This window comes from Triturus cristatus, chromosome 3_2 (genome assembly GCF_964204655.1).
Source record: "Triturus cristatus chromosome 3_2, aTriCri1.1, whole genome shotgun sequence".
Classification (NCBI taxonomy): Eukaryota; Metazoa; Chordata; class Amphibia; order Caudata; family Salamandridae; genus Triturus; species Triturus cristatus.
The window spans coordinates 418,475,653-418,619,831 of NC_140584.1; the positions used below are offsets into that span (position 1 = coordinate 418,475,653).

General features: G+C 46.1%; 1 protein-coding gene across 3 annotated transcripts; it reads left to right on the forward strand.

The window, feature by feature from the left end:
* The first annotated feature begins 47,788 nt into the window (after nt 1-47,788).
* Nucleotides 47,789-114,386, forward strand: LOC146857474 (platelet-activating factor receptor-like). Of its 3 annotated transcripts, none has more exons than XM_085648007.1 (3): nt 47,823-48,005; nt 85,510-85,574; nt 110,255-114,386. In XM_085648007.1, exons 2-3 carry the CDS (start codon nt 85,525-85,527, stop codon nt 111,279-111,281), a joined length of 1,077 nt encoding a protein of 358 aa, XP_085504133.1. In that variant the 5' UTR covers nt 47,823-48,005; nt 85,510-85,524; the 3' UTR covers nt 111,282-114,386. The 3 variants fall into 3 exon arrangements, with proteins under 3 accessions (XP_085504134.1, XP_085504133.1, XP_085504132.1); XM_085648006.1 differs by lacking the exon at nt 47,823-48,005 and adding an exon at nt 84,596-84,808; XM_085648008.1 differs by lacking the exon at nt 85,510-85,574 and having other exon boundaries at nt 47,789-48,005.
* The last annotated feature ends 29,793 nt before the right edge of the window (nt 114,387-144,179 follow it).

Below are 144,179 nucleotides of genomic sequence, written 5' to 3' on the forward strand. Positions count from 1 at the left end.
ATCCCCTTCTTCGATAGCGGTGTGTGTCAGAAATGGGACCGGGTGATACCAGTAATGCGCATATTGTGCTTGCGCGCAAAGATAGTAGAGCAGAAAATCCGGGACCCTAAATCCCCCCTGGGCGTATGGTAGTGTGAGGGAACGCAGTTCTATCCTAGCTTGCTTACCCCCCCATATAAGGCGGAGGACCATGGCTGAGATTCTACGGAACAACTCCACCGGTGGCTTAATCGGAATGTTATTAAAAAGGTACAATAGCTTGGGGAGAACGACCATTTTGACAATGGCTATACGATCTGCCAATGACAATGGCAGCTGGATCCAGCGCCCTATTTTACCTTCTAAGGTCTCAATCGCCCGCCCATAGTTTGTGCGTATCACCACCTCTGGGTCTCGGTGATACCAGACCCCCAAATATCTCACCGGGTCCGACTGCCATTCCAGCGGAAAATCCACTGGACAGGGATCCGTGGTGTCTGTCAACGGTATGATCGTCGACTTTGACCAGTTGATAGTGAGACCAGAGTGCTGGCCGAACTTTATATATTATCGCAGTAGGGGGCTTAGGTTCACCTCCGGATCTCTCACATACAACGTCATATCGTCGGCATACAGCGAGATATGAAGCGGCCTCTGTGGGAACTGGAGCGCCGAGTAATGGTGTTTTTGTCTGATTTTGCACGCCAGCGGTTCCAGCGCTAACGCAAATAGTAGCGGAGACAGCGGGCAACCTTGCCGCGTGCCTCTCGCAATCTTGATCGGGTCGGAAACGTATCTATTAACCTTTATCCGCGCCGTCGGTTCTGTATACAGAAGCGCCACCTCCTGCAGGAAGAGCGGGGGAAAGCCCATACGTTGCAGTATGGTATATAGATAGGGCCATTCAATGGAATCAAAAGCTTTGGCAGCATCTAGTAATATCGCCGCCGCCTTCGTGGTAGGAAGCAGATAGTGTGATAGGGCGAAGAGTGTCCGGGTGTTATGCGTGGTAGATCTGGACGGAATAAACCCAGATTGATCTGGTAAAATCAATTTAGACATCAGCGGTTTTAATCGGTTGGCAAGAAGCTTCGCCAGGATCTTAGTATCCACATTAATAAGGGACAACGGTCGATACGACTCGCATTGCTCCGGGTCTTTGTTCGGTTTCAATAATGCAATCAACATTGCCTCGCGCAACGTAGGTGGCAGCCTCTGTTTTTCGTGGGCGTCTCCATACATGTCAACAAGATGTGGCGCCAGTTGGTCCACAAACGCCTTATAGAATTCACACGTGAATCCATCTGGGCCCGGGGCCTTCCCATTTGGCAGGGATTTGATCACCTCCGTCACCTCCTCCTCCATGATCGGGAGCGATAAATATTCCCGCTGTCTGTCCGACCACCATGCAATTGCGATGTCTTCTAGGTACTCCTCAATCACCTCTGGAGGCTCTGTAGGGCGTGAGGAGTATAATGCCGCATAGGTAGCCATAAACTCCCCTAATATGCCCTGCATATCGCGTTTGAGCGACCCTGTGGGGTCCCTCACCTCCTGCACAGTGTGGGGGCGGAATCCCGAGCAGATCCTAACGGCCAAACACCCGCCAGGTCTACCGCCCTCACCATACTGCCTTGCAGTCACGCATTTGGTGATATATTTAAGCTCATCCTCAGCGTAGGATTGATATGCCGATAGTACTACCCTGATGTCTCCCAGTATCCCCGTGTTGTGTGTCCGCTCATATTCCGACTCCAGTTCGCGCAATTTAACCTCACGTCGATTCAGTTGGTGTCTAATGTCTTTGAGGATACCCTCAGTGGTACTCAGGCACACCCCTCGGATAGTAGCCTTGAATGCCTCCCACAGGAGCCCCGGGTCATCCACCGCAGGAGTGTTGATGTCGAAATATTCCTTGATGGCCCTATGTATGGTGTCTGTATAAACTGAATCTAGCAGGGCCCGTGCATTAAACCTCCAGCTATAAGGCGGCGGCGTGTAATGTGGGATTTGTAAGGACAACAGTACCGGGTTATGGTCCGAGAGCGTTCGTGGTAGGTGCGTAATGGAACTCGTCCACAACAATGCCTCGGCCGAACCCACCCAGTAGTCTAGCCTAGACCAACTACCATGCGCTGCTGAAACGTGTGTGGCTTCCCGGATCCCCGCGTGTCTGTCCCTCCAAATGTATGTTAAGTGTCTGTCTGCCAACACTTCCCTTAGCTTACTCAGCGCCTTCTTGTGTGGTTCCGTTGAGCCCTCTGACCTATCAAGCTGATCATTGAGTGCAAGATTGAAATCGCCCCCCATATCACAGGAATGTCAGGGAGTTTACCCAATGTGCGCCATATCGTGTGGTAAAATTCCGGGTCGTCCACATTCGGGGCATATGTGTTCAGTAACGCTATTTGTTGCCCTCGTAGTACCCCTGTTATGAGGACAAACCTCCCTGCATCGTCCGTAGTAGTGTCTATCACTTCGAACTGTATCCCTTTTTTAATCAGTATCAGGACTCCCCTGGAATAAGATGAGTAGGAGGAGCTTTTTATGACCTCTGCCCATCTTGTACCCACTTGACTTGGGGGGGCCGGTGCAAGGTGCGTTTCCTGTAAAAGAGCAATGTCGATGTGGTGCCTATCTAGATATGCAAATAGCTGCCTAATCTTTCTAGGGTTGTTTAGCCCTCTCACATTCCAGGTCAGCAAATTTAAAGGCGTATCATGTTCTTTCCTCCTAGCCATCGGACACATTACAGAGTTCAAACAACACCCCGATATTACCGCACACCATAGTAATCAGTAGTAACTCGATCCGAGATATCATACCACCTTATGCAATACCGGAGTACAGCCATGCTTCTCATGCACCATAACCTGCAATATACACCCCAACATTTAAACACCCACCCCCCTCCCACTTCAGCAACCCAACCATGCCAAAGCCATACCCTACCCGTAGAGAACAACATCTTTTAACTTAGAGTGGGGAGCACCCGCTGCGGGGAATCCACCGAGAGTCCAACACTACATCCATTGATATGGATGTGACCAGGCACTTGATTACACATGCTAGGCATCACATACAGCACTTCACCCGCCCGTTGAATAGGTCGTGGACTTTGGTAATCTCAACAAGCACATGTCACGAGTTAGCCGCCATGTCGTACACCCCCAAGGCCAGCCAGTGCACCTCTCCAATACAATGGGGTGATAGGACAGCAGCGCCCCCAGGGGCCATCCCCGCAGCCCATCCCGCATGGTAAGACAATCCCGCAGTGCAGACAGCCAGGCAGCCGGGCAACATGTGTGAACCCATCGTTCGCCCTCGGTACCCGTGTTGCTCGTGTAAAGGTAGTCAGTTCTAGTTTAATTGGCACAGTACAGGGGGTCCAAATCCGGATGGCCCATCGCATCCCGCATCTCCGCCGCCAGATGCCTCAGCCACAGCGTGCCCCGACCCAGTCCGGCTGCCGTCGAGTCCCAGCAGGAGTTAGTGGAGCAGACCCCCATAATAAGATATGCATAGTTCTTACCAGTTCTGAACCAACATGACACCCCAGGCATCTCAACCCAGGTTCGCATCCATGTCAGCTTCCTGTCTCTGCTCTACCTGTCGTCGGTCTCTCCTCTTTCCCCCAAGCTTCTTGAGGTACTCCTGGGCCGCCCTCGGCGTCTGCAGGATCGTCTGACGGCCATCTTGTGTCACGCGAAGTCTTGCCGGATAGAGCATGGCATAATCAATATTCAACTCCCGAAACCTCTTCTTTGCTGGGTTGAATTCTTTGCACGCCAATTGAACTGCCAACGTAAAGTCCGGGAAGAACTCCAAATTGTTGCCCTGGTACGTGATGTTCCGTTTCTCTCGAGCCAGCCTCAGGATTGTATCACGATCGCGGTAGTTCAGGATGCGGGCGACGACCACCCGGTGGGTCGCCCCCGGCTTCGGGCGTGGGTCCTGTGTGCACGTTCCACAACAAATATAGCTGATAGATGCTCCGTGCCGAACACGCCGCGTATCAGCTCTTCGATATAGGTCTCCATTTTCCCTGTGTTGGTGGATTCTGGAATGCCCGCGACGCGGATGTTGTTGCGCCATGAACGCGCCTCCAAATCCTCTGCCTTGTTGCAGATGACCTCCAACAGCTTCTCCATCTCGGTGCACTGCTGCTGCGTGCCATGTGCTTCGTCCTCCACCGCCGATATGCGTGACTCTGCTTCCTCCAGGCGCAATCCGTGGCCATCTAGCTTGGCCGACATGTTGTCCACTCGCAGTGTGATATTGTCGAGCTTGCCGTTAATGTCCTGCAAGCTACGCTGTATGGCCTGCAGCACTCCCTCCATACCCGCAGGCGCGTCCACGGGCATCCCCTGCACCGGCGCCACCGCCGTCGACTGCTCCTTCGTGGGCTTTTTTCCCTTCAAATGGCAGCTTTGACTGTGTTTTATCCGGTTTCCCCATCGTGATATCGCACGGGGGGTCTCCCTTGCCGCAGCCGCCAGTCCGAGGAGCCCACACCAGTCGTCAGTGGCCAGGAGCCCCACAGGCCTGGAGAAGATCCCCTGGAGGCGGGGTCGCCCCCAGCAACAGCAGCGATGGCAGCGACCAACCCCGGGCTCAGTGATCCTCAGGGGCCACGATGACACCAGCCCAGCCGTGATTTGGCCCAGCAGAGGAGCTCCGGCGGCGCGCACCCTACGTGGTCAGAGGTGTACCGCAGCCACCACAGCTTGCCTGTTTCCACATACCTCTCGGGCGCCGTATGCTATATATGGAGGACCGGGTGCAGTGAGCACACGCAGGACAGCCTCCACAGGGGTGAGCCACACGACCTCCCAGCTCCTCATGTCCACGTTGCCTCCCCCGCAGTCGACCATGCGTGGATCGCGGGACGTGTGCTGCTTGCTTAGCGTGATCCCCGGCCTCCGGCGTCCAAACACCCACGATGGTCTCACGCGATCGATGTGTCCGCCGGCAATCCAGCCCCCGGGTCCTCGTCTGGGGTAGGCCGTCCACCTCACAGTGCCTCCCGACCCGTCCGGGTGATCGTCGCAGTCCCCCACCTCGCCCGCATATCACAGAGTGGGTTAGGCAGCGGCGTCAGGGTCCGTTGTGTGTCATTGTGCCACTGCCACAGGCATTTGACTCGCCAGTGAGCTTCACGCTGGTCATCTGTGCTCGCCGGGCTTGTGCCTCGTGGGAGCCGCCGTTCACCGCTACTCGTCCGTGCTCCAACCGCCGCAGGGCGCCGCCATCTTGGATTCACCGGACATCGCGTCCGCGACTCGGGGAAGTATGCCGTTTCTTCAGCAATCGTTCGTCGGCGGCCCTCCTCCGGTCCACGCATTCCGAGCCCTGGTCCTCCGACGTCAGTAGTTGGCGGCAGAAGGCAGATGCGAGCCCGCCGTCGCTCCTTTTCAGCCGTTATTCGAGCCTGGTCGGCGGAGCTGTCTCACGAGGCAGCCATTCCGCTGTGGACTCTCTAGCGCCCCCCCCCCGCAGTTCGACTACTTAAGTTACTATTTATCAACAGTACTCCAGTCTTCCATTCTGATTCCAGAAAACTAAGTTACAACTAAGCCTAAGTAAAACGTACCACCCAACCTATTCCAGGCATGCCAATTGTACATTAAGTGCCAATTGTACATTAAGTATGCATTTCCACTGTATTCCTCAACAATGCGTATGGTCAAATCATGGAGGACACATGAACATGACTACATTTTTTGTATACACCAAATTTTGGTTTGATTGATGCTGATCTGCTACTGCGAAGTAACTGCTAAGCCTACCACCACTCATTGAACAAACTAGAAAAGGTTCTAAAGACTGCCGTACTAGCAGCACGTCACGTAACTGAGTGAGGGGGCATCACGCATACCACTAACAAATTAGAAGCTCATACTAAGTAGTGTACCTAAACATCAATCCGCCCCTATCTATTAGTGACAGGACAAAGTAAGGAGTGGACTAGAGTCACTGTAGCATTACGTAACTTAATTTCTCTAAAATAAACTCGTAAAGAATCACGCTAAGCAAGCGCAAACGCAAAGCTGCAAACAAGTAAGATTAGTAGTAGCGCAGAAGAGCACCATAATCACAAAAGACTTTTAAAAGTTATTAACCTGGAATTTATTGTAAGCAGCAACATTCTAGCTGGTTGGAAGGAAAACAAATATTTGCAATATATAACACAGAGCAGAAGAACAGACACAAAGTTGTAGTAACTAAATATGTACTCACCAAGCCCCGGGACCTCCACTCCTAGCAGGTCCAGCAGGTCCTGCTCACGGTCCAGGATGTCGGACCACCGGTGCGTCAGCTGTGCCTGGGTGCGCCGGACCCCAGAGATGCGCGACACTGCCCGGCGCACCTTCCCCCACCGCTGCCGACGCTCCCCGAGGCCGTACCCGGACCCAGGCCTGCCACCTGCTGCCAGGGTTGAGGGGAGGTGGCGCTGCACAAAGAAAATTAGTGCAGCCAACTCCACCTCCCCAAATAAGGCCCGTGCCTGCACCCCTTGTGGGCGCCGCCTTCCGCAAGGAAGGCGGTCGCGGCTCTGGCTGTGCCGGCGAACAGCCCTACCCTTGGACATGGTTCTGGGGACGGGGCGGGAAAGAAAAGGTAAAATAAATAAAGGAGTAAAGGAAATAAATAGCAGGCAATAGAAAGAGATAAAGTAGCTAAAAAACAAAAAAAAAGTAGACAAAAACCAAAAATATAGAAGCAGGAAAATAGTTAGAGAAATAATAAGTAATAAAGATCCAAAAAAAGTGGCTATAAACAAAGGATTGAAAAGATTTTGAGAGGATTGAAAATCAGGCCCCAGAACCATGCAATAGAGTGAAAAACAAGATGGCCGCGCCCATTGAGACCGCGTGCGCAAGTTCGCGCGATATTTTCTCCCCGAGCAAGCAAAAAGCAACGCGATCAAGTAAAAGCGGTCGCGAACAAGAAATATCGACCGCGAACGGGCGCGAACATGCATTGCGCGACCCGGAACAGGAAGTAAGGATCGCGAGAGGGCGGGACAAGTGAAAACAAGATGGCCGCGCCCGTGAGCAACCGCATGGGTAAGTTGGCGACCCGCGATCACGCAAAAAATACCGTGAACATGGGGAAAAAAACTTCCGCGTCTTCGCGATATTTCCGGCGTGTTTGCGGAGATTTTCAGCATTTTTGCGATAATTTGCAAAAGTTAATTTCGCAAATTCCGCCTACCCCTAGTCAGTACCTCAATGGAGGATTGGCGGTGTGTGTGTCTATATAGGTGTATAAATGCATATGATAGTCTTGTACGGAGTGACTGTAAGTATGAGTGACTGTACAGGTGAGTGAGTGGAGGTGTATGTAGACCTAAGAGTTAATGAGTGGGTATGTAGTTATTGGTATTGGAGTATCTATGGTTTTCAAAATGGCCGTCTGAAATTTTGAGTCGGTGTATCAAAGGTTATATTAGGGTATGAGAAGATGCACTAATTTATCACATGGATGATGTCATCAGTGATGTCATGAGTGATGTCATTTGAGATGTCATCAGTGATGTCATCAGTGATGTCACTGAACATGTCATGAGTGATGTAATATGTGACGTCATCAGCAGTGCATTGCGGGGGCGCGAGTTATAGTTAGCTGAACTAACTATAACAGGGGAATTTCTAGGGTTTTGTACGAGGGAAATGTCCAGCTAACTATAACGCCCCTGAAACCTATGGTTTTTTCAGTGAATATATATATATATACATATGAGTGGGGGCTGCCCACCATGGGCATGGCTATACCCCTACCCCAACTAAATGGGGTAACAGTCTTACTGCTCTCCTCCTGTGATGCAGGTGGGGGTAATTACCCCCGATCTGCCCCCTGGGGAGTGGCATAAAGCCCACTAGACACCAGGGATTATTTTTAATGCAAATATAGGGGTGGGAGCTGCCCACCATGGCCATTGCTATGCCCCTACTTCAACTAAATGGGGCAACAGTGTTTTGCTTCTCCTGGGGGCAGATAGGGGTCATTACCCCCAATGCTCCCTCCCCTGTGAAGGCAGAAAGCCCACTATGCTAGGGAATGCTTTTTAAAAAAAAATATACTGGCGGGGGTTGCCCAGCATGACCATGATCCTAACCCAAGTAATTAACCCGGATCTGCCCCATGACGGGTGGGGGGGGCAAAAAGCCCACTCGATGCCAGAGAATGTTTTATTTTGAAATATAGGGGCGATGGCTACCAAGCATGGGCATGGGCATGGCTTTACCTCTGCCTCAGCTAAATCGGGCAACAGTCTTTCTACCCGCCTTGGGAGGTAGATGGGTATACCTACCCTCATCAGCCCCCCCCCCCGGAGGGCAGAAATCCCACTGGACACTAAAAACTGAATTCAAACAATATTTTTTTTGGGGGGGCGCGGCCCTTCCTGGGCATGGGCCTGTGCTACCCCCCACCCTGGGGCCAAATAGACTTTCTGCTCCTCTGGGGACTAGCAAGGGTATTCACCCCCAATCTGTCCCCCACTCTCATGGGTCAGAAACACCTCAGGACACCAGAAATTTCAAAATGGTGCCAAAACATACAAAAGGATGAGGCGGCTTACCCTGGCATCAAGCAGTACCTCTGCCCCAGCCGGATCAATAGTGTCTTTCTGCCCCCCTGGGGATAGATAGGAGGCTTGTTCCAATCGGAGAGGTTGCACTAAACCTGCCCCCCGGAGGGAGAGGTGGTAGAAAATACACCTGACACCAGGGATTTTGCCTTTGGGGCAAAAGAAGGTGGTGCTGGTGTTGCACTCTGGCATTAGCCACACCCCACCCCGCACTAAAAGGGACATACTGGTCTCCCCCCAGGAAGTCGGCCCACAATTTCCCCCTGGGGAGCAGAAAGCCTACTGATTGGCAGGAATATATATTTTTTTAATAAAATATATGTGGTGGGTCTTGCTCATCCAAACAGCAGGTCCTACCCTCACCCCTATAACCTCAACAGTCTTTCTGCTCCATTGCGGATCAAAGACCCTTATCCCAACAGCAAGCAAGAGGACATTTGATTCTTTTGGGCCTTTTTTTTACATATGGGCCAGGAGAGTCTAGATAACTCTCAATATCGTCCCACTTGCAATGGTGGTCGGCTACACTTTCTGGGCTTAGGTAAACTGCCACCTGGAAAAACCTAACAGACACAGACTTTTCTGAAAACTAGAAAACGGGAGGAGTCCACGGTGGTGTGCTTCACATGCATCCCACATGATTTTCTTACCCACAATCCTCTGCAAACTGCAAACTTTGACTAAAACACATATTTTCCTCACATTTCTGTGAGGAAAACGTCTGTCCCCCTCTCTCAGGGGTGAGAAACCCCTCTAGACACCAGGGATTTCAAAATGGTGCCAAAACATACAAAAGGATGAGGCGGTTTACCCTGGCATCAAGCGGTACCTCTGCCCCAGCCGGGTCAATAGTGTCTTTCTGTCCCCCTGGGGATAGATAGGAGGCTTGTTCCAATAGGAGAGGTTGCCCCAAACCTGCCTCCTGGGGGGAGGGGTGGTAGAAAATACACCTGACACCAGGGATTTTGCCTTTGGGGCAAAAGAAAGTGGTGCTGGTGTTGCACTCTGGCATTAGCCACACCCCACCCCGCACTAAAAGGGACAAACTGGTCTCCCCCCCAACACAGGGGCAGACAGGAAGTCTTCCCACAATTTGCCCCTGGGGAGCAGAAAGCCCACTGTTTGGCAGGAATATATATTTTTTAATAAAATATATGTGGTGGGTCTTGCTCATCCCAACAGCAGGTCCTACCCTCACCCCTAAAACCTCAACAGTCTTTCTGCTCCATTGCGGACTAAATAACCTCATCCCAACAGCAAGCAAGAGGACATTTGATTCTTTTTAGTCTTTTTTTTACATATGGGCCAGGAGAGTGTGGTTAACTCTCAATATCGTCCCACTTGCAATGGTAGACGGCTGCACTTTTTGGGCTTAGGTAAGCTGCCACCTGGAAAAACCTAACAGACACAGACTGTTCTGAAAACTAGACATCCGGAGGAGTCCAAGGTGGTGGGCTTCACATGCATTCCACACGATTTCCTTACCCACAATGCTGTGCAAACTGCAAACTTTGACTAAAACACATATTTTCCTCACATTTCTGTTAGGAAAACTTCTGAAGTCTGTGGGGAGCCACATATTTCCTGTGACACAGCATTCCGTCCAAGTCTCCAGATCAAAAAGTACCTCACTTGTGTGGGTGAGACAAGAGACCTTGATACAAAAGACCCTAAAGTGCCACGTGGAGAGATCAGCAATTAGGGTAGCTGCAGGATTTGAGGCTGTGCTTGGCTGCCACCCATGGAAACCTACCAACCACAACCATTTTTGGACACCAGGAGATTCCAGGGTAATGTGCCTTGCATGAATCCAACAAGGTTTACTTACCTAAAATGCCATGCAAACCTAAAAACTTTGCCTGAAATCATGTATTTTCCTTACATTTATGCGATAGAAACTTCTAGGAATCCATAGTATTCCACAAAATTCCTACCAATTAGGATCAGGGCCGGACTGGTAAGTCTGGGCACTGGGCAATCCCCCAGTAGGCTGGATGGGGTGGGGGCCGGTTTTGGGACAGGGGGCCGGTTCTGTGGTGTTGGGGCCGATTTGGCCATGTCGGACCGACCGTCAGAGGCAGTGACCTCACCCAACACACATTACTTGCACAACGATAAGATCTCAATCTCTCTGCATGCTGGTGCGGTGTCCGTGACGTGAGCAGTGCCAGGCAGTGACCCGCCGCCGATATCAATTTCATTTAGGCAGCAGGCAGGGCCTGAGTGACTCACTCATTATAATTTAAACCACCTGACCTGACCATGATGACCTAGAGTCGTAGACCCGTGCAGCACGCAGATATCTCCGCCTCCGCGTCATCGCACCGGGGTTTTACAGTTAGTTTTACCTTAGGGTGGGGTCTGCGTCTGCTGCCTGGTGATGCTAATGACATGCCCATTGGAGCTCGCGCATTAAAAAAAGTGCGCCTGACTCCGAGGCGAGGACGGTTGAGGAGCAGGCATCTCAGAAGCCAGAGACAGGACTGGGAAAGAGACACCCCATAATTTAATTCCTCTGTCTCTCTGCCGCCCGCAGGTGAGGTGAGTCTATTTATATTTACGACTGGACGCCAGTTGTTTAAATTGCATGCATGCAATCCGATCCTCCTGGCCTGCTCCGATTCATCATGGGTGGTGGCAGTGGCACTGTCTGGGGCTTTGCAACTGCCCGGGTAAGAATTAAAAGCGGCCTAAATTGCATTTCTCTTCCTCGAGTCGTCAAGTGCCTCGCTGGCAAAAAGCCCATAAGTTAGCAAATTGTGAGCCGTAGTCAACAGATGCTCACATTCGGATATGCAAGGCAAAGTGGAAATAGACATGTCTCTCTTTATTTGCCTCACCAGACAATTCGCAATACAATGCTTCCCGTCTTCGTTTTTAGGCCTCGCCTGAGCAATCGTGTAAGCGATGCTCTGCGAGACATTTAGTAGGTGGGTTTAGAAAGTGCTACCCACATTTTTGTGCTGGCGACAAGCTACAGTGCACGATGGCGTGCACGCGCACAGCTGCTCCCCGCATTCCCCCCTCCCTTCTCGCCCAGCCATCTGCCTTCAGCCCCATATCCGCCCCTCCCCCCGCTGCTGCGCGCATCACGATCGCAATCACTTTCGCTTTGAGAGTGATCGCGATGACTACCCGTACATACATTCTGAACTAACTGCACATCACCTACGCGCTCGCTGTATTTTAGCAGGGATCAGCAATCAGCACCAAGAGATTCCACTTTTTTTAAAGAAAGATTTGCCGATATTTTCTTTCTTTAATTTAAACATGAGCTATTGAGACTGAAAACCAGCAAATGAAAACAACACCCTATCCAAGAAAGTAAGAACAATGGGAGTCACTTGCGGGCAGATGTACAATAGGTCAGCTTACGTTCCCCTTTTGGTAACCCGCTCTGCGAACCCACCAGCGGATTACATTGAAAATGGTGTGTAACCTTGAAACTGGTTTCCTGCAATCAATTCTCTAGCATCTCGCCCAGTGCTGAATATTTGAGCCAAGACGCCAAGGACTTTTATATACCTCTGATCCCACTTAGGTAACAATTTCGGGGTTCATAAGTTCCATCATGAGTTTAGATTTCGATTTTGAAAAGGTTAGCATCAGCTAATAAGGCCCTCGACCTAACTTCTAGGCCCACCCCCCCAGGAGAGGCTTCCAGGTGAACAGCCTTGATCTCTGTCTCTGGTCCCAAATCGCCCGGAGCAATCAAACTTCATGAGGGCTACCTTCTGAAAGCAAACTTCTTCAAACCAAAGAGCAAAACAGGGGTCCCAATAACCCTACTCGAGTGGATACTAAAATCACGTAGCACGTACTATCTTGTCTTGGCACCAGTGTCGTAAATAAAATATTACGCGTTCGGAATTTCTATATATCAATATGATCATGCATGAAGCAAGAGGCTGAGTCCGTGGTGTCAGGTTCAAAAGGGCTTTATTCAAATAACTCGAGTTATAGGGAGAATAGTTCCATCACCACAAGGGATCAGGACCAGGATTCTCAAAAAGATATTCTCCATATTCTCTTCACAGAGTACAGTATATATATGTTTGTAATAATATACGTAAGCAGGAGTGCTTCAGGCGGAGCAAGAGAGAATGAGATAAGAGCATGTGGGTGTGTAAGTAGGCGTGAAGGTGGGCGTCCACTTGATGATAGTAGGTAAGTGTCATAGGTGGGTGGATGCCTAGAGGGGGTTGCGTGATCGGCTGGAACTTTACTGGAACTTTGCCTTACTTGTGCTCAACTCGAGCATGACGTGTAACTGACGTGTGAAAGGGTTGCTATGCAACCGGGGAGTCTGGAGTCTGAAAATGAGGCCTTCAGTGTCAGGGCGACCAGCACATCTTGTATTATCTGATATCTAAAGTCTGGAGCAGGGACTGATACGTGACATAGGTTGCCCATCACCAAGGGCCAATGTGGCATTTATTTCTTCGTTTACTGCTGAAGTCTTATATGGGGGCTATGGGCTTTCCACTGACGTGAGCTTTGTAATCGCACAAAAAGAGACAGAAAGGCTAGGCTTTCTCCTTTGCAGATGGGTCATGTTTATCCCTCCTTCTCCAGGCAGGAATGTGGTTTCGGTAGGAGTAAGCAGATAACCGTGCTCAATACTGTCTCGGACAGGGCCCCTTTGGCTGAGGCCCAAGTGTGCAAGGCCAAGGATACGCAGCTACAGCTTTCAGAGCGTTCTGAGGCCTGAAACCTCTTTTCGGCTCTGGCTGAGCCACAATAATAGAAATGCGGGAAAAACATGATGCAAAACGTGTAGGCCTCAGAGCAGATTTGTCGTTTCTCTCATGGGAGACTAGATTATGGCAGGCCACGTTATAACATAAGCATCATGATAGACAGGCCATGGAGGGGAAATACATAGGTTACATGGATGTGCACATGAGTGGTGGGGAACACACGGGGACACATAGGCCTTATGATATTTTATTTTCCTCATTCCCTCCTTGTCCCCTAGTGGACCCTCATGTCATATCTATTCTCATGAGACAGTCAATCTGTTCTTGCAGCATTATTTTTCCATTTTCAATGCTCTGTAAATGGGGATGTGGAACACATGTAGTAGCACACAGGCCGCAAATGGTCGGGCCACACTGCAGACATAGGCAACAACTGAATATCATCAGTAGTATTAGTCCACAGACTGTCAACACTTTCCATCCCCATGCTGATATTATTTCCCAGAGCCAACTGGACCAAGTCCACGTGCCTGGGTCTTGGTGTATGCTTTGGGCAATCTTGTGGAGTCTTGTTATTGCTTTGTATACAGACGGTGCGTTATTAGGTATGAAAACGCAACAGCTGGAACCGATGACCCTACAGGCCCCGCCCCTATCCGCTAGGATGATGTCAAGAACAAGACGATTCTGAAGAACGACCATTCTCATAGCAGACTGTTCCTGGGTCAAGTTCCCCAGGGCTGATGCAGTCTCATTAGCAACTGTTTCTAGAATCCTTGTTAGTCTGCGGATAAGTTTACTATTCTGGACGGGACCTATGAAGAAAAAGAATCCTTTGTTGAAATCCGTATATTGCTCCCAAGCTGTTTCAGTCTGGTCAATGCCAGAGGCATCGAGCCCTCGTCTGTGTCTGATAAGTGCTAGTTGGAGATTTTGATGATAGTTCGATGGGGCCAAGAAAACCGGTGGTAAAAGAAACGATATATAGCACGTCCCACCCCAGTCTAAGGGCAGTTGCACATAGGCTGTCTGGCCACAAATAAAGTAAGTGTGTCGTGATGCTCTGAAGTAAGACTTTCCTTTGTCTTTAAACACCATTATAGTGTTACACTCGCTGTGCCCCAAATGTACAGAGCCTTCTTTTCTGACACACAAGTTCCCTTTTACTGGCAGGACTGTGATTGAGGATGGGCTTAAATTGTGTATGGGCTTAACATTCAACACTATAAAGTCGAGGGTCGCATTTCCTTGCAGATACTCTACATTTTCTAGATCTGTACCTTTCCTTTGGGGAAGACCTTCTTCATCTGGGAAACATGCTTTATTCATGACTTTATTCAAGTTACCCCATACCCAGTCGCCCCTACACTCCTTGTCTTGACATTCTTTGGCATCACCGTTGATGGATGTCATTAAGGCAAACCATGCTCCGCAAGAACCATTATGGGAGAATGGAAATGGGAAAAGAGGCAACACTCCCTTCACCTTCTGATACGGGGGAAGTCGGCCACAGACCCAGCAGTCTGTAGCATTGCTAGTCTGATGTGAATGGTGCAGCATCTGAATAAAGGTATTGTTGCGTAAGGCAAGTCGATATGATAGCTCATGGGATGGCAGATCACTAAATGTGTGCTTTATGGTATCATTAGTAGAAGAGTGTAAGAGTGAGGCAATAGGAGGAAAAATAGCATGTAGTATTAAGCTGATACATATCATCGTGATGCACAGAAGAAATAGAAAAATCAAAGTCACTATACATCTACCACGTAATATTTTACAGTATTTGCTTTTCATCTTGCTCTTTTTCTCATCCGCAGTATCCAAGATCTTATGCAAGCCAGAATACATGTTCAACCGCTTCACCAACTAGTGGACTTAATTGATCAAACGGGTTCTGACTTTTTAGATCTAAGTTTAGCTTTGTACTCCTGCTGGGGAGTCTTCTCTAGTAAAGGGGGCTCAAAGTCTGAAGTCTTTATGTCCTTTTTAAACGAATCGTTATTTCCAAAGTAGCGTTTACAATGATGAAGGTGAACCCATCCTTTCCGTCCTTCGACTTTAACAGCGGTCCTCGTGGTCAATAATACCAACTTGGGCGTCTTCCACCTTGGCTCAAGAGGGCTCGTTCTATCAAAGTTCCGTATGACTACATAATCCCCAGGAACGAGGGAATGTTCCTGGACCTGGGTGTTGTCAGGGAAGGCGGCAGCAACCTGCGAACGACAAGAGAGTAGTGCAGACATCAAGGAAGCCAGGTAATCTGTCAGCATGTTACTATCAACATCAGTGATCTTTTTAGGCATTGGAGTGCCCCACATATTCGGTGGTCTACCAAAGACCACTTCATAGGGAGATAAGCCTGTTCTAGAATGGGCTACCATTCGCATGTAAAAGAGGGCAACCGGCAGGGCTACCATCCAATCTACACCTTTGTCTGCGCAAATCTTTGCTAGTTTTATCTTTAAGGTCTGATTATGTCTTTCTACAAGGCCTGCTGCCTCAGGATGTCGTACACAATGGAACTTCCAGGTATACCCTAACAGAAGGGACACCTGTTTCATGAGTTCAGAGGAGAAAGGCTGACCGTTGTCGGAATATACGACACGCGGTAATCCATAACGTGGGAAAACCTCTCGTACCAATTGTCTGGCGGTAGTTACAGCAGTATAATCAGGGACTGGATAGGCCTCTGTCCATCTTGATAGTGAACATACTACTACCAGGACATATTTGTAACCTCTGCATCTGTCCATTTGGATATAATCCATTTGGAGGACTTCAAAAGGATGGTCAGGTGGATGGAATCCACCTTGTTCCATTGGAATGCCTTTACCTGGATTGAATTGGCAACAGATCATACATGTTCTGACCTTTTGTTTCGCTGCTGCACGCAGGTGCTTGTTGAACCATATATTCTGTAAGCTGTCTAGCATTGCTTTCTCTCCTAAGTGTGCAGGACTATGTGCAGTATTTATGATCACTTGTACCATCGCATCAGGAAGAAACCATGTTTCTTTGCCCTTAGTCATCCAACCCTGATCAGTCAGTACCCCTCCTTGTTCCGACCATTTCTTTAATTCGTCTAGAGTAGCATGTGTCTGTATGTCTTGTACATCCTTGGAAGGATCCCTAACTGTCATGGCTTTGGACATTAATGGTACCTGTGATTTTGTCATGTCTAGTGGGGTCTGAGCTGTCTGTTTAGCTGTTCGGTCTGCCAGATCATTGCCTTGAGAAATGGTATCTGTGGCTTTAGTATGTGCTTTGCATTTCAGGATAGCTATGGCTGTTGGTAAATGTATAGCATCTAGAAGGGCTTGAATAAGGGGGTCATGCTGTATCTTGGCCCCGTGAGAGGTCAAGAAACCTCTTTCCCTCCATAGGACGCCTAAGTCATGAACTACCCCATATGCGTATTGTGAGTCAGTGTAAATGTTTACTCTCAGGTGCTTAGCTCTTATGCACGCTTGTGTCAGAGCGATGAGCTCTGCTGCTTGTGCTGACAGTATGTCTATTCTTTTTGTCTCTATGATTTCAGTAGCAGTGGTCACTGCATATGCTGCCACTAATTCTCCCGCCCCCGTCCTCATACATGAACCGTCAACATAGAGTGTTAGGTCAGGGTCTGGGAGTGCAACATCTGTCAAGTCTTGTCTTGGTTTAGTCACGGTATGTATTACTTCAACACAGTCATGTGGGGAAACGTTTTCTGTACTGGAGGGCAAAAGAGTAGCAGGATTCAGTATGTTGCATCGTCTGATCTCTATGTGTGGTTGAAATAACGTCAGCTCATAACCGCTACAGTCTCGCTACAGTCAGGTGTTGTGTTTGTGTTCGGTTCAAGAGAACTTCTACTGCGTGTGGTACTTGTACTGTCAGGGGGTGGCCCAGCACTATCGAGTCACTTTGTCTTATGGCTAAGGCTGTTGCTGCAACAGATTTTAGGCACGCAGGCAAAGCCTGTGCTACTGGGTCCAATGTACTAGAAAAATAAGCACAGGGCTTGTGTTTTCCTGCATGATCTTGTGTTAGGACAGATAGTGCTGTTCCATCTCGCTCTGTCACAAAAAGCATAAAAGATTTGTTGTAATCAGGGATCGCTAAAACTGGTGCTTGACATAAAGCTCTTTTTAATTCTTCAAATGCCACAGTGTGTTCTTGTGTCCAAGGGAGGACTTTAGTAGAAGCTACCTCCTGTGTCGTCAACTGTATTAGGGGCTTGGCTATGTGAGCATACTGGGGAATCCACTGCCTGCAATATGAAGTGAGGCCAATGAATGCACGTACCTCCTTTTGTGTCTTGGGCTGTGAAAGGCCAGAAATCAATTGAATACGTTCTGGTGTCAGTCGCCTACCCTCCTTGGATAGCAAGTGCCCAAGGTACGCCACTTGCTGTTCACAGAATTGTAACTTCGAAGGGGACACTTTGTGCCCCTTGTCAGCCAGGAAATGTAAAACAGTGAGTGATGCATTTTCACAGTCAGTTTCCGATCGTGCAGTAATGAGAATGTCATCTACATACTGTATCAGTGCTGTAGTGGTAGGCATATGAATACTGTCTAGTTGTCTTTTGAGTGCCTGACTATAGATGCTAGGACTTTCTGTGAAGCCCTGTGGTGCTCTTGTGAATCTGAAGCTGCAGCCTTTTAAACTGAAACCAAAAAGATATTGGCTGTCCGGATGTATTGGGATACTGAAAAGGGCGTTCTTCAGATCGATAACTGTAAAGAACGTAGCCTTCGCATCAATGGCAGTCAATAATGAAGAAATGTCCAGGACCACAGGGTACTGTGGCACCACACATTTGTTTAATTCTCGCAGGTCCACAACTAATCTATAGACAGGTAATGCATTGGGATCAGTTCTTTTAAGAATAGGAAGAACAGGTGAATTGCATATGTTTGACTCTGTCTCTATCACCACCCCTTGTGCGATGAGTTCATCGATAATTTTCAGCAACCCTACTTCAGCTTCAGGTGGAATTTTATATTGTCTAATCCGTGGCAGCACCACTCCTTCCTTGAGGGTGACCTGGTATGGTGTAATGTTCATGAAACCTACGTCAGTCGGGCCTTGTGCCCATAGGTGATGTGGTACATTTTGAAGCCTGATGTCAATATCTTTCATAACAAAATGTCCCTTGAAATCACGTAAATACAGTCGCACTCCTTCTGGCGAGCAACAGATAATTGCCCCCAGTTCCTGTAACGTTTTTATGCCTAGTAAGTTTTCTGGACATGATTTAGTAAGCAGTAAGTCTGTTGTATGTATTAGTGGGCCAACTCCTAAAGAGACTGGTTCTGAAACCTCATTGATAATAGGCTTCCCTGAAAAGCCCAGGGATATACTCTTTGAGCCCGAGAGAGGTGCCCCTGGAACCTCAGAATGACTGATGGTAGTTCTACTTGCCTCAGTGTCAATCAAAAACTTTTTATTCTTTCCTAGTAAACGTGCATGCACATAGGGACCCGCTTGGTCCACAGGAACTGGAATAAGGGGCAAGTCGAATTCCCTCTCTGGGCTTCTTCACGAATATGCTTGGTATTCTGGATAGTTAGTCTGAGCGTGCTCATACATTTGTGCTGTGGCGTGGGCTGGTGCAGGTGCATGGACAGGCGGCGGTGGAAATGTATCTGATGTCTGATGCGTGTTATTTTCTTTGGGAGGATAAGATCGTGGCTTTGTTTTACCTATCGCTATATTGTGTTTCAGGAACGCACATTCATTTACGAAGTGGCCTGGCTTCTTGCAATAATTACAAGTCCCATTATTTTGTTTCGTGCTATTCTTGTTCGTGTTTGTGTTTGCCGGGGTCGATTGGGCCACCAGCATCTTCATCTTTGTGTCTCTCATGCGTCTTTTGTCCTGTTCGTGTTCTTCTCTAATTCTGTTCTGGTGATATTGTAACATCTGTAACATTTGTGAAGGGATGTTTGCTTGCCAAGTACTCTCAACCTTCAGTACCCTATACTTTACTTCTGGTAGGGAATTCTCTACTAGTTTGCTCACGAAAAGATGGGGATATGAATCACTACCGGGCTTAAGACCACTATTGATAGTGAAACATTTCTCAAACCTAGAGTAAAAGTCGCTAGTGTCTTCGTCTGGTTTCTATTTACAGGCTGAAATAGCATCCCAGTCTTCTTTCTTGGTAATTAGTAATCTGGGCAAAACTTGTACAAGGAGTTCAGGTAGGTCTTTAGCTCGGGGACCCAGACCAACCCCCGGGCCTCTTCCCACTTCCTCTCTTTCCAACAGATCCCAGCTGAGCCTTTTCTCTCCCACCTCCCAGTCCTGTCCTTTCAGCTTCTCGTAAATACCAGCAGGCAATAGTACTTTTAATAACTTTAGAATGTCAGCATATGTATATTCTCCTAAGCGAAGAATGTCCTTTAGTTCTCGGTGAAAACCCCCCGGGTCTTTATCATGGGATGGTAACATTTTTTTCATTTCCAGTATCTCTAATTTCGACAAGGGGGTGTAGACATACACCCGTTGCAGGTCATTATTTGCATCCTTTACAGGATGAACCTCTTGTAGGGGGTTCAGCTTGTCGTATGACTGTCCCTTAACCTGGGGTGGAGCGGGAAGCAGGGATCTAGTCACGTATACTATATACTTGTGTCGCTGATCCAGAATGACATTAATCAGTTCAGTACCCATGTTCATCCACCTGTCTAGTATTATGTCGTCCAGCAACTTATACAATAGACCAGGACCAGAATATTGACTCTCATATAACGTGATCAAATGTTGGACCATGTAAACACCAGCTATGCGCTGTTCGTTTGGTGGAAGGCTCAAGAACGTTTGAGCTACGATATCATTATTATATATATCATATTGGGATAGCCACAGGGTGGCTGATCGTGCTTATTCATTTTCGGTCGGGGTGAGGGGCTGATCGTTACCTAGCCATTTATTCACCGCTTTTTCGGTAATCTGGAACAAACTTTCAAGGGAATATCTTTCTTTTATGGCAGTTCCCTGTTTACGGTGATTGAGGCCCTTGGGCCTTTCGAATCTCCGGGCACGGCCTACATAATGTATTCTGTCTTTGTCCCCTGCTTCGTCATCAGACGATAACTCAGCTGTTTCGTTCGGGCCTCCTTCGTGTGACGCTATTATTGCCTTTCGGATTTTGGTCAACATGTTGTCTGTCTGGCCTGATTTATCATGCTGACCGGCATCTATGTGATCACTCCAACCAATATAACAACGGTCTACGTCCCCGTCGCCTTCGTCTTTTTCCCTGATCAGACAATTAATTAGGAAGCGAAGGATATAGTTCTTCACAATTACCTTTCTATTCTGCACAGCTTCTGCTATACACTCAGGACCTTCCCCTGTTCTTATGAATGTGTACATTTTCTTCAGATGTTTATCCATATCTGGTAATTTTTCCAAATCTGCGACTGCTCGTCTAAGCCGTAGTGAAAACACGAGCATTCTGCCCTTTCCTGGATCTGGGTCATATATACATTCGGAGATGTCTACTTTTACTGTCGGCCCCCCTCCTGATGTTGCCCCGGATCCTCCCTCCCCGCCGTCCTCGAGCTCCTGGAGCTGTTCTTGCGTTGGGGGTGCAGGGAAAATTCCGTCCACGTATGATGGTGGGGGTTCTTCTAGGTAGGTGTTAATGAACCTTTCGGATGCTGTTTGTTTTATTTTTCGGGGTACTTGCGGTGGCACTCTAACTGATCTTTCTACTGGGGCCACTTTTGCTAGTTCCTCTGAAAGGACGGGATAAATACCAGCAACGGCAGTATTTCTTTCTCTTTCAGCCTGCTCTCTTTTTACCCGCTCCCCTTCTTCCTGTAATTTCTCTTCTTTGGCTTTTTCGGACTCCTGTCTACTTCTCTCTGCTTTGTGGAACTCTTTCTCTGTTCTTCTATGTGACTCCTTGCGCCATAACTCAATGGCATCCTTCTGAGCAGGTCTAGATTTTCTCTTCCATATCTCTTCCTCTACCTTCATAATGCATTCCGCATCCCACGTTCCCGTAATGGGCCATTTATATTTTGTCTCTAAATCCTTCGTGTAATCCACCCATAGTTCTAAAAACAACACGGCATCTAAACCATGCTTACAGTACATAAAATGTCCAGGTGTGTCTCTAGGCGGAATGTTAACTGGTTCCTCTAGTACACCTTTCCTGGTACATATCTTACGCAGTTTTGTAAATAACGGCATGTTGGAATGTAACCGAAAACAAAAATCACAATGAACAAAAAAAACCAAAAATCACAATGAAACAAACTTACAAAAAAACCTGACACATTCAAACCTAACTGAACCTTACTAAGACAATAACATTCATACAGTTATATCGGTGCACCTGAAAACTTGGACTTGAATTCTTGAATGCATGCTCTTGAACATACCGGTCTCACAAGTGAGACACGTCTTTACCGTGTTAATTAAATGAACCCGTCATTATTGCAACCCCCATGAGAAACTCACCGGGAAGCAGAACTTGAACTTGAACTTGAAGGCCTCGGACACTTGACGCTGCGCAGGGAATGGCGTATCTTAGGTGGATCTCTAGAAACCTCGGACACAGCTCTCTCGCAGGGTGGGCTCTGGGTCGGGAAGATCCGCAATCCTCACCGCCTCGTATGGATGCCTGGTCGCAGTCCGTCTCCTTCGTTGGCCTGAGGGAGTTGGCGGGAAAACCCGCGGCGTGTACACTCGAAGTCCGTCACGGCTGTGGAAAGGGGCAAAACTGGACCTTCATCTCCGGCGCATGGGGAAGGAGATTTGTCCCTGTTCGGGCGCCATTAATGTCGTAAATAAAATATTACGCGTTCGGAATTTCTATATATCAATATGATCATGCATGAAGCAAGAGGCTGAGTCCGTGGTGTCAGGTTCAAAAGGGCTTTATTCAAATAACTCGAGTTATAGGGAGAATAGTTCCATCACCACAAGGGATCAGGACCAGGATTCTCAAAAAGATATTCTCCATATTCTCTTCACAGAGTACAGTATATATATGTTTGTAATAATATACGTAAGCAGGAGTGCTTCAGGCGGAGCAAGAGAGAATGAGATAAGAGCATGTGGGTGTGTAAGTAGGCGTGAAGGTGGGCGTCCACTTGATGATAGTAGGTAAGTGTCATAGGTGGGTGGATGCCTAGAGGGGGTTGCGTGATCGGCTGGAACTTTACTGGAACTTTGCCTTACTTGTGCTCAACTCGAGCATGACGTGTAACTGACGTGTGAAAGGGTTGCTCTGCAACCGGGGAGTCTGGAGTCTGAAAATGAGGCCTTCAGTGTCAGGGCGACCAGCACATCTTGTATTATCTGATATCTAAAGTCTGGAGCAGGGACTGATACGTGACATAGGTTGCCCATCACCAAGGGCCAATGTGGCATTTATTTCTTCGTTTACTGCTGAAGTCTTATATGGGGGCTATGGGCTTTCCACTGACGTGAGCTTTGTAATCGCACAAAAAGAGACAGAAAGGCTAGGCTTTCTCCTTTGCAGATGGGTCATGTTTATCCCTCCTTCTCCAGGCAGGAATGTGGTTTCGGTAGGAGTAAGCAGATAACCGTGCTCAATACTGTCTCGGACAGGGCCCCTTTGGCTGAGGCCCAAGTGTGCAAGGCCAAGGATACGCAGCTACAGCTTTCAGAGCGTTCTGAGGCCTGAAACCTCTTTTCGGCTCTGGCTGAGCCACAATAATAGAAATGCGGGAAAAACATGATTCAAAACGTGTAGGCCTCAGAGCAGATTTGTCGTTTCTCTCATGGGAGACTAGATTATGGCAGGCCACGTTATAACATAAGCATCATGATAGACAGGCCATGGAGGGGAAATACATAGGTTACATGGATGTGCACATGAGTGGTGGGGAACACACGGGGACACATAGGCCTTATGATATTTTATTTTCCTCACCAGGGCACTCCTTGGAGTAACCAAGCGATTCTGTGCCTTTTTTCTCCTTCTGTCCCCCTCGCTGCCCCCGTGATTCTGTGCCTTTTGTCTCCTTCTGTCCCCTTCGCTGCCCCCGTGATTCTGTGCCTTTTTTTCTCCTGTCTCCTTCGCTGCCCCCGTGATTCTGTTCCTTTTTCTCCTTCTGTCCCCTTCGCTGCCCCGTGACACAATCACACACACAACCACAACTACACACAACCACACACACACAACCACACACACACAACCACACACAACCACACAAAAACAACCACAAGCACACACACAAGCACACACACAACCACAACACACACAACAACCACACACACACACACACACACCACAACCACACACACAACCACACAACCACAACCACAGATACAACCACACACACAACCACAACCACACATACAAAACCACACACACAATCACACCCACACCCACACGTCAGTGCACACTTTCACCAGGCACAGACACCACCAGCCATCAGTGCACGCTTCCACCAGGCACACACCACCAGACGTCAGTGCACGCTTTCACCAGGCACACACACACCACCAGCCGTCAGTGCACGCTTTCACCAGGCACACACCACCAGCCTTCAGTGCATGCTTTCACAAGGCACACACACCACCAGCCAGCAGTGCACACTTCCACCAGGCACACACACCACCAGCCATCAGTGCACAATTTCTACCGGCACACACACCACCAGCCATCAGTGCACACATCAATTGTTAACGCATCCACAATTAACTATTGTAGCAATCGCAGTATGGCGCACTTTACTTTTAAACATATTCATCTAAAGCGCAGCATGTCACCATTGCTATAAAAATAAATACACATTTTTTGGAACTACAATTTATAGACTTTGTTTGCAATTGGTGTTGCAATATTTAGCAATGCCAATAGCTCAAACTTAATTAATGCGAGACCTATTGGCTATGCCAATGCTTGTCATTTATGTGTCTACAGAAGCATTTGTTTGTTTGAGATACACTATTTGTAATGCATTTATGATTCCGGAGGTATGTGTTCTGCTGTGTGTGTGAGGGCTTCTCTCCAGAAAGTCCAGCTGACCAGGGGCAAAGGGCAGCAGGGCTAGGCCACGGCCCAGTTCCGCAGCGCAGTGGCTTTTGTTTGTTGTGAGCAGGGAGGGAGCGAGCGAGGTGGTGGCTGGCAGGCGCGCAACACCCATTGGACTCAAAGGGCTTCAGCCCCCCTCACCGTCATGTGTGGCAGCCCGGGATGAGACAGCTTCCCGGGCACCCACTCAGCTGCACCCGAGCACTTCACAGGTCTTTAAAAGACCATTTGCATGTTAATGAGGCCTTCGCTGTTTCACACCTTCCAAGAGCCCCTGCAGCTCCACTCTGCCTATTGCTTAAAGATTCAGCCCCCCCCCACCGAAATCAGCTCCACTCTGCCTATTGCTTAAAGATTCAGCCCCCCCCCCGAAATTTTTTCTTAGCCCCCCCCCCCCCGAAATTTGGCTCTAGTTGCGCCTCTGGTGGCTGGCCTCAGGCTCAGCCTGGCTGATAAAAAATGCCTCAGCCCACACACAGCATTGCTTCAAACGGGTTAGCACAAATGTTTAAAATAAATAAAGTGGGTGCTCTGCTCACTGTCCCTTATTTGCTGCGTTCTCCTCAGAAGTGCAGTCACTGACCTATCACAGTTATTACACCCTGACAGTGACGCACCAAGAAAGGAAATCAGTCCTCTTTAGAAGTGTTACTTCCGGTCGCACTAAAGAGTAGCAACTCTTTGCAAAAGTGTTGGTACCACAAGGGTTGAAGCGTGAAAATCAAGAATAAATGAAAGAAATGATAATATGAATAAATACTTTAGTAACTGTAGTTGAGAAGTACTAGAACTGCCCGAAGGACAGGAGTCCTTTTTCAGAACTACATCAGTCGGAAAGAAATTCTCGATTGAGATGTGTGCCAAGACATTTTAGATCACAGTGGACACAGGCCACAAATCCAGCTCCTCTGACCCGATCCATCAGGAACCCTTCAAAAGACAAGGATACAAATGCTGATCATTGGTGGTTCAGGGCTCCCTCATCCCTGGGCTCAACCAAACTATGTTTGTTTCAGGAGACTCGAAAATAGAGCAGTACAGATTGGCCTGCGACTGGGCACCTCACACAGCAAGGCGTGCAACAGTACTCTGTTGTGCCACCACACAAGGGTGTAGCACAGGCTAGCGCAGTTCATGGGGGGGCCCACCCATCACAGGGCTCCCGTTCAGCCCTCGGGTCTATAAATATCTGTGAAGTCTGGGAGAGTCAAAGACCCCTCACCACATCCTGCACGGGTTCCCCATCATCTTTTGCTACTGACACCAATCACTGCGCCGTGGCCATGCAAACACCTGGCCCGCTACAACACTTAGATTTAACAAAAGTAAATAAATTAACGAGTGTGTGCAAAACCTGGGGACTTTTTGTCTCATTATTTGAGAAACATCGACCTGGTTTTGTGAAAGAACCTCCAAAATAAAGCCCAATGCGCCTAGAAGGCGGAAGAGTTGGGCATTCTGAGCAAATAGGTGCAGTTATGGTGTATATTATGAAATTATTTGAAAGCCATGGAGTGTTCAATCAGAACAAGGAGCAGAGCCTGCAGAGGGCACTGTGGTCTTAGCTCTGGAATGTGCCCTCTGCTCCCTTGAATGGGTCTATGTCAGTACTGCACTGAGCTCAAAGTGCTTCGGCTAGTTTTGAACATACAAAGAGTTTTTGGCTTTGGACTGCAGAACTAAGGCAGAGTCTTTTGCCCAAGAGGACTTCCTCAAGATGCCACACTGTGCTGAAAGTAAGTCTACTTAAGTGCATTCTGTGAAACTGGGTTTGTTCCGACTCCCTGTATTCCCTAACAGTATTGATGCTGGATGTCAGTCAAGTCTGTGCATTCTTTTTTTGACTTTCTACAACCCACAGAAAGTCTCTGTGTCTCTAGGTTAACTATTATGACTTCCAATAATCTGTACATTCCATATTATTCACCTTTGTATATTCTACATTTTGTGTCATTCTCTATCCTATGATAATCCAGCCAGTCTGTCTATATACAGCCTATGTCACCCATATCTGTACATTCCAGATTATGTAAATATGTATATTCTAGATTCCACAATAGCCCCCACCCCCTCTGTGCCTTGTATACCTGCTGTCCCAGGTGGGGCGGGCTCTGGGCTCAGGGACCCGTTACATATGCAGAGTGATCGGAACAGACACGTCCTACACATACTTTACTCACCACTCTCACTCAGCTCAAGAATGGTCTTGATTCTATTGAGAAACAACTTTAGTAGACGGGCTGTCTTCTCTTCTCCGCACATTTCTCTGCTTGTCGGGATCCTTGTTCAAAGCCCGACAGTTTTTCATGTCTGTCTTCTTTCATTTCTACTGTAAATCATTTGTGACCTCCCATTTATCTGGGAGCCGAGCCTCTTTGGTGCATCGGTCGTGTGTATCCCTCCGAGCATGAAGTCTCCCTCCTTGTAGTAGCTCTGCTGAAAGCTTCTATTCAGGGGGGTGCAGCCAGATGTTTGCTTCACAGTCAGATTTCCACAGTGAACACTGAGGCACCTGCACCCTTGAGTGACAACAGCACTAAACTCCGCCACAAAACACTTGTAAAGCAGCGCACATTCGGGACTTTCATTGCTGCTAGTGATGGAGTGACGTGCATAGTGTGAATGACGTCCCAGCAGAAGCAGACTGATGTACATGCAGTATGACGTGTATCTGTGAACTCTGGTGTTGCCACTGGTGCCCCCTCCTGCTCCTTCTGTTTACACAGGTTATTAATATAAAACAATCAGTTGCATGGGTCCGGTGCAATTGTGTAGATCAGTTGTTTTGGTGAAGGGTCATCCAAGGAAGACAGGATTTTGCTAAATGCAGATAATATTTTAATATGCATGGAAGACCCTGAACGATCTTTGCCCAGATATGCATATATGGGATATATGTGGGGACATGTCTGAATTCTTAGTTAAATGGGAGAAAACAATGTATATGCTGATAGCAGGTGACCATATAGACGTAGAGGAAGTGTCTACCCTTCTAAGGGCAAATTATCATTTTAAATACCTTGGCAATGTGACAATCATCATAATTAAAAATGATTGCGTGCAGGCATTGTGTCCGCCCTAACAAGAAGTGGAGATGGCTACTACGCTTTATTTGGCTTTGTACGGGTGAGAGATGGAACAGATCTGCCGGATTGTAAACCCAGAGTTTTTAATTGAATGCATTAACACAATGTGTGCATAGGCCGTGCAATTATAATATATAATGGCGCACTGTTTGTATTTTGAACCTGCAAGGGCTTTAACTTAGATATACTGTGATAAAGCTGTTGGGCCAAACTCTTACAATATCCTTCGCATACATTTTTGTCTTCTCATCAAAGCTCATCTATCCATCCATCTATCCATTCATTCATCCAGCCATTCATCCTTTTAAATGGGATTACTCTCCGTAGTCCCCTACAGGTTCTTTTGAGATTGAAGAGGCTGCACACATGCGATGCACATGTAAAGCACCTGCCTGGCATAAAGAGTTCTACAAGTTGTCACAAAAGTGAATTGTCACATAAGTGCCCTTGAGGACAACCTATGCTTCATGTTCACGGTTGGGCTAAATGGTTGGTGGGGTCTGTAACTATTTGCTGCTGATACAATGGCAGTGGGATATGCCAATTATTAACTCCTCAAAGTAAATGGACATACGTATCTGCTAATCTGCTTCACATAACACTCAGAATACTTTAAAAGAGCTTGAAAGAATATGCATCCGTAAACTCTCTCCTGTGTTAAACATTCAAAATGATACTGGGACTTCATGGGGAGATGCTCTTCAAGGATGATGAGCTGTAGCACTAGTCTTCCACAGGCCTCCCTTGTGAAGTGTTTTTTAGATACATATTGTTCATACTGACTGCTGAGACATGGTTAGATAAGTCCTTGTATGGCTCAGATTCCTCCAAATTAAATTCAGGTTTGATCTGCCTTATTACATCAAAAGCCATTTTTGTTGGCTCTTAGGGCTCAGTGAACTTTACCACCGCTAACCAGTGCTAAAGTGCTTGCGCTCTTTCCTTTAAACAGGGTAACATTGGCTTACACTGTAAGTCCATAGATATGTGGTTCTACATGTACCCAGGGACTGTAAATTAAATGCTGCTAGTGGGCCTGCAACACTTACTGTGCCACCCACGTAAGTAGCCTATTTAAACATGTGTCAAGGCCAGGGCCTGTCATTGCTGTCTGCCTGTGCAGTTGCAAAACTGCCATTTTGACCTGGCAAAAGGAACCTTTTGCCAGGCTTAAAAGTATTCTCTTTTACTACATATCTTAGCAAGATGTCACCACCAACGCAAGTTTACAAAACCCAGGATATAAAAATCATTTAATGTTTGCACATTGTCTTGTACACTTTTTACTCTGAACCTTTGCACAATTGTTTGAAGTTAAGTGCGGTTTTAAATGTCTTTATGCTATTTTATATGAAGAATAAAATGGTTATATTTAAATTCATGTTTCGTGCTCGACATTTCATTTTTTAGTATTCTCCGGAGGAATGTCTGTGATTTATGACTGGGTATCCTGGTGCTCCATAAGGTGATCATTTACTATACTTTAAAAGTTAATACAATCTAATATGTAATGAAAAATGTGTTGAAAAATGCTTTGTTTTGGCCTTTCTGTCGCCAAACTTTTCTTGGTGTGGGACAACCACCCCCAAACTCCCCCTAGTAGTGGTTGCTCACTGCGCTTGCTAGCTACACACCATGTGGGGGCTGGTCTCACTTTTACTTTGTTCTCTCTGATTCACTACTTGTGTCTATTTTTGGGACTCTCTGAAAGAATGCCTATGGGTACATATGACTGGGTAGGTAACGTGGTGCTCTTTAAGGTCATCTACTATTTACTGTGCTTTGAAAGTTGATACAATTGAATATGTAATGAAAAATGTGCGGTAAAATTCACCATTTTGGTCTGTCTTTTTCCAAAATTTTCTTGGGCGGTCGGGCTCTCTCGCTGCGCTCGCTCGCTACGCGCCGGGCGGGGGCTGGTCTGGCAAAATTTGCCAGAGCTGCTTTCAGTTCCCAGTCCGACCCTGATCAGGATTACCCAACTTGTGCTGATAAACACTCTGCGCCACTTATGTGGTTGGTCCTAGTGCCTGTGACAGGAATGGATCAAACCAGGATGAAAGGGCTCCCACTGATTTTGGTTTGATCAGTTTCTGTTGGGGACATTAGGCCCAGCCACAAAAGTGGTGTACTGTTTTTGTTGACACAAGTGGGGTAACGCTGGGTGGTAGGAAATTTGTGGATTTCTGTGGATTTCAGAAGTTTCCATAACAGAAATGTAAGGAAAATGGGTGATCTGAAGCAACGTTTGAGGTTTGCTGGGTATTGTGTGTTAGAAAACCTCATGGGATCCTGCCAGGCACACCACCCTGGACTACCCCAGGTGTCTAGATTTAAAAAATTTGCAGATTTGCTAGATTTCTCTAGCTGCTGCCTGAGCTCCCCAAATTCTACAGCTACCTACATTGCAAAAAATGGGCCAGTTTTGAGCGGGAAAATCAGATGTATCCTTGGTATGTTTTGGGATGTTTACTGTCGTGGGCAATAGGCCTGCCCACACAACCACACAAGTTAGGAACCATTTTTATCAAGAGACTAAGGGGAATGCTGGGTGGAAGAAGGTTTGTGGGTCACTGCAGATTTCAGATCTTTCCATCACAGAAATGTGGGGAAAATGTGTTTTTTAAGTCAAAGTTTGACGTTTGTAAGGGATTTTTGGTTAAACAAAAACCCAAACCTGGTGAGAGCCACACAATTCACCCCACCCTGGATTCCTGCAGTGTCTAGTTTTAAAAAATTTGCATGTTTGCTAAGCTTCCCTAGGTGCCGGCTGAACTAAGGCCCAAAATCCACATTGGAAGAAAAGGGTCAGTTTTGAGTAGGAAAATGTGATGTATCCATGTTGTGTATTGGGCCATTTCCTGCTGCGGGCATTAGGCCTACCCACACAAGTGAGCTGCCATTTTTATCAGGAGATTTAGGGAAATGCAGGGTAGAAGGAAGTTTGTGGCTTCCCACAGATTCCAGCACTTTCCATCACCGAAATATGAGGAACTGTGTTTTTTTAGTCAAAGTTTGAGGTTTGCAAGGGATTCTGGGTAAAAACAAAACCTGGTGAGATCCATGCAAGTCACCCCATCCTGGATTCCCCTAGGTGCCTAGTTTTCAGAAATGTAAATGTTTGCTAGGCTTCCTCAGGTGCCGGCTGAGCTGGGGTCCAAACTCCACAGCTACCCACATTGGGAAAAAGGGGCAGTTTTGAGTGGAAAAATGTGGTGCATCCATGTTGTGTTTCGGCTGGTTTCCTGTCATGGGCACTAGGCCTACCCATACAAGTGAGGTACCATGTTTAATGAAAGACACGTGGGAGCATAGAATAGTAGAACATTTGTTATTATGTTATTACTAAGTGAATTTCACTGCATTTGTGCCTTCCAAATGTAAGCCAGTGTGTAAGAAAGAAGACATGTTGAAAAATATCCTCTAAATCACCTGCTAGTATGAGTACCTACAAATTCTAAATGCTTCTAGTCTCCATATCTTATGCCCATTTCAGAAATGCATAGGTTTCCTTGATACCTATTTTTTACTCTACGCATTTCACCATGTGTATTGGTCTATACTTGGTACACAATAAAAAACCAGTGTACAGTACAGCTCACTTTTTGGCTCTGAGGAACTTGGGTTCTTGGTGAATTTACAAACCATATATAATACCGCAACCAGAAGGGCCTTGCGGAGGTAATGGTATATTGTTTTTGTAAATCAGCCATTGTGACAAAAAGTTATAGATGAAAACGTTGTCACATGGCCGTTTTTTCCTACTTATTTTCAGTATTTATTTGTTACAACAGTTAATATCTTTGGAAAACCTTGCAGGATATACACATATGACCGCTTGCCGAATATGGAATGTGTCCTACTTTTCAGAAATCTATATATTTCCCTGATCACCCATGGGTTCTACACTGGATTCCACCACAAACTGGAAGTAGGTTAGGAGCACAAAAATAGGAATAAAGCCCTACCTCTTTGAAAAATGCCAAAACTGTGATAAAAAACAATTGTTTTTTGTACTGCTGCCAGGCTGGTGAATTTAGCACAGCAAACTGTTGGTTGATGCTATTTTTCGTGAAAAAAAACACACTTTTATGCAGAGCAGTTTTTTCTATGCTTTCCCCAAAAACTCAAAATTTAGCAATATTTTGCCTAATTTCTCGGTCCCCTCCATAGGAATTCACAAACCCTGGCTACCTTTAGAATCCACAGGATGTTGGAAAAATTGGACCCGAATTTGGCCTGAATATATTATGTGGAAAAAAGTTAAGGAGCCTTAAGCATAAACTTACCATCATGAAAAGATGCAGGAGCTGAATAGGTCACATCCTCCTCAAGCCCGCATAATACAACACCAGGCAAGCCCTCACCTGGAACACTCAGGGGAAAAGAAAAAAGGGAAGGCCAAGAAATATCTGGTGTCAAAGTCTCAAGGCTGACTGTAAGGAGATGGGTTACACCGGGAGTCAGATTAAAAGAAAAGCTCAGGACAGAGATGGCTGGAGAGTCCTGGTTGAAGGCCTATACCCCAGGAGGGGTAGTAGGCATAAGTAAGTCAGTAAGTGCAAACTACCCCAAATAGCCAAAAAAGGGCTCAGCACTGGCAGGGAAGAGGCCCAGTAGTTAAGTGATTAAGGAACAATCTGAAAACGTGTGTTGGTAGTTGTTAGTAAACCCTGCCATTTTACCTAGAGTACGTGATGCACATGTTTTAAAACCTGAAACCGTAACAACCAATGTGACACGCTAGCTGTTTACTTTCACCTCCAGCAGAGCTGCCAGATTGTTTGTTTACATTCCACCAACAGGAGCAGGGATGGCTTACGCATGGTATTAACAAGCGGCTCCGCTAGATATTCAGATTTATGCAGGCAAACTCTGCCACACTTTTTCCTGGATTTATGCTACATGTACCCTCACCCCAGAGGGGAATACAGACCTCTTTGCTAGTCATGGTAGATTTTGTACAGCAAAAATATATATTGCTCTGAGTTTTACAGCAGTGAGGTTTTCCAATGGCTTCTCAGTATGAAGGCCCTCCCCCATGGCATATGACTGCCTTGACTTGGGTAAAGGGGATCTCTTTGAAAAATATTGCTTTCAAGGGAACGCTGCTATTGAAAGGCTTACTCAAATGAAAGCTTCCAAGTAGGGGCTTAGTTTCCGTTGATGCAGAAGGTACAGTGGCACAGGGTTCCCTTAGGCCTGAGGGGCCCATAGTCTTTTCACAGTCAGGACAATCCGTCCAGCAGTGCAATGCAATGCACAAAATGTATAAAAGGGCACCATTTTGCTGCGCCTCTTGCTGGTGGAGAGCTTCTTTCTCCCACCTGTGATAGATTAGACACAGCAAATGAAGATGGCGTCAGTGAAAGAACAAATTGTCCCAGTGCACAAGTTGTGGTTTTAGATATAAAATCTCACGGTCACATTTGCAAACATAGTCAGATTTCAATTCAAAACAATACAATCATTTTTGAGACATAATGAGCCCTTAGATGAGTCATGTTTTGCAACCATCTGGACAGTCTGCTGACCACATACAATGCCACTTGTTGAGTAAGAAGTATCCAAACTTGATTTTGTCTGGTGCTACTGTGCAGCATGGCTACAAACACTGACAAACGCAGTAGCTCACATAGGTGAGACCTATTGGCTCTGCCAATGCTTGTTACACTTATTAACACAATCTGGGTATAGGTTGCACCTCATTAGTACCAGTTTAAATCCCAAATATAGCGCTATGCAATAGAAAAGTGACTATTCAACCTGTTCAAGGGGCCTTACACTGCACCGCAACATGTGTTGCGTTTTTAGTACCTTTTAAATCATTTGAGCTGTTAAATTCTGCAGATTATGCAGGAGATGATGTATTATGAGGCAAATGCAGCAAATCCATATCTATGCGAAAAACTCTGCGGCCACACGATTGCATAGTACCTGTGGCCCTGTCTATTACTGTTCTAAGTACATCTGCATGTAGGAAAACACCTGCTCTTTTCTCTCCCAATTAAATGTGAAGTATTTTTTTTGTTTGCAAATTTACATATTTATCAGGAGCATATGGCCACCATATTTCAGTGACAACATGTTTTCCTTTTTTCCTTTTACTTTTGTGGCATATGCTTGAAGTAACATTTAATGAAATATAGCCTTTGCACCAACTTGCCAAGGCTTGACTTACTGACTTTGCCAATGCTTGCTTCTTCAAATGTCAATAAAATACATACCACTGATGAAGATAATAAAGGTAGCTGATGTATTTCAACACTTGGATACTTCATAATATAAGTGCTTGAAATATACTTACATAACAGTATGATCACTATCTATTCTGCCACAAAGGTATACTCTCAGCTCATTGCCTGTTCTGCGAAGAAGTTCCTAGCTGTTTTGTGATCACCCCTCCCTCCAGCCTTCTCTAATCTGTATTCTAGGAGCCTGCTGAGCTGTCAGAGTGATCCACGCCATGAAGCTAACCTTCAAACAGTCCTTGGTTTTTAGGTCTCGCCTTGCTATCGCGTAAGCGATCGCTAAGCGAGACTATTGTAAGAGGGTTTGAAAAGTGCTCCCAAAAAGCAGATTGCATGGCTAGCATGCGCACAATCACACGCATCGTGCCGCCATGCAATCCGCTTTTTGGGAGCACTTCAAAGGGTCCGCTCCCCCGCCTGGAATGCGCTCCCCCGCCCCCAAGCGTGCGCGCGCCACGCTCCACCGGGCTTGTCTTTTTTTTTCTAAACTTTAAGCGCGAGGCGCGCGTGCGGCCAATGCTTGTTTTTATTTACGTCAATGAGGTGAACGCTTAAAGAAAAATACGATTTAGTAAAAGAATGCTATACATTTTATGCGTTATGTAAAGCAAGAGGGGGGAGGGGCACCCCCATTCCCCTCACTCGTGCAAGTGTACTTGTTTCCAGCACGCAATCAGCGAAGCTCGGGTCCGACCTCAACAAAGACAACGTTCTTCGCTGTTTGTTTACTAGTTGTGTGCGGGGCTAATGCATGTCGAAGAGCACGGCAATTGTAAGTCAGTTTTTCTCGGGCGCATGGCGTTCTGTTTCATTTCAGCGCGGGTTTTTATTGAAATGTTATGATTTGTCACTTGATCTCAGCCATAACATTTAGAGGGGGTGAAAGAGCAGAAACCAGGCCTCCTCCTGCGCCGTTTTAATCGGATTTTCCCACAGCGCAGCTTTCAAGAATAGGAGCAGGCTTGTCAGGCTGATGCCCGGACTCCCGGGGGGCTGAATGGCCTCTGGATTTAGTTTATTTTACCCAACGCTCGCCAAAGGCACTTCGTGCATAATGGCGAGGATGAAAGGAGGACTCCAGGGCCGTGGTCTTATTATCATCCACTAAATCTTCGTTGCCTGTCTCCTGTTTACAAACACTCTATGTTGCCTTGACACGAGTGTTCCCTTGACTTCCAAGACGTCTATTGTGCATGAAATGTTGCAGAAAAGCAGAAATTACCATTTAAAAAACCCTGATGTCACTGTGGGGGTAAAGCATTAAGGGGGGCACGTACTGGGTAAAACCGCCCCTCTTATACATTCACTGGCTCGAATTCAGCCTAATGTTCCGCAGCTTATTGCAGCCAAAAGGCCAACCCCACCTTTGGGCAGCTCTGGGAACGCACCATTGATGAGTCTGTGCGGTGGGGCGGCCCCACGGCACCTCAGCAGAATGCGGCTGTCTACATTGGAGCATCATTAGCACACCAGGCCTTACTCAGGCCGGCGTTGGTACATTTACTGTGCCATCCGGTAATCAGTTAATTTTGTGAGAATAGTCAAAGCTGTAGTTGAGTGTTTTGCTTTGCTATGATTGATGCTAATATTTATTATTCTGAAAGCACTGTACTGGTTTCCAGTCTTTTCAAATATCTTTTAAAAAGCACTGCATTGATAACAAGCATTTGCAATGCAATAGGTCTCGCATTTACGCGGGTTTAAGCTATTGGCATTGTATATGACAATGCCTTTTATTTATGTTTTGAAAACCAAAACATGAATAAAGGGCATTGTCATGTACAATGCCAATAGCTCAAACTGCATAAATGCGAGACCTATTGCATTGCAAATGCTTGTTATCCAACAGCAGCCAGCACGCTGGGACATGTGGTTTCATGTTTTCCATTTTATGGTTGAGTTGCATGTGACAACAAGCTTATCTCTCCTGGCTTTAAAACCAGAACTAGCCAAAGTCACCCTCATGATTCTGCTAGCACTTTTCTTTGTGCAAATGTGGGGATTATAAAGATCTATGGGGCATATCAGCAACAACCGGCGATAATTATCGCTAAGCACACTTAGCGCTAGGTTAATTATCGCCGGCTAGCGTGGATTTTTATCGCTGAGATAGCGTGCTATTAGCAACGCTTATCTCAAAAGCGATAAAAATCCTAGCGCTAACTGCCAAACGTGAGATTATATCTGGAAACCAAGCGATAATCACACGAAGTTTGGCGATAGCTTGCTGATAGGGCCTCACATACTTAGCCATGATATCCACCTTCCATAGGATATCATGGCTAAGTCAGTTTCAAAGCAGGCGTAAAGAAAGTAGCGATAACAGAGGTTATCGCTACTTTTCTTGTCGCTATGCTGCTTTGCTTGAGGCTTGATAATGGGAGAAATGTCGCTTAGCGACATTTCTCCCGTTATCCTGGGGAGGAACGCCTACTTTGCATGTCATTAGAGATGCAAAGATGGGCGTTCGGAATTCAGGCGCTAAGGCAAGGTTTCACGCTATAGCGTGACCTTGCTGATATAGCGATAAAATTATCGCTGCTTTTTGGTCGAAAACGGCCGCAAAAGCGGCAATAATTTTTTATCGCCGCCTTGTAGATATGCCCTCTATGTGATGAATCAAAGTCCACAACTGAGGCTATTCATCAAATCATTACATTTAATTAACCTCTCACACATTAGCTTCTCAAAGAAGACAGAGAGTGGGGATGTTTTCAAACCATAAAGGTTTATTATGAGGTTAAAAAGGTTTACAGATTCAAAATTATCAAATCAATATCAATCAATAATCCATACATCTACCAGATTGGTTAGAACTGGTTAGACAGCAGGCCATTCTTATGTTTTAAGAAACCTGGGCCACCCAAGAGATATATATATATATATATATATATATATATATATATATATATATATATATATATATATATATATATATATATATATATATATATTGCCGAAAATGAAGAGCCCACAGAAGCGACATCCTCTCAAGCTGACACTTTATTAGGTCTGAATGTGGCAGTGCAACTCTTGACCTTACGCGTTTCGGCGCGCATGCGCCTTGTTCACAGGTGAGTTAAATGAAGTCCCAGTGGTCAGTGGCCCATCGATAAGACCACATTACCCAGAATGCTCCAATATTCAAATTCAGGAAAATCCTCTGTGTTTCACGATGCACTTGGTTGAAAAAGTAAAAAGCACAGTGCTGTTTGCTGCCACACACAAAGATTGCTTGCTTGAGATTGAAAATCGCAATCTGTCAGAAAGAGGGAGCACCTCCTTCTTCTCCCTTTCTCTTCGCCAACACCAAATCATCACGGAAGTCCATTTTCGTAATGTGGTCTTATCGATGGGCCACTGACCACTGGGACTTCATTTAACTCACCTGTGAACAAGGCGCATGCGCGCCGAAACGCGTAAGGTCAAGAGTTGCACTGCCACATTCAGACCTAATAAAGTGTCAGCTTGAGAGGATGTCGCTTCTGTGGGCTCTTCATTTTCGGCATTGTTTCTAACAGGATTCTCCGTTCCTGCTTTCAGAGCCTGCCCTGCAGAGTTGGTGGCCCCGGTAAAATGGAGAAAGTTGGCGTTCGTTCATATATATATATATATATATATATATATATATATATATATATATATATATATATATATATATATATATATATATATATATATATATATATATATATATATTGAAGGGTTTGAATGTTTTAACATTGATGCCCCAATTTCTAAATTTGGTTGACCATCGGGTGGCTTATTGACCTGGGTAAACATCACTGCAGGAGGTAGTGTTAAGATCTTACGCACAAAAAGTGACACTTTTCAAGCCTTATTATTTAAAAGGGGTGCATCTATTTACCCACTTAACGTTTACAATAATGATTTTCAGTCTACACCAAACACAAATGTTATCAATCTGTTTGATTTCGTAACCACCCTACAGTATTATAAAGGATTTGACAAAATATCTGGCATCTGCCTAGGTGGTGATTTCAATGCTAAGTTACCCAACAGAAATACTGTAGTTATAAGGACTAGCAGGAGAGGGCAAGCTTGCCATAGGGGCAGGGAACTAACAGAACACTTGAGTAATCATAATCTAATTAACGTTATGGATATTACTGCCACAACTAATAATAACAACTCCATTGAGCCGACATTTAGAGGTAGGGGTAGCGCCACCATTGATTATGTTTTTAGTTCCCCTGCCCTTGAGGACTGTTTACTGAATGCCGAAGTTATCCTTACCATGGTGACCATTAATCCGGTTAAAAGAGTGCTGAGACTGTCCCTCAGGCCAACATAATATAATTGAATGTGGTGCCAGGAATCTAACACCCTCTACAGACAATCTAAGATTAGCTTGGCGCGGTGTCAATAATACCGACTTGTTCTATACGATGGCAAAGGACAACCCGAGCCTCATTGACTCCTGTTTGTCAGCACAGGACCCTAACCCCGAGGTAATCAGTGCCTTTATTCAACTTTGTGAGGCCATAAAATCTATTCTATTAAAGCTCACTACCATTGCACAACGCGGACCCAGATGGTTTAACAGCGAGTGTTCAGTGGCCAATAGACAGCTACACAAGGCTCTGTGAATTAATCCAAGGTGTCACCCACTTATTAAATCGTTTAGGCAGAAGTATAAGTTAGCCATTTTTAATAGGAAGGACGATTTACTAAAAGAACGCTGGGATACTCTCGCCAATGCCGCCAGTTTAAAGAATGGGACTACATTCTGGGCTGCTGTCAAGGATTTGAGATCAAACGGGTCAGTCACTGACCCCGATAAGTTGTAATATAACCAGTGAGGCACGGGAAGCTCATTTTTCCATGATTTATACAGCCCTGGTACAAGATGAAGATTTTTCTGAGCACAGGGCTGCCACTGGGATATTAATATCACTATCTGAAGTTGAGGAAGCCATCCAACAGAGCCAGGGAAACAAAGCCCCAGGTCCTAATGGGTTACCTATTGATCTTGTCAAGTATAAACCTGACTTTCGGGCGCCGCTTTTGCTAAACATTTTTAATAATTTAACTAATGCCCCGCTACCAAGTATGTGGTTAACAAGCATTATTGTCCCAATTTTTAAAAAGATTAAAAATAGATACTGTAAACAAAAAAGCCCTCAGGACAGCACTATACACACATTACAGTGAGGCAAGACTTGATAGAGAGTCTAGGAAACCTACAGTTGCAAACTTTATGACTATTGAGCACACCTCGTACTTGCCGCCTGGTTATCTTACAAAACCCATATGCCGTTGGGAGAGGCAATTCCTCTTCCATTTAAGGGCTGCACAGTAAAATTCTTGCTCTGTTTCCTTCTTGGGTACAATGCCAACCTAGACTCCTTGCCATGCCCGTGCGAGGGCCGGAGTGGACAAACGACACTACACTTTTTATTTTTCTGTAAGTTCTATATAAAATATGCAGAATGATCATGCCGACCAGCCGTAATGGCATTACTAAACAGCCAGTCGCTACAGATTTCATGTAGGGCAGCTAAATTCCTGCAACTAGTCAGCAAATTACTACAAATACCAAATAAATAGTATTTAATATTCAATTGAATAATTCATCATACTACTGCTACACTAAATCTGCTTATTTTGCACACAATCTTTAATTATGTGGCTGCTACAAAGGGCACAGTGTAGATGTACATCTGTCATCTGGCACCAAATCATATATGGTACATTTTTAGGTCTCGTCTGAGCCAGTGCATGCGCTGCCTGGCGAGACTTTTATGAAGAATGTTTTATTGCACTGGCTTTTTATGTCGTTATTATGGTTGTATGACATAATTTCGAAAGACAAAAATTCGACCTACAAAAATATCGCAACAAAAATATCGTGGTCAAGAATATCGACATCCTATCTACAACATGGTAAGTACAAAAATATCGATAATTTAATATCGATGTCAAAAATATCGTAATTCAAAAATATCGGTTTTTTTTTAGTTTAAAAATATATGTAAAATAAACCAAATAATACTTATAAATCAAAGAAACATAATTAAATATATTTTATAATATGTAAAATGTATAATAAATACATATAATTAAATGAAACTTTAATTAAATATATATATATAATATATAATATATACAATTACTTAATAATTACTTTTAATAATAATTTCTGTAACATATAAATTATTAAATATTTATTTAAATTACCAGTACATCTATACACATAAAACAATAACATTAATACATATTAAATAATTACATATAGCAAATAATAATCAATATTTTTAATTTGAATAATTTTTATTATTAATTATATATTACAATAGCTAAAATATTACAAAACATATTAAATATCAGACACAATAAAACTACTAGTCCAACTTCAACAAAAACAACAGTAAGGAAAATGTTGGATAGCGTAGGGGTAAAAATAACTATTCCAACTCCCGAGAGTGCAACAGTAGGGAAAACATTGGATAGCGTAGGGGGTAAAAATTACTATTCCAACTCCAAAGAGTGCAACAGTAGGGAAAGCGTTGGATAGCGTAGGGGTAAAAATTACTATTCCAACTCCAGAGAGTGCAACAGTAGGGAAAGTGTTGGTTAGCGTAATGGTAAAAATTACTATTCCCACTCCAGAGAGTGCAATAGTAGGGAAAGTGTTGGATAGCGTAAGGGTAAAAATTACTATTCCCACTCCAGACAGTGCAACAGTAGGGAAAACGTTGGATAGCGTAGGGGTACAAATAACTATTCCAACTCAAAAGAGTGCAACAGTAGGGAAAACGTTGGATAGCGTAGGGGTAAAAATTACTATTCCCACTCCAGAGAGTGCAATAGTAGGGAAAGTGTTGGATAGCGTAAGGGTAACATTTACTATTCCCACTCCAGAGAGTGCAATAGTAGGGAAAGTGTTGGATAGCGTAAGGGTAAAAATTACTATTCCCACTCCAGACAGTGCAACAGTAGAGAAAACGTTGGATAGCGTAGGGGTAAAAATAACTATTCCAACTCCAAAGAGTGCAACAGTAGGGAAAACGTTGTATAGCGTAGGGGTAAAAATTACTATTCCAACTCCAGAGAGTGCAATAGTAGGGAAAGTGTTGGATAACGTAAGGGTAAAATTTACTATTCCCACTCCAGAGAATGCAATAGTAGGGAAAGTGTTGGATAGCGTAAGGGTAAAAATTACTATTCCAACTCCAGAGAGTGCAATAGTAGGGAAAGTGTTGGATAGCGTAAGGGTAAAATTTACTATTCCCACTCCAGACAGTGCAACAGTAGAGAAAAGGTTGGATAGCGTAGGGGTAAAAATTACTATTCCAACTCCAAAGAGTGCAACAGTAGGGAAAGCGCTGGATAGCGTAGGGGTAAAAATTACTATTCCAACTCCAGAGAGTGCAACAGTAGGGAAAGCGCTGGATAGCGTAGGGGTAAAAATTACTATTCCCACTCCAGATAGTAAAACAGTTGGGAAAGCACTAGATAGCATAGTGATTCTATGAACATTATAACCAATTCAATAATTTCTTATAAAAAAATTGCATGTTAACAATGTTTTAAAAAAATAATTATTATTAAATACCAATTATGTAAAATAAATATTTAAATAAATAAATTTAAATTACATCCCACACTATTCCCCCTTTAACACACAACACACTACACATACAAAATACACAATAGATTTAAATATCAATTTATCTCTTATTTACAATTAATAATACATTCTTTATAATTAATATAGTTATTAATTGACTAATTAATACATATTAACTACGAAATTACAAATATTCACCTATTAATTATTAATTAACAATACATTAATTAGCAATAACAACAAATAAAATACAATAATCAATTATTTATATTTACTATATTTAACTAACTAATAACAATTAATTAATAATAATTACAAATAAATAAAATATATCATTATTTATTTTATTTTAATTACATCCCACCCTATTCCCCTATAAACCCACAACCCACTACACATAAAAATTCACATAATTAATTTAATTATGAATTAATCACTTAATAAAATTAAATCACCAATTAATTACTAATTAACAATTAATTAATTAACTATAACAATGAATAAATATTATTAATAAACTAATTATAATGTATATAATTAACCAAATAATAAAATAATTTTACAATTAATAACTAATTAAAATTTAATTAATCTATTAATCAAATTAATTACCAATTATTAATTAATTACCAATTAATTAATCATAAATACCAATTAAACAATACATATTAATTCATTAATTATAATTACATTACTTCCCACCCTATTCCCCTATAAACCCACAACCCACTACACATAAAAATTCACATAATTAATTTAATTAGGAATTAATCACTTAATAAAATTAAATCGCCAATTAATTACTAATTAACAATTAATTAATTAACAATAACAATAAATAAATATTAATAATGAACTAATTATAATGTATATAATTAACCAATTAATAAAATAATTTTACAATTAATAATTAATTAACAATTAATTAATCAATTAATTACCAATTAATAATTAATTACCAATTAATTAATCATAAATACCAATTAAACAATACATATTAATTCATTAATTATAATTAAATTACTTTCCACCCTATTCCCCTATAAACCCACAACCCGCTCTGATACTAAAACGCTAAATTAAATGTAAAATAATTATTAATCTCTAAACATTTATTTTTAAATGTATTAAAATACATTACAATAATCTTTAACATACAAATAAAATACATATTAAATGACATTACACTAAATAAATATCGATATTATTGACATCGAAATTTTTACTTACGATATTACTTACATCGATATTAATTACTTCGATATTATTAACTTCGATATTACTTACCTTGGGATCGATATTCTGTCCATCGATATTCTTGACTTCGATATTCTGTACCTACGATATTAAAAACACGATATTATTGTAGGTAGAAATTTAAAACTCGATATTTTGGCTAAACACCGTTATTATGACAACAACTAATTGAGCTGACTCCTTTTTTGAAAACTGCTGTATGTGTTTATAACATATTTTGCACTTGTGAATAAAGTTTTATTGAACTTTTTTTATATTATTATCATGTTCATTATGAACTTGTGTATTTTAATTTGATTTCCTATGATTTGCGCTTTTATGGATATGGTTTTATCCGAATAAAGAAATCAAATTGAAATAATCCATACATAAATAAATACATTAGCAAATATGAAGTTCAAATCAAACAATGTCATATAAGTAAGACGACACAGTTTCATAAAATTGGATCAAAGGAACAGTTAAGTAAATCAGTTCTCGCATAAAGAGAGTACCCTAAATCTCCTACTCTACTCTGCAAGTATAACTGTCGCCCACTCTGCACTGGCTTAAACCACACAATTCTAATATTGCTTCACCTACACATAGTTCCCACAAAACGCTCCTGTCAGCTAAAACCATAAAGATACAATCTAGAGCTCAGTAGTTTCTCAGGATCCTTCCAAATACGCCTTCTGTCCTTCAAATTTACAGTTATCAGCAACAAAACAAGATACATTGGACCAGCTGGTACTCTGCAGGTGTACTGTTGCAACTAATTAGAACATTCTACAGTTATCATGTAAAGGAAAATATTTCACATGTGAAAGAAAACAAAGACACCTAGCGTTTGTTAATTTGTATTCAGTGTCTCCTAGAAGTAAATTACTCACCTGATATGAAGCAAGATGGCTCCCAAACCTTGGCCATACTAAACACAGGCTTACATTAGCTACGATCCATCTATACATGAATAATACTCAGTTAATATCATGGTAATGTTGATAAAATGCAGAATATTTAATATAGAAGAAAAAAACGTTCAATCTGAGGGGACTTGAACGGTGCCGTTGTTGGGAAATTATGTCCATTAGGCAAACACAAACAAGACATATCCAGACCCGCCCCGATTGCTAATGTTTTGACCTGTGTTAAAAATTTTTACGTTACCAGTAATCTCCAAGGGGCATATCATCAAGTCGAGGCGATAGAATTATCGCTGCTTTAGCGTCCGTTTTCAGACGAAAAGAGGCGATAATTCTATCGCTTTATCAGCAAGGTCATGCTATTGCGTGAATCCTTGCCTTAGCGATATTTCCCGTAACGCCCACCTATGCATCTCTAATGAGATGCAAAGTGGGCATTCCTTACCAAAATAACTGGAGAAATGTCGCTAACTGACATTTCTCCAATTATCAATGGGCACGCTAACAAGCATAGCGATAAGAAAAGTAGCGCTAACCTTGGTTATCGCTACTTTCCTTACGCCTGCTTTTAGTTTGACTTAGCCATGATATCCAACGGAAGGTGGATATCATGGTTAAGTATGCCCTGCCCTATCAACAAGCTATCGCCAAACCTTGTGCGATTATTGCTGGATTTCCAGCGATAATCGCACATTTGGCAGCTTGCGCCTGGAATTTTATTGCTTTTGAGATAAGCGTTGCTGATAGCATGCTATCTCAGCGATAAAATTCAGCGATAGTTATCCTAGCGCTAAGTGCGCTTAGCGATAATTATCGCCGGTTGTTGCTGATATGCCCCCATATTTGTGACTGGGTGGCAACAGTGCCGGTAAAGCATTATCCCTATAAATTCTACCATAAACAGTACTGAAGAAAGGGTGGTTGCTGTCCGTTTCTTAAAGGGCGACAGAGTGACTGAGGCCACAATAGTTTCCAAAGCCTGACAGACATCAACACACGCAGCCGTTCTGCACCCTGACTGTTTGTGACGCAGGATTAGGCCTACAGATGCTTCTCGGATCCTCTGAATGCCTCATAAAAGCCGAAGTAATGAACGGACTGTTTTTATCTTCGCACATAACAAAGTCGAGACAGATGGTGCCCAAGACTTTTGTACTGCTTTCAATACAACTCTTTTTGGTATGTATGTGTAGAGGCCCCTTTCTGGTTCCACCCCCTTCCCAAGACACTCTGCCCCGCATGTGACCCCAAAGACTCTACTGTCTGTACAGGGCTGAACGGGAGGTGGGATGTTCCACCACTGATGCTCCTTCCAGTCAACTGGTCCTAGTGGCGCATTTCTTTTGGGGGGAGGCGCAGGGAAGTCTGGTTTGAAGAACCCCCGTCACACAAAAGAACGTTAGAACCCGGATGACGACGAATGAAAGGCCGTGCACGGAAGTGAGAGATAGAAGAAGGACGAAGACAGAAGCAGTGACAGAGAGTGGAGGACAACGGCAAGTGGCCTGCGCGATTATTATCCGTATAGATTTTAGAGTAACAAATATGTGCAAGAAACCGATTTTCGCTGTGTATCAAACTAGTGCTAATCAAATAATTCAGCTGATCTTAAAAATTGGAAATTCCTGCTGGATTACCGATAGAGTGGAGAGGCAAGGCAGTGGTTTGCCCACGAGTAAAGAGCTCTCTTGTTCTTAATGACTGTGTGTGATCCAGGAGAACTCACCCAGTAAATCTGTTCAATGTTATCAGTCATGCCATAGGAGCGGTGTAAACTGAGGGTAAGCTCTGCTGTCTAAGGCTGCCCACTGCTGTATAAGGCTTCAGAATTGTCTGTGTAATCAAAGAGTTACATTTCAGGCCTGAGCATGGGAGATGGTTCTCCTGGCTGTCTTGAGCTGTCTAAACAAAATGCCTATAAGATCTGTTTGACCTGACACATAGCTCCCCTGTAGCCAAAGCGTATACATTCTTGGGGGATAGCTCTGCTGTATAAGGCAGGGGTGTCTGAGGTTTGTGAAACCTGAGAACGAGCTCCACTGTCTATAATCTAACTCTCGTGAGATTTGCACAATCTGATGGATAGCTCTGCTGTTTAAAGCTCACAACGGTACAGCTTGAATCAACTGAGCTTTTTGTAGACTACGCCTGTGCATTCTGTGATTCCAGAGGACCAGCTCGACTGGTGCTCTGATGGTCAGTATGCTATCCTGTTGAATTTGTTGGATAGTTCTTCTCCATTGGGCATTAACTAGTTAATTCTATTACTTTATTGAAAAAACTGCTGGAAGTGTCCTGGGGTTACCTGGGTCACTGCTTAATGTTTGGTGCTAAATCATTTGCCATAAGATCCCTCACCTTTAAAAATTGGTGGTTTGCATCCGACTTCCATCCCTTTTACCTCCCACACCGCCTGCCTTTAGACAACACGTGTGATACCTAACGAATGGCCAACAATCTAAAATACTTTTAGAAATAGGACTATGGTATCAAACAAAGCACCTCTAAAAAACCCAATTTACTTAATCTGCCTGAAGTGGAAAGGGGTGTTTTCCCCGACCAGCCTGTGCATCTGAAACCGGTGTAGGGTTGGGGCAGAGTCCGACATACATTAGGATAGTTGATATTGTAGTGCAATCGTTTTGCCTTATGTGTTTCAGGTACACTGCAACTTTTGGACATTCCCAGGCACTGCCCCCACCTGTCTGTTTGGTGGCTAATAGAATTGCTCCTCCAAATTAAGATCCTGAAGGAATCCAATGAGGTTGACACACGTCGAGAGTCTTATCCTATATTTTAATTTCCGCTCATATTTTGTGCTGCGCTTGCTCTTAGGATAGAGACGGGGTTGCCTACTGGAAACTCTTTGGGTTGTCTCACAGGGCGATGCCGCTGAAAGACTGGAAGGGGTGTGCCTGGTCCATTGCCATACCAGCCTCTTGGAAGCCCCACTCTGTTGAGTAGTATCCAGGTTTTGCTGAATGCCCCTCCCCAGCTGCCAAGGTGACAGTGGCGTTTTGGCCTACTAGCCCTCTGGAAATGCTCTTTTTGAAGTACCCTCAGTCACCCGTGGAATCTTTGCCCACCTCTGCATGAGCCACCGTTGGACACTGACTTTCATACTACAAGCGGCGTCCATTTTCACGTAAGTACATGAACATGCACAGAACATTCTATGTCCACATTTATTACCACAGGGCCGTCTGACAATGCTTGCTGAAAGCTGACGGCTCTATGATCATCCATCCGAACACTGCCCACTTCTACTTCACGGTGCTTCAGCAGAGCATATGGCTGCCTCTCAAGCCCCCATATATGTTCTTACTAGTGATATAAAGCGCCAACGTGCCATCTTGGAGTAAATTATTTTCTCTGAAGATTTGACTTCAGCACTTCTTAGATTTACAGTAGGCCTTTGTTATTACAATTGCCAATGCAAGAAAGAGCCCAAATTGACTGAATTATGGGGAAGAATGTGTACCCCTTCACATTGTATAATGATGGTACTCCCATCAATACCATGGTTTGGAGCACTTTACAAATACGCCCAAATATTAATAATAGAAGCTGCCAGTGCACGGCTTTCGTGATGGGGCAATGTAAGCCTTGGCATCTTAGTGGTGCCTCTCACCGAATGGATATCTCGAGCGTCGCTGGCCCAAGCCTGTCTAAAAGATATATTACATCTTCCCTGGCACCAGGAGTACCAACCTGGCATCATCCGCTTCTGAGCTGACTCTGGTCTCAGTGAACACCACTGGCTTTGTTGCGCACCAGTATCACCCGTGAGTGCCTGGTGTGTTGATAATTACACCAGTATACTTTAACTGCCCCCTGGGCAGGATGCCATTCTTGGAGGGGCAACAGCACAGAAAGTTTAATGGACGTCTTGAGTGGGCTGGGAACAGTAGTGGGTAAGGTGATGCCTAGACTGGAATTGTATCTAACTGGGGCACTGGCAGAATCTCAAAGTCTTTATCATACCTCTGCGGCCCCACTCATGCTCCAAAGGTACCAGTAGCGTGTGACGTGTCCACAGAAAGCGCTTTGGTACCTCGTCAACGGCATGAAGAGCTATAGAAAAGCAAATACAGATAGTTGTAAATCAACGCAAAATGCACTGACACCCTTTAAAACAGGGACCTTCTCTTTGCATACGCATTTATTCTGAATGACAGAAACACTGCTCCAGAAATGCCGTCCTGTTTTAGGGACATGGTGCGCACTTGTGAGTTCGTTCACCCACAGTATGAACCCTTCGTGAGTCTCGTGGACGCTGGAGTCTGAGGGGAGGCAGAGCCGCGCGCAGCATCTGTCTCTTTCCTCTGTGGCCTTTTGTCAGTTGCATTGTCCCTGAGTCCTCGGCCGCCTACGCTCTTCCCGCCTCACACGCTCGCACGCACAGGAACTGCTCTTCTGCGGTACCGACAGCTCCGTCTCTGCAGAAGGAACAGAGCTGGTGAGAGCCACATGCAGCCGCTTCTCCCACGAGTCGAGGCGCTGAACGAAACTCACCCGAGCTGAGCCGCCGCGCTGCTGCAGGGGCCATGGGAAGCGCCTGTGCGAGGGACTGACACTTGGCGCTAAGGACTGCGAGTGTTCACGAGCCTGCGCAAGGAACCTCAGGTAGGTCCAAGCTGGGGCTCTGGTAAACACACGATGCACCGTTACTTCTGTGTCACAGTCAGTACAACTGTGATCACAAAACTGCATGCACACTGCACAGTATATATTAGAGCATAGATTAATGTTGCTAAAATGGTTAATTTGGGCAGAAATCAATTCTTATTATTAAAGAGAACCCCCAACTATTGTGTTCCGTTGTCAATTCCGAAATTGTGCTTCTCCAGACCAAGCACTCTTAAAATATACTTCCTACCAGTATGGATGACACGTCACTCCTACACCTCTGGCTTATGTAATATTTCCTATATGCTGATTTACATAAATATGAATGATTGTCTCTGTGTAACGTGTGTGTGATGGAAAGTACTCTGTCACCCTATACTGCTATGAATGACGCTATGTAACTAAATACATCTGGAAGTGAGTGGTTATGGAGCCTTAAGGGACACTGTTAAAAGGTGGTGATGAGGGAATCCGTGGTAGAGGTGGTGATTGGGGGGGTGCCACTGCCAACAAACATTGCTGCACTGGGCACCACCAGCGCTAAATCTGGCCCTGCTAAGAAGCGTCCTGAAGTGGTTCGTGGTGTACACCATAGCGACAAAAACCTTGATAATCTGTTAACATGGTTGTCTGCATCGGTATCTTCACCCATGTTAATAGGCCCAGTAATAGGTGGCGAACTCTGCGGCACACAAACACACAGTGATGTAATAACACTTAGCAAGTGTCAGCATTGATTTTTTTTTTTTTTTAATTTCAAAATATCTTTATTGAAAAGTTTTATGAAACAAAAACATAGAAACAGTACAGGAGTTGGACTCAGGTCGCGGGCCCCCAATATCCATGACTGTGTTTCACCGGATCAGCGGATATTTGTCCACATTAGACGATCAACATACCAAAGATGCTCTCCCGAAGCTCCAACTCCCGGAGAGGGGGAGGAAAGGAAAAGAAGGAGAGAGAAAGGAGAGAGGGTGAGTGAAGAGACAAAGAAGAGGGGAAGAGAAGAACAGGAGAGATGTCCGGCGCCTCTAGCTACACAATAAAATACCGTGAAGCAACAACAAGTAACCATCTTAACAGTAACCTTGGTGTGATGACAATTTGCGACTTTTCTTCTAGAAAATAAAGTCATGGCGGCTTATGGGAAGCAAAGTAGTTATCCAGGGTAGACCAAATGTTCCTCGTGGGTGATTTCCAGGGTGACTGTTGTAGGACAATATTATCTGCTCCCCTGAGATGAATGACCCAGTTCATCCAGCACTTATACGAGACCTTGCTAGTGTCCTTCCAGTTGGGGAGTATCATTTTAACTGCAGAAATCAACAGTAGATCAAGGAGTTCACGATCCCCCTCTGAATGCAAATCCTCCTGTAAAAAAGCAGTTACTACGGATGACAAGGACCTAGGAAGAAGACAGTTAAATAATGTATACAAAAACAGATAAACTTTATCCCAGAAGGGTTTCACAATAGGGCAGTGTAGAATAAGGTGAGCCAAATCCCCTTTGTCTTGCTTACAATTCCAGCACATATCGTCATCCCGGATCCCCACGGAAAATAGCCTGGCTGGTGTCCAAAAGGCCTTGTGTAATAGCCAAAATTTCGTTTGGGAGAGGACTGGGGAAATCTTATTACGTGTGACTGATCTCCATATCTGGGGCCAGGCAGCGTCAGATAACTGAGTATTGGACAGATCGTTCCAGTAGCTTACCACCTTAGAATTGATATTGGATGATTTGGGGCGCAGGAGTCGGTAGATTTGGGAGACATGGTCACCAAGCCTATTAATTTTTGCTACAAAGTTGGGAAGCGAAGGGGAGCTGGGAGACATTCTGGATTTCGCAATGGCAGCCCTTACTTTCAGGAAATTATAGAATTCGATATCAGCCAAGTGGAAGCGGGTTTGGAGCTCCCTGAACGTCAGAGGATATGTGCCCTCCATCAATTGGTGTGGAAAAAAGATACCTCCTCTGCACCAAGAATCAAGGAGTAAAGGTTCGCCATTATAAAGGAACTTGGAGTTAAGCCAGAGTGACTCCATATCGGATCCCCTCATACTAACCTCCAAGGACCTGTCCACTTTTAAGAGAGCCAGTTTAGTGTTCCTAAAGATGGATCTGGAGTGGGTGGCAGTAAGGCGGTTGGCCGTGAGAACCGACAGAGGACGTATGTTCTGTAAGAGAGCCCTTTCTACCTCTAGCCACACCGGCGTATAGTGAGCAGGAGGAGAGACCCAGAGCAAACCCTGTCTCGCCAGGAAAGCATATTGGTATAAACGAAAGTCTGCAAGGTTCACACCGCCCATAGACTTGTCAAGCCTCAGTTTACGGATGCCGATCCTGGCTTTTTTACCACGCCATAAAAAGGACGTTAGGAGAGTATCTAGTTTATGGTGAAAGGAGTCGGTAAGTAGCAGTGGCAACATACTGATGAGATAATTGACTAAAGGAGTAACCATCATCTTAATAGTCTCAATTCTTCCCCACCATGTGATAAATTTAGGGGACCAGGTTTCCAGGAGTGTTTTAATTTTCTGCAAGAGTACCTTCTCATTCTGATACAGGGTTTCCAAGACGTTATTACCAAATTCAATCCCCAGGTATTTGATGAAACTCTGTTGCCAAGCTAACCCAGAGTCCCCCAGTATGTTGCTAGTACAAAAAATGTTCAGTGGTTTAACCTCCGATTTATCTCTGTTAAGTTTGTAACCAGTGTGCAGAGAATACTCTGCAATCGTCTCCATTAGAGCAGTAATGGAGGAGTCTGGACGCTCTGTAACAATCAAGATGTCGTCCGCGTACGCAGCCAGTTTAACCCGGATGCCATTGATATCCACACCCGCAATATCCCTATTTAGTTTGATAGCCTGAAGAAGGGGTTCTAACGCTAGAAGGAAAAGTGATGGAGACAGAGGGCATCCCTGTCTGGTACCCTGATATAGGGGAAAGGGTTCCGAGAGAGCCCCATTGACAGCTATACGCCCAGTCGGTTTTAGGTAGAGTGACATAATCATTTTAATAAAGTCGTTACCCAGCTTAAAAGAGTGCAGACAGCGCTCCAAGAATGGCCAGGAGACTCTATCGAAGGCCTTCTCGGCATCTAATGTGATGGCAATCGAGGGCTCAGTTTTGGTTACAGCGTTTTCTAGTACGTGGCATAACAGTCGTGTGTTATCATTAGATAAACGGTTACGGAGGAACCCCACCTGGGAGTTACTTATCAATTTGTGGAGGACCGAATTGAGTCTGACTGCGAGAAGTTTGGCATAGATTTTGCAGTCAGCATTTATAAGCGATATTGGCCTATAGTTTTTTGGAAGAACCGGGTCCTTCCCCTCCTTGGGGATAACTACAATGTTTGCTTCAGTCATGGAGTCGGGTGTATGTCCAGAATCGGCCATATGATTAAAAACCTGCAACATCACAGGACCTAGCTGGGTTAAGAAAGACTTATAAAAGGATGCCGTGAAGCCATCCGGCCCTGGGGCTTTATTTTCCTTCAAAGACCTGACCGTCTTATCCAGTTCCGAACTACTGATTTTCATTGCTAGCATGGCAGAGTCATCGTCTGAAAGGCATGGGAGATTAAGGTCACGGAGAAAGGCAGAGCACTTCTCAATGTCGAAAATCTGGTTATTTGAGTATAGGTCCTGATAGAATTGTTTGAAAGTGTCAAGAATGGCCTTGTGAGATGTGTGGGTCCGGTTATTAGCGTCCTTGATGGAAGAGATTACGTGTTGATTTTGTCTATGCTTGAGGTATGAAGCCAAGAGTTTCCCCGCCCTGTTGGCCTCGCAGAGATTCAGTGCTTTAAATTTATTAATCCACACCCCGCCCGTTCACTCAGTATCTTATTGTACTCATACTTCTTCTGTGTCAAAGTCAAGAGTAGATTGGAGTCATTCAAGGAGGCAATATGTTCGGACTCCAAGTCTCTAATTTCCCGTTCCAATTGAAGGAGTCCCTGGTTCAATCGTTTATTTATTTTAGTTTTTATCGCTATGATTGTACCCCGTATAGTGGCCTTAAGAGCGTCCCAGTGTGTGTTTATATTAGTGTCAGATACCTTATTGTGTTCCAGATATTCTGAGATGGCCTCCGTAATCCTTTTTTTATCTTCAGGGTCCGATAGGACATCATTGTTAAACCGCCACCGTTTGGGAGTTTGTTCTCTGTGGCTACCTGTCAGGGTCAGAGAGATGCATGAGTGGTCGGAAATCAATCGTGGAGCAATATTAGAGGACTCAATAAGGCTGGTGTATGCACCGGAGATAAGGATATAGTCGATCCTGGAATAAGAGTTGTGGGGGGGCGAATAGAAAGTATAATCCCTTGAATCTGGGTGTTGGAGTCTCCAGGGATCTTTAAGGTTAAATTTTGAGCAAATAGAGGTGAGCTCAGCATGCGCGCTTGTGGGGTGATATTGGCAAGTGGACTGTCTGTCAATTATCGGGTCCAGGGGAAGATTGAAATCGCCTGCCATTATTATCAAATCTTCTCGAGGGAGACCATCTAGCTTGTCGGAGACGCCTGACCAAAAGGTGGGATCATCTGTGTTGGGCCCGTAAATATTGATCACGTGGAATACGTCTTCGCCCCTTCTCAAGTGAGTAAGCAAGAAACGGCCCTCATCATCGTGTTGGGAGGATTCTAGCGTGATGTTAGCAGATCTCGAGATTAAGGTTAAAACCCCTCGCTTCTTCTTAATTGCCGATGAGCATGCCAATTGCGAAATCCAGCTGCCCTTTACCAGATTATTGTCTACATCGGAGAGCTTAGTCTCCTGTAGGAGAACTATATCACTTTTGGTTTTGGCTAAGTACTCCAGAACCTTACGTCTCTTCACCGGGTGGTTAAGGCCCTTGACATTCAGGGAAGCTATCTTCAGATCATTCAGAAGGATCCCCTGCTTGTTATTGGTCATGAGTAATGTGTCTACATGGTGAATTCAACAAGTATGGATCGTAACATAAGAACAAATGTGAAGGTACTAATGACACCGGCGCAGGCCCAATGTAGACGCCAAAATAAACATACAACCATGACTGTATTCCACATCTGGAGAACGGACATCCCCAACCCGAGCAAAGCATACGGTACATAGGCCACTTGTCATAACTATAGAGTAGGAGGCACCAGGCAGAAAGAGGAGACAGGCGGAAGGAGAAAAGGGAAGAGAAAAGAAAACAACAGAAAAGTAGAAAGAGAGCAATTGAGGAAGCAACTGTGGAGACCAACAAAATGGTCGTATAAACATGGGCGCTCTCAACCCCATTTCCCCCCACACCCACCCACCCCAACCCACCCTCAAAACCTAGCATGTGAGAGGTGCGACGACAGAAGCGTCCACCCGCCCCCCAGGGGAAACAACATGTCGAAATATATACATAAACATAAACATACCTTCCCAGTATCCCACTTTCAATGAGTCGTTGGTAAGAATGCAGCTCAAGTACAAATAACTATTGACATATCAGCATGGCAAATCCCACAAAGAAAGATCCATACCACCCATAGGACACAAATACCAAAAGAGCCAATATATCCCTTCGGACCGTCTAGATCAGGCAAGAGGAGCAGAGGAGACAGTACATGCGTCACGCCGGGCCCGGTGAGGATTTTCTCTTGCTGGCCATAAGTTGCGACGAGTCCATGTCCTGAGTAGGAGGGCCTTCCAAGTAGGAGGCCAGAGCACCAGGGTCAGTGAAAAAGAGGTGTCTCCCCCCCTCGGTGTTCTTGAACCTAGCTGGGCCTACAAAGGAGAACAGAATGCCTCTGGATTTTAGTTTGTCTCTCAAGCTTAGGAACCCCCTACGAGTGTCTACAGTAGGTTTCGAAAAGTCTTGGGTGAAGATGATTTTGTTACCCTTCCAGCTGAGGTTGTGATTTTTCCTGGCATGGGCAAGTAATGCTTCTACGTGGCGAAAACAGAGAGGCTTACAAATGATTGGGCGAACACCCTGCCTAGAGGAAGATTTGAATGCAGGGATTCTGTGTGCTCTGTCCAATTCAAAGGGCTGGTCGAACGATATGCCAGTGAACTTAGGAATCCAGTCTTCCAGAAAGGCTAAACAGGAGCCCAGAGGATCCTCTGAACCCTCCGGAATCCCAAGAATTCGAATATTGCCCCTACGATTGCGATCCTCCAACTCGGCCGTCTGTCTCAGGAGCATGGAAGATGTGTTCGAGAAGGCTTTCATCTCCTTACTTGATTTGGAAACAATGTCCTCGACATCACTGATTCTCTGTTCAGCAGCGGAAAGTCTGTTATTTACTGCGTTCATGTCTGCTCTGATGGCTGTTATCTCCAGTTGTATAGTGTCAGTAGTTTGTTTGGTCGACTTGGCTAAGTCATGGACGTCGGCCAGCTTTTTCAGAATTAGTTCCAAGGTGCTATTAATATCTGGTTTCATTTTGACAGGAGAGTCTGACTGAGAAGGTTCACCTTTGTTTCTCTTATGCACCAGTTTAGATTCGCGGTCAGCCATTCTGGAGGCCGTGGCAATAAGTGGAGGAGAAACTGTGTAGCTGGCTTGTGAACCCGGTCTGCGATATAGCAATATTGACAGTGTTGGCTATTTTGACAAAGGTGACTGTCGACTTCCAACAGCGTCGAGCACTGGAGAATAGAAAGGCTGATTTTGAGGAAGACGCATGCTATCCGTGAAACCTGCAGACCAAATGACCACAACTCTGCAGACGGTCAACCAGAGACAGGAGTGTTGGAGGGTAAGCTACCAAAAGGCCGTATGACGAAGCCTCTGAGGCAGCAGGAGCCTTAATGAGGTGGCCAACTACCCTTAGCAACAGGGCCAAAGTCGCACCCAGTCCGGTGACCCAATCCTACCCTCCGATGTAGTGTGATTGAGTCTCCCCCAGCGCGCATTGGACACGGGACCCAGCGCTGCAAAGGCCGACTCACAGATCCTGCATTCCCCCAGTCTCCAGCCCAAGAGCGTTTCCCAGCTCATGAATCCAGGAGTGGGAGCAGATGGAGTCTACTTCCGTTGTTGTGCACTGCTGTCTGAAAGCAAAACTGGACAGACAGACATCGATCGTGGTCTGGGGTAGACTGGCACCGGGGTCACACTGGCAATTCTGTGAGCGACCCACTCTATGGCAGGTTTTGTCAGGATAACATTGGCTGAGGTGGTAAAATCCATGCTAGGACTGCTAGTGGTTATTGGGATCGCTCCGTCTCGTCGTCACATCCGCCGCCATTTTAAGGTCAGGCATGTCGACTAGAGACGATCCGCCGTAGAGACAAAGGTGCCTATAAAATCGTGCCAGCAAGGCACCAGCAGTGAGAGCACACAGCCATACAGTCAAAGAAACAAGCAGGGTACTTGCGGCAGACCACGAGACTATGATCGAGGAGATTTCACTCGGTTCAGCGGGGAGGCGCCATCTTGTCTGCTTCCCCTCGGATTTCACCGCGAGGCAGGATGATCCACAACTCGCCAATGCAGGGACCGCGGCTGGCGTCAAAGGGCTCCTCTTGTGCCCGGCATCATGCGCGGCGGGATAAGCTCAACCTGAGCCACAAACAATCCCCACAGGATACGGGAAGGGCAGCACCTTCCCCCGGACCAACGGAGCGTCGGAATCAGGCGGCCATCCCGACTGCCGTCCAAGCCACGCCCCCGTCAGCATTGATTTACTCTGTTACGTATGGACCTTTTCAGTCATTCCCTCTCTCCTTCATTCACTAGCTCATTCACTCATTGTAGTAAGCTGGCTCTGTATATACTAAACCAAAGTGAGGTATAGTGTGCACAAAGTCCAGTGGAACCCCAAAGGTAGGCAGAGGTAAAAGTAGATAGCACCTTACTCTCTATTTGTGGTAGCGTGGGCGAGCAGTAAGGCTTTATCAGAGGGTAGTGTTAAGCATTTGTTGTACACACTCAATCAGCAAATGATTGCACACACTCAAAGACGGAACTCAGACCAATGTTGTTTGTATAAAAATATTTCTTCAGTTATTTTATTTTTCTAGAACCAAGCAAGTCTGGCACAGGTAATTGATAAGTACTTTGCAGTAAAGATACAATTTGTAAACAGTTGGTATTGCAGTTGTATATATACTTTCGATTTGATAACAGTAGAACTACTAGTAATGCAATGCTTTGAAAGATTGTACATATACTTTGTATTGGCTTTTTAATAGAATGTCAAGTAGATTACTTTACAGATTACTTTTCTAACACAGTGCAGTATGCCTGGACATGGCACTGGGACATTTCTGGTAAACAAGTAAGTAAAATCGTTTTTGTTATTTGGTTACAGTTTAAAGACATTTATAGATTTTCCAACTCCACACTTTGAAACTTTTCACAGATACATAGTCAGTGTTATCCTATGGAGGAAAATTGGGTTATCAGTTCGAAGTTAAGTATTCGGTTGTGGGAGTTGGTATTCTGAGGTTAGACTCCGGGGTCCCCCAGGGTCAAGGATGCACTCTAGTTACACCCTCAGCTGCACTAGGGCGGCTGGGTTCAGAGTGCTGAGGCCCAATATTATCCCATGTGGGTTAGGGGGCCTCCGGTTGGTGGCTGCTTACGAGCAGGCCACGAGGTATGGGAGCAAAGCTCCAGCACTTAAGCTCAGGGCAAATGAGGGTTCAAGCCAGCACAAAAGGTGCACCCTCAGCGGCACTAGGGTGGCCGGGTGCAGAGTGCTGCTTTGGCGTCGGGGGCCCTGTAGCTTTCAATGGGGAGTCTCCGGTTTGCAAACACACTGCAGGCTCGGGGGCGAAGGTCTTCTGGGTGCGACCACCACTTGGAGAGGCAAGTTGGGATGTTCTGGTTGGTTAGGTACTGTCGGTTTGGCCACCCTAGGCCGTGGGGCGTTAGGTGCAGAGGTGCCTTTTAGGTACAAATGTGGAAGTCCCGATGGGTTGATTAGGTGAGGTGTTAAAGCACTCGACTGACACAGACACTACTCATTGTGTGAAAACCTTTTGGGAACTGGTTCTTTCACATACGTGTACGAGCCAAAGATAACCGAAACGCCTGAAATGCTTCGGACAATGCATATATTACAGGGTCAGGTGTTTAGAAAGCAGATCTATCTCTTGCGTCACATCGACGTAACGGGACCAGACCTTAAATAACAGCTAACCTTCATGTTGTGCAGGCCTGACTGACTCAGGTGGTATTAAATAGCAGAGCCATCCCTCCAGTTACACAGAGATGCTGCACGCTCGGACTTTAGACAGTGAAGGTATTCTTCAGGGTACAATGATCACCGACCTGTCAGGATAGCTGCGCCTGAGGTTACACAGATCTTACAGGGGTCAGCATCAGCTCACACAGATCTACAGGTGTCAGACAGCTTACATTGATTGTACAGGACTGTACAGCTGTCCTACAGGCTACACAGGCTTCACAGATGTTGTCAGTCAGCAGAGCTGCTCCGTGGCTTATATACATTTTGCAACCTTTGACTTTGGACCGTTCCTTCTGGTGTGAGGCAACACAACAGTGCCTCACTTTAAATAGATCTCACAAGCGCCAGCGAGCATAGCTGCAGCTCAGGTTACAGACATCTTACAGGTGTGAACCTGCACAGCTGCTTCTTCCATTCTGCACACGCGGGCATTGGACTGTAGCGCTGAGCCTTCAGGCTATACAGATCTTCAAGGTGTCAGCTAAGACTCTGATGTGCAGACCTAACAAACTTTGGCCTTGCTCTGTGTTTTTCTCCTTCATTGTACTCAGAGCGTACAGGTGTCAGTGAGCTAATCTGCATACCTGTGTCTTGCTTTTTACGATTTTTTAGAGTCTCGGGTGGGCCTTACACTACAAAGCTCTCCCTCAGGTTACACAGCCCTCACAGGCATCCGCCTGCACGAGACAGGGTCTATGGGCAGTACAGGCCCAGGCCTTTGACAGCAGAGCTATCCTTCAAAGTGAATGGATCTTGCAAGTGTCAGAAAGCATTGCTGTGCCTCATGTTACACAGATGCTACAGGTGCCAGGCAGCAGATTGATACCTCACCTTATAAAGAGCCTTGAAGCTCAGGCCTTAGACCGCGGAGCTATTCTTCATCTTGCCATATTTGACAGGTGATGGACAAGATAGCTGTGCTCACTTTACACACATCTTACAAACTGGCCATCATGGCCCTGCCACGCATGTTATACAGATTTCACAGGTTTGACAGCTCTGTTTCAGGTTGCACTAATTTTACAGGTGTTATCTAGCACAGTCAGGGTCACTGGAATTATGCGGAAGGGGAGGGTCAAATTAAGCATCAGGGGTGAGTAAATTATGCGGCAAGAAAAGGCAAACTATGCAGCAGTATGCAACACATTTTGTGATAGTATTACTTTATGATTTAGTAATTTTTAAACTTAACACTTTCTGAGCATAAGTTGTACCTTATTAGTACCAGTTTAACCCCCAAATATAACATGAAGCTACAGAAAGGTGACCAGTCAACCTTTGCAAAGGTCCTTCCGCTGCGCGACAACACGTGTCACTGCATTTTGGCTAAGCTTTGAACCGTTTGAACTAGAAACAATTTTTTTGTAAAAATCTGCAGATTATGCGGAAGATGATGAATTATGTGGCAAGTGCAGCAAATATACAATAATGCGAAAATTGCCACAGCTGCACAATCGCATAATTCCAGTGGCCCTGAGCCTAGTGTGCTAAGGGTGCAGATAGCTTTAAAGTGTCAGCACCGTTTGGCTTACAAAGTTTTCACAGGTGTCAGCCAACATAGCTGTTCCCAGGTTACAAAGATTATATAGGAGGACGCCTCCTAAAGCAAAGAGAAACCCATGGGATTATATATATTTTACAAACAATATATATTGAGGAATGTTTATGAGTGTCAATCTTATTGCTACTTCTATATAGCACTTACTAACTCATGGGGGGTGCTGAAGCGCCTGCCCACATGGGTAAGACGCTCCACTATGTTGGGTTTATGGTTGGAAGTATGTTGTCTTTGTTTTGATCCTATGTAGGTTTTACCGCATGCCAGTTCAGAGGCAGATTGCTTCTGTTACTGCATGCCTGTTAAGTGGAGGATTGCTTCTGTTACCACATGCCTGTTTAGAGGTTGATTGCTTCTGTTATTGCATGCCTGTTCATTGGCAGATTGCTTCTCTTACTTCATGCCTGTCCAGTGGCGATTGCTTCTGTTACTGTGTGCCTGTTCAGTGGCAAATTAATTTGTGTTACCGCATGCCTGTTCAGTGGCAGATGGCTTCTGTTACTGCAAGCTTGTTCAGTGGTGATTGCTTCAGTTACTGCTTGCCTGTACTGGATGCATGTCCAGTGGCAGATTGCTTCTGTTACTGCATGCTTGTTCGGTAGCCGATATTACTGCATGCCTGTTCAGTGGCAATTTGCTTCTGTTACTGCATGGCTGTTCAGTGGCCGATTGCTTCTGTTACTTCATGCCTGTTCAGTGGCCGATTGCTTCCGTTACTGCATGCCTGTTCAGTGGCAGATGGCTTCAGTTACTGCATGCCTGTCCACTGGCCGATTGCTTCTGTTACTGCATGCCTGTTCAGTGGCCGATTGCCTCTGCTACTGCATGCCTGTTCAGAGGCAGATGGCTTCTGTTACTGCATGCCTGTTCAGTGGCGGTTGCTTCTGTTACTGCATGCCTGTTCAGTGGGCGATTGCTTCTGTTACTCCATGCCATGCCTGTTCTGTGGCGATTGCTTCTGTTACTGCATGCTTGTTCAGTGGCGGTTGCTTCTGTTACTGCATGCCTGTTCAGTGGCGATCGCTTCTGTTACTGCATGCCTGTTCTGTGGCAGATTGCGTATGTTACTGCATGCCTGTTCAGTGGTGATTGCTTCTGTTACTGCATACATGTTCAGTGGCAGATTACTTCTGTTACTGCATGCCTGTGCAGTGGCAGATTGCTTTTGATGCTACATGCCTGTTCAGTAGCCGATTGCTTCTATTACTCCATGCCTGTTCAGTGGCCGATTGTTTCTGTTACTTCATGCTATGCCTGTTCAGTGGCCAATTGCTTCTGTTACTACATGCCTGTTCAGTGCCAGATAGCTTCTGTTACTGCATGCCTGTTCAGTGGCGGTTGCTTCTGTTACTTCCTGCCTGTTCAGTGGCCTACTGCTTCTGTTACCTCATGCCTGTTCAGTGGCAGATTGCTTCTGTTACTGCATGCCTGTTCAGTGGCCTACTGCTTCTGTTACTGCATGCTTGTTTAGTGGCTGATTGCTTCTGTTACTCCAAGTGTGTTCAGTGGCGATTGCTTCTGTTACTGCATGCCTGTTCAGTGGCAGATTGGTTCTGTTACTCCATGTGTGTTCAGTGGCAATTGCTTCTGTTACTGCATGCCTGTTGAGTGGCAGATTGCCTGTGTTACTGCATGCCTGTTCAGTGGCCTATTACTTCTGTTACTGCATGTCTGTTCATTGGCAGATTGCTTCTGTTACTCCATGCCTGTTCAGTAGCGATTGCTTCTGGTACTCCATGACTGTTCAGTGGAGATCGCTTCTTCTACTGCATGCCTGATCAGTGTCGATCGCTTCTGTTACTGCATGACTGTTCAGTGGTATATTGCTTTGGTTACTCCATGCCTGTTCAGTGGTGATTGCTTCTGTTACTGCACGCCTGTTCAGTGGTGATTGCTTCTGTTGCTGCATGCCTGTTCAGTGGCGATTGCTTCTGTTACTGCATGCCTGTTCATTGGCCGATTGCTTTGGTTACTCCATGCCTGTTCAGTGGTGATTGCTTCTGTTACTGCACGTCTGTTCAGTGGCTGATTGCTTCTGTTATTGTATGCCTGCTCAGTGGAGATTGCTTCTGTTACTGCATGCCTGCTCAGTGGAGATTGCTTCTGTTGCTGCATGCCTGTTCAGTGGTGATTGCTTCTGTTACTGCACATCTGTTCAGTGGCTGATTGCTTCTGTTATTGCACGTCTGTTCAGTGACGATTGCTTCTGTTACTGCACGCCTGTTCAGTGGTGATTGCTGCTGTTGCTGCACGCCTGTTCAGTGGCTGATTGCTTCTGTTACTACACGTCTGATCAGTGGCTGATTGCTTCTGTTACTGCACGCCTGTTCAGTGGTGATTGCTTCTGTTACTGCACGTCTGTTCAGTGGCGATGAGTTTGGAGAAGGAAGTGTTCTAAGACGGAGGACAGGAAGTAGTATTATCCCTCTGTTTGACTGCCAGTTCTGCCTTTAGTGCCAGGCCAGGTCCCCTCGCTGGGACAGAGGCATCACTAATACTGCTGAGCCTCCTTCATGAAGGACTGGACTGTTCCTACTGGAGGAAGACAAGAGCTTATTTGTATATTTGCTGGGCGCTGTCTAGAGTGGCATAGTGGGTAACAGATGGTGGACTGGAATGTGGCCCGAGCAGTTACTAGTGACTGAGATTAAATTGAGCATTCCATCCATCACTTTTTGTTTTTCTTTACCAAATCTCAGCAATACCCAGAGCCTAGTTCTGCACTTGCATGATACAAGGCTGCCCCACACTACCAGGGCCCAAGGTTCTGGTAAGAGGTGGATGCCCCTGTGCTGAAGCTTTAGTGACCAGACCCACTGCTGCTGTGGGAACACCTATTCATGGCCTCAGAGTCCTATCCGGGAGGAAGTCCAAAGACACATCAGCTGCGGGGCAGATAACTGTGCACTGGGCACAGGAAGTTTGAAAGGATTTTTTGTGTTGCTCATAACAACGTGAGAGATAGTCTTGGTGCACCCTAAATTAAGAATGAGGTTCACTTACTGCGGGTCCTCGGAGACAGTGATGTATTAAGGTGACTGTAGGCGGTTGCCTTAGGGTGTCACCACAAGGGTACACAGAGTGCTGGCAGATTGCAACAAATTACCCCAATATTAGGCTTCTTGCTAGGAGAGGGGGGACCCAAAAAGCAACAAGTCATTGTCTGGGGGGCTCTGAAAAGCCTTGCACCTGATGTGTTTGTATGTAGGTCACTCAGCATTGTGACGCTCGCCTCTCTAGAGTGACAGCTAGAAGTCATTACTAGATAAAGCTCTCCTAACCAATCCTGGTTCCCTATTTCATCGCTTGCTGCAATAGAGTGAGTTTGTGTGTATACACACGTAGAACTGACTCAATCCAGGCCTCCATTGAAAGTGTGCAATGCTCTTATGACCATCCCTCCACATGTTATCCATTGAGGCTGCTGTCATCATTGGTTAAGAAGAGTGCTAGAGTCAAGTTAAATAACTAACTAGATGAATGCTTGACCTTTCAGACGAGACCTCCAACGAGGATAGCTATTAGAAGGGGATCTTCTTTGATGTGGACGCTAACCTCAGGAAAATGATCTTAGGCCAGCACCTCAAGGCACATGGACTACTGAACAAATCATGTTGGAGTAATGCATTGGTATATGAGTGCCAGTTAAATGCTTTTGGCACTCATGTAAAGGTCTTTGATGCACTCTGGTACCAAACTGCTAAGATGCATTGGTGCTATCCAGAGCCTCACAGACCTGCCTTTGCTTCATACCTCTACTTCCTCTGTGACCCTTCGCCCATTTCTCCTGTGTTTCTGTCCTGCACAAGATTGACCTGATGTAGAGTTGGTTGGGAATGGAAAATCACCCCACTTCTGTAGGAAGATCTAAAAAATGCTCTACTCTGCAGATGTATTGTGTATTGAAGCATCTGAAGAAGAGATGCCGAACAAGGCATCATCTTGCTGTAGTAGCATTGGACGCTATATGAGATCAAGGCGTTGGTTGGTCCTTGGATCTTTCGGGGGACAAGGTTGATGGTGGAATGGGCATGGCGGAACAGAAAGTCAGCATAGACCATCTTTATGAGAAACATCTTAAATCAGATTGGCTGATTCAGATTAACCCCGTAATTCAGAGGAATTACTATCCCTATGAAAGTACAAGATTCGGAGGAGCACTCTTGATCCAATTCATTGTGCCCAAATTTGTCACCTGCTTTAAGACATTGAAATATTGGGGCGAAATGAGTAAGAACAAGGGGAATCAGAAATGTCCCCCTGTAAGTCCTTATTTCTAAGGGGACCCTCAGCGTTCCACTTTTAAAACCTGCATCCTTCAGAGTTACAAATGCCCCCAGTATCAGTAACTCCACGGGCAGAGTTATTAGGCGCCAAACCCCGGGGGCACTCAGAATGAGACCCTAAGTGTCCAAAATCCAGTAAGGAGTATCAGAGACTTGAGGGGGCTTTACTTGATGGATCAGTCTTTGGAGGGGGAGCAGTTTCAGGTTATTCTCAGAGTGTTCCACAGAGATCTTGGACTGAATCCTGTGGGAATAACTATTCAATGTGTGGGAGTCATGAGGATGAAGGAGTGGAGCCGTGAGGTATTTTGTGACCATGGAAACTGAGGAAGAGTTGATAAGTTCCTGTTGGTCTATGAAGGTAGTTGCTGCGTGGAATGTGTAATCGAATCAATGTTCTACAACTATATTAAACTTTAATTATTAAACTGCACTTACATCAACTCCACATCGTCCACTACCAACATTTCATCAAGGTAAGTAAGAGCGGAGTTAAGAATAGTATATTGATACTTCCTTATGTACCAAAAACCAGCCCACACACTGATCTGTCATACCAGCTCTTCTGGCACTGCCAGATTGCCTTACAGGCCAGTCAATATATATTGTGGTTGATGTTATTGACTTTGTGAGATGAAACCATCAGATCTTGAGGGTGTTCACTGGCTGGCATTGAACAAGTGCATGTTAAGGTGAAAAAGTAAAGGACGAACTGATAGATGGTTGGGTATCCTGGAGCTAGGAGCTGAAAAGATGGAGCAGTATCATTTGGACAGCCAAGTCTTAAACGCTTATGGAATTTTAGATGTCTAGGTTCTGAACAGAATGAGATGGACAGAGTTCCACAACACAGGTGCCAAGTAAGAGAACGCTCTGCCCTCAGAGAAAGACTGTGGCAAAGCAGAAGGGCATATTCAGAGCAGAGAGATCTACAAGGGACATAGCGTGTAATCTTGGAATGGGTAAAGACGGGACTCAGATTGTAAAAGGCCTGGTGACCAATATATAGAGATTTAAAACACAAGCATAGTGCTACAGGTAGTCAATGCAGCTCTCTTAGCTGGGACAGCGTAAAGTCATAAGTCATGCGGCGGAAACTTGAGTAATAGCCTTGCACCCAAATTCTGAATGAGTTGAAGCTGTTGCCATGATCTCTGAGGAAGCTCCAAATAAAGAGCATTGCTGTAACCAATGTGTGACATAATAACAGCTTGGAAAAATGATATCAGAGCTCAAAGGGACGTAAAGAATGGGAGCGTGTGGAGGTGACTATCTTAATTTGTTTTTGAATGATAAAGACACATCGAGATCTGCTCCTGAATCCTTCACCAATTCTCAGGTGGTCGCATGTAGCATCTCCTGCTGTAGTGACCCCCTAGGTTTTTACCTGAAGAGGTGGCTTTAGGGGCAAAGGCTTGTCCTGACCAGACATTTCCACTCTGCCCATCTGGCCCTCACCACTATCCCACGGATCTGCAAGACCTCGGCTGGAGGAAGATATTCCTCCTACCACGCTGCGAAGACCTGGAACACCCTACCTCTGCATCTCAGCCAATCACCGTAACAGCCTCAATTCAGGAAGGACCTCAAGACCTGGCTCTTCAACAGAATTGCAGAAACCAACCCCACCCCAGCAACACGAGACCCTTTGGGTGATTATTCGCGCTCTACAAGAACCCTGATTGATTGATTGACCTTGTGTGTTACCAATTGTTAGTCTTGTTCTTTGTTGCATGTGACAGGGTACAGCGAATGGCTGCAAGTAGGGTATGGAGGAGAGGCAGCTGGTTGTCAGAGTGTGAAGCATTGTCGGACTAGAACAGAAAACAGGCCTAGGCACCGAATTAAGGGCCTCATTTATGGGCTTTTTGCCGTAGGGCAGCGCACCAGGACTTGCTGCTGGGCTGCCCTACAGCAAAAGTAAAAGCAGGAATGCACCGTATTCCCCTGCGCCGGTGCTCGATGGGCTGCTGTGCGCCAACGCAGGCACCTTTACATCATGGTGCAAGAGTGCCTGCATTGCGGGCATGATTATTTTTGTGCAGGAAGGGAAACCTTCCTGTACAAAAACAATCACAAGAGGTTTTTTCCTCTTTCTATGTTTGCTGCAGAATGCAGCACACATAGAAAGAGCAAACATGAGGAGAAATAAAGATATTCCTCCTCGTTGTGCTTCCCCTGGGGATGCGTACGTTTTTTCAGCTGCCTCATACTTACGATTTCTCGTAAATCTGGGGCAGTGTCAAAATGAACTCCCCCAGCAACACCCATGGAACGCTCCTTTCACGCAGTTTTCTGCGTGAGCTGGGCACTTATTTATTAGGCCATGAAAAGCCACATAATTGGCTTTACGTGGCCTTATTAATATGCCAGTGGCACATTGCGCTACCTGAATGTAAAAAAAGTGACTTTCCGGTGGTGCGATAGTGCCAGTAGGGCCTCATAAATGAGGCAACCAAAAGTGGCCCCATTAGTGAATTAGAACGCTGAAAAAGTGGCCAGACTTGCAAATTGTGGCAGCTCGGAACTTGTAGAGAGGTGCTGTGAAGGTGTGTTGCAAGGTATGGACGACTGCATGCACTTGCTGCAGGCAATGTGTGTGGTAATGTTAGGACATCAACAGTAACTAGCATTTGCAATGCAATAGGTCTCGCATTTGCGAGAGTTTGAGCTATTGGCATGGTAAATGGCAATGCCTTCTAATTATGTGTTCTGAAAACCTGCAAGTGGTGCTTGAACACCGCTTGCATGTTTTGCAAACATAAATAAAAGGCATTGCCATTTACAATACTTAGCGTGCTTATCCACGATTTTATTGCATGCAGCAAGTATTGCCTTAGAAAGAAGAGGAAATATGATATCAGAGTGCATACTGGGTATAGTTAAAACTATTAAACAGAAAATGGAAGCATATAGGAGTGGGCAAACTGAACCACCATGAATTATCAAATTAAAAATGCGAACTATCCGGGGCTATGCGGACGGAGGGAGAAGTTAAAATGGAAGCTACAGAGAGAAGGAGCATAAAGTTGACCGAATCTAGCGCAGATGGTGTCACTTTTGGACTCTGTCACTGTTCTGCTTGATCTTTTTAATTGAGACTCCAGCCAACACCGCAGGTGCTCATAGGAAACAGATAAGCTACAGAAAGAAGTGCGCAGGTCTTTGAAAGGGGACACTACCCTTAAGAGGAATCCCCTAAGAGGGTCAATTAAAGGAAGTAGTGAAGTTCAGAGTGCTTTGAAGTATGTTTTGTGCTAGGGATAGTGAGAATGGTGGTAGCCTGATGGGTGCTTACAGTGGGTACACAAAGCCCTGACAGAAACGCATAGTGCCCATTTTACACTCGCAGAGAGGATGGCTACAGAGTGTAGGCCTTGGATGTGATACTAGCAGCGATCCCTCTGGCGTACACAGACTCCGCACAGAGATGGGGTAAAACAGAGCTTACGAAGCCTGGCAGAGCTTTGAAGCCACATATTTCTGGCAATACAGAGGGAGTCGCTAGCAGTGTCGGCTTGGGTGCAAGTGTTACGAATGATGGAGGATGTTGGGCTCACGCGTCTGCCCTGAGTGCCCTGAGTGCTGACTGCTAACATATGGTGGGAATCCCGCCCATGAACCATCCCCGAGACCCTTCAAACAAGGGGGTGAGCAGGGGTTATTTTAGAAGTGTAACTCCCTTATCCTAACTAGAGTGGTGGTTTTTGCCTGGCTTTGGCCCACTCCCTAGCCTACCAAAAATCTCATTCATATCTAAAAAAAAAAATATATATATATATATATATATATGTACACTCCCCCATGTGGGTGGCGCTCTCCTTTCCACCTCCTGCACCCATGTCTCAGGCAACTCTCTGCCAGCCCCACAATCCATCACCCTGCCGCTTCAAAGCTCCTAGGGAAGTCCCGTAATGGAGTCCAGGTAAATAAGCGGCGGCGAAGCAGCGTTTCAAGTTCATTAAAATAGTAAAAAAAATTGCAACTTTCGCTGCCTCGCTACTTGTAGGGTGGGGCGCCCAGGTGCATAGTGGCCACACACCTAAACATCAAAACCAAAGCCCCTCATTGGAACTTGAATGTAATATTACTGCATACTTTTTGGTTGCATACACTCTACTACAAGAGTAGTACAAGAGTAGTGATGTAGCGATTAAGGACTGTTGAAGAGGCGTTTAAACTGTATACAACTGATCTATTCCCTGAGCTGTACTTTTCAGGCCTCTCACTGTCTATGCTAGCACTCTGCACTGGCTGTAAAGTGGCATGTGGTCTATAGAAACCCCAGTTAAATACATTAATTAATGCTAGCAACCGAGGCAGGAAAGTTCCTTTATGATGACCCAAGATGTGATTTATTTTCAAGACTTGTAGATAGTTCATAAGGTCCTAGACCAGATATACATGGAGGAAGCAGAACAGGTGTTGAAAGCTGGTTAGGTATCCGGATCCCGGTTGCTTCAGCTTACATGTCACTAACTGAAGGATCCCATGGTGAGGAGTCCCTGAGTGGTTAAAAGAAGTTGATCAGCTATTTCATTTGAAGAGGCGTGTTAATTCACGCCAGTCACTGGATGTTGGCTGCAATTCTTTGAAGCTAGCTAGGACAGTGACCTGACATGACCTCGGCAGCCACTGACCACAAGATATTCAGCCGGTGTGTGGGAATGATGTGAAATGTGCAAAGTTTGGTCAGTGATGGAAAGAGGAGGCAAGGGGGCACTCAAGAGGTATACTGGAAGGCACATCCCAGCTGAGAGAAATTCAGAACCAAAGAGCTCTTAAGGGAAGAGGCTGATAACTGGACAAGGGGAGGTGGCGGGGGGGCAAGGGGAAACATGGAGAGTTCTCACATAACAGAAACCAAAGATAGGCTTAAAGGGGCATTCTGTATTGAGACAAGGAAGGGAGGAGGAAGCAGGATCCTGACAGTGGTACTGGCCCTATAGAGTGAATAGTGGGGATTAACAAGGATAGAGAACAAGGGGAGACATTAGGAGGCAGTTGGGAAGGTGCAAAAAGGCAGTGAAGGAAAGGGGAGACTCATGAGCCCTTCACAGGCTGGAACCAAGAAAGAGGCAATAGAGAGGAGCCAAGATGGCGACCGGGACGGCAGCGTAGACTCCCGGCTCCGTGAACCTCCGCATCCCGCACGGATATCCTGCATGAGATCCTCAGCCTGCGCTACGCGCTCGTATTTGTGAATGAGAGTGGCAACCGACCGTGTGACTCCGAAGTTTCTGGCGGCGGTAACGCCGGAGAAATGTGCCTCTGAAATTTGCGGCCCGTGCAGCCCTGGAGCCAGGACCTCGAGTGGACGCCTTGGCCGGGTGGCAGTTCAACAACAGCGGCCTGTGGTGACTGGGTGGAGTCGGACCACCGGAGCGGTGCACACCTCGGCCTACATTTCGCCGTGGTCGTTCCTACCGCTAAGCGTAGCGGACCGAGTGCATGCCCGGGGTGGCAATTCTGAGATTCTCCGGTGATGGCCCCTGCCTTTGACGGTGAGCTGCCCGGACGCCGCCCGTAACTCGCCCTGATTCTTGCGGGCTGCTCCCGGATTTTCGCGGGCGCTGGTCCGTGGTGGGGACGACTGTTGCCCGTGACCGCACAACGGATAACTTTTTGCCTGCCCCCGGAACCCTGTTTCCAGCGACGTGGACCTTGAGGCGCTTGTCCCTGGGTCCCGGTCCCAATACGGGTCGGGCCTACCCGGCGGCCATCTTGTTATGATGAGGCCTACCATCCTGTCCACCGGGTCACAGCAGGATTGGGAGTGTGTGACTTTTGGGAGTGTGGCGGAGCGATCGCAGAGAGCTGTGCTGGGGTACGGCGACCTCCTCGAGGCTCTCGGTGCCCTTCATTCCACCTTGGTTCATGGCATCGGGGTCTTGGGGAGTAAGCTCGATGGTGTGGCATCAGCGTCGGGACAGTTGCGGCCTGCCTGTCCTCAGGTACACAGGGACTTCCCACACTGCACACAGGAGGACAATGTCGCGGCCACCCCTGAGATTAGTGAACACCTGGAAACTCCGGACAGTATGCTTCCGTGTAATCGGCTGGCTGTGGGTCTGATCTGTTCCGGAGGTATTGGACCTGAGTGGGAGGTGGTGGCCTCGTCACGTGCACGGCCTCCGGCGACCCAGGGAAAATTCAAGCAACAGTTGTCTACTTTGGCCGATTCCGCCTTCCTGGACCTTGTGTGCAGTGCAGATCCTGGGGCAACACTGGGAAAGACGTCCCTCCATGATGCGAACTGTGTTGGTACTCAGAGACTTCCACCCCACCTGTGTGCGTCGCTTCCCGGTCGTTTTTGGACACTCCTTTACCTTGTAACATTGGACATGGCGCTGGGTCGAGGGGTATGCATGGGCAGATTTGCAAAGAGTGGTCAAGGATAAGGCTGATCCTTCAGGGGTGGTCATCTAGTAGACGGGCGGGCTCAGGGGTTGCGTGCTCTCTTGGCATAGCTATTAGTATAATTGGTGCATAATGCTCCCCATCTTTCTTTGACATGGTCGATTTTGTGCTGCTTACTGTTTGCTTTGGGGAAAACTTACCGTGCGGGAGGGAGAAGCCGGGGGCATGTTTTGTAGGCCCTCCTCCAGTTTATTAATACTCTCTCTACCCCCCCGTCTGGTGGGGTTCTTTTCTTACTCCCTTTTCTCTGTTCTTCTATATTTCGGGTCTGGTTCCAGGGCGACAGGCACACTGCTGGGGGGGGGGGGCCGTACTCATCTGCAGAGGTGCAGGGTGGGGGGTTGGGGAAGGGGATTCTTTAGTCTTTACCCTTTTTTTCCATGGCCTCCTTTTTCTTCTCTGATTCTTCTTTGTTTTTCTTTTCTGGGATCAGCGTGGTACAACTCCTTTGTTGTGAATCACTGCTTTTTCATGTGTGCCACAATTTCCGGGGTGTTTTCTGGGCTTTAGGGCATGGGACTGCAGGCGCAACTGGTCATGATACTCCTCTACATCCTGCACTTCCTGTTTTAGCGTCATTGACTCGATAGATTGCCGTTTACTGTTTACGTTTGTTATTCTGCCTGCCATTTTTCGCTGCTGGGAAATTGTTTGGCACCTGATCCTTTTGTCTTTCCCTATTATAAAATGAAAGCCTTCTTACTCCTGGTGTCCTACTTGCGCCGTTCACTGGCCGAGAATATATTAGCATGGAGATTCTGCTCCCCGAGGTTCTGCCTGTGTTAACATTGGATCTCTTTTGCTCTGACTGCTTAGCGGCCGGCCCCGGGGGGTTGTAGGCCCATACTTGTTTTTGGTTGAAATACTAATAAAGGTTTTTCAAAAAAAAAAAAAAAAGAAAGAGGCAATAGGATGTGGGTGGGTGGGAGAGCACAAAGCGGCAGTGGGTGCAAGGGGGAACAGAGAGCTCTCGATGATCAAGGGCATGTGCAGAGAAAAGTATGCAGGTAGAAGGACGCAAACATCCTGTAAGTGAAAGATAAAAGGAGACACATGGAAATCTTAAATGCATGACCCACAAATGTGCCAAAAATGGCTTACTGCGTGCAAAAGCTGCAATGGCTGCATTGTCCAACACCCAAGTCCAGCCCTGTGTATCAAGAGGCATCCTGGCCTTCACCCAACAGAGACGTTGGGAGATTAGTATAGAAATCACGTGATTTTGTATATCAAGCTGAAACTGGCTGATCTTTACCTCACCACCCTCTGAGAGAAATGAGTCAAACCCTAGTAACCTTTCCACATTTCTAGAGACTGTCCATATCTAATGCGGTCAGACTTAACCACATCATCCTTTCCACGAGCCCTTTCCTGAAACTAATAACCAAACTACACTAGTGGTTACCTTTGAAATAGCTACAGCTGTGTGCAGAGAAAAGGCATCCGATCTTTTTATTTCCACACCAGAAACTGGACCAATCACCAGATTCTCATGACCTTCTGCCATTTAGATACAGATTTTACCCAGTTGGCCTCGAGGTACAAGGTAGGGTTTCCTAATCCCATAGGTAGTACAGGTGGTCCACTCCCACCAGGACGACATCCCTGTGACGCCAGCTCTGCTCAGTACTGTAATGTTGCAGGACGTGCCGGGCACTAGGACCAGCACGAGAGGTCTGGAAGTGGGAGGAGAATGGGAGGCGTAATAGGAGGGGTCAGAGGAGCAGATAGAGGCAGGAGAGAAACGAAGTAAGATGTGTAAGGAAAAAAGCTCCCACCGTATAATCGTGTCTGTGTCGTCTATTTATACATTGGGACATTACAAGTACCTTCCTATATCTGTGTAAAGGCCTGACTGAGTGTCTTTACACAGGAGCCTGACAACATTTTGCACGGAGAAACAAATCATTTTGCATGATTCCACTGCCCTGCCACCCACGGCCCACCATCACTGCCTCCAGCCCAGGGGACAGTTCCGAACAAGACTGTGCAGAAATTCATAGCGCCAGCAGGAGGCAACACTCCTCACCCCTCCACAGTAGCATGCATGTCTACGCATAAATAAAACACACCACACAAATTTTGTTTGGGTAAGAAACTGCTGCAGGTTTATTACATACACCGTTATGTAATATGGTGGGTTATCTTACGGGCGATCCGAGGGCAGGCAACCGACTGGGCCGCCTGCCCGCCTGATGAGCCAAACAGCACTGGGGCGAACCCCATCTGTGCTGCCCCTTCGGTGATCCTCTTCCCGGATCACGGTCCCTTATTACTCACGACCCTTTTAGGGCGGAGCGTAGCAAGGCAAGCCCCTGGTTGTTCAGGCCCACAACCGCCCGAAGGACTAACGGGGCGCCAACACGGTTTTCCAGGAACCTCCCATGAGGCTCCTGGGCTCTGGTACCCCCTATGGTGCCGCGCAGAGGTACCCTTTGGTACCCATTTGCTTCCAGACCGCCCTGTAACTCCGCCACAGCTCTGGAGGCGGCCACCGTCGCCGCCAGACCCCCCCACCAAAATAGCTATAGTCTTGCCCGCTAGCTCTCCTGTCTAGAGCCTCCTGCAAATCTAGATGCAAGGGAACATCCCTGCTGGTTAATGATGCCCCATCTATATCCCAGTGGCCCTGGATGTTAGCGTTGATCAGCTGTGTATGAAGATAGAAAACGCCCTTTGTGCCTGTGAAGTTGTGCCAAGCACTATACACCTCACGCCGCAAAGGTCCACTGCGTCACAAGACTCAGCCCTGACCCACTCAGGGCGGGACAGTTTCAGACACCCTGGCTCAAGATGCCCCACCTATTTGCTGATCACACTGGATGCCGCCCTTCTGGCACCGTGTATGGCTGGACACATGTGTCTCCGATCTCTGGGACAGCAGCTCACTACCCCCGCTAGCCAATTAAGCTATTAGGGCGGGAAGGGTTACACTTCACCTTGGCACCGTCCCTTTCCTTGCTAAATCAATGCGCACATGGATGTCCATAACGGCGTATGAACATTGAGCACGGCTGCACCCCAGCAATTGCCCTGCATCCCATATACTTTATGGGAATTGCGACAGCTCAGCTCCCTCTGGGAAGCCCCCTGGCATACCCGCTTAGAGAAACTGCTGATACGATACAGGGTGCACTGTCTGTAAACTATTGCCTAACCTTTGATGTGGGAGATGCCACACACCGCCTAGGTCATGAGGATCTAAAGGAGCACACCATTATCCCCCGGGTGTACCTCTATGTGGGACTGGCTCCACCTAGCTGTAACGCCAGAGACACACCTCTTAACATCTTTACTCGTTATGCCACTTGGCACCCTTCTGGTTGCAGCTTTGTGTATTTGTAAAGCGTGCATGCCCCCGGGGCACAATGATGCTGACTAGCCAGTGTATGTTACCCACTCGCTGATACTTATCTATCCTAACTGCCCTTACTTGGATTGAAGGGTTGCAGGGTGCTAACCCAGGACTGAAGACTTAATGCTCCAACGCACTTTGACCCCAGAACTTGGGGACAACCCCAGTGGTGACCATGCCTTACATGGTACATCTACTCTAGCGCTTGGCTATCAATGTGGTAGGGACCCCAGTCCCAAAAGATGCCCCTTCTATTGTCTGGTTCTAACCCGCAGCTGGATAACCGGGGGGGGGGGGGGGCAGACAAGTCTGTGTAACCAGAGGGGAAAGTGTGTGCAAATACCTGCCCTTTCCTGAATTTTGGGATGCCAAGAGGTCGAAAATACCCTGTCGCCATTTGGCACTGACGCAGTGTTTGCCAAACTTTTCTGCGCCACAGCACACTTATTACCTGACAACTACCACCACCCAGGTGAGGAAAAGATGCTTCCACAGAGAACCTTCCCATATTCCTCCATGTGGACCCGTTCTAGTGATCAGGGGCTCCTTCTTCACCTATGAAGTCTTCGAACCTACTCTCTTGAGGCGGAGATATTCAACAACAAGATCCTGACTTAGGGTCTTGCATTTTTGGGGTAGATCCTTTTTACCCGACTTTTACCCCGAGGTATACACTTATAGATCAACCCCCGGTCCCGAAGAAGTGTCGCTCAATCTTGGAGAAGTATAGACACGAAACATGTTGACCTAAGTCAACCAAAGGCTACCTTGATACATAGAATCACTGCAGTAGCCCCACTGGTTTTACTTAGTCCCAGCCCCGTTAAAAAAACCAATTAAAAGTATCTTAGGGGCCAGGGCCTGTTTTAATCACTTTTTTCAATCAACTACCCTAACTAGGAGTCACTGACTCGCTCACACTCACGCACAATCGTCATATACGGCGTTCACAGATCAGAAGATCTCCGCTAAAGATGCCACCAGGCCCGTTGGACATTGCAGCGCCGGTCCGACGAGGAGCGCCCAATGATGAAGCATGACACCCTAACAGGTGTGTGAGGGCATTAAGATCTGTAATATAGATCTTCCCCCCGAGACCAATCAACAGCAGGCAGTTAGTGACCTGTGTCACCTCTGCCCTAGAGGAACTGCTCCACTTCAGGAATACTAACTACCACCACCGCCTGCTGCGCTGGTTAAAGCACGGGTGGATATGTCTACTGAAGCTACCTGATACCGGCCCTTGGCTGCGGGGGGGGGCAGACAAGTCTGCGGAACCAGGGGGGAAAGGTGAAGTGCAAATACCCGCAGGGCACGACGTCACTGGAAGGCCGGTGTATGATACCCACTCTGTGGTAAATATTCTTTTACCTAGACTGAATTTCATACGGAATCTAAAATAAAGTAAAATAGCTCAGAATAATAAGAGGCAGAATCCGTGGTATAAGAGGTTTTCTGAATGGGCTTTATTCCAAAATGGCCGACTCGAGTGGCGGCCTTCAGGTTCCGTCACCACGAGGGTTCAGGAAGTGAAGTACAATACTTTATTGACAAGAAGTAACTTTTATAGGTCATACATTACAATGAAACGAATGCAAAAGGCGTAACAATTGATAAGGAAAATGACATAGTAATACGTAATCGAAACTAGGCGTAATAAGGAGCAAAAAGAAACATGATTGGCTCTGATTATCATACATAGGTGGATCTATAAGATAATACTTAACATAGATGCGCGCGCAGCAGCATGACGTGTAATTGACGTGCAACTAGGGGGTGAAGGGGACTTGACATTTAGCTCTACATGTGGAGACGAAAAGTCTGGGGGGTCAAGTCAACCTAATCCCAAATCATATCTAACATCCTATGTTTAGAGAACTATGTTATCCGCAAGGAAGGACTCTCGGACAGAATCTATTCTATACTGACTGTGCGTGTGTGTACAAGCGTCTAAGTGTCTACACTGAATGCGAGAGGATGGGAATATTCCATGGTGACAGGGCTATGAATTACTTGCATGAGGACGGAAAGGCCGAGTCCTTTGCTTGGGAGCTAAAGGAAATGTTTACCTAAATCACTAGACAGGAATGCATCGGCTGAAAAGCAAAGTAGATAATTCGAAGGTGAAATACAGCTTCTTGGCAGGCAGGCGAAACTGGCCGAGGCAGGCACCGTTAGCTGCACAGGGAGTAGGACAAAGTTCATGGATACAGATGCGAGCTCAAGCTGAAGCTGTCAGAGACAGAGAGCAGGGAAAGGCTTTGAGGACAGAATCGGGCCTATTCTGCCTGAACTGTAACAATAGAGTAACTTAGCCATATAAAGTCGGTGGCCTTTCATACTTAGGAATCGAATATCCAGCCCATTGATGGCGGATCTGACAGAGAACATGTTGATGGTGGACGCACATATGTTTGCGTCTTGGAAACTGGAACTGGAGGGAACATACATGTACTTGTAACATGCATATAGAACCGTTGGGGTCCAAGATAGGGGACATAACTGGTCAGGAAAAATCCACATTTCCACAACTCGCTGATACTTATCTATTGCTGCTGCCCTACTTGGGTAAATGGAATTCTGGATGCATCCTAAGGACTGTGGACCTACAGCTCCAACCTAGTTTGACTCCAGAACTTAGGCAGAAGGTGTCCCCACCCGTCTCAGTTCTAGCCCAAAGGAGGAATGCCCGAGGGGCAGACAAGTCTGTGGGAACCGAGGGGACATTCTGACAACTACCTGCCCTTGCCAGGAAAATGGGAAAGCCAGGTGGACTATAATAGCCTGGCGACATAGGCGCTAACCCAGTGTGCCAAAAAGTTAGACAAGTAATTGCATATGAGGACAAGGAGCGAAACATGAACAACTATACCTGTCCCTTCTGAAATAGAAATGCCAGCTGTACGGGTGATCATCGGCAATTGTGCTCCGACTACATCTTCACCGCCTGCTGAAAGGCAGAACCCCTTCATAAAGCTCCTGGGATGGTGAGAACAAAACTTTAAAATCCTCAGACCCGGCTAGCCCTTAGGGGATAACCAGGGAGCAGACGAGTCTAAGGTTAACCAGGGAGCAGCAAGTCAGTGGGAACCAGAGGGAACATACTGCGCACAACCTGCCCTTACATGAATAGTTGGGATGCCAAAAGGTCAATAGTACCCTGTCGCCGTCGACTCTAACGCAGTGTCTACAAACTTTTCTGTACCACAGAATACTTGTTGGATGAAAACTGCCACCACCCGCCTGCTGCCCTGGCAAAAGCGCGGGTGAATAAGTCTTAAGTGGAGCGACCTGATATCTGCCCTGGGCTGTAGGGGAATGCCCCATCTATGCTTGTTAGATTGTATCAGATAACTGGAGCCACACTTCTGGATTCGCTGCGTAGCATATTGAAAATGCTTCCATTCTGAAATGGTGGGACTGTCACCCCATGTGTTTGGACAAGCATTAAATGTTTCCCTTCAAGGAAAGGCAAGCTCCACCCTGGCTTGTGCAGCCCCACTGCGTTGCCAAGCAACCGATATTATACTAAATAACGTGGCATGTAGGTAGTGGTCTAAAGAGCTGTGGACGAAATGGAGGTCTAAAGCATTAGTGCCATATCAGAACCGCCAGGAAACCTCTGCATCATGCATGAACTGGCCAAAGGGCCACTTCCCCGAAAATCGTCCATGAACCAATGACCCCCATGATATCGCATCCAGACATACACCCAGGGGGGAGCACACAGGCGACTCTTTTAAACGTGAAAGAATGTGCGAATTCCATCCTTGCCATCCGGGCATAATACTACGTTAGAACACCATATTGACATAATGCCAACTACGGACAGTCGGACACAGCCGTGCCACCTCCCAGAAGAGCCCGCTATGGTTCATAGCCCCCTGAGAGGAGAAGTACAGCTCCTGCCTACTTCAAAACCAACAAAACTTAAAAGAAGGTGGACCTCACTGGAGCGCCCCACCTTGTCTCCACTGACATGCACAAGCTCTAGTATAGGGCAGGCAAACCATGACCAACTGGGTGGTCACTCGCTACACCGTTGGGTTGATTGCCCAGGCAAAACTGATATTGAAATAATTGCAACCTACATGGCCCATGATTAACTCGGGTGCCATGAGACGGTCTTGAATAAGGACCAGTGCACCGCGAGTCACCTGATATCCAGTTAAATATTGATGCATTTGGGACAAAGGCACCATCCACTACTGAAAAAAGTTGGCGAGAATAGTTCTATGGAGAAAAGAATTGAACGAATCGCTCCTCAAGGTCAAAGGACATAACTACCCGCTTAGGCCTGCCTTGCTAGGAAGGATGGAGCGATGCCTGTTATCGGAATAGTGAATGCAGACATTATTCATTAATGTACAGCCAAATTGTGGGAGACTGCCCCCCCAAGTGGTCTTCCCGCTTAATGGCACCCTGGCAGTACAAATTGGTTTAGAGCACCAATGATTTACCCCAAACTGATATACTGATTTGCCCCGCCCAGGGCACCCTGACCGGTAACCGCCAAGGAAGACGTACCGCAATGCCAACTGAAGGCAGAGTGAAACACAATTTCTGACCTTGGGCTGTTCGCGGCGACACATACATAATGACGCCAAGTATTGTGCAAAACTAGAATCTGCATACGCGTGCGCTACATGCCGCAAGGCAGTTCTAAGGAACACCTGACAATTGTGCCACTATAAGCCAGGACTCCTCTCAGGCGGCCACTTCCTTTTGCACCACACCTTGCTCCTGCCGTGCTGCCAATCATAGTAACAAAGACGGCGGCATCTCCCATGCTCCATCAGGGTTTCCTAAGCCCCAGTCCCATACCCTCCTAGTCCCCATAGGATTTAACAGGGTTGACCCCCCCAACCTGGGCTGCGACGGCCCGGTAGCCACTGGACCAGTATGTGATTACTATCAGTGACCTAGAGCTATCATCTATCTCCAGCAACGAATGGTCACCTGCAGCGCAGAGTGGTTGAGGTTCTGCTCAGTTTACTACTCTATGTCAACTGTGGAAGTCTGACATAATGAATTCTGAAATTAGTGAACTCAGTGCTTGGAGTAAGGCATTCGGACAGAGTTGGGACATCTGTGGAAGGGAAGGAGACATCAGACCAAACCTTTCCTCTAACACTAATGTATCCAGCCTATCAACTGCACACCACATAATGCACATACCGTATGTGCGTTACTAAATATAGCAGTAAAGCAGCGGCACGTGTAGCGACTGTACCCAAGGATGAAATATACCAGTAAATAAGAAAACGTCGATGCGATCAATGGCTCCTAACCATGTCCCGGGGACCAGTTCCCGAATCTGGCCTCCCTCACCATTTCTGAAAGATTCTCAGACATTCCCAACAGACTGCTGCTGATAGAACAATTACACAGCTGTATGACCAGTAGGCGAGGATTAGGCGCTATGCAATAACCGCATCAGCAAAACCTACACATGCAACTTATGACGCAAAACATTCAGAAGTGCGGCTCACCAGAACACAAACTGCGCATCCACGCGGCCGAGCCACTAATCAACAGACTCGCTCCATGATGTACCTGACATGTTTCCACGTACCATTAGACGATCTGGTTTGAATATGGAGGGCAGAGGATCTGGGTTCAAAACACATTGAACAAAGCTGCCAAAGTTTAGATTGCTATGAGTGACCATTTCATAATTCAGTGTAATTAGTGAAAATTAACACACTATGAGTGACACTTTTTCGCGAGCGTAATCAAGACAAGAAGACGATGAAAACATAAATCAGAACTTGCATCAGTTCAAGAAATAAAACCCCTAGATGATCGTACCACTGCCGCAAGGCACCAGAAACAGAAGGGGCCTTAGTGCTAAAAGTTTGCAGTTTTGAAAGGACAAACTGACTGTGGAATGTGATCAGCCGCATGGAACGATTTTCCTTTTAAATCCCACTTTATACACAAATTTAATGAAGCTGCAACTGTGACTGGAAAAATATCCTCACAACTGACACAAACTCCCTCCCTCAATTGTGCCAGTATCGCAGCACATCTTAAAGCTCGGACTTGGGCAAACAATCGCTACGCATTAGCAATGCTTATTACCTTAGTCCGAATGAAAGCCGATTCTGTGTGACACCCAGGGCATTTTCCCTTACAGTTTGAAGCTGACACTCATTCCCACACATACAGCAAAGTTACATCGGCTGAAATTATTTCTTCAAATCGCTCTGCCTCCCCAGGCCTACGCGAGACAGGGGCCGAGCACCGGCCCGCCGTGATTATCGCGGCGTTACTTTAGACTATAAAGCGCGAAGCCATATACCTTTGCTCGAGTTGCCACCAAGCGCCGCGTTCGATTCCCCATAAATGCACCTCACATGCGGGGCGGCCATTACTGCGAACAAGCACATCCGTTGGAGGATAAAAGTTAACATGTGGCAATTTGGATACTGGTTGTGCAACATAACTACCCGATTATAGGTCACAAAATAGTTGCTTGCAAAAATTCTGCCCCTAAGACATAATAACCAATTGCTTCTGTTCCACCCTTTCCACCAAGCGCTGCAATACTACCTGTGAATGACATCACGTGAGAGGCGGTCATGATGACGCGGCACCATGCCGCTGGCTCTAAACGCTTGTCTTGTTGCTAGAAGTTGAGACTTCCCAGGCCATTGGAGAGAAGGCCCATCTTCTGTGTTCCTTGTTTGTTGACAATACACAGCGTATAAAACAAACCACCGACAAAGCTAATGTGCCTTGCCTTTCAATCGCATTCTCCGACCTATTAGCTGTGCTGTTTGGCCCTGCCTAACAGCCTGTCCAACCCAAGCAATTGCCATGAGGTGACACATTTGCGCACATGCCCCAAAGAGCCATCTAAGGCGGTGGGGGGGGGCCCTCGGTACAGTACTGTGGCCCTGAATCATAACTCTTGCAACTGTGAAGATGGCCGCACAAAGTTCTTAGATTACACACTTGTGGTGGGAAGAGTATGCACAAAGAACAGTGGTCTATCCGCCCTCGGTTATTTTGATGTTGACGGCAGAAGCTGCTCGTTTCTCCATCCGTAGAACATGCAGACGCTACGCATGCTTTGTGCCTGCTAGTATCTAAAGAGAGACCATGCTCTAATGACATGGGGGTGCCAAAGTCGGCCCTGCCTCTACTGCAGGCCTCCGGAGCACATGTAACGACTGGGGCTTGATATGCTATCATCAACATGGGCATCCACCAGTGGGGGCCGGCCGCGAGCCTGCTGCGTGGAGGTCGCGCCTGCTGCTTGTGAGCCGCGTCACGCGAGGAAGGCCTGAGCGTGGCCTTTCTTCTCAGGGGTGCACCGCTTCCCAGAACCTATGCCCCTCCCGACTGGCACCCACTGCAGCATGGACCCTGTGACCGGCATTGTCGCTGCAAGGGGGGGGTTCTGCCTGGCAACCTGGGAGTACTCAGGCTCCGGTACCTGAGCCAGGAAGCCCCGTGGTGGACTCCGGTGCATCGCACAGGAGGAGGGGGAGGCACGCACTTGCCGCCCTCCGCCCGCAACCTCGAATACACCCGCCCTCCAACCCGACATCCAAAACCCGGGTAGAAGGGGAATAAGGGAAGGGTTCTCCCGCCGAGGCAAACTGTGAAATGGGGGGGGCGATTGGGGGTTGCAGCAGCCGGGCCGCCTCCCCCCAACCTAGTATGCGTGGTCACTTTCCCAGAGTCCTGCCATGGAAGACCCGCAGGGGGGTCACTACCCTTGGCCCGGAATGCAAACAAGCCCCGCAAGGAAGGGACCGGGCAGAGAGAGAGGGGCTCCCCTCCTCACACTCTTACTTCGCACACCCCGGGCACACCAGGGAGCCCCAGTGGTAGCCAGGGCGGTACCAGGCAGCGACGGGAAAGACGCCGCGAAGACACGGGTCAGGTTCCGAGGGTACTGTGCTACACGCCCCCCCCCACATGGCAGACCATAACCTCCAGTTGCTGCCGGGCACAAGACGCATCGAGTGCCTACTTGGGGGGGGGGTTGCACTCACCGGATACTCGTAGGATACCCGTCGCTCCTCGCAAACAGGTCAAGGCTACGTGCTGAGATGCCGTGTGGTGTGAGCCCGACCCCCACTTACTGCCCCCGTCACAATCCCTCACCACAACCCTGCGGGCCGGGCCTGACAAATTGCTACTGGGACGGGGGTCCCACACGGCCATGGCCAGCGTGGTGGGACCCAACGGGGTGGGGGTGTATTTGGGGCAACACTTACCTCGCTTCTGACTGACCAAAGCACGACCTCAGTGCACCGAGTCCCGCAGCAACCCACAGCACGACTAACAGACGGCATGTCCGGGGCGCAAAAGAGGAAGGACAGAGGGTGGGGGAGGCCTATATACCTCCCCCCCGTTCCTCGCGCCCCGGAATGACGCACCCTGCGCACCGCCGCCACAGGCTGCCTGAGTAGGGGGACTCTTCCTCGAGGGGTCCCCATAATCAGAGGAAGGGGGGTGGGCTGGTGCCTCGCTGGCACTAGAGGCCCACCCTTCTAGGGCACCCTGCGGGCGCCAGGGCAGGCGCACACTCTTGAGTTGTCCTTATGTTGCCTTGCAGGGCTGATCAACACAGCAACGCGTCACAGAAGAAGCGCTTGCCCCTGGCTACATGCGTATCTGGGTATAAAAAGTGCATCACCGCGCTCATGCCCACACATCTTGCGTAACACACGTCCAAAAGGGTGGGAACGGAGACGTTGAGCGAAACGTTCCCTGCTGTTTGATCCGCCTCCAACCTAGGCCTGCAGGCATTGCCTTTGCTGTGGAACTCAAAGCCTCCCGTCATGCTTGGCCCGGGGCTGCAGATTACACAGCTCAGCACCTCATGCTTTTCTAATGAAAAGCATACTATACCAACACTCTTTTAAAACTCCCCCCCTTCCTGTCCCTCATCGATCATGTTACATGCACAAATCTTATGGGAAAATAAAGTTCAGGAGTACTGCGGCAAAAATGAAATTCTTACATCAATTTTCATACACACATTTCAGACTTGCTCAGAGCTTTGGGACTGCCTTCAAGCACGCTGCGGCCACACAAGTCTATTGCCGTGGAAGTCTTTCTGGACGCAATCCATCTGTGTCACGTCTGTGTGTATTTTAAATCCTATCTCTATGGGTCAGTTTTCCGAAATCTGTTTATCAGCTACAGACCTAAATTACTTCAGTTACCCAGGCTGCTCTCCACCCTAAAAGGAGAACTTGCCTTGTATACACTTCTTTTTATCCTGTTATAATTTTTTACCTATACCCTGTTATCATTTTGTACCTATAGTCCGCACTCTTCTATAGTCTCTTAGAGATTTAAAGTGTATTAAGTCTTGAGTGGAGGGGTAATTATCTTCTTAAAAATCCTTCAATGGTTCTCTGAGTACCACATCTTTGGTACTAGCTGATTATACCTACCCACAAATCATTCTATTGTTTATCCTGACGCTACTGCAGGAATTAGGTGTAATGAAATTCTGCCCACCCCTGCAATTTTTTGAGCATTACTCCAAATATGATGCAGCAGCGAATAAGGTCATCCATTCACTGCTAAAGTGTGGGAATTTAGCACCGCAGGGCAGAATGGAAAATCCCGGCAACTAACAAGCGGAATGAACAAAATCCTAAAATGAAAATTTCAAGTAGCCCCATGTTTACCTGAAAAGATACTTGCTCAAACTTTATACAGGAAAGGGCAGGCTCAGTTGCGTCAGCAGTGCCTACACCAATATCCAACAACAAACATGCGGCAGTGAAAGCGATCGCGAAAGCGATTGCTATTGTAAAAAAATAAACACGCCCGCGAGTGGTGCGCGCGCCACAGCGAAACATGTGGTTTCAATTATCGTGCCCGTGTATGGGCACGATAATTAAAACCACATGGCCTTTGGTGCGCGTAATAGACACCAGTAGGCCATGGGAGGAGCAATGCGCCCTCCTTTGGCCAATTGTGTGCTGTCTTTAATAAAAAGACGCACGCAAAGGCCAATGGAGGGGCACAAAAGGAAAAGCACACGCACGAGCTTGTGCGATTCCTGGGTCGATTTCGGAACCCCATACAAGAGGTCTCTCGCTGCGCGAGCAGTTCTCCGCACTGCAACGCTAGGCGCGAGACCTAAAAAGCAGCCTGCCAGACCATGAAACCAGCCCACAAACAGCCAAAAAACACAGCCCACACACTGACCTGTCAAACGAACCCTCTGGCACAGCCAGTTTGCATTACTAGCCAGTTTGACCCTGGTCTGAAGTGATCTGGAGCAGGGAGGGACTAAACAAAGGTTTGGGCATTACCAGGGAAGCGGAGGTGGTGAAAGACAAAGGAAATTGGATTCTTTCAATGGGGCAGTGTAGAGGACAAAGAGGAAGGAGCCAAAGGCAGAGCCTAGGGGAACTCCACTGGAGAGGAATTTAGGGTCCAGCTTGTCAAGCACTAGGTTCATTAATTGAAGTACAAATGGAACAGGAAGAGTGAGGGCTTGATGACTCTTAAAGTGAGGTGTTGAGGGGGACGGCCTGATCTATGGACTCAAAAACGGCGGCCAACTAGAGCAGGATAAGAGAGGGGGGTGATGGTGAGTGGGATACATTGTTGGATATATGATAGACAGCAGTCCTGCTGGAGTGGTGCATATAAAATTCCACTTGGAGATGGGAGTAGAGACAGACAGTCAGTAGTCAGTGAGATGGCTGTAAACAACCCTTTAAAGAATTTGAAGACATTGAGGACGGTCTGGATAAAGTCATGGTTGGAGCACTAGTTCTATAAAGGGAAGGTGTATTCAGCTCGCCCTGCCGGACTGTATAGCGAGGTTTTCAGTTACTGCCAACAGCAGCTGTCACGCCGCTGTCTTCTACTGGGCCAGCAGAGACAAGCTGTGGAGGTGTAGGCGCCTGAGTGGAAAATGGGGCTTGTATAGAAATGGACAATGAATGGACCATCACATATAGCCCAGTTCACAGATAGGCGTGTCTGTAAATAATCGGCGTTGCTCAGGACTGGACCAGGTAGAGAAGAGGTTTTTCTACCACCATCGTAGTGTCCCCTGTGATCCTGCCCCTCTGCGTAGTGACTTGGGGGTACTCCACCCAGAGATATTTCTTGGAAAGGGGACATCAAGTTCATTTAACATAACTTTTACTTTTAAAAAATATTGTCTAGAGAGAAATGTGTTGTATTGAAAATTCGTAAGAGACTTTCTGGAAATATTACCGTATTTTAGTACCCGAAAGCAATATTTCTCCAAAGCACCCAATCTCAGCTGCGGCTTGCAATGCGTCGCCCCCACAGGCTTCTAAGGGGGAGCATAGTCTCGGCGTCTCTCAGCTTATCCAGTCCAGAAAGCAGCCCCCTCGCCTCCAGCCTTTTCTCTGTGCCCATCGTGGGCAGTTCAGCACTGGGGTTACTCTTATCCACATCTTGGCCTTGACCATAGAATAATTCAATGCTGTGTTGTTCTTGTTGGTATTCAAACACCCAAAGTGTAGGTTAAACAAAGATCTCCGCAGCAGGTGCTGATCCGACCGAGCTACCCACCAGCTACAGTAATATGACCCGTGGCAACGAATATTTTGTTTTCTGAGGGCACCTCTCTCATTCATTTCATAGAATTAATAGTCGGCGCAATGTGTTACCGTTGGCCTTTGCGGTGTCAGTGTTTCCTGTTCACAGCAGCTGCTACTGATGGGGGGAGCTAATATTCGCACCTGTTATTATGCTCCGACCGATGTTCAATAAAGTGGGGATTTCCATTTCCAGTCCACTTCCGGTGGAAAAAAAGTCTGCATTTGAGGCGCTGTGTCAGCTAAGTCACTTGGCTGTGCGGCTGTAACAAACACAGCCACCACTGAGCTGTGTGTCCGCTGACACCCCTCCCACTGGGACTGCCATCCAGGTTATTCCTGATATCCATCTTGATGTCACCCCTTTTATCACCCTCGCAAGGATGAAAGGCTGAGTCTCACGCCGAACAATTCTTCAGAAGCCACATAAACAAGCTGACTTATCTAGGTGGGTTCAAACGCGGGGGCCACGGGCTGGGCTTTGAGGAATGCCTGCTTGAGGTGAATTGTCTGTAAGCATTTCCTTGAAAGCGCCGCAGAGAGGTCTTGGATACAGAAACGGTCTGTGGGTAACTCATCGGTGGATTTGAAGAGATGGTGAGAGCTGGTCGGTGCAGTCGTATTGATCGTGTGTGTCATTAACCTGGGATCTTGATGTAGTTAGTATAAATTTCCCCAGGTATCACTTGTTTTAGTTCATAACTTTTGCTTCAAGGCGCCCTGGGAATTGTAGTCTTGGATCACTTTATTTGGACCAATTGAACTGACATACCTGAAAACAATGAGGGGTGATAATAGGGAGACCTGGCGTCCAGGATATGCCAGGACCGCCCCGAGTTTTCACCAGCTGGCCCGGCAGAGTTCGAAAAATGTAGCTCTTGTCCTGGTTTTCTGAGAGGGTCGACTGGAAATGGTGGGAAGCCCTTTTTATGTTTTCCAAAGCAGGGACAGTTATCAGCTGTTATAGGAAAGCAATTTAATAAACAGGCATGCTACTGGCTATAAAAATTGCATTTAATTTATGTCCTTACGACCTCTTCTGTAATTCTCTGCTGAGGAGTGCTGTCATTCTGTGCGCTCGGTTGGAGCAAAATGTTAGTCCTTCTTCTGTTTTTGTGAAATGTCTTGGTTTTTTGCTTTAAATTTCAGGTCACTCTAGGTGATATGAAGGCCCAGGACTTGACTGCATGGTCCTTGGCGGCCACAGACATGGGGTAAGTCTCATTATTTGTGTGTATGTGTTGGTATTTGTATAGGACAAACCTAGCAGGAGAGCAATGGAGGGTTGAACAGGCACCATCACAGGGTCGGATTGGTAAGGCGGGCACTCGGGCAGTGGCCTAGGGTATCGAAGTTCCAGCTGTGGGCTGCTTTTTTGGCAGCCTGGGGGGCCGATTTGGGCTGTGTCTGGTGTGTTCAGATGTCGCCAGCGGCCTAGTGGGGCCCTGAGTGGCCTTTCTGGAGGCAGATGGGCGTCCATTACCTCCCTTTTTTCAACGGGCAAAGGTGTCACTCCCTTTCTCTCGCTGGGCCGGCCAATTAATGTGTGCATACCGAGTGGGGCAGGGTGCCTGAGCAGAAGTGGCCTCACTTGTTTTCAGGTGTTTATAAAACTTCGCTGAAGCAGTGTTTTGAGGAAAGGCAATCTGCAAATGTGGGCCACTTTTTGGTAGCATGCCCGGGCCGATTTCTAATCCCAATCCAACCCTGACCATGCACTCTAGAAAGATACCTTTATCAAGTGAAGGCCAAGGGTAGACTGCTGGATTAGCGGGTAATGCTCCTTGCAGAGGCATGTCTTCAGCATTTTGTATCACCAGCCTCATGTTTTTCAAGAAATTTGTAAAACAAATAAATAAAGGTTTACACATATAAAGATACAGGGTCTTTCAGTCAGTCCTTTTCATCCAGTGGCGTGTTCAAGTAAGTGAGTAGCCAGAAAATTAAACCCCTTACTTTGAACCAAAGCTCTGATGGGACTAAGAGAGTGAAGCAAGTGGGCGTGACCCTCCCTTCCATCGAAACATCTATCAATGCCCACTTTCACCCTTCCATCCACCTGCTGATATCCACCAGTTTACCTTTACATTCTATCATCGATTCATTCATTCTTTCACCAGTTCATCCATCCATCCACCCTTCCACTCATCTTTTCCACACCCATCCTTTCACCCATTAGCCACCCATTCATCCTTTCACCCATTCACCACTTAATCCATTTTTTCATCCAAGCATCCATTCACCCATCCACCCTTTCACCGATCCTTTAACTCACCCACAAAATCCCTTCACCCATCCACCCTTTCACCAATCCTTTTCACCCACCCATGCATCTTTTCACCCATCAACCCATCCTTTCATCCACTCACACATCCTTTTACAACTACAATTTCACTCATCATTTCACTCAGGCATCCTTTCACTCATTCATCATTTCACCCATCCTTTTACTCATCCATGCACCCTTCCACCTATCCACCTATCTACCCTTTCACCCATCCTTTCATCCACCCATACATCCTTTACCATTGTTTCATCCAGCAACACATCGTTTCACCCACGCATCCTATCACCCATCCTTTCATGCATCCACACTTTTGCCCACCTGTGCATCCTTCCATCCACCCACCCATACATCCTTTTACCCATCTATCCATCCACCCATCCTTTCATCCACCAATGCATCCTTCCACCTATTTACCCATTCACCCATCCTTTCACCCACTCACAAATCCTTCCACCCATCCATCCACCCTATCACCCATCCAGCCTTTCACCATCCTTTCACTCACCCATGTATCCTTTCATCCACCCTCTCATTAATCCTTTTACCCATCCACCCATCTTTTCACCCACCAATGCATCCTTTCACCGACACATCCTATCACTCGCCTTTCATGCAGTCACACTTTCACCCCTCCTTTCACCCACCCATGCATCTTTCCATCCACCCCCCCGCATCCTTTTACCCATCAACCCATCCACACAGCCTTTCATCCTCCAATGCATCCTTTCACCCACCTACCCTTTCACCCATCCTTTCACCCACTCATTCTATCACCCATCTTTTCATGCATCCACCGTTTCACCCGTCTTTCACTAAATCATGAATCGTTTCACCCATCCTTTCACTCACCCATCTACCCATCCACCCTTTAACCCTTTCACCCATCCTTTTTCCCACTCACAAATCCATCCACCCATTCACCCTTTCACCTATCCTTTTACCCACCCACTCATCTTTTCATCCAGCCACCCTTTCACCCTTCCTTACACCCACCCTTTCACACTTCCTTTCACCCACTCATGCATCCTTTTACTTATTCAACCTTTCACCCATTATTTCATCCACACATCCTTTCATCTATCCACTCTTTCACTCGTCCTTTCACTCACCCTGGCATGCTTTCACCCATCCATCCTTTCACCCATCCTTTCATCCACCCATCGCATCCTTTCATCCACCTACCCCCTCACCCATTCTTTCATCCTTCTACCAATACACCCATCCTTTTAGCACATCCTTTCACTCATCTACCCTTTCAACCATCCTTTCACCCATGCATCCTTTCATCCATTCTTTCACGCATCCACCCTTTCACCCATGTATCCTTTCACTCAGCCACTCATTCACCCATCCTTTCACTCACCCATCCACCCTTTCACCCATCCTGTCTCCCACTCACAAATCCTTTCAGCCATCCACCCTTTCACTGATCCTTTCACCCACCTATGCATTGTTTCATCCACCTACCGTTTCACCCACCCATGCATTCTTTTAACCATCCACCTTTTCACCCATTATTCACACATGCATCCTTTCACCCATTCACTCTTTTACCCATCCTTTCACTTACCCATTTCACCCTTTCATCTACCCACCCTTTCACCAATCCCTTCAACCATCTACCCATCTATCCACCCTTTCACCCACCCACCCATGCATCCTTTCACCCATTTTCCTTTTCACCCATACATCCTTTCACCCATCGTTTCATGTATCCATCCTTTCACCCATCCTTTCACTCATTCATCCACACTTTCCCCACCCATCCACCTTTCATACATCATTTTTCCCACTCCCAATTCCGTTCACCCACCCACCCTTTCATCCACACATGCATCCTTTCGTCCACCCTTCCTTTCACCCACCCATGCATCCTTTTACCCATCCACCCTTTCACCCATTATATTTCAACCACACATCATTTCACCATCCACTCTTTCACCCATCATTTCAGTCACCCATGCATCCTTTCACTAATTCCCCTTTTCACCCATCATTTGGTTCACCCAGATATCCTCTCACCCATCCATCCTTTCACCCACACCGGCATTCTTTCACCCTTTCTTTTTCCAAGCCATCCTTTCTCCCATCCATGCATCTTTTCACTCATCCTTCCATTTAACCTTCCATCCTTCTTTCCCTTTTCTACTAATCCATCTTTCTTGGGTTAATTATGAGCTTTTGTCCGTCAGTTGCAGAAGAGGCCCATAGAAGCCCCTCCCTCGCTGTAGCTGCTAAAGCGGGGGGCACAGCTTGGGGCTACGGGTCAGCCTACTTCAGCTTTTCGCTCTCTTCACTGTGAATGACAGCGTTTCGTTTTTGCACATGCACCTAAAACGCAGTCCACTTCTGTGCCAGAGGTAGTAGGCTAATCTCTGCTTTCAATTCTGCTTTCTTTTTATGTTTTTCTCTATTTTTGCAATAGGCCATTCTTTAATGACATGCCACCTTTCGAAAGCCACATTTGAACTTTTATGTTTTTTACTTTAACACTTTTAATGTCTGTTGCACAGGTTTACAAAAAACAGAAGAAAAAGCAGGCCAGGAAATGCCAGACCTATTGGCTTTGTAAGTGCTTGCTCTGAATTGTAGGAGTTGGTGCTGATTAGGCCTGGGCTAAATTTCTGTTCCGCTCGCGGAAATTGGGATAATTTGACATTTTCACGTTCCGCGGAGAGCGGGAAAATGTCAAAATTTCCGCATTCCGCAGCTTAGCGATAATTTGTTTCTTGCTCGCGCTGTAAAATAATACATTCTCGCACGCGCGCGATCACCTTACCTGAATCCCCGCGTTCGCCGACAAGTTTTCCCGATCCGGTCGCGTTCTCCACGAGATGTTGGATTGTTGGTAGCCATTTGCGCTGTCTCGCGACAGGTCGCGCCCGCAGTAATGTCATTGGTCACGCGATCACGTCTTTCTTCTCGCGATCATGCACCGCGAGAAGAGTGAAAACAAGTTGGCCGTGCCCGCGAGCAACCGCATGGGTAAGTTGGCGAGCCGCGACCACGACAGAAAATACCGCGAACGGGCGGGAAAAAAACTTCCGCATCTTCGCGATATTTCCGCGTGTTTGCGGAGATTTTTAACATTTTCGCGATAATTTGCGAAAGTCACTTTCGCAAATTCCGCCCACCCCTAGTGCTGATCTCATGTTACTACAGACACTGTTCCAGATCCCGGTAGCACGATGAGAAGTATTGACTTGTGTCTTTTTTATGTCTCGCCTAGCTATTGCGTTCACGCAATTGCTAGGCGAGACTCTAGTAAGAGGGGCATTTCAAAGTGCTCCCAAAAGTGGATTGCATGGCGAGCACTCGCACAATCACGTGCATCATGCCGCCATGCAATCCGTTTTGGTAAGCGCTTCAGCCCACTGGTGCCCTCGGCATCATACTTCAAAGGGTCCGCTCCCCAGCCTGGAATGCGCTCCCCCGCCCGCCAAGCGCGCGCGCTTGCTTTCACTTTCGCGTGGCGGGCGCTCGCTCGCGTCCGGACCAATTTGTCTTGTCAACATTGGAATGATGAAATCCTGAGTCAGTTTATGTGAGATTAAAACCTGCAGGTTGGTTCCAGGCGGTTGTGTACCAATGCGTGCGCTTAAGAATAAGATAACACCGCTCTTTTCTACTCTGTGACTGTCAACTAACCAGTGATGCGATCAACAATTTGGCATGATTTCGTAAGACTCAGCAACGCAATGCCTTCAGCAGAATTCAATTACCGCGTCTGTGGCTGGAGTGAGGCTGAACTTCCTGGGTTTAACGAGCTGATAAGGAAGCAGTTTAACTAATCGCCACCGGGAGTAAGATTTTAACCACTTTGGCTATCCTCTGTGGTTTGCAAGAGCCAGGATGTGTGGGAATCTACTTACTGAAACTGACAAAAAAGTTAACAGTGCGGCATTAAGCAACAGACCCTGAAAGGTGCCGAGGATCACAGTCTTTCACATTCGAGCTGACCTGTGGCAACAAAATGCGCAGCAACAATTACATTGAAACACCCTTCCTGCCCTCAGTAAGTGTGAAGAAGTTGATTCTGAGAAACCCCATATGCCAGCCCCATGCCTTCTGACTAGATTTTTTCTGTATTTGCTAAAATTCGTGGAAACAGCAATGTTTGAAATGTGATTCCTTGCGAATACGCCTCAATGTATGGAAAGCGCTTTGACATCAATGATGGCACAGTCTGAGATAAATACAAGTTAATGGTAAATAAACATAGCTAGAGAGTTTAGGCTGTATTAGCAGCCCGCGGTACTTAAAGTGAGGTAGAGAACTTATGCAGCGCTATCCTCGCCAAAGATATAGCGCTGACGAGTGACGCATGTTCAAAATATTCAGAGCACAACAAGGTGTTTAATCATGGTTAAGACTTTGGGGACACGCCGATAATAATACTATTTAAAATACCCAAATCGAACTGATGCCGTCATATAAACATTACTAGTTTTACCCAATAGCAGTAAATGCATACCTGGCGCAAAACATGCAATGTTAAACCAAATTATCACCATAAGCCACACGCGCCTCTCGCGTTTAGTTAAAATGTTAAGGAACAAAACGCATCCCACACATAAGACAACCCCATAAAGCAAACAAAATGATCGCTATAAGCCCCCCTCGATATTCAGAAAACATCAAGCGCCAAGCCCCACGCGCCTCAAGCGTATAACAACAATATTTTAAGTAATACAAAAATGCTTCCCACACCCAAGACAGCAACGTATAGTAACAAGATAGCTTTGAGCACAATGTTGCTAGTAACCAAATGCAGCCCACACACAAGACACCATGCATCAAGCGTCTACTACAGAGATAGCGTATAATGAAAACAAGCATTTCCATAGCCAATAGGTCTCGCCTTTCGGACCTTATAAGTGTTTAACCCCTTCCCCGCTCATGACGGAACCGCTCCGTCATGAGCCACGGTTGCCGTGTGCTCATGACGGAACGGTTCCGTCATGACACGACCGTTGGCGGCCGCTCCGCCCACGCGGCGCTGTTTCCCCGCCTGTGCGGGGGGACAACGCAACTGGGCGGAGTCATGACGGAACCGTTCCGTCATGAGCACAGCTCAACTGTGGCTCATGACGGAGCGGCTCCGTCATGAGCACAGCGCCACCGCGCTGCCCCCCCGCACCCCCCAGCGCCGCGGCGGAATTCCCGCCGCGGCGAAGGGGTTAACCATGCAACAGTTGATGTTGTTGCACCACGAATAGTGTGCGGCATAACTAAATACTTATAAGGTCCCAAAAGCTAGACCTATTGGCTATGCCAATGCTTGTTCCTTCTTGCTATGGTTTGTCTCAATTCTGGTGATATCCTGGCTCCTCGTCTACCATTGTACCCCAGAAGTGACTAGTTTGTTTGCCAGGTAAGCTGGGGTGTTTTTCTTTAGGGCTTTACAAGTGATACAGGTCGTCTTGAAAATGATTCTGGCGGGAAGGGCAAACCAGTGTAGGTTGTTTAACATAGGGGTGATGGCGGGCCGCAGTGTGTGGGATACCTTTCAGGGGTGGTATTAGGGAGACCGTTGAGCTGCCTGTTGCCTCCCGCCCACATGAGAGAGCACTGAGGCTTGTACAATTGTTCTGACGTCCTCTTTTGGAAGAAACAGTTTCACTTTCTTTGAACGGAAGGTTTGGAACCCAGCTATCCTGGTTAGGTCTGGACCTTGCTATCGCGTAAGCGAGCGCAAAGCGAGACTATAGAAAGCGGGTTTGAAAAGTGCTCCCAAAAAGCGGATTGCATTGCTAGCACGCGCACAATCATGTGCATCGTGCCGCCATGCAATCCGCCTTTTGGGAGCACTTCAAAGGGTCCGCTTCCCCGCCCCCAAGCGCGCGCGCGCCACGCTCCGCCGGGCTTGTCTTTCATTTTTTTTTTTAACTTTAAGCGCGAGGCGCGCGTGCGGCCAATGCTTGTTTCCAAAGCCCTTACTTCCTTCCTCCGGCAGCTGTAGGGTGCAGCCAATAATGTGCAGTGGCTCCTCACAAGTTCCCACTCCTTCTAATGTATAGAAAGCAATACCTGGTCGATTATTAATAGTGCAGTGTCCAGTGGCTCTCAATATTAAAGTATTTTACTTAGCACTGACGCTAAAAGGTGGCTTTAAATAAAGAAACGTTGTCCCGTGGAATGGATTACAGGTAGGACACAGAGGTGAGCGGCTTTCCTTTGCTTAGCAATTTGTGCATGGTTTTGGTCAGATTGAGCTTTGAGAGCAAAGTGCTTCTTTATCGCAGTGCTTTTGTTTCATTGGGACTTCTGAAACCTGATGTATACTTTTGTGATTTTCTTTCATCACAGAATTGCCTATGCAATATGTAGTAGCAGGGCATTTAATTTTTCCTATTTTTTTTGTTTTTGTTTTATATAGCGCGAACTCGATCCGAAGGAATCGGAGCGCTTTACATAGCACCAGTTGCGTTACAGACGGACACATTCATTTTGTTAGGCACGGGGAGATTTCGTTATTTGCTCAGGATCACAGGATATTGAGCGTCCCTACCGAGATCAAACCCGGTTCCCGGCTTTGAGGTCGACCCCTCTAGCCGATAGGCCACATTTTGTTGTCGACTTTGTGTTGAAATAGATTTTGCAATTATTTTTCCCCCCTTTAAACTACTAGACTAACTCTATGACATGTCACGAGAGCTGCGAATAACGCAACAAACCAGCACCAGAGGCAAAGAACTATAAAACTGTTTCTGCTCACATGCCACAAATGCTTACTAATCCACTGTCCTTTGTATGTTCACTACCAGGCACACTTTCAGTATGACAGGCACTGCTCAGAGGTGCTTGACACTACAGAAGTGTGTTAAGCATACGTGTTTTACCATTACCATTTAGTTACACAGAGATATCAGGTGTTTCTAAAGGAGTACTCCTGCATATTTCTTTCTCACTCCGCTGTGACAGCATAGTGAACAGAATGTAACCTGGCTATATACAGAGATGTAAGTTCTGTCATAAAGTGCCACCTTCTTTTTAATATTTGTATGCCATTCACCACAACCATGGCGACCGGTACCTACAAACTAGCTGAAGGAATCCCTCTCCAGCCACAACCATGCACCAGAGTGCAGAGCCCGTGAGAGCATGGCTTGTCTGATCTGGTTCTAAGAATGACAACCTTTGGCCTCCCCTTGCTCGGGCAGACGAGAGAATGGCGACCCTATTAGACTACAAGGGCGGCCGCCTTTGTCTTGAATACACCAAATTAACAAATGATTAGTGTAGGCCTCGGCGCTCCGCCACCGGTCTCCAGGGACCCACGTGGTCTGGGTCCAGTCAGAGGTGGGGGTGACTGCCTAGCGGCGCACGTCTCCAGCACAGACCCCCATAATCTCACGGACCACTTCGCCTCTGACCATATCCCTTCATAAACCTCTGTTTATGTTGTAGCCAGGCCCAGGGTGACGCAGCAGTCAAGCCCGATGGATAACAGCCAGCGCCTCTAAATCCGTTTGCTCTCAAGGACTGCCTGCTTTGTACCAATTTGCATTTCGGATTATGGGTGTGAAAACACATTGACAATAGCAGTCTAATGACTTTGATCTGGATTGCCCAGAAATGAAGTTGTTGCCTTCTCTGCCACTAATGGGGGCAGAACGCTGGCGCCAGCGCCCCGGGGGAGCCGGCGAGGTTTGAAAGCGGCATTACATAAAGCACACGAGGGGGCCGTGTAGCCATGAACTATGTGGCATTACGGCCACAGGTGACAGACCAGCCATTTTATACCCCAGACCGAGGGGTTGCGAGGGACATAAACAGAACACTTTATTGAAAGGTTTCATGCACCAGTACCAACTGCTGGAAAGAAAGGTGGATTATTACCATTACAATTATGGACACCTCTGGAGTCCAATTTCTAAGGGGGTAGCAGGCACTCACAAGTTAAACAATTGGGCGCTAAAAAAAATGCAAAAACCTAAAATAATATGAGTGCCAGCTGGTGTGTGTGCGCCCCAGTGGACAAGTTTCTGTTAGTGCATACGTATGTTTATTAATATATATGTGAGTGTCAGCAGATGTGTGTGTTATTTCCATTGAATGCCAATGTACATGAATTTAAGCGTGCACACATGCAGAACTGTCATTTTATGTATATATATTAATACATGTCTGAGAATCAGTTTGTGCAGGAACGAGTGAGGACAATTTTTGTCCGTGTTTAATGCTGTGATGTTAGTTAGTGTAGGTGTAAAGATTTGCAGAATTAAGGGGCAGTGAGCGTTTCCACTAAATTCTGTTACCACACGACAGTTTCAGTGCAGTTGTCACTTGAGCTCTGACTTTACAAGGCAGTTTACACCAGAATACTCAGTTAACACTGCCTCTGACTTTTAAAATGTATTTTCAAAAGTATTTCTTGGTCCGAAAATCCCAGAGTAAGTGACGTTTGTCTCTGGAGCAAGAGTAAATTACTCAGAGAAACAAGCGTTTGCAATGCAATAGGTCTCGCATTTACAAGAATTGAGCTATTGACATTCCAAATAACAATGCCTTTTATTTTTGTTTTCGTTTTTAAAACCTAAATAAAAGGCATTGTCATTTACAATGCAATTACTTGATTAATGCCTCACAAAGGGGAAAACAAATATAACATTTTCAATAACCAATAGCTCAAAGCAATGTCATTGCGAGACCTATTGCATTGTAACTCATGTAGAATTTAAAACCGATAAGACTCATGGCATGCTCATTTAAATTGCATCTATTAAGTAGCTTAGACATTTGACAGTGAATTATCATCGAATGCCGAAATCAAGTTGGGCCTTGCTGCGTATGTACATGCCAAATAATGTTTACTATAACCTAAGGCTTGTGTATCTCGACGTAAGCCAATCTGCTAACATTTTTGACAGTGCGCCAGGTTTTTGACTTAAAACTTCAGTAGCTACAATTGATAGCATTTCATTACTGGTGATGCATTTACAGGATAAAACCAAGCTAATCGGAACCAAAAAGGTTATTACTAAAGAGCAGAATTATAAAGTGCTGGGCACTAAAAAGTGTTAAACTAGTTTTGCAAAGTCATCCTGTGCCCTGGGCATCCCCCCTTTTTAGGTCTCACGCCTAGCGTTGCGAGACGTATTGTAAGGGGGTTCTGGAAGCTGACCACACGCTTGTGCGTGTGGTTTCGCTTTTGCAAGCAGCCATTGGGTTTCCTGTTTTTTTAAAAGGCATGCAATTGGGCAAAGGCAGGCACATGTCCTGCCTTTGCTCTGCCGATTGCCATCCGTGTGTAGCATGCGCAGCAGTGCGCGTTCACCTCGCTGCCGCTCTCCCTCGCCCCTCTGTGGTGCGTGTGCACCACTGGTTTCCTTAAACTTTCGCGCCGCGCGGCCGTCTCACTTTCATGGCCGCGCGGCCATTGCTTGTTTCACATGGCTATCACTCGAGCACTGCGCCCCCTTTTGCACACTACTGTAGCAGCCTTCTTCATTTACAAGCTATTAAGTATGACCTATAATCTGAATAACATGCGGGTCAACTATGGTTAGTGTTTGTGTGATAAATGTTTTGAATTATTAATACCACTGGGTTACAATTGATCTGTTCTCAAATGAGAAATATGCTGCAGAAATTCCCCCGGAAGAAACACTGTTGTTTGTTGTGTTTTGATTGCTTCCAGGTTGCTATAGATACTGAGGTGCCCCTGTTTACTCTCTGCTTGTAGGTCCGGTAGTAGCCAGGCAGAGATGGCACGGGGTTATCTGTTGCCACGTACCGCTGGGTGCCACACATTGACTGACCGTCACCTATCGGAAACATTAAACATCAGCTGGGGTCACGTGGTGTCTGTACAGTCAAAGGTCCTTCTAGCTCAGAAAAAAATAAAAATAAACAAGATGCACAAATGCCCGTCATCTAGTGGTAAAACTACGCACCCATAAACACCTTGAGATATATGTATAAAGATAGAATGAAGGGGGTGGTTCACACGAGGCACTGGGCTCCTCAGTGACATGTAACAGGCCAACTTGTGTTTCACACTTGCTACTCCCCAAATCAGCACAACAAACGGTTGGTAGATTTTCGTTTTTATGGTATGATTCTGCTCTTATAGGAGGAGGCAGCGAGGGGTGCAGAACCAGGGGGCATTGGTGCTTCTGCATGTGGATCTGGAGGGTCTCAATGTTGGCAGAGGTCCTGCAGGTGGCGCTTTCGTTGGAGTCATGGCGCTGTGACAAACCACTCTGTTTTCCATTTGTAATACCAAGATGCCTCTAAGCATGGCAAGATGGCTTCTGGCAGGGCTTTCAGTGGGGAAAAAACTGGGGGTGCTCTAAAAGGGGTGGAGCAAACATCAAAGGTGTGTGGCATATCTAAGTAGGTGCGTGGTCTAAATAAAGAGAACTAGTGTTGCAGTACCCCCTGCTCTGACAAGCCGTCAGCTCCAGGATTCCTCAGAACCACCCCCCCTCTTCTCCGTCATGTGTGTCAGCACGGCTGAGACACCTTCCCGGGCACACACACAGCCGCACCCAAGTACTTCACAGGTCTTTAAAAGACCATTTGCATGTTAATGATTCTTTGTCGTTTTTTCACCCCTTCTTAGAGCAATTGCACAGCTCAGCACCAGGATCTGCATTTAGAGGTCGGAAGGGGCAAAGACTTCTAATGGAAACCAGCATTTGCAATGCAAAAGGTCTCGCTCAGTAAAAGTTTGAGCTATTGGTGTTGCATTATTTGGCAATGCCAATAGCTCAAACTTTAATAATGCGAGACCTATTGCATTGCAAATGCTTGTTTTTCTGGTCAGCACACTGCTTGAATGAGAGGTTTGTGCAGAGGGTGAATCCCAGACATTTTGCATGGTCTGTCAGCTGGGGAGTGAATCCTAGTAGTTTCGAGAGCCAGACATGAATCTGAAGATGTTTGGTGCTTTTGGTAAACAGGAGGAATTCAGTCTTTGTAGGGTTTAACTATAAGATGTTAGTTGATGTCCAAGATTTGATGAGTTTGAGACGGGATTCGAGTTTCTGCATGTAGTTAGGAGAGGATATTGTTAAGTAGAGGTGAGTTTTAGCAACATATTGGATGGATCTTAACACCCCTGTCTGCAAGAAAGGATCCCAGAGGTTCCAGATAGAGGGTTAAGGTGATGGGAGAAAGGATTGAGCCATGTGGTACTCTACAGAAGACAAGGAGTGTTCATAAATCTGGGACGGATTGGCGCACACTGAGAAGGGGTAGAATGTTTGCCAAGAGGATGCTTGGGTGCCCAAAATATCTTTATTTATTCATTTGTTGCCATCTAAGGCACAAAATCCACCTATCTGGTTTTCAGATTGCTGTACAAAGGAGAGGTCTGAGGAAGTCAGGCATAATAAAGTGGATTGTTCATACTATAACATTTGTCAGGCGGTAAAGGGGAGTACAATACAATCAATCTATACATAGGTAATGAAGGATATGTACTTATGCTGCGGGTGCGAATTGATTTTCCATCAAATACAACTTCCGCATCCCCAAGCATAAGTGCTTAGCTAGCAGAGCAATAGACACCATGAGGCATGTTGATCCTATGAGCAGTATTCCGTTATCAATAAAAGCAGCTGAAGGCTATTTATTATAAATTAGGTCCCAACGCTTGGCAATGGAACTGTGGGCCTGCGACTTAATGAGTTTTTCACCAGAGGATGCCAGGCTGAAGTGGTAGGAGAGCAGAACCAGTTGATTATGGTTAGGAGTTAGATGTGAATCACAGAGGTGGAAGCTCCTGCTATGTAATGAAAGTAATCACAGTAATTTATTGAATCTATTTTGCATCTATGCCAAGCGCGTACAACCCATTTGGGTATCAGCGCGACTGTACATTAGAAGCAAGATGCAAGCACTGAGGCCGGCAACAGAGGAAGGAATTACATAAAGGTGTTGTCAATCAGTCAGCTGCAGTCTGGACCAACAGTGCAGGATCCAGGGCAGAATTTAAGGATATGGGCAAAAGATAAAGTACTCACTTAAAAATGAACCTCATTTACTTTGTGGTTATCCTGAAATTCTGGCCTGGATTGATCCTGCTGGACTAAGCTGGACATCCCTTGAGCTTTCTCCGTCTTGTGTGCTGGAAAAACACCCCGCTGAAATGCAGGTGGCTGGGGGTCCTTCTCATTTCAGGTGAGAGGGCGTCCTACGGGTTTTGACCACTGACGCCGAAGGAACTGCCTTTCAAGGATGGCTTCCATAAAACAGCAAAAGTAGGTTTATTCTAGATCGTGGCGCTAAGGGGGCCGGTAACCATGTAGTAAGTGGAGGCTGGGTGCGGGACTTGTTGAGTAAATTTTTGTGGAAGATATTTAACACTTTGCATAGGTGGTGCTCCTTCGCCGGGGAAACAGAATAGGTTCTTGCATTCTGAAGTGTTTGCAGTTCTCTCAGTCGGGTGTCTTATCAATTCTTTTATCAAGTGCATTGCTGTTGCTGGGTTTTGTGGTGATTAGAGTTTTAGACCTGAAAAGAGCCTCCCCACGCAACCTTCCCAGGCAACTCTGAATCATCAACTCACTTCTCAGTGAGCCGGAAGTGCCCTCAAGACCTAGTTGCTCGAATGCGCCTCTGGATACTCTATCGAGGCGCCTGCATACTCTATTGGGTGATTAGCCGTGCTTTATAAATCTTGATTGATGGATTGATTGAGTGATAGTCTTGAGGGACGCATTGACCCTAATGAAAGCAGGGTGAATGGGCTTGGGGCGTAAAAGACTCTGTTTACTGGTGTGCACTGCAGTCATACCCTCAAACCTCTAGGCTCTAGTGCCACTGCACCTGCTACACCCTAGGCCTACTTAGCTTGGGAGTGCGCTTAGTCCCTAGATCAAATATACAATGGTGAAGCCAGTTCTGCCGCCATATTAGGTGTGTCTGTTGAGACGGAGGCGGTACCTCTTGATCCATTAGGTGAGTAGACTCTTTGCTCTGGTTTGGTTATAAGTGTTTAACACCGAGATGTTGGTTGTGTGATATGTTGGCTGTTAGTTGGTGCTTGGTTGTGCCTAGGATTTATTGCAGACTAGCTACAATCCTACCACTTGAGAACCCGCCATTGGTGCAGCTGGTGTGGTGGCGCCCGTACCCAGTTGTGTGTGGGACCCTCTACCTCCAGTATGGCTGTGCATTTCACTGCCTGACCTTGAGGGTGGGGGGGGGGCGTTTTGCTCACTCACGCTAGGGCCCACAGAGACCTTTATACGCCACAGAATCCTACACCTGACATAAAACCACATCTGTCTGTAATTTCGTAAAGCATGGCCGTGTCTGGCCCTCGCACTTCGCCCACGCTTGTGTGCTGCCTGCCTTTCAGAGTGACAGAAACGTCCTTTGAGTACCTGAAACATGCTGCCTGGGAACACGTGCTTTACCAGAAGCTGGTGAGAAGCGTATAATGCAAGGGGGTTTCCAGAGCGGGGGAGTGGCATGAGCGGGCACGGAAGACTCGCGAGCGAAGAGCTGTCGCGCGCACGCTTCACTTCGGCCACCAAGCAGCAAAACCATAAGGGGTGGAAGCGGTGCCAGCGAGCGTGACAGCAAATATTGCAGTAAATAGAAATGCATACTAAATGTAGACAATCATTCAAGGAGGTAGGGACAGAGCAGTGAAAATTGCTCATGGGCGAATCAAAGGAAACTTGAAATTGGCAAAGCCAATAGGTCTGGCTTCTATTTCGAGTACTATTAAAATATTTTTTAAGAAACCCACTGCACTGAAAACAATACAAACACGATTGTTTTCTGCATATAATACATTTATGAGATAAACTATGTAATCTGTGATGATTCAGTATATTTTTGACACGTAAGAGTCCCCCATTCATTCCAAAGCAAGCATTCCACAAAAGGTGAAATGACAGACCAAGCAGTCATAAGCACAAGGTGAGAGTGAACATATTCTTCCGGGCGCAGTCAAAGCGCACCTTTTCTGTATATTCGAAAGAATTGGTAACAATGGGTCTTGCAGAGAGTTGAGCTGTCAAACGAAAGCAATATATAGCACGTGCTTAAAGGGCCTCTATAAAAGGTTTCTTCATTTATGTCATTTGTGGGGTATTCTTAGGGATGCTGGTCAGCACGTATTTTGCATGTAGCCACTGTTGTGCCTGCTCCCCTCTGAGCTATACTTAGGTCATGTCCCCAGCCAGGAAGCACTCACGGCAGATGACATACAATTGCAAAGGCCACCCCCCACGTTGTTGAGTCACCCAAACTTGTAAACATTTTCAAACGATCCACAGGCCAAGGTAATTATCAAACCTCGGAGGTTATTCGGTGTTGAGACAGGGAGAAAGAATAGTCCCCTCCTCCCAACCAGACCAATGCGGGGGGGGGGGGGCAGGGGGGGGGGGGTGCAAGGGGGGGGTTGGGGTTGGTGCAATACAACTGCAGCAGATGACAAGGACTCCTTCATTTCATATATAAACACGATAGGAGGGTGGTGGACGTGCATGCATAGCAGGTAGAATAATTTGTTATTCAGCAATAGATACGGTTTACTGGGTGTGGTAGTCAATAAATATACTAGTGTGTATTCAAAAGATGCTGAGGGTGAAAAAAAGAGCATCCATAACAGGTAAAAAAACCAGAGAGAGACAGATGCATAAATACACAAAACTAAGCATAAAAGTACGCTCCATAGGTAGGCGAGCAGAGATAGACAGACATATATGCTCATTCAAAGAGAAAATATATAGAAAGAAAGACATACAGGCACATACATACACAGATTGACAGATGTACACACAATTAGTAAGATAAATACATTGATACAGCATACGTGCATACATAAACAGATACGTTCACACATAGAGAGACATGTTAACTACATACAGAGAGACATACATATTGACAGAGAAACATACATAATGAGGCAGCCAGACAAATACAGATTAACATGCATACACAGAAACAGACACATATAAATACTTTAGGTTCATATCTATGACCCATTCCTACAAGGACCAACTATCCATGAACTCATCCATCCATCCACATATTCAAGTGTCCATCTTCTCACTCATCCAAGCATTCACCCAAACATCCATCATTTCACCAACCAATAGAACTATTGTTCGAGGCCCCCCTCCACCCACAGGCACCCGCCTGCGCCTCATCTCTGGTGGTCCAGTGGGGAGCATCTCTGCTCTGCTGCTGCTTTGCCCTCTTTCTCTCTGCTTTCTGCCTTTTTCTCCTCTGATCTCTTTTTTACTGTCCTTTCATCTTTTCTGCTCTTTTGTCTCTTTCTTTCACTTTTGTTACGTTTTTCTCCTTTTTCCTCTTCGTGTCCCTGCCGCTCATCCCCCGCAAGCCAAATCCCCTCCGGCGACGCTTTCCCGTTTCCCGCTTTCCCGTCTTCCAGCTGTCCATCCTCCCCTCACACCACTTAATGGGGGCCGCTGCGTGGCAAGCCCGCCTGCACCCGTCCTTGCTTGGATTGTGCCCAGTGCCATGGACCCTGGTCCTCGGTCCATCCACGACTACGACGCCAGCACCCTCCATGCCGTCAACACCAGACGCCACTCTGCCTGCCACCTTGCATCACCGAACGACATCCAGGGCCATTTCACCTGCCTCAGCTGCAGCAACACCTTCGCCTGCCACCGCACACCAAACTGACCCACCGTACGACCCACAAACATGCCGTGGAGATTGGTGATCTGCTGGACTCCGTCTCCCCCGAAATCGCCTTCCTCACGCAAACCTGGATGAACACCACCTCAGCCCCAGACATCGCCAACGAAGGCTACAAAATCATCCACTAGGACATTTCCACCCAAACAGGAGGAGGCATCGTCATCATACACAAAAACACCCTCCGCATTAAAACCAGCTCGGATGACAAGTCGACCACCATGGAGCACCTCCACTTCCAGATCCAAACCAACCCGAACACCACCCTCCATGGCACCCTCATCTACAGACCTTCTGGACCCCACCCCCAGTCAGCGAATTCCTAGTCGACTTCCTCTCACACCACACTCTTGCCTCAACAAACTACCTCCTCCTCGGAGACCTCAATTTCCATCTGGACAACCTTGATGACCACAACACATCATCCCTACTAGAGAACTTCGCCACAATTGGACTCAAGCAATTGGTCACCTCTCCAATCCGCACAGTCGACCCCATCTTCTCCGCAAGCAGCAACATCTCCTTTAGCCACACCTCCGAACTACAGTGGACCAACCACCGCTGCATCCATTTCTCCTTCACCAAACTCACCGTACACCAGCACGCCCACTGCCACCCGTGCAGAAGCTGAAACAAGGTCACCGAAGACCAACTCATCACCACCCTCACAGAAACCCCACCACCGATATTAACGGACACCAACGCCCCTGCAAGCAACATCCACTCCTGGATCGCCAACTGCACCAACACACTGGCCCCCCTCAGGAAACCCTCAGACAAGCAACCCTCCAAGAAAGCCAGCTGGTTACCTCCCACCCTCCAAGAGTCCAGGAGTACCTGCTGATGGCTTGAAAAAAGATGGAGAAGCAGCAAGGCCTCATCAGACCACGCAGCCTTCAAAACCGCAGTCACCAAATACCCACACCTCATCAAATCAACTAAGAAAATGGTCATACAAGAACGTATCAACACCAATGCACACAACAGCAAATTACTCTTCACCATGGTCAAAGATTTCACCCAACCCAGCACTGAGACAACAGGTATACCCGCCCTCCCAAGACTTCTGCTACAACCTCGCCACCTCCTTCCACCGCAAAGTCAAGGCGATCTACGACAGGTTCACTAACCAAAACCCTTCGACCCCACGCGAAACCACTGCATCCAATGGACCCAGACCCCAGTAGACCCTACTCAACTGGACTACGCTCACCACCGACGATACCTTAAAGTTCATGAAGAGCATCCATTCCAGAGCCCCCTCGGATCCCTGCCCCCACCACATATTCAAAGTCATCGAGAAGACCATTATCACCCAACTCTCTGAGTTTATCGAATCAAACAACATCCTAGACCTCTCACAATCTGAATTTAAAAGTAACCATAGCACCGAGACCGCTCCCCTCGCCGCCACAGACAGCATCTGCACCCTGCTTGACAGAGGCAAAACCGTGGCCCTCAACCTCCTGGACCTCTTGGCCACTTTCAACACCATCTCTGACGACATCCCCTGTGCTCGACTTCACGATGCTGGCATCCACAACAAAGCCCTCGACTGAATCCGCTCCTTCTTTACTGGCTGAACACAGAGAGTCAGACATCCAACTTTTCTCTCAGAACCCATAGAAATCTGCTGCGGAGTGCCAGAGGGCTCTTCCCTGAGCCCTACCATTTTTAACATCTACATGCCCCCACTTGCAACCATCGTCAGAAACCACAGACTCAACAGCGTCTCCTACGTCAATGACACCCAGCTGATCCTCTCCCTCTCTGATGAACCCACAGCTGCAAAGAACAACTTCTGAAGTCCTCATCCTGGGCCCCCACCCCTCTGCCTAGGATGACTCCTGGTGGCCTGCAGTGCTTGGAACTTCCACCCCACCCATGGACCACGCACAAAACCTTAGCATCATCCTGGTCTAGATCACCGCCAGATGAACTGCCAGACCAATGCCGTCTCATCCTCCTGTTTCCACACGCTCCACTTGCTCCAAAAGATCTTCAAGTGGATCCCCACTGAGATAAGCAAAACAGTCACCCACGTACTCGTTAGCAGCAAGCTCGACTACGGCAACACACTCTACGCCAGCACCATGAAGAAAACCCCAAAGGAAGCTGCAAAACATCCAGACACCTTCGCCAGACTAATCCTGAATTTCCCTCGCTGCAGCCACATCACCGACCACGTGATAGACCTTCACTGGCTACCGGTCAGCAATAGGATCACCTACAAGCTCCTCACACATGCCTACAAAGCCCTCCACAATGCCGGACCCACATACCTCAACCACCGCCTCTCCTTCCACAACCCCACCAGACATCTCTGCTTCGCCCATCAGGCCCTGGTCACCATCCCACGGATCCACAGGACCACCACTGGAGGAAGACCCTGCTTTTACTTTGCTGTAGGACCTGGAACTCCCGTCCTCTGCATCTCAGGCAATCACCATCTCTGCCTAAATTCAGGAAGGACCTCAAGACCTGGCTCTTCGACTGAACAGCAGCCCCCCCCCTCCACAGCGCCTTGAGACACTTACGGGTAAGTAGCTGCGCGTTACAAAACCGTGACTGATTTATTGGTTGAACTATCCAGCCAACTACTCATCAACTTACCCTTCTGTCCAGAACTATACTATTTCTTCTTCAAAGCTCACCTTAATCGGATGAGAGGAATATGGTATTTTCGAACTATGCGTACCACTTTGTTTCCATTGTTTCCATGCAATTCCTTACTTTTATCTTATTATCATATTTTTACTTCTTGTGTTATTATCCTGTGACTCTTTGTACCATTTATGCATGCTATATATTTTTTTCCCCACTGTATAGCGCTTTGGACGCCACCCTGTGATACAGCGCTCAGATACCAATATTGGTTTTGTTTGTAAACTTCATAAATAAAAGAAATAAAAAAATATGCAGGCGCACACTGGACACAAACAACGCATGGAGGTGCAACCTAAGATAGACTCAGACTAAAGTGCATTTTCTATTCTGTGCCCGATGTCCCATAGCAGATGTCACATGAGTTTTTCTATGTACAAAGGGGCTGTACACAGTAGGGTTGCTTCATGTTCAAAAGAACATTGGCTGCACGTTGCTGTCCTCTCCTTGAGCCAAACTACATAGATGACTTCCATTTCCAGATTACATAGATTGCACTGGCGCTTGCGTCATTTTTGCATCGACAGCTGGACTGATTCTTAGGGCCTGATTCACAGAAGTAATCTGAGACAAAATCCTAAACTTACTACTTTTGATATTCACAGAAGGCATTTAGTAGTAGTAAAGTTAGGATTTTGTCTTAAGTCTGTCTTAAGTCTGTCTTAAGTCTGTCTTAAGTCTGTCTAAAGTCTGTCTAAAGTCTGTCTAAAGTCTGTCTTAAGTCTGTCTGAAGTCTGTCCTAAGTTTGTCTTAAGCTTGTCTTAAGTCTGTCTTAAGTCAAACTTAAGTCAAACTTAAGACAAAATCCTAACTTTATTACTACTAAATGCCTTCTGTGAATACCAAAAGTAGTAAGTTTAGGATTCTGTCTCAGATTAGTTCTGTGAATCGGCCTCACTGTTCCACAATGTCATATTTTAATTACTTAGTTAGTACAAATGTGTATCCCCCCTTATTGGGTGTTGCAAATGTTGATGTAAATTTGTAGCAACAATTGCACGAGCATCAGTGCCGTCTATATGAACGTGTACTATTAATGCACATTATCGGCCCCAGATGTTGCATCAATAATATAGACACAACCTAGCTCTGGACAATGTACTTTTACCCGCATGTCCCCAGGCTATCTCAGATTCTCCTCCTTCATCCCAGACATCAGCTGACAGTCAGCCCTGTATCCTCAGCCTGGATGTGCACACAGGTTCTAAGCTACATCCTTCAGTCAGGAGGAGTTAAACACAGCTTAGGAGGTTGGGGATGAGGCGGCTTCCAGAAACTCTCATAGTGGCACCCCAATCTCCCATTTCTGATATTTTGGAAACAGAAATAAAAACGTTTTATTACAAATAGCATGACCGCACATATTTCGGCAAGTGGATATCAATAGGTTTGGCAGCTAATGTGCGTAATTTATTTATAGCCCCGGGTTGTTTTCTGAGCTCACGCTTGGTAAGATAAACGGCCTTTCTTTTGTTTAGCTCTTGTTACCACAAAATTGTTGCTTAGCAGCATTGAAAATGAATGGAGTTATTACCAAATTCGAAGGTATTTGTGCGTGAGTATGCGGTAACCTGGCAACATTCCAGCCCAAAGGCACTACATTCACATTCTTCAGTGCTGTGTGCAAGTCAGCAGTGCTTCATTGCGAGAGTGCAAAAAATTGCTCATCCCAATACATAGCAAGAGTTGTGCACTGATGATGTAATTGGCTATGTTCACACTTAAATTTTTTTTTAGCTTTACTCTAAGTGTTGGGTTGTGATGCGTAGGCACCTGGGCACCTAGCTTGCCACTTGCCCGTGGCCTCCAGTTCCTGCTTGTTTTCGACTGATCCATTGACACAGCAGCTTCCCGGGTTTTCCTTCTGAGGTTTTCTCGACTGGGTTTTCCCACTCACTGTTCTTCCCTCTAACTGAAGGTCCGCCCATCCCAGGACCTACTTAATGCAGGCCGCAGCGCATTGGTGCAGCGTGCGCGTCGCTGGCACGCCAAGGGCGCAACAATGACAAGCCCTTCTGCGCCTGGACCACGCCCAGTGGCACGACCCCTGGCCTGTCTGCCCCACGAAGATACACCATCGCTGAGCTCTATACCCTCGACCCCTGATGCCGCAACAAACACTGTCCCCACTCCGGCCCACGCTCCACGGTAGGACCCTCACCCGCTACGACTTCACCTGCCACTGCACACACACCAGCCTACTGACCAGCCCTTCCCCAAGTACGCAGTAGACACGACCTAGAAAAAAACACCAACTCACACGTGCCCTTCTTAACACACGCTCACTATGCAAGCATTTCACTGACTTATGGGTCCTCATCGCCACTCTCGCACCGACATAGTCTTCCTCACTGGAATCTGGCTCAACCCCTCATCCGCCGCAGACTTTGCCACAGCAATCCCTGATGGATATAAAATCACTCACCAGGACCACACCAACAAGCCGGGAGGAGGAACAGCCATCATCCACAAGGAGACCATACAGTGTGCCACCACCACCGACAACACCATCACCCCCATGGAACATCTCAACTTTAAGCTCCACACAGTCGACAAGACAACCATCAAAGGCACCCTCGCATACTGACCCCCAGGCCCACGCTCCAGCTTCTGCAACACCATTGCAGACTTCATTGCGCCCTTAGCCTTAGAATCAAAGGACTATATCTTCCTCTGCGAACTAAATTTCTACATCGACAACCCCAATGACAAAAACATTGCATACCTCCTCAACAGTATGAGCAGCCTCAGATTGATCCAGATTGTCCATGACCCTACACAGACTGCAGGACACACGCTGGATCCAATTTTCACCTCCAGAAACCATGTCAAATACAGCCATGTCACAGAACTCACATGGACTGATCACTCCATCATCCAGTTCAGCTTCTCTCGGCCACCTTTGACACCGTATTCCACCACACACTGATCAAAAGACTACACCACATCGGCATCCAAAGGGATGCACACAGATGGTTCACCACCCAGTGGATCCACCTCCCACCTTTCACCTCTGAACCCAAGGAGATCACCTGCGGTGTCCACCAGGGCTCAACCCTTAGCCCCACATGCTTCAACGCATGTATGAGCCCCCTGGCCAACATCGTCAGATCCCATGGTCTCAACATAATTTCCTACACAGACGACACCCAACTCATCCCCTCAATCACTGACGACCCACCACCACCAGAACCAACTTCCACATATGCATGACAAATGTCCCGCCTACATGAAGGACAACTGCCTGCAGCTGAACACAGACAAGACGGAAGTACTGATCTTTAACAACAGCAGCAACACATGGAACGACTTCTAGTGGACATCAGTCCCAGGACCCGCACCAACTCAATGCACAATGCAGCACACATAGAGACAGCAAAAACAAGGAGAAATTAACCATTCCTCCTCGTTTCACCATTTTAAGACCAGGTTTTCCGTTGTCTTAATTTTGGCACTGCCTCCTATTTACGTCACCCTTGTAAATAGGGGGCAGTGTCAAAATCAATGGGTGTTGTGGTGGAACACCCACCGCAATATCCATTGCACGCCCCTTTCACGCTAAGTGCAGCATGAAAGGGGGCCTTATTTACAAGGCGGTGTTAAGCCACGTTAAGTGGTTTAACGCCGCCTTGTAAATAAGGCGAATGGTTTATTGCTACAGGAACGTCATGAAAAGTGACGTTCCTGCGGCAATAGGAGATTGTAAGTATGCCTCAGAGTCAGCCTAGTAACAGTCACTTTATCCTTAAGTCCACCACACAGGATTACTAAAGATCAAAAGGACAGGTTGTTGTACATCGTGCCCATGAGAGCTAGGTCAGATCCTTCCAGTGACATTTAAGTTGTCTACTTTCACATTCAAGGATTCCATTGCAGAATCTGGATCTGACTCGGTTATATGGAGGAGACTTTAATTTCCTGAAGAATTTCTCTTCCAAGGACTTTAATTAACACAGATTGATTGATTGAACCAGGGGCGTAACACAAAACCCCGCATCCCCCGCAGTGCGGGGGGGGGGCCCAAGCTGCAGGGGGCCCCCTTAGCACTGTACTCACACCGGAAAGCTCCAGATTAAATCTGGAGCAGGGGGCCCTCTGTGTACCTTGCAGGGAGGCCCCTTCAACTTTCGTTACGCCACTGGATTGAACACAATACTAAGTCACACCTGAGTCTTGGAATAAGATGTTGCAGGGGTGGTGCGAGCTTCAGGAGCAGTTTACGATGCCAGGTCAGCATGGGTTTTCACCCCACAGGAGAAAGGGCCAAAATTACCTGCTTGGTGGTAACAGAGCAAGTGTGCAATATTTTAAGGAACTCGGGTTGGCAAATGGGAGTTTGGGACCAAGAGAGTGAGTCGCGATTGGTGAATTTGGTGGTGATGACCGTAATTAGAGCGCAGGGGAGCAGTGGGACAGGCACAACAATGACTGATTTGTTTGTCATCTAACTTTTATCTGCAGAAAAGGCTTATGTCACAGAATGTAGTCTTGCAACGCAAATACTGTATGAAAATAACAGTGTACTTAAAGATACATTTCAGTTAGACAGTGTTCTTAATTCTACATAACACTGTAATATTTTCAGCAAACAGATGAGTCCAAAACTATCTTTTTCCAAGACCACAGAAGAGGAGCATCAGAATATAAGCTCCCAATCCCTGTCTCAAAACTAATTTCCGGCCTGTAATCACATGAAGTGGTCATCATACATCCTTAAGACTCCTACCGGTGGAACACCCATCATCCAAGTAGCCAATTAGACCACACATCGTCTAGTTAAACCTCTCATCCTTGCATCAGACAACACCCCCTACATATATCCCACACATTTACCAAATGAACCACTCCTTTTCCAGTTAGACTCGACTTTCCCCAATTAAATCACTCCTATACAGAAAAGGCCATGTTTCCTTCAATTGGATCACACCTGCTTTAGTTAGGCCTCCGCTTTCTTCAATTAGACCACACCTCCTCCCATTAGACCACACCTCCTCCCATTAGACCACACCTCCTCCCATTAGACCACACCTCCTCCAATTAGACCACACCTCCTCCAATTAGACCACACCTCCTCCAATCAGACCACCCTGCTTGCATGCATTATTAAGGTTCTTCTTTATATTCTTACCTCACCCGTGTATGCTTGTTTACAGTCATTAACCCCTGAAATGCATTACTATTTCTCCTCAAATAATGAAATATTTGCAAATTATTCATTACTTCGTGGAGTGTTTATAAATTCATGATAACAAATGCTCATATTTCCCACTGACCTTTCTTCTTCATTCTTTTCACTCCTGCCTTTAGAAAGATGAGCATCTCTACTGGATGGAATGACACAGGGCATGCTTCATCTAAATGCAATGTCTATGATCCAGCGCAGTATGTCTTTCTGCCAATGGCCTATACTGTGGTTCTTTGCATTGGACTTCCCGGCAACGCCATTGCCATGGTGGTGTTTCTCCGTAATGATAAAATTAAGAAAGCTATAAGGATCTACCTCATCAACTTGACCATCGCAGACATACTCTTCAACCTCACATTACCCCTCTGGATTGATTATTACTTCAGTGGTGGTAATTGGAACCTGTTAAATGGATCAGTATTGTCAGAAATCTTGTGCAGGGTTGCTGGAGCCACGTATTACCTGGCCACCTACAGTGCGATCACTTTTATGATGCTGATCAGTGTCAACAGGCATTACACAATCCAAATGTCCAAATCTAGGATGCCCTTGAACACGCGGCAGGGAGCACTGGCCACCTGCATCATCACTTGGATCGTATGGATTTGTTGTGCCGTGCCTTCACTGGTGGAGCATCAAACCTACAGCACCAACCTCTCCGTGACTAAGTGTTTTGAGAATTTCTCTGGCAGTCAGGGCTATTCATATGCCATGATAAGTTATGTCTTCATCTCCTTTTTGGTTGTATTGGCCTCCTACATCTCAATCATGAAGTCCCTGTCTTCACCACTGAGTCGTTCCCGGTGTGTGCATCTTAGATTGGCCAAGGCCATGGTACTGGGGATGCTGCTCGTATTTGTGATATGCATTGCCCCGTACCACCTAACTGTTGTAGCCTGGGTGGCCAATCGAACATCCTCAGTAGGTTGCAAGCCACTTTCCACTTTGGACGTCATGCACAGGATTAACTCTGCTTTGCTGAGCCTCAATAGCTGCATCGACCCTGTGATCTACTGCTTCTCTGTCAAACGCTTCCGGACGGACCTGCTGAAAATATTGCGTAAGATCCTTCGCTGGGTCCCACTGCATGAGGCCGTTCATGAGGTTCAAGAGTCGCACATCAAATCATCATCCTTCACATCCAGCTAGCGGAGCCTCATGTGGCTTGAACAATTGCTTAGTCTTGGTCCAAAGTCAGTCACTTTTGAAGGGAATGGTTTTGTTGTTCACTAGAAATGAAACATTGAGAAGGGACTGCTCCTCAGTAATTGTCTTGAATATTTATGTGGTGCACCCTTAAGTCATTGGTAATGATATATTAGATGTATTGAGGAAACAGATGCAGAGTTGTCATAGAAGTCAATGGTTTAGAGAGAAGCTGGACCACAACCAAAATTAAGAGCAGCCTATTGCTAGGTTTCACTTGCATAGAAAAGGAGCTAGGAGAGAGCCTCCTGTTGGACTTTATTCAGTGGAGTGGCACAGAGATGGTGACAAGAAGACTTATCCTCTAAGACTTGGCGGTGTTATAGGTATCATGTCATAGAACATTACAGTATTGCAGTTATAATGAGACAGTTTCCAGATGAATGCCTTTCCTGGTGCCTGCAGTTCTTGATGATAGAGGGGCTTTCGGGAGGGGCATTGGGTTTGTATAATAATGTTTTGTATAATTGTCCCAACACAGTTCTTCTGTCTATAACTGATTTTCGCTCATCCCTGTTGAATTGGCCCCATGAAGATGGCTGACATCTAAATATAGAAGTTTTGTGCAGTATTTTGGATGTAGGTGAAAGAAAAGTTGCAGAATCTCCGGGGCATATTTATGAGCTCCTTTACGTCACTCTTGCACCACGCAACGTGGTGCAAAAGCGACACAAATAAAAACTGAGATTTATTAAGCCATGCAAGGCTACCTTGCGTGGCCCTGCATGATTTCCTTCATAAATCTTGAGTAACGTAACACAGCGCAAATCACTGCGTTGCATTACTCTGCACCGGGGAGGCATTTCTATGGGTCTTGCGTGGGTCTTCCCAAGCAGCATCCATGGATTTTGATGCATTCCCAGATTTACAAGAACTTGTAAACCTGGGACTGTGCCCAAAAGATATGCCTCCCCAGGAGAGGCATAACAAGGAGAAATATCTTTATTTCTCCTTGTTTATTCCTCTTTCTATGTGTGCTGCAGCACACATAAAAAGAGGAAAAATACTCTCAATATTGTTTTTGTGCAGGAAAGTGCCCCTTCCTGCACAAAAAAATCCTGAATGCAACACAGGCACCCTTGCACCATGGTGCAAAGGTGCCTGCTTTGACTCTAGGCAGCCCATTGTGTGCCAGCACAGGGGGAACGTCAGGAATTTGCTGTATGCCCTAAATACAGTGCATTCCTGCCCTTTCCCAGTGACGCAGGGTAGCGCAGCAAGGTGACTTGCTGTACTGTGCCACTTTTCCGTAACTATGGCCCTCCGTGTTCCTTTTCTCTTCATCCAGCTTCCTCCACATCTTGCACATGCACCACATGATCTATCTCAGCGGAGGTCACTGTAAGGGTGAATGTTTAAATCTGAACAAGCATAGAAGTATGCTTCATCTCTTTTTGGCTCCGGCCCAGAAAATCTAGTTCACATCTTTATTGGGGAAGCAGCCTTTACAGCGCAACCGTTACAACACAGGCAGTTACACTGCATACCGTTGCAACGAAAAAGGTGTGCAGCGGTGGGTAGAAGGTGTTGGATTTAACTCCAACACCTTCCCTACGTTTGCACACACTGGAGTTGGAATAGAAAATTAATCTATTCCAACTTCCAGCACTCCCCCAACAGAAAGTCGGGGTAAAGTTTGGCGTTGCAATGGCATGCGATGTACTGGCATGCATTGGAACGTTGCATATACCTTCATTGTAACCCCACTTGAGTATCAGAATGGTCTGTGAGAAGAGCTAGGCCTTACTCAGTAAGAATAAAACTAGTGCAGAAGACAATGTCTTATACACTGAGATGAGAGATTTGCTGTGAACTCATAACCAGATGAGTCATTTGCTGTTAACTCATAACCTCCATTTGGTGACATCCGCACCAGAAACACGTGATCTTCTGTATTTGGGTCAGTTTGACTGTAATGGCCCACGGGACGCTGCAGCGATTGAGGCTGTGTTAGTCTCGTGGCTGAATGGTGTGCCAGATTCAGTAGCTGGGACGGTGTTGTTCTGGAGGTGAATCGTGTGCCAGATGAGCTGGAAGTACAGACTAAGGTCCATAGAGGGTAAATATCTTTTCAGATCCATTATCAGTGGCAGCTTGTGAACTTTTTTAGTGGTGGGGCACAAATGTGTGTACTGTGCTTCCCAACCATCGTGCTGAATACCTCCCACCTCATAGTCCTTCAAATTGAACACACACACTCATACATGTATTTGAACACAGGCTCACACTTAGAAAGACAGCCTCTTCAGACGTACACATGCACTTCCCAGCACACAGACAAACACACACTCATGCTCTTTGATTCCTGACTCCTCCATCTCTTTACTCCCGCTAGGCTAGCAGAGAATCAGTACCATGTGCTTGAGCTTCTACCCAATCAGATGCTGGAATAGCATTGAAGGTACTGAGGTTGACTTTTTTCTCTATTTCCACTTCTTTTTTTTTTTTTTTGTTTTTTTTTTTTTTGAAAAAGTTTTTATTGAACAGTACTATTTCCACTTCTAATTGGATGAGGGGGCACATGATTGACAAGCCCTGAAGCTTCATTATCTGGTATGCTGCACTGCCTGACATTAGTGCAGCTTGTCAGATTTGTATTGCATCTGTGTGAGGGAGGGCTATAACAGCCCCTCCCTGACACATGCGTAATACAGCTTGTGAAGCCCTCTTCTGCTGCTAAGGTTATATTACATACAGCCTTTGCATGCAAGCAAACAGCCTGTGATATTGTTTGTTTTCATGTGAAATCTGTAATTTGGCAAGCAAATTAGTTAAAGACAGTGGGTCAACACCCTGGCTATGGAGCTGCACAACCCATCTCCAATCCTTATCTCGATTATCTCACAATGAGTCTCACATTGGTCAAATACTTCCATGCAACCACAATCTTCCATATAGCTTTTCCTTTATGGTATTTCTATAAGGCATTTTATATTTTATTATCTTTTTTCATCTGTTCTTCTGTACAAAATACTTGATGCCTTTTTATTGTGCTTTGCTTTTACCAAACAAATAAATTGAGAATGATGATGACAATGAGTTGAAGTTGACAGCTGTTTCTTAAAGAATTGTGTTTGGAAGACATTTGAGCTCTTGAAAGCCAGAGCTGATACATATGCTCCTGTTAATTTCAAGAACATGTGTTTGTAGATTCACAGGGCACACATAGCAAACTAGATCTCATCAAAGTGCCAGTAAATAAATAAATAACAAGGTTTGTTGGACTTGGCCCTTTTTGCATGGTCACCCCCAAACGGTTTGCCTTCACACTCCTGCTTTCTGAACTTGTTTTGGTTGGCTTTTAGGACTCTCTGCACTTCCCCACTGCTAGCCAGTCCTAAAGTGCTTGTGCTCTCCCCCTAAAACATGGTACAATTGGCTTACACCTGAATGATACATTTACTTTACTTGCAAGTCCCATATACATGGTACCTTGGGTACCCAGGGCCTGTAAATTAAATGCTATTAGTGGGTAGCTGCACTCATTGTTCCCCCACTAAAAGTTGCCCTTTAAAATAAATATTTTTTCAGGCCTAAACCTTCCTTTTTGATACATATAAGACACCCTAAAGTAGGCCATAAACAGCCCTTTGGACAGGGTACATTGTATCTAAAAAGTTGGACATGTGTTATTGAAGTTTTATATGTTTTGGTAGTGAAAAACTTCTAAATATGTTTTTCACAACTGTAATGCCTACCTCTCCCATAGGATAACATTGGGTTACCTCATTACACTTAATAAGTGAACATATTTGATTGGGAGCAGGTAGAAATATCATGTGTGGACTCAAATTAATGGTAATGTAAAATCCCCCTTATTGGTAAAGTCAGATTATAGATTACAATTTTGAAAATGCCCTTTTAGAAAGTGTGTATTCCCTGGCCAAACTCCTCTAATGCCTTCTAGGAGTGTCCAGCTGTCCGGGCCTGTTAATTGTTTCCCCATCAGGAATGCATATTGGGCCCCGACAGTGAATAATAGGACCTTGTTGTAGCTGGGAAAGGGCCATCCTGCCAGGATGGGAGGGACAGAGCTGTTCCCTGCCCAACTTAAATTTCAACGGGCATGCTACCAGTACACACAAAGAAACCCACCACTAGCCTTTTGTCACCCTAGACCTCTTGTAGCCTGGGCAGAAGAAAAGAGAAGAAAGGAACTTTATGGACCTGGATGTGGGGGTAGATTAGAAGTTTTCCGTACTTCTAAGAGTGGCACCAGGTATCCATATTGGACCTCCTGAGCCACTCATTAGTACACTCATGGAGCTGTCAACATTACAGGAGAAGGACTGCCTTGGTTCCCAGAGGACTGCCCTGCTACTTTAGTCCTGCCTTTGTTTCCCAGAGGACTGCTTTGCAGCTTGAGGCCTGGCTTGTTCTTCAAAGGACTGTCCTATCGCTACCAGAGTAGTGCCCTGCTGCTTGAGGCCTGCCTTGTTCCACAGAGGACTGCCCTGCTGCTTGAAGCCTGTTCTGCTGTCTGAGAAGTAAGACTGGGCTTGCTTTCTTTATCCCAGGCTAACCTGAGTGACTCTATGGTCAGTCGGCTAACATCCTCTTCTGAGCTACAGAGACACAGCAAGCTCCAGAGGCTTCCCTGCAACTGCCTAACTGACCTACTGCAACTGGTCCTACTTGGACCTAAAACTGGATCTGCCTGAGCCCTGCTGGTCTCTGCTTCCCCAGCTCCTGGACTCTCGGCTGGCATCAGTTGAACTCCTCCTGTGAAATATTGAAGTTTTGAACTTTGCGCGCCAGTCTTTGAGAAGGTAACTTTTTCAGCGGGACTAACGTCGTCCCTGTATCTGGTCTGCACTCCATAGCGGTCAGCCTGAACTTGTGACTTTATTCAGGTCTAGCACGACCAGATACCCACAGTTAGCGCTTTCTGCTTGTTGGTACTATTTTTACTTAAACCTTTAAAATTGCATATACTCGGTTCTACTGATTGGATTTTTGTAGTTTTGGCCTCATTTTATTTATAAAATTTTACTCTATTTTTCTAGATTGGTGGGATATCTCTTGTGTTGTGTTTTCACTTTATTACTGTTTGTGTGCTGCATAAACTCTTAACACAGGGCCTCTAAGTTAAGCCTGACTACTTTTTTGCCAAGCTACCATGGGGTTAAGCACAGGTTAATTTAGTGACTTTTGTAGTTCACCCTGACAAGGATTGTGGTTATTGCTTGAGAAGGGTTTTCAAGCTTTCAATCATAAACCCAATTTCTTACCATCGCTATATACTCAAAGATTAACTTTACATAGTCTTCCTTGGAATTAGTTGAATTGTGACTCATTTTCAGATCATGCTGATCTAACTTTTGTTAAACAAATATAGTTTGTGAAAGGAAATTTCAACAATGCAAAAGATGAGGTTTAGCTCCGAGTATTACAGAATGATCAGTTAGAGACATCACATACCATGTGGTAGTAGCTATTGATGTGGACAAATGTCACCAGTTTCTCTGATCCAGTTTCCTCATCCTCCAAACTGCAGAGCTAAGTTAGAGCTGTCTTAAGGTAATAGCTAGTGAGGGAACAACAGTGCCTTTTCCTGCCAATCTACTCTAGATTTATACTGTACATTTAAGGTACGTGGATATGTCAGTTGGAGGGCTATATGCAAAGCTCAGGGTTCAAGGTCTCCCTCCTCCACGGTTTTGGATCAAATAATGGCTGTTCAAGAGGAAAGAGGTGTTTCCTGAGAAGGGAAGCCAGGTGTATGGGAATTGAGAGACCAATGGCAGCATCTCCCTACGAAGTGAAGGTAAGTGCGATTTTTGCTATTTTTGGAGTGAACATCATTCGGCATTTCCCAGCGAATGCAGACATTAAAAAAATAATTGATTGTGCATGTGAATGACAGTGATGAAAATATGATCAGATAATAAGATGCAGAAATTAAATACATGGTGGGAAGATGTTCTTAAAATTAAATGACAAAGGGCCCGATGTAAGAAAACTTTGAGTTGAAAACTATTTTCAAACTGGTTTGTGACTGCAAAAACACGATATTACTATGTACTAAAGTCCCAAAATGTCTGACTTGCAAAATGGCATAGTGAACAGGCATTATTGCAAGTTTGTAAATTAGTGACATTTCCTAAATGTGATTTTTAAATAGTATACTGCACATGAAATCTACTATAAATTCACAATTGGTAAATAATCGCAAAAACAACAGCATTTTGCTCTTGTAGATCGCCATCAGGTGGAATCAGGTGGTAACTAGGTGCAAAGTATAACAAGCACTGACAAAGCCAACATGTCTCGCCTCTGCAAGATCTATTGACTCTTTTTAGCAATGTTGTGCACCAGAATGGCTGCTTTTCAGCATGGCTAAAAGTTAGTGGGGTAAAGGAGAGTGGTGTGTCCGAAAGTGGAGTAGAGTGGAGTGTTATGGATTGACATAGAGTGCCACACAATAGAGTTGAGTGGGGTGGAGAGGAGAAGAGAGATGCGATGTGGAATGTCATGGAATGGCATACAGTGCGGTGGAGTGTCATGAAGTGTCGTGGAGAGAGTAGAGTGTCATAAAGTGGAAGGACATAGAGTTGCATGGCGTAGAGTGGAGTACAGTGTCAGAGTTAAGTAGAATGTCAGAGTGTAGTGGCATTGAGTGTTGTGGTGTGGTGTACAGCAGAGTGGAGTGGTGTAGAAGGTGTTACAAAGAATGGAGTAGAGTGTTGTAGAGCAGAGTGGCATAGAGCAGAGTAGGCTGTCATAGAGTGGAGTGGAGTAGAGTGGCATAGTGTGTCATAGCACAGAGTGGAGTAAAGTTGCATGGAGTGGAATAGAGGGAGTGGCGTAGAGCATCGTAAAGTGGCGTATTGTAAAATGGCATAGAGTGAAGTAGAGTGATGTAGAGTGGAGTAGAGTGTCATTGGAGCAGAGGTTAATGGAGTAGAGCATCATAGAGTGGAGTATCATGGAGTGAAGTGTCGTAGAGTGAAGTGTCATAGACTGTAGTGTAATAGAGCAGCCTAGGGTGAAGTGGTGTAAAGTATAGTGGCGCAGAGCAGATTGACATAGAGTGCAGTGGTGTAGGGTGCTTTGGTAGAGTGCAGTGACGTAAAGTAGTGTAGAGTGCAGTGCCACAGAGTAGAGCAATGCAGAGTAGATTGCAGTGGGGCAGAGTGCAACAGCGTGGAGTGGCATAGAGTAGAGTAGAGTGAAGTTTCATAGAGTGGAGTGGTACAGGGTACAGTGTGGTAGTGCAGGGCAGAACGCAGAGGTGTCGAGTAGAGTGGCATAGAGTGCAGTGGCGTACAGTGTAGCAGTGTTGGGTGCAGTAGAGTGGCGTATAGTTGAGTGGTGCAGAGTAGAGTGCAGTGGCATAAAGTGCATTCATGAAGAGCAGAATGCAGGGTCATAGAGTATAGGGTAGTAGAGTGGTGCATAGTAGAGTGGTGCCGAGAGCAGTGACGTAGAGTACAGTGATGCAGAGTAGAATACAGTGGTGTAGAGTGCAGGGGCAGAGTGCAATGGTGAAGAGTGACGTACTGTGCAGTGGCGGAGTAGAATGTTGTAGAGTATAGTTGCGTAAAGTGCAGTGGTGTAAAGTTGTTGGAGTAAATGCAGTGGCGTAGGATGCACTGGTTTTGAGTAAAGTGGTGCAGAGTGCATTGGAGTAGAGTGCAGTGGTTTAGAGTACAGTGGCATGGCATAGACTGCAGAGGCATTGAGTGGCACAGAGGAGAGTTCAGTGGCATAGAGTGGAGTAGAGTGGCATAGAATGTAGTGGCATAGAATGCAGTGGCATAGAGTAGATTGTTTCAGAGTAGAGTGGAGTGGTGCACAGTAGACTAGAGTGCCCTAGAGTACAGTAGAGTGGCATAGAGTGGTGCAGAATAGAGTGCAGTGACAGAGTAAAGAGGCACAAAGTAGAGTGGCATAGAGTAGAGTGGCATAGAGTAGAGTGGCATAGAGTTTAGTGACAGAGAGTGCATTGCTGCAGTGTAGAATGTCGTAGAGTGCAGTGGTGTAGAGTAGAGTGGTCGTAGAGTGCAGTGGTGTAGAGTAGAGTGGTGTAGAGTGGATTGTCAAAGAGTTCAGTGGCATAGAGTGGTGCAGAGTAAAGTGACAAAGTGCAATGGTGTAGCATGGCATAGAGTGCAGTGGCATAGAGAAGAATATAGTGGCATACAGTGCAGTGGTTCAGAGTAGACTGGCATAGAGTTCTGTAGCGTAGAGTGTATTGGTTTTGAGTAAACTGGTGTAGCGTGCATTGATGTAGGGTGCAGTGGCATTGTGTGCAGCAGTGTAGAATAGAGTGGCATAATGTGAAGTGCCATAGAGTGGAGTGGCGCAGAGTGGAATAAAGTGGCATAGACTGCAGTGGCATATAGTAGGTTGTTTCAGAGTAGAGTGAAGTGACGTAAAGTTCAATGGTATAGAGTAGAGTGTAGTAGAGTATGAGTGGATTGGCGTAGATTACAGTGGCGTAGAGAGGAGTGTGTAGCGTAGAGTGGTGTAGAGTTCAGTGGCAGAGTAGAGTGGAGTGATGCAGGGAAGAGTGGAGTGGCATAGAGTGGAGTGATGCAGAGTAGAGTGCATTGACATAGAGGAGAGTGGTGCAGTTGCATAGAGTGCCGTGGCATAGAGTGCAGTAGAGTGGCGTAGAGTGCAGTGGTGTAGAGTGCAGTGGCATCAAATGAAGTCATGCAGAGTAGAATGTCAAAGTACAGTGTCTTAGAGTGCAGTGTCTTAGAGTGCAGTGTCTTAGAGTGCAGTGGCTTAGAGTGGTGCAGAGTAGAGTGGTGCAGAGAGGAGTGGCATAGAGTACAGTGGTGTAGAGTGACATAGTGTGCAGTGGTATAGTGTGCAGTGGCATAGTGTGGAATGTTGTACAGTATATGGGTGTAAAGTAGTTGGCATAGGTATAGTGGCCTAGAGTGCATTGGTTTTGAGTAAAGCGGTGCACTGGCATACAGTGTAGTGGTACAGAGTTGAGTGCATTGGTGTAGAGTGCAGTGGCATAAAGTGCAGTGTTGCAGAGTAGGGTGGCATAGAGTGGAGTGGCGCGGAGTGATGCAGAGTGCAGTGGCAAAGAGTGCAGTGGTGCATAGTAGAGTAGTGTGGAGTAGAGTGCATTGGCATAGACTAGAATGGAGTGGTGTAGAGTAGAGAAGTGCATGGTAGAGTGGTGCAGAGTAGAGTGCAGTGGCGTGGAGTGGTGTAGAGTGGAGTGGGGTAACGTGGAGTATGCATGGTATGGTAGAGTACTGCTATTACAGACAACACATCTTCCATTGAAATTACTATTATATTTGCACTCACATACAGTTTTACTGATAAAAGTGTACAGCGCACAAATGAATTTGTGTGGAAATTTCATCACACAATGTATTGATTTGATCGTCAGTGCAGTTCATTTACAGATTGTTTTGTGCTTGAAAGGAAACTAACATCGTCCAGCCTCCCTCAAGCAGACCTCCAGTAGCTATCATGATTGTCACATAAACCCTCTCACTTTGAAGTCAGAGAAAGAAAAATAAACACCAAGCATCTTGGAAGACCCAGCCTGACATTTGACCTCAGCCTTTGAATGCACAACAAATGCAACAAGATAAGAACAAGATTTAAAGGCCTGTTTACAGAAAGTGAGTTAATGGAAGAATACAGTAAGCAAGGTTTGGGCAACATGAGGGACTAACTCGAGCTGGACAGCCTAAATCAAATAAAGCCAGCAAATAGAAAGCCAGGAAATGTAAGTTACAAGCCTCAAAGCCAATGGTATGCAATGGGCTAAATCCATTCCTAAGTCAATTTTCTGAATGTCCCCAAGATGCCTTTAGCAAACCAGGCAGCTGCGCTGTCTGGTAGGCTGCGACCTAAAAAGGGGCCAAGAATGCATCACTTTGTTTTACAAAATGCTGCTCTGTATGCAGTGGTAAGGAAAATGATGCTTTTGGAAGCACAACTGAGAGGAAGGAGACATGAGGGGATATATATAGTCAGTGCTACACTCTTTGATCAGTCAGACGAGAAGATATATGACAAGTACATGCTCAGCACTCCGCTTATACTACAATGTAAAGATGAACAGGAATCATTGCCAGGGACATACATACATAAAATGTAGATAATTCTCCGTCATGTGCAGGTCATGTATTCCTAATACCTGCTTGTGGCAGGCAGCTACCAGGGTATAGTAGCTGTTGCACGCGAATAGCCAGAAGTGCATTATCTAAAGTTTTCAGAATATTCTTAGTTGCAGTGGTAACTAGATCACAGGTCTAGGGTACTTTGGCTAATACACCAGGGGAGTTACAGGGCACGAAAGTGGGTTTTTACTGCATAGCACAATTTCCACAAGCCATTGACTGTGTGGATGTAACTTACATGCCAATATGTCCACCATCATAGACAGAATACTGTTAGAAATTGGGTTTACTGGCAATGTGTAAAGTTTTTATGCTGCACACAAACAATAGTAAAGTGTAAACAAGACACAAGAAAAATCCCACACAAATTTAGAAAAATGGAGTAAAAATGGAGTAAAATCTAATAAATTATTTGAAGACAAAACGACAAAAATTCAATTAGTCGAACTGTAAATATGCAATTTTAAAGATTTAGGTAAAAAAAGTGTTTAATAGCAGATAGTGCCAACCTTGGTTATCCGGTCACCAGGACAAAGTCACAAGTTCAGACTAACCACGAAGGAGTGTGGGCCGGATACAAGGACTGAGTCCCGCTGAGAAATGTACCTTAAATTGTAGTTGCGGAGAGTTGCCCCAGGCAACGGCCATCCCAAGAAGCAATACAAGGTGTCTGTCGAAGATGCATCACGCAGTGGTGGTTCTGATGAGCTGCAAGGGCTGCGATGCAGGGCTTGCAACGAGGGGGCATTGCACAGTGGTGGTTCGGATGAGTTGTGAGGGCTGCACTGCGGGCTTTCGTCGAGGCTGTGTTAGCTGCTTTGGTACTGATGAAAAGATGGCACATCCGCATAGAGCAGGGTCTTCAAATTGGGGGCGGCCCCCCCTATTTGGGTCTCAAGTGATGCCAGGGGGGGGGCGCCACGCCCTGGCCAAAATAAGTATTATGCTGATAACAGTGCTTTGTTTTCAGCAGAAACAAATGAGTGGCAGTAAGCTACTCTGTGAATGACAATCACTAACTTCTTTTGTCATTTATATCCTGAGTGGGGGAAGGTTTCAAAACGGAAGGGACTCCAAATTCCCCACCCCCATTTCTAATAATCACACTGTGGATACTTTTATACATTAGTAAGGCCTGCCTGACTAGAATAGTATGTTTGGCAATCATGCATTTGATTGTGTTCTTAAAATGGTAATAGAACTGTTTAAATACGTATAGACCTATTGAAACATTGCCTCTTTAATAGAATAATTGTGAAAAAGTTTAAGGGGGAGCGATGATTTTTTTTGTCACTGTGGAGGCGCATCATTAAAAAGTTTGAAGACCACTGGCATAGAGGATGCGTCATGCAGTGGTGGTTGCGATGAGCTCTGTAGGCTACAATGTAGAATTGCATCAAGGCGGCGCCACGCTGCGTCAGTTCCGATGAGGCTGTGAAGAGCTGTGTTGGGTTTGTGTTGCGCTGAGACCACAGCTGTGCTGGCAGAGCACCTTTAGCCTAAACTTTCAAGGGTCCAGGACTGGAGGGGCACCACTTGGCGGGTTCGGACTCGCAGGAGACAGAGTCCAGATGCAGGATTCAAAATAGTTGGAGCCTTTTCTGCCTCTGAGTCTCTGATCAGGCGATCCAACTAGCCTTTGCAGCAGCAGCAGCTGGTGCAGGTAAGCGCAGTGGGGCGGTGCGTGGTGCTGTGGCGGGGGTGATGTCGACAGACAATGGAAGAGGAGTTATTCATTTATTTAATTTGCCCTATTCCGTCGTATGTCGATCTCCTCTCCCTCCGCCCCACCCCACTGCCCCACTGTGCTTACCATACTTGGCTTTTCTTAATCAGTGGAGTAGTGTTTTCATCTCCTTTATGAAGAACAAATATTTTATCTGAGGCTTTTTAAGCGCGTTGCACTTTAGAGATTTCACAGCACATTTTATTTACCTATTCCCTGCTGCACTAAACTGTGGTCTAGTGGCTCTGTGGACAAAAGTAAGATTGCTGTTTCTTCTAAAGCTGGGGATAAGTGACGTGGACTCTGGAACTCAAAACATATTGCTGGAAAACCAGCATTGGATATCGTATAGATGTGTTACAGACACAAAATGACTCCCACGGGTCTTATGCCAGAGCAGCACAGGGTTTCAAACTCAAAATTCACCCAGGGGCACCAGAAACAATTGTGCCTGCAGATTTCCTGCAGTGAGGGGGATGTTTTCAACTTAAATCATAACTCTGGAACATGGCACTCACTGATTTCCAGAAATGGTGGCGGAGAGTCTCCAACTCACAATGTATCTCTGGGATATTTGGAGAACAAATACCACCCATAATGTTCTTGCTGTGGCAGCAAACCCTTGTGGAAATCTAACTAGACAGCTACAAATGAGGCTCAATGTATCCAGCTGGTACCATGCGGGTCATGACAACTAAAATGAATTGCTATGAAGAACACTCCTCTTGATTCCAGATGCGTATTTGAGCTGATTTTCCAAATATATTGACTTCTCTTGAATGAGTTGATACTGTTTAAGGGCTAGAACCTCCCTTGTGTTGGGCCCATATGTAGCCCGATGTCCAAAAATCCATCTTTGTTAATCGAATTCAAATTTGCAACTGGTCAAGAGAATATTCTGGAAGTTTTTCCAAGTCTAAATTGACCTGAGGAAGATTCAGCATTCCACTATTCCCAATGTTTAGTTGACAACGTTCACAGGACGCACCCTGCTCACTTGACCGTCGGGCAGGTCCCCTTCTGTCCTAAGGTGTTTCAATGGGATTCTGGGAAAGTTTTAGGACATAGAGTTTACAAAAATGGGGCTAGTCTATCACTTCCCAAAGTTTCTAATGAACATTGTTCCTTCTCTTGCTGTCTTGAGATAGGAACATACAGAGGATGAAGAGATTATTGGGGGATCCAGTGCAAGGAATTCCTACACACTCTATCACAGGTCCTCACCTCTGGCTTGAGTTTAGCACTGAAAAGGTTGGTTCATTGAACCCTGTTTGCATCCTTCCCTTCGGTAACTGCCCAGAGGACACAATAGCGCCTTTTAACCACGCATCACACATCTCTGGCATCAGCTGCACAAGAAGCCTACGCTTGCATTGGGCATGCAAGATGGTAAAGATATCCATGTGATACCTTAGCCCAAATCACAGATGACTAAACTTGCTCTTCATGCATGCTGATTTCATGCCATCCAAGTGTTGATTAATAAGGGTTGCGTGCAAGTGTTCACTTTTTTTCTACTGTCTACCTGATCAGAAATATATATTTTTTTAAATTTCATCTCTACTGCGTTCACGCCCAGATGCAAAAAAATTTAGGCCAGGTGCTAGGGCACAACACCTGAATTTTCTTTTTTATCAAGTGGATTAAAACGTTTGTTGGGCACCAAGTCTATATGTTTCAGCCACAAACTGCATTGCTTGTATGCAGGGAAAGGGAGAACGAAAACAGGTAAATCTAGAATGTGAACATTAGCTGAGTACAAGCATCCACATGGCTTTTCTCAAAGTGTGCAGGGAGAGGAGAATTCTGATCCTTGGCCCTCGAGTTGGTAGCCAGATCCAGCAAGAATGGTGGAATATGGCCCTATCCTCTCTTTTCTTGGCCTCTACACGAATGTCCAAGTAAGACACCCAAACAAAGGATCAAACCCAGATAAGGTGACAGCCCATGTCACCCCTGATTGGCTCTTTAGGTCCTGAAAGGATCTAGGCATAAACCCCTACTCCTTTAAAAACATATAAAAAACATTAAATATTGTTTTTTGAAACACAACACAGGCATTGATTCACAAGAATAGACTGACTATTATCCTTGACCCAGTACGATCACCATATGCCACCCGCCCCTCCCTCCTTCCCTCAGTGCCGAGAGCATTCCCACCATGGATTCCATATTTTGACATGTTTAAGTGGACATCAATCAGCTCACGAAGTCTCCCTCTCAGAAAAGACTTCTCAGAAAAGTCCCCACACATCGTGCACCTTCTCTCCGTGCGGATCCCCACAACTGCCCATATACATTGCCTGACCCACATATCACAGCTTCCCACAAAATGTCATCCTCCTTGACTACACACATCACCAGGTCATCACAACTGGCCATCAGACCCTTGCCTTCCAGAACACAACTGCGTCCACAGTTGTTGATGTCTTAATAAAAGAGAAGACCGCTTCGGATTGGCCGATTCCCCCCTCTTATTCAAGTGAAAAAACACAGGTAGTGCAGTATCACCCTGCCAAAGGTAGGGAGAGATGGTCGCCCACTGTTCACAGAGAGGTAACAACTAATTACATATGGGCAGCGTGTGATACCACCATGCATGCCTCCGGTAAGCCCTCTCTGCTGGGGGGACTCGTCAAATCTCGATATTTGGAGCATGTTACTTTCTTTTCTTTAAAAAAAAAAATATTTTTTATTTTATTTTCAAAACAGTGCAGCAAAAGCAAAGAAAAACGCCATGCATCTAGTCTAAACAAAACATACCCTAACCCCTAAACCAGGTACCCATCCCCCCACCCCCTGCGAGTAAATGCTCTCATAGCTAAACCGTAACTACTAAAAAGGGGAGACTGAGAGGTCTGTAGCCCACCACCCACTCCCAGTAACTCAGCCCCACAAACTTAGCAAACAACTGTTTAGTCACCTGTCATTGTAAACAGTGACTCTATTAGAAACCAAGAAAAGTATTTCATAAGTTTCCTGAGCCATCCATGAAAGGGTGTGGAAGTAGCAATTCCATTGTGATCTGGATATCGTGCCAAATCATCCGCTGTGGCACTGCCATGAGTCCTGATGCCGTGTCACCCGAGGGATCATTCTCTGGGCCGTCTTTAAGAGCAGTTATAGCCAATGCCAAAAGGTGAGGGTCCCACTCGCTGGACCCCCAGTTCGACCCTGTACCACCCTGAGGGAAGTCCCCCTCCGCATTAGTTCTCCTACTCTTTACAGTGTCCTCTGACTGGCCTCCATCCTGGTCCGAGGAGACCTCCAGGCGCCCTGTAGATCCTGTTTTGCGCCACGGTGTATCGGTTCTCCCTCGTGTCTGCCATGGACCTCTCAGTCGAAGCCATCGCCTGTCCTTTGGCGCTGGCATAGGGGTGAAAACCAGGTCCCCTCTCCTCGCGCCCTGATAGCCTAGGACGCTCCTCCAGCCAGGTCCAGGCCTTTTCCAGTGATTGAAAAAAGAAGGACTTTCCCTGAAACAGGACTTTCAGTTTGGTGGAGAATAGTAACATATATTGCGGCTGGAGGCCCCTCAGCCTGGCCTCCACTGAATCAGAGGTACGCCTCTATATCTGGACTTCCCTGGTGTAGTCGGGGAGATAATGATTTTGGAGTTCTCATGCCGCACCTCCCTCAATCTGAGCACTTCCGTGAGGATCATGTCCCGGTCTTGAAAGTTCAAGAAACGTGCTATCTCAGTTCTGGGAGGGGTTCCAGGCGGGTGTCTGACTACCAAAGCACATTGTGCCCTTTCTATAACGAAACCTTAAGTGAACTTGTCTTGAGGGAGGGTGCTTCACAACCATTTGTCCAAGAATTGCAGCATGTCGGGCCCTCAACTCCTTCAGGAAATCCCTCAAGGCGTAGATTAAAAGGAGTAGAAGCAGTGCATGGTACCAGAGGGCAAGCCAGGTGGGTTGTATGTCAAAATATCGACCACAGAATCATCCTCCTCTACGTATATTGACTCCCACTTTTTAAATTGCACCACCTTGTCAAGGTAAGCAAGGCTAGGGATGCAGAGATGTACTATTCTAACTCCACATCTGCTTACCTTGATGATGCAGCCCTAGTTGATAACTTATAGTTGATATTACTGCAGGTGCATACTTTACATTCTGTGGCACCACACCACCAGGCGTCTCAACTACTACCCAGGAATGAAAGTAGGGAAGTCGGAGTCTGCATATTGAGGAAATATGAATTTTGTGATCAGTTATGTCCCCTAACGTAGACCCCAACGGCTCCATGTGCATGCTATAAGTACATGTATGTTCCCTCCAGTTCCAGTTTTGAAGACGCAAATACATGTGCGTCCACCGTCAACATGTCCTCTTTCAGATCCGCCATGAATGGGTCAGATATTCCATTCCTACGTATGAAAGGCCACCGACCTTATGTGGTTCACTTTCCACATTTTACAGATTCAGGCGAGTAGGCCCTGAATTCTGTCATCAAGCCTTTTTTCCTGCCTTCTGCCTCTGAAAGCTCCAGTCTGAGCCTGCATCTGTATCCATGAACTTTGTCCTACTCCCTGCGCGGCTAACGGTGCCTGATCCAGCCTGTTGCCTGCCAAAAACTGTATTTCACCTTCAAGATTATCTGCCCCGCTCCTCATCCGATGCATTCCTGTCTAGTAGTTTAGGTAAACACTCCTCCAGCTACCGTGCAAAGGGCCAGGCCTCGCTGTCCTCATGCAAGTAATTCATAGCCCCTGTTACCATGGAAGATTCCTGCCCCCTCGCATCTCATGTAGACACTTAGACGCTTGTACACGCATTAACAGTCAGTATAGAATAGATTCTATCCTAGAGACCTTTCCTTTTGGATAACACAGTTCTTTAAACATAGGATATTAGATATGATTTGGGATTAGGTTGACATGACCCCCAGACTTCTGTCTCCACATGTAGAGCTAAATGTCAAGTCCCCTTCACCCTCTAGTTGCACGTCAATCATACGTCATGCGGCTGCGCGCGCATCTCTGCCAAATATTTCTGCTGACATTGCAGGATTCTCTTATGGATCCACCCACTTGTGACATCATGTATAATGACGTTTACTAAGTTACGCCTATATGACCGCCTTTTTAGTTACGTATGCATATTTTATCTGTATTATCAGCTGTTACGCCTTTTGCATCTGTCTTAATGTAATGCTTTCCATATAAATACCATTACCTGTCAATAATGTATTGCCCTTCCTTCCTGAACTTTTGTGGTGATGGAATTTGAAGCCTGCAATTCGAATTGTATTTCCTTTGTCAAGGAATAAAGCCTTTTAGAACCTCTAATACCACGGATTCTGCCTCTTATATTTACTGAGTTATTCTTACTAGACTTTACCGCATAAAAAATAGTACCGGTAATGAAATATTTACCACATAAATTGGCGCCCGAATAGGGACACTTTCTCATCTCACGCGCCGGAGGTGCGTTGCAGGCCCGGTCTCCTGCCACAGCTGAACGGACAAAAACGCGTACCTGCAGGATTTCCTGTATCTCCCTCCGGCCAAGCGGGGGCGACTGAGACTGCGATCAACACCCAGACGAGGCGGTGAGAAGTGCGAAGTATCCCGACCAGAGCCTAGCTGAGAGAGCAAGATCCGAGGTATACAGAGGCCCACCAGGTTCCGAAGTTCCGAGTCCAGTCGAGTCGAGTCCAGTCCGGTCCAGTTTCAGTTCCGTTCCGAGGCCTTCCGTTCCGAGCTACCCGGTGAGTACCATTACCGGGGAGGCATTTAACGTGCACATAGTCTGTGCCGGTCAAGACGGGTTTGGGTACACAAATCCGGTCTGCACTGTTTCAGCAGTGTATCTGTACTGTTTAGCAGTATATCTAGTATGTCTTGCATATAAATAAGTATTATCTAGTGTCAGTATTATGTAAATAACTAGTTTTCTATTAGTTATCATCGTTCGTTAAAATTGTTAAGTGTTAAATGTTTAATACGTCCTACATATTGTGGTGTGAATGACTGTTCATTATTGTGTTTATTGTATAAAGTGTGTCCTAGTAATAAGGTCTAAAAATGCCGCTCTTTTCGAAATTAAGACAGATCAAAACTAGAAAAGGGGTACTCGAAGAAGCTGTTCCCATCCCACCTAGGGACACTCCAGGGTACTTTATGTATCATAAACATGGCCTAGATGCCGTATTATTTCTTGATTTATGGGTGGACTACACCAAGGATTTGCCAGAAAATCAGAGATGGCCCGCAGCGGGGACCTGGGATGCAGATAGCATCATGAGAGTAGAAGAAGAATTATGGAAAAAGAAAGCCAGACAGTCACAGAAAGATGCCATTGAATTATGGCGTAAAGAATCATATAGACGTACAGAAAAAGCGCTCAGACAGGAAGAGAAAGGTAGAGAGAATTCAAATAAAACCCGAGAAAATCTATTAATTGAGGAAGGTACCCGAGTAAAATCAGAACAAGTAGATAGACAAAGAAACACTCTTATGAATGGTATGTATCCTCTTCTGACCGAAGGGTTACCTAAGGCTACCCCGGAAATACCAAAAGACTTGACTCCTCCATTGCTCCCGATAAAAGCATATCCCAAAACACATCCCAAAACAGCAAAGGACGTTTTCCTTTCCTCCTATTTAGATGACGTAGCTCCCGAGTATGCTAATACCATACCACACACACCGCTTGCCGATGGTGTTCAACATCAAGAGCATCCGTCTGTATCCCCGCAACAACAAACTCCTACACAAGTTCCAACAGGTCCGTCCGTTTCTACTGTTTTTCCCGCATCTACAATTTCTAACTTATGTCCAACGAATCCTTTCTTGCCCAGCACCTCAGATGGTGCTACAGGAGGTACGACAGACATGTTTGCCACCCCGCCGCGAAATAAACAGACCCTTAGAGATTTAGCACTCCAACGTACACCCCAACTAGCGACATCCGACATGTTTAAAGAACAGCTTGTGGATTGTAGATACGATCCAGTGCCAGGTAAACAGGATAGATTACTAATATCATCACTACGTATACGACGAGCTACATTGTATTTAATGACGATACCAGGAATGGTTGAACACCTAGACGATATATATCGCTTTGTCCAAACAGGGCGAGGTCCAGAGAGTATTAACGAAGCTATGGAATACCAGAAAGTGGATGTACAAAGACAACTACTCCGTTTTTCATAAATTGCGTGATTAGGAACCAAGACAGGCCTGGGGCAGATCATGATACCATGCAAAAACTTACCAAATGGGGTCAGAACATATCAGAAGAGAAACATGATAAACAGGCGTGTATAATCGCCATGTATCGAAAGATCCGCAAGGAAGTAGAACGAATACATAAAGAAAGACGAGAAGCAGACAGAATTGAATCAGAGGAAGAGGAGGAGCAAGAATCAGAACAATTAGAAACGATAGCTTATGTAGGTAGAGGAAGACCCCATAATAATACTAGAGACTTTAATGATCCGATACGTCCAGAATGTAATAGACATTTTCCAAACCCTATGTTAAATACAAGATCCCCTGAACACCTATTCCATGCCGCTGATAAATTACTCCGAGATCGAAGGGGGTACCACATGCTCGATTCCATGGACGAACAAGAATTAGCCAGGTCAGCAGTACAATGGGCGGATAGTCCCAGCGAATACAATGATGATGTACTAGCACACACGTTTCTGAATCTTGCCCCATACGAACAGCGTTTAGCTAGTATATACATGATTCAACACCTCCTTATATTATATAAAAGCCAACACTCCGATCCAGGACCCTTACCTGACATATTGACAGAACTACTCACGAATAAATGGAGAGGGTCAGGTACTGATTTGATTAACGAAATTCTAGAATTTCGAAACCAGTATATAACTTTCGTATGCCCAGAACACGTTCCAGTTCCCATTATGGGAAGAAAAATGTATCACATAGATAGACAGAATCCGTTACGCGAAGTACACCCAATCAGAGGTGAAGGTAATAACTTTACACGCGTGTTTGTGTACACGCCTATAACTAAAATCGAATTATTAGAAATGAAGAAAGTAGTACCCAGCCATGACAAGGATCCAGCAGGTTTCCACCGTGAGATAAAAGACATGTTACTCATGGGAGAGTATACCTATCCCGACATTATGAAAATATTAAAAGTCCTATTACCCGCCGGTGTTTACGAGAAACTCAAAGAAAAGGAATGGGAGGTGGGAGACCAAAAGATAGATTGGACAGCATTAGAAAACGAAGAAAGGGCCCGAGCTGCAGGAGCAGGGCTTGGGGAAAAGACTACAGCATTACCAGGATTACTAGTGCAGGTACTGCCACGTTTATTAACTACGAAAAAAGAAGACTGGGGTGCAATCTCAGCCTGTAAACAAAAGCAAGATGAAGACACTAGTGATTTCTATTCCCGATTTGAAAAATGTTTTGGTATTAATAGTGGCATAAAAGCAAGTAGCGAGTCATATCCACATCTGTTTGTGACAAAATTAGTTGAAAATTCCCTACCACAAGTCAAGAATAGAGTATTGAAATTCGAAAGTACCTGGCAAGGTAATACCCCGTCACAGATGTTACAGATGTTACAATATCACCACAATAGAATTAGGGAAGAACAAGAACATGAACAAAGACGTATGAAAGACACGAAAATGAAAATGCTTGTTGCTCAGTCAGTTCCAGCTGATGGTCATCAAAAGGGTGATTCCGCAGGTCCTACGAAAGGGACATGCAACTATTGTAAACAACAAGGTCATTATATACACGATTGTCCAGTCCTGAAACATAATATTGCCACAGGTAGAACCCAGGAAAGACCACGTCCACCTAGACAGGATCAGAATCAACAACAAATCCCTCAGCATGCACAACCTAGGTCAGCTCCGCAACAACTAGCTCCGCAACAGGCAGCTCTACAACAGACCGTAGCACCACCACAAGCGCAGCCTATTGCTGCAACACAAGCAACGACACAACAGATGTATCAGTATGCACAAGCAGATTATCCCGATTACCAGCGATACACATGAAATAGCCTAGAGAGGGAAGTTGGCTTACCCCTTATCGAGGTTCCTGTAGATCAAGAGGGACCTTATGTACATAGCGAACTATTGGGGGAAGACAGAAAGTTTTTACTTGATACAGGGGCAAGCAGAACAACTATACGACGCAGTGAAGTTCCAGGGGCACCCCTCTCAGGCTCACAGAATATTTCCCTTGGATTCTCAGGAAAACCTATAATCAATGACGTAACACAACCTCTTCCACTTACGGTTGGTCCATTGACACGTACTACAGATTTATTGCTTACTAAATCATGTCCAGAAAACTTGTTAGGTATAAAAACATTGAAAGCTCTAGGAGCTATAATATGTTGTTCTCCGGAGGGAGTATGATTATTTTTACGTGACTTTAAAGGTCACTACGTGTCCAGAGACATGGATCACCGGCTGCAGAATTTACCTACACATTTATGGGCACAAGGCCCCACTGATGTTGGTTGCATGAACATTACACCATATCGTGTCACACTAAAAACAGGAGTAGTACTACCACGAATGCGACAATACAAGTTACCACCAGATGCTGTTGTGGCTTTGCTGCAAATCATTGACGAGCTCATTGCACAAGGAGTGGTTGTCGAAACCGACTCCAATGTATGTAATTCCCCGATAATTCCGATTCTTAAAAGAACGGATCCAAAAGCACCACCAGTATATCGATTAGTTATTGATCTGCGCGAATTAAATAAATGTATTGTACCACAATACCCTGTGGTCCCAGATATCTCTTCATTACTAACAGCTATTGACTCAGAAGCAACGTTCTTCACTGTAATTGATCTCAAGAATGCTTTCTTTAGCGTCCCCATAGATCCGGAAAGTCAATATCTGTTCGGATTCAGTTTAAATGGACGAAGTTTTAAATTCACACGCGCACCTCAAGGATTTACAGAAAGCCCCAGCATCTATAGCCAAGCACTGAAACGAGAACTTGACAGTATCCACATGCCAGTTAACACTGCCTTGCTTCAATATGTCGATGATCTGCTGATCACCGCCCGAAGCGAACCTAAATGTGAAAAAGCGTCACTGACGGTTTTAAAACTTCTGGCCGACAAGGGGCACAAGGTGTCCCCTTCTAAGCTGCAATTCTGTGTCCAGCGAGTTGTTTACCTTGGGCACTCGCTGTCCAAGGAGGGAAGACAGCTTACACCTGATCGCATCCAGTTAATAGCTAACATGCCACCACCCAAGACACAAAAGGAGGTGCGGGCTTTTATAGGTCTCACTTCATACTGTAGGCAGTGGATCCCTCAATATGCATTTCTAGCAAAACCACTCATCCAGTTGACAACACAGGAGGCAGCCACATCGACTGTCCTCCCTTGGAATCAAGAACATACACACGCCTTTGAAAGCTTAAAGAAAGCTTTATGCCAAGCACCTGTTTTAGCAACACCATGTTACAGTAAACAGTTTACACTCTTTGTTACAGAACGCGACGGTACTGCCTTGTCAGTACTCACTCAGGAACAAGCAGGATCACACAAACCATGTGCTTATTTCTCTAGTACATTAGATCCAGTAGCTCAGGCTCTTCCTGCATGCCTGAAATCGGTGGCAGCAACAGCTTTAGCAATCAGACAAAGCGATGCCATAGTGTTAGGACACCAATTGACAGTACAAGTACCACACGCAGTAGAGGTTCTCTTGAACCGCACACAAACACAACACTTGACTATAGCGAGACTCACTGGTTACGAATTGACATTGTTCCAGCCACACATAGAAATCAGACGTTGTAATACGTTAAATCCTGCCACACTGTTACCAGTGGGCGGAACAGATCCCTTGGCACATAATTGTGTTGAAGTCATTACTATCACGACGAAACCCAGACAAGACTTGACAGACATCCCTTTATCAGATCCAGACCTGACATTGTATGTAGATGGTTCATGTATGAGAACAAGTACAGGAGAGTTAGTGGCTGCTTACGCAGTTACAACAGACACTGAAGTCATTGAAACAAATTGTATTAACACTTTGTCTGCTCAAGCAGCAGAGCTCATCGCTCTGACACAAGCCTGTATTCAAGCCAAAGATAAGAAAGTCAACATATACACAGATTCACGTTATGCATTCGGAGTCGTCCATGACTTCGGCGTACTGTGGCGAGAGAGAGGTTATTTAACTTCTCACGGTGCCCACATCCAACACGGACCCCTCATTCAAGCCCTATTAGACGCGATTCATCTACCTACTGCAATATCGATTATGAAATGCAAAGCCCATACAAAAGTTACCGATATCATTTCTCAGGGTAATGACCTAGCTGACAGAACAGCTAAACAGACTGCTCAGAACCAGACTCATACAACTGACGCGACAAAGACAATAGTTCCGACACCAACACATTGCATGACAGTTAAGGATCCCGCCCTTGATGTAATCGACATACAGACACATGCTACACCAGAAGAAATAAAGAAATGGACTGAATTAGGAGGGATCCAAACGGATCAAGGATGGATGACAAAGGAAAAATCTATATGGTTTCTTCCCGACTCCATGGTTCAAGTCATCATTAACACAATACATAGTCCAGCGCACCTAAGAGAAAAAGCTATGCTAGACAGCATTCAACACATCTGGTTCAACAAACATTTACGAGCCGCAGCTAAACAAAAAGTTCGTACCTGTATGATATGTTGTCAGTTTAATCCAGGTAAAAGCATCCCCGTAGAGCAGGGTGGATTTCAATCTCCCGATCATGCTTTTGAAGTCCTCCAGATGGATTATATCCAGATGGAACGATGTCGAGGATTCAAATATGTTCTCGTAGTTGTCTGTGCTCTTTCCCGTTGGACAGAAGCCTACCCGGTTTCAGATTACACTGCCCCGACTACTGCCAAACAGTTAGTTCGAGAATTCTTCCCACGGTACGGTTTACCACGTGTTGTCTACTCAGATAACGGCCAGCCATTCTCATCCGAACTAATGAAACACGTTTCCCTTTTGTTAGGCTACCAATGGAAATTCCACTGTGTCCGACATCCCGAGGCAGCAGGTCTCGTGGAACGCCATAATCAAACCCTGAAAATTAGATTGTCCAAAATATGTAGAGAAAAAGGTGTCGATTGGATAGTAGCCTTATCAGTTGCGCTCTTTTACATGAGAATGGTAGCACATTCTCGAACAGGGCTATCCCCGTACGAGGTGATCTTCGGTAGACCACCAAATATGTGGGGGACGCCTATACCTCGCAAAATCACTGATGTTGACTGTAATATGCTGACAGATTACCTGGCTTCCTTGATGTCTGCACTACAATCTTGTCGTTCACAGGTAGCTGCAGCTTTTCCCGATAATACTGAGGTGAAGCCCCATGACGTGGTTCCAGGCGACCTGGTTCTGGTCCGGAATTTCGACCGGAAGACCCAACTGGAGCCTAGGTGGAGATCGCCAAAACTTGTTCTACTAACCACAAGGACAGCCGTGAAGATCGAGGGACGTAAAGGGTGGTTGCACTCGAGTCATATCAAGAAATTTTATGGACTACCGTCCAGTGTGGATACTCAGCCCTGCATTCCCTCACAGACAGACTCAAAGCTCCCCTTGGTTGAACAGTCAAAAACGGAACTTTATAAACTGAAATTAAGGTCTAGCAAGTCAGACAATTTGATTGTTTAAGTCCTCTCCAAGGTGAATCGGTTGAATTTGTCTCTGACATGTATCCTCTAGACCGGAATAGAGAAAGAAATCAACAGATGCAGCTTAAAAAGCATGCGTATTGTAAATCACTTCGTAGTCATTGCACAGTAACATTATTAATTTTGTTTTTGCTAAGTCTTCTGATCATTATTTCTAGTATACTACTGCATATGTATTACCCTATTTCTAAGCGTGCATACAATGTTACTGCAGAACATTCTTTTAGCGAATTACCCCCGCATGAGTTGTCCTATAGATTTGCGCTGCGCAAAAACACATTCATTAGTATGTTACATCATTCCCATCAGACCAGCAATGCCACAAATTGTTGGATATGTGGCCGACTCCCTCCCTATCAGAACTATAAGGGAGTTTTGCCCCTCTTTCCATATCCGTTCACACACAATGGCTCCTGTGGAGCATGGTTTAGTTTGATTAATTCCCTAGATTCAAAATCCGCAGTTTATCAAGACAACTGGGTATGGGGAAACCTGAACCTAGTTTTGCTTAAAGTCTGCTACCCTAACAAGGAGGGACTTCCCAAAAGAACAGGAACTGATCTAGAAAATGAAGTATATGGATTAGGTAATTTTACACTTAACCTCATGATCCTGAACGTTGAATCTGAAGCTACACCACTCTTGCCCGCCATGTCAGTATTCCCAGTAAAAGGGGAATTATGTGTAAGAAAAAATGGTTCCATACACATGGGACATAGTAAATGCACCACTGTAATAAAATTCAGTGATCAAGGCAAGTCTACATTTAGAGCTTCCCGTCATTCCTACTTCATATGTGGCCAGACCGCATATATACGTCTACCTCTGGTTTGGGATGGTACCTGTTACATAGCATTCCTCCTGCCACCTGTTTTCCTAGCCCCTCCTGATTATCACAGAGATACCCATTTAGTACACAATAGACAGCAGAGAGATCTCCCAATTGTCGATTACACTGAAACAGCATGGGAGCAATACACAGATTTCAATAAAGGTTTCTTTCCCTATATAGGTACAGTCACTAATAGTAAGCTGATACGTAGATTAACTAGAACCCTTGAAGCAGTAGTGAACGAGACTACTTCCGCCTTAGGCAATTTAACAGAAGAGCAGTCTGCGATGCGGATTGTTGTGCTTCAAAATCGTCTTGTCCTTGACGTCATCCTGGCCGATAGGGGCGGAGCTTGTAGGGTCATCGGATCAAGTTGCTGTGTTTTCATACCAGAAAATTCACCGTCAGTATATAAAGCCATAACTCGTCTCCATAAGATTGTGAGCCAGATACACCAGAGTCCAGGCACCTGGACTTGGTCCGGTTGGTTTTGGAGCGTGTTGTCAGCCTGGGGATGGAGAATCCTATCCTTCCTAGGTATTGGCTTTCTCATACTATTCAGTTGCTGCTTATGTCTACAATGTGGGCCAGCGATTTGTGGTCTGTGTGCCACATCGTGTATCCCACATCCAAGTTTTCGTTCAAGATCTCGGAAGAAGAAAGAAGAACAAATGATGCTATATGAACAGATCGATGGATTGATGAAGATCGATATCTCCTGAGGGTCCGTAGGGGACAAGGAGGCAATGAGGAAATATGAATTTTGTGATCAGTTATGTCCCCTAACGTAGACCCCAACGGCTCCATGTGCATGCTATAAGTACATGTATGTTCCCTCCAGTTCCAGTTTTGAAGACGCAAATACATGTGCGTCCACCGTCAACATGTCCTCTTTCAGATCCGCCATGAATGGGTCAGATATTCCATTCCTAAGTATGAAAGGCCACCGACCTTATGTGGTTCACTTTCCACATTTTACAGATTCAGGCGAGTAGGCCCTGAATTCTGTCATCAAGCCTTTTTTCCTGCCTTCTGCCTCTGAAAGCTCCAGTCTGAGCCTGCATCTGTATCCATGAACTTTGTCCTACTCCCTGCGCGGCTAACGGTGCCTGATCCAGCCTGTTGCCTGCCAAAAACTGTATTTCACCTTCAAGATTATCTGCCCCGCTCCTCATCCGATGCATTCCTGTCTAGTAGTTTAGGTAAACACTCCTCCAGCTACCGTGCAAAGGGCCAGGCCTCGCTGTCCTCATGCAAGTAATTCATAGCCCCTGTTACCATGGAAGATTCCTGCCCCCTCGCATCTCATGTAGACACTTAGACGCTTGTACACGCATTAACAGTCAGTATAGAATAGATTCTATCCTAGAGACCTTTCCTTTTGGATAACACAGTTCTTTAAACATAGGATATTAGATATGATTTGGGATTAGGTTGACATGACCCCCAGACTTCTGTCTCCACATGTAGAGCTAAATGTCAAGTCCCCTTCACCCTCTAGTTGCACGTCAATCATACGTCATGCGGCTGCGCGCGCATCTCTGCCAAATATTTCTGCTGACATTGCAGGATTCTCTTATGGATCCACCCACTTGTGACATCATGTATAATGACGTTTACTAAGTTACGCCTATATGACCGCCTTTTTAGTTACGTATGCATATTTTATCTGTATTATCAGCTGTTACGCCTTTTGCATCTGTCTTAATGTAATGCTTTCCATATAAATACCATTACCTGTCAATAATGTATTGCCCTTCCTTCCTGAACTTTCGTGGTGATGGAATTTGAAGCCTGCAATTCGAATTGTATTTCCTTTGTCAAGGAATAAAGCCTTTTAGAACCTCTAATACCACGGATTCTGCCTCTTATATTTACTGAGTTATTCTTACTAGACTTTACCGCATAAAAAATAGTACCGGTAATGAAATATTTACCACAATATCTTCAGGTTCTGGTGCCTTACGAATACTTCTTGACTTGAGTCTCTGGAAGCGGATATCACTTCCACTGAGGCAAGGAAGTATGTTGGAACATGCAAATAATGGGTGTGGAGGTTTTGAGCAATTCTTGCCCATGAACTCATGAACACACTGATTCTGGAACAATGAATATTCTAACATTGGGTAAAGGAGGGTTTGCCACTGGAACAGATAGAATCTAGCACTGGAAGATTCTGACACTGAGACAGAAAAAGCGTACCCAAACAACTATGAATATGTGGTGTTTAGGTGTGGTAGGGAAGGGTGATGTTCAGGCAATGTATATCCAATGCTAGCTTCCAGCACTACCGTGCCACCTGTCCTCTATTCCTAAGGCCCATAACATCTGTCTTCTTGCAGAGGCCCAGAGTCAAGGGGTAATATAGGCAGAGTTCTGCATTGCGCATCCTTCACGCGTTCCTTACACTGGCCCATCACCAGCACAATGATTCTTTAGGACAGGAGCATAGATCCTTGATGGGAGCTGCCACCCATGCAATTGAGGCTGACGCCTTGAGCGCTTCAGTTATGCTAGCCCTGTACAGGCGAGTTCTAGGGCTTGACCTTCAGCATCCTGTTGAGGGAAACCTGGCTACCTCTCGGAACCCTTAGGGCCCGATTCACAGAATTAACTTAAGACAAAATCCTAAACTTACTACTTTTGGTATTCACAGAATGCACTTACTACTTTTGGTATTCACGGAATGGATTTATGACTACTAACTTTACGTCCGCACTCGGGCCAGAAACTCCGGCCTGGAGGCGGAGCTTCCGACCCGGAGGTGGAGCTTCCGGCCTGGAGGCAGAGCTTCCGGCCCAGAGGCGGAGCTTCCGGCCCAGAGGCGGAGCTTCTGGCCATGGCTAAATCTCTGCCACTGGCCGGAATCCCCACCTCCGGGCCAGAAGCTCCGCCTCTGGGCCGGCAGCTCCACCTCCGGGCCAGAAGCTCTGCCTCCGGGCTGGAATTTCTGGCCCGAGTGCGGACGTAAAGTTAGTAGTCGTAAATCCATTCTGTGAATACCAAAAGTAGTAAGTGCATTCTGTGAATACCAAAAGTAGTAAGTTTAGGATTTTGTCTTAAGTTAATTCTGTGAATCGGGCCCACAATGACTATGGTGGGATGGTTTGTGTACCTAATAACTAGGGTTATGATTGTTAGTGTAGTAATTCCCCAGCTCCCTCCCTCAAATGTATCTACTGGGGAAAGGTTGCATGGTAGGTTTGGTCCCAAACAAGGTTAAATCCATGCATATTCAATGAGCTTGACAAGGCAGTAGCACATCACCGTTAAGTTATTTGGAAGTAATATTGAATTACTGTCACCAGCAAGGAGTTCGAAAATGACCTAACCCAGAAGAAGCTGCAGGAAACAACTCAGCGCCTGGCTGAATAGGGTTGCCAGTCAAATACATGCTGGGATACACGGGGTGCCTCGTCATAGCACCCGGTAAATATCTTCCATAATACATGGATCTAGAGAGCCGTTGGAGCTGCTGTCCGTTTTAATGAGATATGGCGGTGCCTGTATCTTTTTTACTTATATTCCGAGGTATAAGAGTCTAACACTGAAGGGGGGGGTTTATGGTTTGAATCTTTCTATTAGTTATAGACAGGTATAACTTACACTCACCTACATCCGAAGGCCGGTGAGGTGCATAACAGGGTGGGTGGCGGTGGACAGGGAGGAGGAGGAAGTAGAATTGGACTCCCTAACTAAGGAAAGGATCGGGGGGGGTTGGGGGGCAGGGGTGGAATGGGAAAACAACCTGGGAAAAGAGAGTGTCTCCTCTGAGCAGGCCGTGCATCCAGGGACGTCGTCAGGATTTTAGGAGTCCCGGACCAAACGTATTTTGGTGGCCCCTATTCGGAACAGCTTTGAATTTATGTTCCAGTTTTAGCTCTTTCATGCCCTTTTTGGCCAGGTTACTGACAATGCAGAGACTCACTCATCTAAATTCTAAATGTGTTTAAGTTTAATATTCAGTGGCATTGGCCTGTGTTTTAAAGATTGTAACACAGCAGCAGTTCACGAACATTACTACAAATAATCTCTGTGACACCCTCCCATTTCTCATATGTGAGGTCCTGCTTTGATCTAAAAGAAACTTTTTAGGTCTCGTGTGACGTAAGCAGTGCATGCGCTGCTCTCGTCTTACGAGGCTTCTTGGAATCGATACGATTCCAGAAGCCTCGTCCTAGCTCTGCCTTCAGCTCTAATTCGTGCGCGTCGTTTGACGTCACGAATTATGCTAAAGACAGTACAATGATTGCACTGAACGCATGACAATCATTGCTTGTTGCCACCCTGTCTCGTTTTAGCCACGCCCAGCGGAATTGGATCTCTTACCCGCAGTAAGAGATCCAATCCCGCAGTAAGGATATTAGCAGCACTTTTTTGGGTAAACTTGGTTTTTTTTGCATCGCGCTTCTCTGGCCCAGTATCGAGCTCGCGCAGTCTCCATGTAAAAGCCAAATGCAGTGACTGCTTTATTTCTGCAATCCCTCCAGCTGCATGGCTCACACTTAAGCATTTCTTGCTTCACCGTGGCCTCTTGTTCACTTCGGGTGTGTATTTAATCTGCTACTGTCTCTGAGCTGCTCATGTTGTCTTTGATCCAGGCCCTCCCGTTGTCCCTGTTTGCCACCTCAATTTTAAGGGAGGGGGGAAGTTTATGTAGCGTTACATCAACCCCAATGTATCTGAGAGCTTTACACAAGCACTAGTTGCTTTACAGACCGACACATTGATTTTAGGCACAGGACGTTTAAGCAAATTGCCCACCTTGATTTGTGTCTTTCGGTGCAGGAAACATTTCGCCCTTCCCGTCTGCACGGAGTCCCTCAACTGTTACCAGTGTTCGCGAGGGCGGTAGCAACGGATTCAGCCGTCACGTAGTTTCATTGGCGACTGCATAGTCCCATTATGGCACCAGGCCCCACCCTTACCACAACAGAGTATGCATGCATAAATAAATACACAACACAACTTTTGTTTGGGAAAAATATTGCTGCAGGTTTATTCCATACAAAAGTATGCAATATGGTGGGTTATCGCAAAGAGGACGCCAAGATGGCCGAGGGAGGCATAAATACCTCCCCCTCCTCTTTGTGCCGGAAGTGACGTAGCTGGTCAGGGGACTCCTCCTATAGTCCCCCGTCTTAGTGGGGGTGGGGGAGTGCCAAATGCGACTAAGGGTGGCCGCCCGCTTAGGGTGGCCCCCTGCGGGGGCCGCGGGCAGCCGCAGAGATGAAGCACTACGAGGTGAGTTGCCGCAAGAAATGCAAACAACGGCCATGCATGCGCTGCAGTATTTTGCCTGCTTTGGACAAAAAAGTTACTGACCCAACTCCAGGACAAAACAAGCATTTGCAATGTAAAACTTCTTGCATATGCAAGAATTTAGGCTATTGGCATTGTAAATGACAATGCCTTTTATGTATTTGTTTTAAAAACCAACACATAAAAAAGCCATTGTCATTTACAATGCCAATAGCTCAAATTCTGGCAAATGCGAGAACTATTGCATTGCAAATGCTTGTGTTTACACTGCATTGCATAATGACCTGGGTGGGGACACAGCGCAGGGGACAGCAGTGCGCTCTGTCTGGGTTTCTTTTTCCGTCAGCATAAACTCACTTGTGCTTGTATGGAGGATGGATGATGAGAAGGAGTTGTTCTTGTATTTCCTGACCACGGATTTGCCCTTTGTGCTCGTCATGTGGATAATGAACGTAGTTTTACACTCGTAAAAACGGAATATAGGTAAGTGATTGTGGCACTCCGTTTGCTGTTTTTGCTGCATTGTTCTCTTTGCCCGGTCACTGACGAGCCTTGACCCGGTCACCGTGGAGCCCATCCTGTGTTCTAACTTACTTCTTTGTAACTATATCTAGGCTGCTACTACTTTCTTGCTTCTAACGGGAGTGAGTCTGAAGGACCGGTCTCCGCCTCTGTAGAAGGCTTACGCCACACTAAGGGAATGTCATTATTACTTTAGTATGCTCAACACCATAACAATTTGTGCTGCTATCTCTGGTCCCTGGATACCCCAAAGCAGCCCCTTGAATCCTCTCTGCTGCTCTACTGTTGGACATATAGCAGGGAGAGAAGTTCCCCTGATCTGTAACAACAAAGTTGTGATCAGTTTTCTTTAATCTCCTTTGTACCAGACCCGGAAGTGTTTCCATTTGCTGAACTCTTGTGAACACCATTGTTTGGAATCTAACGAACTGTACACTAGGATGCATTCACCTGGATGGATAGGCGCAACCCTCCATCTTGTGGAACCTATGCTTCTCCTTTGGTGTGGTTGTTCATCTGAGTCATTAACCCTTTTCCTTTATGCTTTTCGCATCTTTGCTTGCAAGCTGTGGAGGATGTTCTGCATAGCATTATGACATTGTGAGGATTCTTTTAGTCACATTGAAGGGTTACACCATGCAGATGCCAATGTACGCATCTTACAGTTATCTTTTTCCACGCTGTCTATTTACTCAGATCCCTTTTCTATTAATGCTTTGCAGTCTTTAAGTCACACTTTATCCTTTTGGGTGAGAGATACTCTGACTTGGCAGGAGTATTTTTATACTCCTATTCAGGTGTGCATCAGCTCTGACTCAGTTTAATTTTGTGTTAAGGTCGAGCCTGGGCAGTGTATGCAATGTTCTGTGAGGCACCCTGTATAAGAGAATGGCCTTGAAGCCCGCCTATACTGTGCCCTTATTTGTCATTGGCTTGTGTAATTGTCCTTCCTAAATGCTGACTACTGATTCGTTAATAGGCTTGTTAGTCCCTCTTTATTACCGCCTTGTCTTCATTTGCAACCTCCCATGAGGACTGGCCCTTTTACTTCTGATGTTACGTGGTATGTCTGTAAGCACTATTTACTTTAATGAGCTTCTCCTACTGCAGGCACCGCATGCTTTCCTACAACATTCAGCGTGTCATGCAAGCTTTGACTTTCCAAGCAACCCAGGACAATGGCGGCTACTTTTTTTAAATGCAATAGGTCTCGCATTTTGAAGTGTTTGAGGTATTGTCATTGTAAATGACCATGACTTTTCTTTGTGTTAATTATCAAAACAGATAAATAAAACGTAATGTAATTTACAATGCCAAAAGCTTAAACTTTCGCAAATGCGAGACCTATTGCATTGCAAATGCTTATTTATGTATGTTGCCTGAACTAGAAACACAGCATTTCTCTGAAAAATGTCTCTAATAGACTCTCACATGTCCTCCACATTAACAATTAATTAAAGGAAATGGTATTTAAAACAGTCTGTTTTGGCACTCCACAGTGCTCCAGAGGCTTGCACTTGCTCTAACCCCAGTTGGGTTACAGATGTTTAAAGTGCGCATGTGTGGTTGACCATCGCAAAACAGCCGGCAAAAAGACATGCGCACTTTAAACAGTGGATACACAGCCTACCCTCCTCCCCTTTGCTGTCACTCAGCAGCGACCCCACCCCAGTCCTGACGCTCTGTTTGGGGCGG

Coding starts and splice junctions, on each gene's coding strand:
- LOC146857474 (XM_085648007.1), top strand. CDS start 85,525: ATGAAGGCCCAGGACTTGACTGCATGGTCCTTGGCGGCCACAGACATG. Junction 85,575..110,254: donor TTGGCGGCCACAGACATGGG/GTAAGTCTCATT, acceptor TCCTGCCTTTAG/AAAGATGAGCATCTCTACTG.